General features: G+C 43.3%; 4 protein-coding genes across 4 annotated transcripts; all 4 read left to right on the forward strand.

The window, feature by feature from the left end:
* Window positions 1–421: 421 nt before the first annotated feature.
* LOC129323412 (disintegrin and metalloproteinase domain-containing protein 20-like) lies at window positions 422–2,584 on the forward strand. The gene has a single exon (XM_054969945.1). The coding sequence runs from the start codon at window positions 422–424 to the stop codon at window positions 2,582–2,584; it is 2,163 nt and encodes a 720-aa protein (XP_054825920.1).
* Window positions 2,585–11,301: 8,717 nt separating this feature from the next.
* On the forward strand, window positions 11,302–13,479 carry LOC129323413 (disintegrin and metalloproteinase domain-containing protein 20-like). Its single transcript, XM_054969946.1, has one exon. It carries the CDS (start codon window positions 11,302–11,304, stop codon window positions 13,477–13,479), a length of 2,178 nt encoding a protein of 725 aa, XP_054825921.1.
* Window positions 13,480–16,180: 2,701 nt separating this feature from the next.
* SYNJ2BP (synaptojanin 2 binding protein) lies at window positions 16,181–32,616 on the forward strand. The gene is made up of 4 exons (XM_054970531.1): window positions 16,181–16,339; window positions 28,316–28,452; window positions 29,174–29,269; window positions 29,943–32,616. The coding sequence occupies exons 1-4, from the start codon at window positions 16,276–16,278 to the stop codon at window positions 30,081–30,083; spliced, it is 438 nt and encodes a 145-aa protein (XP_054826506.1). The 5' UTR covers window positions 16,181–16,275; the 3' UTR covers window positions 30,084–32,616.
* On the forward strand, window positions 29,240–110,147 carry LOC129323805 (deubiquitinase DESI2-like). Its single transcript, XM_054970530.1, has 6 exons — window positions 29,240–29,269; window positions 29,943–29,994; window positions 89,252–89,324; window positions 92,470–92,563; window positions 95,209–95,350; window positions 108,271–110,147. Exons 2-6 carry the CDS (start codon window positions 29,980–29,982, stop codon window positions 108,505–108,507), a joined length of 561 nt encoding a protein of 186 aa, XP_054826505.1. The 5' UTR covers window positions 29,240–29,269; window positions 29,943–29,979; the 3' UTR covers window positions 108,508–110,147.
* Window positions 110,148–126,095: the final 15,948 nt, after the last annotated feature.

Genomic DNA, 126,095 nt, shown 5'->3' on the forward strand with positions numbered 1-126,095 from the left:
TCCAAGCCTCCTGCTGTTGGTACAATCAAAGTTCTGAAGGTCCTAGAACGTTGGAAAGAATGTTTTGATGTGGCAAACACCTAATATTTGCACATTGCAACTGGACATTATTTGGCTGAATATCCATCAGTAAACTTCTGATTGTGCACACTTATTAGGCAATGTTCTCTCAACCACTATTTTCTTCCCAAGTTAGTTCTGCTGTTCCTCTTCCAGTCTGGTGATCTTTAACAAACCAAGCTCCGCCCACATTCCAAGGGTAGCCTCATCAACTGTTGCTATGGACAGAATCTTCATCTTTTGTATCAAATGGAGACTTCCTCCAATCTTGTTTCTCTCCTGCTAGTGGCCAAGAGGACTTTCTTTTCCTGGGTCACAAGAGGTTGGGTAGCCCATAAAATATTTACAACCTGGCTTGAAAATGACTATCTATCTTGCCTGGTGGTTGTTAGTGCTGATCTTGAGGAATGTCTTGAAAGACACTGTTGGCCAAACACCCCCTCCAGGGTTTAGATATGCTTCTTATGAGGTGATCATCCCAAAGAGACAGACCCCCAGGTATGGGCACAAAGAAGCTCAGGATGTGAACTACCTGCTGAAGATTGAAGGGAAGAGCCACCTAGTGCATCTCAGGCAGAAGAGAGCTTTTGTTCTCAAACACTTCCCTGTTTTCACTTACAGCAAGGAGGGGAATCTCCAGGTGGACTATCCTTTTATCAGGGATGACTGTTTCTACCGTGGTTTTGTACAGGGCAGGCCTCACTCTTTGGCAGCAATAAGCACTTGCTCAGGAGGTCTCAGAGGTATTTTGCGGGTAGAAAATAAGACCTATGAAATTGAACCTGTCGAGGCATCTACTACCTTTCAACATGTGGTATATCAATGGGAGGAAGAGGAAGGGGCCATTCGCATGAGATGTGGGCTGACACAAGAAGAGCAAAGTCGACAAATGGCCATGATCCAAAACACAGGGAATGTAGCATCTGAAAGAGCACAAGACAGACCCTGGTGGACACACACAATGTACGCAAATCTTGTCATAGTGGTGGAACATGAGCGCTATGTTCAGTTCAGCAGAAATGAAACTGTTGTTGCTTTGAATATGCTGGATGTCATCCATCTTACAAATACACTGTATGTTCCACTTGGTATTCAGGTAATCCTTGTTGGATTGGAAATATGGTCTGAAAGGAATCTCATAGATATTTCTAATACCATGGGTGCTCTCCTTGACCATTTTAATAATTGGAGAAAAAATACACTTAATACGCGTCTACCACATGATGCAGGCCATCTTCTTGTATATAAACATTTTGGAAGAACACTCGGATTAGCATTTACTGGAACAATGTGTTGGAAAGACTGGGCAAGTGCTGTTGATTCATATACTAGTTCCAGTTTGTTCTTCTTTACTAACACATTTGCCCATGAACAAGGGCATATTTTAGGCATGAACCATGATGGAGTGTTCTGTAAATGTGAACAAAGAGACTGCATTATGGCTGCCCATCACACAAACAGTGATCAGTTCAGCAACTGCAGTTATAATGAATATTATACGCTAATGAAATCTGGCGAAGCACAGTGCTTGTGGACTGCTGGAGATCCTGATAAACACTATAACCTTGCATACTGTGGGAACAGAGTAGTGGAGAGTGGAGAGCAATGTGACTGCGGTTCAAAATTAAGTTGTGAATCAGATCCCTGTTGCCAGTCTGATTGCAGGTTGCGTTCCGGTGTCACTTGTGCTTTTGGAGAGTGCTGCTCCAAATGCCAGTATCTTCCAGCTGGAACTATTTGCAGGGGAAGTAATAGCGTTTGCGACCTTCCAGAGTACTGCAATGGGACTTCAGAGTGGTGTCCTGAAGATGTTTACGTGCAAGATGGTGCTCCATGTCAGGGTGGTGCATACTGTTTTCATGGGAACTGCTCAACTCACAATAAACAATGCAAAATGATCTTTGGTTCAAAGGCAACAGTTGCTTCAGAGGGCTGCTTCAGAGAATTAAATGCTCAAGGTGACCGCTTTGGAAACTGTGGCATTAATGGTGATACTTATATCAAATGTAATGCTAAGAATATCCTGTGTGGCCGACTCCAGTGTGAAAACATTGCTCAGTTACCTGCTTTGGAAGAACATAGCACCATCATTCAAACACGCATTAATAACCATCTGTGCTGGGGTACAGACTACCATCATGGAACAGGAATACCTGATATTGGTGCCGTGAGCGGTGGCACTCCTTGCGACAAAGATATGATGTGTATTAATAGGGAATGCACCAATGTGTCCCTCTTGAAATATGATTGTAATGTGACGAAGTGCCTAAATAGAGGAATATGTAACAGCCGCAATAATTGTCACTGTAGTTATGGCTGGGCCCCTCCATATTGTCTCACTGAAGGCTATGGTGGCAGCATTGACAGTGGACCCCCTCCACCACACCAAGTCAGTGCAATATTTATTATAGGACTCCTGATATCCCTTGCTGTTTTTGTTATTGCTGGCCTTGGTATATATTACAGCACCAACCTGATGCAGTGGTGTAGAACATTTTTGACACAATCCCATCAACAAAATTAACCCAATTTTTAACAATAATACTTATGTGTATAATATATAATGTGCCACAAAATGAAATTAAAGGTAGTAGCTACTTGTGTAGTATATTTATTCAGTATAAATTCCAGTACCCTATGGTATTATTATGCATAAAGATGTTTGAATGTGAAAGCTTTTGATGTATTATAACTGGTGTCTTATGGAATTTTTCTCATAGGCACATAATAGAACGTAAGTTTTGACATTATATAATTAACTGACCATGTTCTCTGGATGCAGCCTCTGTCTTCTGAGTCACAGAACCTCCACCTTCTTGACCACAGGAGGAAAAAAGAAAAGAAAACTACACTCCTGAGCAACAATTCTGTTCCACAACAGTCATCACCACAGAAAAATATATAACTTCTAGTACTAATTGAGTTAGTGATCTGTCACACTTTACACTGGGTGAGCACAGATCGAAACCAAACCCAAGAAACCAATGGAACAAACTATGGAAACATTTCACTCCACAAAATCATACTGAAATGCCAGGGAATTTCTCCTGAAGAGCCAAAGGGCAGGGGAAGCCCTTCCCTCTTAAGGATCTTGTTGTGTAAAAGAATTCTCAAGGCAAAGGTAATTGGCAAAGTAGAACAGAGTTTCATCATCGTGTCTTCTGTGCAGTCCCACGTGGGAACTGCTCATGTGCAGGTCAACTGTGGATGTTCTAAAGCTCTTAAAGACACAAGATGCTCACCTAGTCTTTTCACATGCTTTCCCCCCAGGCGTGGCTATAAAAGGCGGGGCAAGTGGCTCTCTCCCTCAGTTCTTTGTTAGCTGCTGCTGAAGAAGGACATGTCTTTGCTTTGCTCCTCGGTTCCTACCTTTCAATGAGAGTTTGAGCCTTTCAAAGGCTCTCTTCAAGAAGTGTACATGTTGTGGTACCAAGATGGCCCAATTGGATGGGCACAACAAATGCCTATTATGTTGCAGTGTGTGGTCTGTAAACAGTTTACATTGAAGGCATGCAGTGAAAGGATGTTGCAATTGAAAGTGGCTTTTGGGGTGTCATCCCTGAAGGGTGCTACCAACTCAGAGAATAATGCTGCAAATAAAGGGCTATAGCACCCAGAACAGGCCTCCTGGGCTCCTCCAGCATGTTTGGCACTTATTACCTCTGAGAACAGAATCAGTCACTCAATTGGTCTGAGCCAGTCAGAGCTACCTTTGAAAAAGGCTAAGCTCATAGCAAAGCATGCTGATAAACTGTCAACTTCAAAGTCGCAAAAGAGGGAAAAAAGTCCATTTCGGCTCCATCCATGTTGGTTGCAACAAGTCTGTCCTGGGTTCTAAGAACTCCGTCTCCAACCCCTAGACAGCATTCCACTTCAGTTCCATTCCTTTCAGAGGGTGTGATTCCAGAAATCATAGAATTGTCAACAGCAATTTCTCCATTGCTGCAATCACTAATGTGGCCAGGGAAAGGCAGAGGACTTCTTTGGATCTGTCTGAGAATGACAATTGTTTGAAACTGGCTCCCCACCATAGACACTACCAGTTCCATTATTCCCCATACAGTTCCCTGTAACATTACTATGCTTACAGGTTTGAAAGATCACTAGGCATGAACCTGCCTCCTCATTACGTCTTCCATGACAAGGACTGGTATGTGTCCATTTGCTCAGAACCAAGAAGTGCTAAAGCCAAACCTACATCGATTCCAGCCACGGTTCCAGAAGACAGTAGTGTCCCGGAACCAGCCTTGAATCCCACTACTCAGTCGGACAACTACTCCAATATTGGATTAGATCTTGCATCAGAACCTTCTTCCATGGAGTTTCTGACAGAGGATTCTGTTGTATCCCCAAGTCAGGATCTCCGCTAGTATACTGAGCAGTTAGTCCAGATGGTGGGATCCCTAGATGTTGAGGTGACCTGCTATGCTCCAACCGCTTTGGATCTAGTCTTGAAGGTCCTTCACTCAGAAACGGCCAGACCAGTGACTTTTCCAGTCATGTAAGGCATGCTAGATGTGACAAAAGATGTGTGGTCCAGGCTGGCCTCGACTCTGGCAACATCTAAGAAGCTGGAAAACTTGTAAAGGATGAAACAGGAAGGATCAGGCATCCTGTTTACTCACCCTTCCACCAATTATATTGTCACTGAGACCCTCCAAGGCAAGGGCCTTCACAAAAGTGTGGGCCATTCAACTCCTATCGATAAGGAGAAGAGGAAACTAGACATACTGGGCAGAACAGTTAATGCTGTCGCAGCCTTAATCTTTAAATTTTGTAATGATGAGACTATTATCATCATATGGGAAAAGATGGGTCCATACTGAAGCCTAATCCCAGATGATAAACAAAGGATTGCAAAAATTCTGCAAGGAGAAGCTTTAAGGCTCTCCAAACAACAAATTAATATGGCCAGACATATTGGGGACTGCTCTCACAGAGCGATGACCTCTGCAACTGTACTGCATAGACACGCGTGGCTCAGAACCATGGCACTCACCCGTCAGCATAGAATGAATGTAGAAGATCTTCCCTTTGAAGGGATGACCTATTCTTGTCCACCACGGAAAGGGAAATAAAAAAGATCAAAGATGATAAGGTGACAGCTAGGTCTTTGGGTATTATATCTCTCTACCCGAATCCTTTTAGACAAAAAATCCCCCCAAGGCTATATACACCTTATAGCAACAAATACAGTTGGTTCTAAACACAACTGATGCATACATTCCCCAGATGCTTTCAACAGCCTTCTTCCTCAGACTCTGTTAAACTTTAGAGATATTTCTGAGCTAAGTCAAAAGATAGTTCCTGATCACTAAGGGATCGGTCTGGGTCTAATAAATAGGGCATTTGATGCCAATAACAACAACATTTTATTTATATACTGCCCTTCAGGACAATTTAATGTCCACTCCGAGAGGTTTAAAAAGTGTGTTATTATTATCCTCATGACTATCACCCTGTGAGGTGAATGGGGCTGAGAGAGCTCTGAAAGAGCTGTGACTGACAAGCTGCCTTCGAGCGGAGGAGTCAGGAATCAAACCCAGTTCTCCAGATTAGAGTCCTGTGCTCTTAACCACTACACCAAACCATCTGCTACCATGTCTGTCAACCACTTATTTCTTCTACAGGCCTGGGAGTCGATCACCCAGGAGGCTTGGGTGTTGTCCATTACTGAACAAGGCTATTGCCTGGAATTCAAGGCAACTCTGTCCAATATCTCCCCTGTTCTCCGCCTCCTCCTGCCTTACTTTTAGAGGAAGTACAGTCGTTGCAGAAATAGGCCATAGAACCAGTTCCATCCAGTTGTACCAATGGGATATTTTCCTGCTTTTTTATTGTGGACAAAAAGTCAGGGGGCTTAGAGCTTCATTCCCCAAATGAGTTTATAGTTTACAGAAGTTTTTGAATGTTGTTAAGTGATGTTTTGTCCCTATTACAAAGTCAAGTTTGGTTCATTACTGTTGATTTAAAAGATGTTCCACTATATGTTCCAATAAATGTTCAGTATAGAAAGTTCCTTTACTTTCCTTGAAAGTAAAAATATCAATACAAGATTCTTCCTTTCAATATCTCCTCTGCCCCTTGTATCTTTACAAAAGTCATAGCAGTAGTGGTGAGCCCACCACAAAGAAAAAGAATGTACCATTCTCTAGGGATTGCTTACAACATAATAAACAAAAGACACACAACTTATATTTATATTTTAGTTTTGTTTAGATTGTTTTTATGTAACTATTTGATGGCTTGCTGTTACCTGCCTTGAGCCTTTTGGGAATTGGCAGGATACAAATGCTTTAAACTAAATTTTATTTTTGGGAGTAAATAGAGATTTTACTAACCATCTTGCCTCTCTTTCTCATCCATGCAGTAGGAGCTAGCTGCTCCACCCTTTCTGTTGGGCAATTATGGCTGGCAGGGAAATGGGCTGCATCACAAATGTATTGGGAGTACCCCCCAGCCTCCCTCCCATGAGAGGGAAAGCTGTTGTATGAGGCTGTGGAGGCAAATGGAGCCGGTGCAAGGTATAAGGCTATATTTAACTAGCAGGGAAGAGGGGCTGATGAAGACTTTTTCTAGCCAGCTCTATGCTCTAAGGAGCAGGCAGTGAGGGAAGGAGGAAGAGAAAGGTGCTGTACATTCCGCCCCCCCTTCCAGAATTAGGGACAAGGATGGCAAGCAGGAGGAGGAGGGGCGGGGTGCAGTGAACCCTCTCCCCTCCTTTCATGGGCTCCAGGGCACTGGAAGCAAGCAAGATGACAGCTGAAGGAGGTGAGGGTAGAGGTCCTGGTTTGAGGCAGCCTGCCCTGCAACATGATTGACTGATTATTTATTTAAAACAGTTTTATGATACTTTCCCACCCAGTTCAAGAGCCCCGTGGTGCAGAGTGGTAAGCTGCAGTACTGCAGCCCAAGCTCTGCTTATGACCTGAGTTTGATCCTGGTGGAAGCCAGGTTCAGGTAGCCGGCTCAAGGTTGATTCAGCCTTCTATCCTTCCAAGGTCGGAAAAATGACTACCCAGTTTCCTGGGGGTAAAGTGTAGATGACTGGGGAAGGCAATGGCAAACCACCCCGTAAAAAAGTTTGCCAAGAAAAGGTCATGATGCGATGTCCCCCCATAGGTCAGTAATGACTTGGTGCTTGCACAGGGGATTACCTTTACCTTTTACCTCCTCCCAACTCAGAGTCCCCAAGGCACTGAACATTAAAACATTTCAAACATTGAAAACCATTTTATATACACACATAATTAAATAAAACATAAACACAAATATGGAGGAGGGCTAATCAGAGTTAGTGAGGGAATGCCAAACAAAGCAAAAAAGTCTTCATCTCTTGGCAGAATCTCTCTAGGGGGGAAGTTCCATCGTTTTGGCACCATGACCAAGAACACCCTTTATTGTGTTGCTATCCTCAGATAGCAGATGGACTCAAGGGAAGGCCTCTGAAGATGTCTAGAGTGGCCCAGAAGGTTCATAATGAGAGTAGACATGCTGACCCCAAGTTGAATAGGACTTTAAAGGCCAATACTATATTATACTGTGTTACTTTCAATAGGGCCTGGGAGCCAATGTAGGTGGAACAAAACTGGAGTGGCATGGGCCAAGTGACCCACTCCAATTAATGTTCTGGCCTCAGCATTCTATAAAGGTTGCTTCCAAATAGTTTTAAAGGACAGCTCCGTGTACAGCACATTGCAGCAATCTAATCTAGATGTTGCTAGGGTATGTACCACAGCGACCAGGGCCGTTTCCACACAGTTTACCTTATTCTGCAAAATAGCGAAATCTCTCACGAAATCTCACAAGAAGATGCTGTTATTGCGTCTTCTCACGAGATTTCGCTATTTTGCAGAATAAGGTAAGCCGTGTGGAAACGGCCCAGATCTTTCCTGCTCATGAATGTTTGCAGCTGACTCAGCAGCTGAAGCTGGTAAAAGGTGCCCCTGGCCACCACTGCTACTTGTTTATCCAGGTCCAGCAGCACCTCCATGCTATGAACCTGCTCCTTTAGGGGGAAAACAACCCCATACAGAAGAGGAGACCCCCTAGTTCATGTTCCAAACCTTCTCTCTACCAGGAGCTTCTCTGTTTTGTTGAGGTTAAGTTTATTAGTCCTAATCAATTCCAAAACTGCCTGCAGGCACCTATTCACGGTTTCCACAGCCTCCCTGGGATCTGCTGAAAGCATGAGATAGAGCTCAGTATCATCTTCATATTGGTGGCAACTGCCTGAATATCCAGATGATATATCTCCAGCATGCTTGCTGGGGCCACCATGCCATACTGGTCATGTTGCCTAATCTTCTACACATTGTTACAGGCTTGGATTCAAATCACCATGAATAACTGTCCTACAGGTTTGGCCTACAATGGCATGCATGGAGGAAAATAGAGACTATGACCAAAGGAATAGTATTGCCTGTTGATGAATATCCATATCTCCTCAGTGGGTCTTAATTGGTAGGAAATGTCTCTACAAAGCACCCACCAAGATTTGGAAGAGATGACACTCTCCTTCCTATCTGAAGACAGGTATGCCAAACAACCCCAAAGTCCCACCTATCCTTCAGGATTGAATCAATCCTGGGAATTTAAGGTTTATGCAAATTCCAGTTATTGCCAGCCAATCAGAGCCCCTAGAACTCCACTGGTTGGGAGGGGTGACCCACCCTCGGCTTCAGAAGGGAGACTAGATACTTTTCCCCCTTCAGATGGGGCTTTTGGTGACTGTGGATAACAGTGTCAGCTTATTTAGGCTTTTTATTTTGGCTTTTCATTAGGATTTGGAGTCAGATTAAGGAAGGAAACATGTTTTTAGTGAATAAACAAGTACCCTGTGAAGGGCCCATCAGTTCTAGCTTTTGTAGATCAAGATGGTTACCTGTGCTAGTCTGTCTGTAGCAGTGGAGAAGAGCAAGGGTCCAATAGCACCTATAATGCTAACAAAATTTGTGGCAGGGTATGAGCTTTTGCGAGTCAGCTCACTTCAGATAGCTTTTTGTAGTCAGGTTCAGGTTCTATGACCAGGATCTCTGCAAGTTAAAAAAGTGGCCTGGAACCTGAGTGTAAGACTTTGGTTAAAAGGTTACATAGGACTTTAAATGCTGAGAAACCCTATCTGGAGAAAAAGGAATTCATTTTCCATTCAGGGCTTGAGGTTGGTAAAGTAAAGCTCAGTTAAACGTGTTAACTCACAGTGGGGAAAATGTATAACCCCTGAAAAGTGCAGCTGAGAGCCAATCGTACATGCCAAAGTGATTATTCCACACTAAACCTATAGTGGCTTACACCTTATTTTCTGCAAATAAATGTTTGTTGTTCAGCTCCTTCTGCATCATTGTCAAGTCAAAACAGTTGTGTGAAAGAAGTTATATTTACCTCACTATTAAGTACTATGTTATTCACAAATGATAGGTTCACAAATGAGAACTCATTAGGGAATTCAAAGCTTACACACAACCAACCAGACAGATAAAGCTTGTGTTTCACCTTTTACTGATTGTGGGAGGCTGAGGGGGTTTAAATAACTAAAAGGAGAAGATAGAGTGTGGGATCTGGACAACCATAAGTCAGGAGGGTAGTTTACCTCAGAGGTCTCCCTTCTCTCCCTCCTCTCTTCTCCCTACCCCCATCTCAGCCTCCTTGTTGCCACCATAGAGGGTAGATGTGTGTCTGTGTGAAAAGAAAAGACAGTTTTAGATCAGCACAGAGAGAGGCATATAGACTCTGATGTGAGATAGCTCAAACACCTTGGAGGGAAGGGCCTTTCTCTGTCTCACTGTGGGGATAACATGCGGTGGTAATGGACATGCTGTCTGTAAGAGAGCTGCATTGCCTGCTCTTGTGCTCTTCTGGTGTATTTGTAAAAAAGGAAAATGTTACAAAAGTGCCCTAAGTCTCCAGCACACTTTATTCCAAAGAAACCAACTCTGGTAATCACTACCACTGAAACTTTTCACCATTCAAAAATAGTGAGGTGTGCATAATAGTGTTTAAGTATAGTGCAAAATTCAAAAGGTAGACTGCCTTGAAGAGGTCATGTCAACATTATACCCATATCACCTATTTCTTATTGCAGCTTTGCTTCCAGATGACTCAACGGTCATCTCAATGTTGCCTACTCTGACGTTGTTAAAGTGTCCAATTTCCTAGTAGCATCCTGTATCCTTGTTCAAGTGATCCCATTCCAGACCATTACACAAGTTAATTCCCCACCATGCAGACATCAATACAGATCTCTTCTGTACAAGGAAGCATGAGGGGTTCTTCCAGGCAGTTTGAGTATCCCGGGTGGACAAGAATACCGAATGAATTCAATGATGGTTGTTGGGGGTTTTCCGGGCTGTATTGCCGTGGTCTTGGCATTGTAGTTCCTGACGTTTCGCCAGCAGCTGTGGCTGGCATCTTCAGAGGTGTAGCACCAAAAGACAGAGATCTCTCAGTCTCTCTCAGACACTGAGAGATCTCTGTCTTTTGGTGCTACACCTCTGAAGATGCCAGCCACAGCTGCTGGCGAAACGTCAGGAACTACAATGCCAAGACCACGGCAATACAGCCCGGAAAACCCCCAACAACCATCGTTCTCCGGCCGTGAAAGCCTTCGACAATACATCGAATTCAATGATGTTATCTTGAAATTCTGGTTGTTCAGAAGCATTGATTGTGGCCTTCTATGCATTGCAAATGTGAGGATGTCATCAGCAAAACTCCACTATAGGAATTCTTCCTCCCAATCATTTAAAAAGAACCCCAATATAGAGGGATATCAGTAAAGTATACTGAACCTGATTCGCTCACTCCTACTGTTGTCCAAGCCTCAATTGTGTCCAAAATAAATGGTACAATCAGAGTTCTGAAGGCTCTAGAACGTTGGAAATAATGTGTTTTAATGTGGCAAACACCTAATATTTACAACTGTGCACTATTTGGCTGAATATTCATCAGTAAATTTCTGATTGTGCATACTTATTAGCCAATGTTCTCTCAACCACTATTTTCTTTCCAAATTAGTTCTGCCATTCCTCTTCCAGTCTGGTGATCTTTAACACACCAAGCTCCACCCTCATTCCAATGGTAGCCACATCAACCGTTGCTATGGACAGAATCTTCATCTTTTGTATCAAGTGGAGATTTCCTCCAATTTTGCTTCTTTCCTGCTAGTGACCAAGAGGACTTTCTTTTCCTGCATCACAAGGAGAGGTTGGGTAGCCCATAAAATATTTACAACCTGGCTTGAAAATGACTAACAATCTTGCCTGGTGGTTGTTAGTGCTGATCTTGAGGAATGTCTTGAAAGACACTGTTGGCCAAACACCCCCTCCAGGGTTTAGATATGCTTCTTATGAGGTGATCATCCCAAAGAGACAGACCCCCAGGTATGGGCACAAAGAAGCTCAGGATGTGAACTACCTGCTGAAGATTGAAGGGAAGAGCCACCTAGTGCATCTCAGGCAGAAGAGAGCTTTTGTCCCCAAACACTTCCCTGTTTTCACTTACAGCAAGGAGGGGGATCTCCAGGTGGACTATCCTTTTATCAGGGATGACTGTTTCTACCGTGGTTTTGTACAGGGCAGGCCTCACTCTTTGGCAGCGATAAGCACTTGCTCAGGAGGTCTCAGAGGTATTTTGGTGGTAGAAAATAAGACTTACGAAATTGAACCTGTCGAGGCATCTACTACCTTTCAACATGTGGTGTATCAATGGGAGGAAGAGGAAGCTGTGGGATGGTGTGGGCTGACAGCAGAAGAACAACATCGACAAGCAGCTATAATCCAAAACTCAGAAAATTTAGCAGCTGAAAGGGATCCAGAAATACATTGGGGGACTCAGAGAATGTATGCAAAGCTTGCATTTGTGGTGGAATATGAGCGATATATTCAGTTTGGCAGAAATGAAACTGTTGCTGCTTTGCAAGTGCTAGATATCATCCATTGTATAGACTCACTATTTGTTCCACTTCATATTCATGTGGCCTTGGTAGGATTGGAAATATGGTCTGAAAGGAATTTCATTAATATTTCTGACAGTCTAGAGTCTGTACTTGCCAGTTTCAATAACTGGAGAAAAAACACCTTTGTTAAACGTTTAGAACATGATGCAGGTCACTTACTTGTTCATAAGAATTTTGGACATATGGTTGGATTTGCATATATAGGAGCAATGTGTAATCCCCTTTGGGCGAGTGGTGTTGAATCATATACTAGTCCCAGTTTATTCTTTATTTCTAGCATAGTTGCCCACGAACAGGGGCATATTCTTGGTATGAAGCATGATGATGAGTTCTGTGTTTGTGAAAAGAAAACCTGTATCATGTCTGCCTCTCATACAGACAGTGATCAGTTCAGCAATTGTAGTTATACACAATATTTCACCCTAGTGAAATCTCATGGGGCAAAATGCTTGTTAATTGCCTCAGTCTCCAAAAAACACTATAACCTTGCATACTGTGGGAACAGAGTAGTGGAGAGTGGAGAGCAATGTGACTGCGGTTCAAAACTAAGTTGTGAATCAGATCCCTGTTGCCAGTCTGATTGCAGGTTGCGTTCCGGTGTCACTTGTGCTTTTGGAGAGTGCTGCTCCAAATGCCAGTATCTTCCAGCTGGAACTATTTGCCGGACAAGTAATAGCGTTTGCGACCTTCCAGAGTACTGCAATGGGACTTCAGAGTGGTGTCCTGAAGATGTTTACGTGCAAGATGGTGCTCCATGTCAAGGTGGTGCATACTGTTTTCATGGGAACTGCTCAACTCACAATAAACAGTGCAAAATGATCTTTGGTTCAAAGGCAACAGTTGCTTCAGAGGGCTGCTTCAGAGAATTGAATGCTCGAGGTGACCGCTTTGGAAACTGTGGCATTAATGGTGATACTTATATCAAATGTAATGCTAAGAATATCCTGTGTGGCCGACTCCAGTGTCAAAACATTGATCTGTTACCTGTTTTGGAAGAACAGAGCACCATAATCCAAACACATGTTAACAACAGTCTATGCTGGGGCACAGATTATCATTATGGAATAAAGATCACCAGTACTGGAGCTGTGAGAGATGGCACTCCTTGCAACAAAGATATGATGTGTATTAACAGGGAATGCACCAATGTGTCCCTCTTGAAATATGATTGTAATGTGACGAAGTGCCATAATAGGGGGATATGTAACAACCACAAAAATTGTCACTGTGGTTATGGCTGGGACCCTCCATACTGTCTCACTAAAGGCTATGGTGGCAGCATTGACAGTGGGCCCCCTCCTCCACACAAAGTCTGGGCAATATATATTATAGGGCCTCTAATCGTCCTTGGTGCTGCTGTCATTGCTGCTGTCCTGGCTCTGTACCATGGTGCGAGACTTTTTCAGTGGTCTAGAGCATTGATTGCAGGATTCCTTTCAACAAAGAGATACAATGTCCGCAACTGAACACCAAAGCCATGAATGAGTAAAGTGTAAAAAAAATTCAGTGTTAGGAAATAGGTTCTTGTGTAGTGTGCTATTAAATATAAATTTTTGTGGTATATGGTGGTATTCTGAAAAATGCATTTTAGTGTACAACCTTTAGATTAATTTGAGCTGCTTTTTGATTAAATTTATCTAATTGGCATACTGGGTTCTTCAGTGTGAGAGAAAACTTTTATTTTATCTCGTTGTAGCTGTCCTCAACCTTGCAGAAACTCCTTTCATACTATAGCAGGGAAAACCCTACCTCCTGAGCAAAATATTCCTAGCAAAATTCAAGATAAACTGAGGTAATGAATTAGTCCGAGATTTTTGAGAGAGTGCTTTCTGCCATAGGTTCCTCCTTGGTTAATGAAATTTGTAGAATATTATTTGTTGGTGGTTCATATTTCTGAGGAGGACTTCTTGTGGTCTTGTAGGCTACAGAGCCAGTGCCTATTGGGATTTGTGGGGTGCTGGAGCTTACTGTTTTTAAGAGGGCCTGGAAAACTTTCTGATTATTTCAATCTTGTTTTTTAGATATGCTTTGTTGGCTGATTATGGTTTGATTTATGTAAGTTTATGCCCTACTTAAACAGTAAATTGTATTATTGACTTTGCTTTTGTTATGTTTTATTATTTTATTATGCTTTGTTTATTGTTTTATTATGTTTCGTTTTATTATGCTTAGGAAGTGTATTGCTGAGGAGTCAAATCTCATAAATAGATGAATAGTACCTGAGTGTAGGACTATCAGGTCCAGGTTGGGAAATTCCTGGATATTTGCGCGGGGGGGGGGGGGAGGAGCCTGGTGAGGACAGGGTTTGGGGAAGGGAGGGTCCAAAGCAGGGTATAATGCCATAGTGATCACCCTCTGAAGCAGCCATTTTCTCCAGGGGAACTAATCTCTGTGGCCTGGAGATCAGTTGTAATTCCGGGAGATCTCCAGCCACCACCTGGAGGCTGGCAACCCTACCTGAGTAGGTGAGAAAACCCTGATCCTGAATTATTCTTATATGAATACAGTCAAAGCTGCTGATAAAATCTAAGTTGACTATTTCACATGAGAATTTTCCTTTGAAGAGCAGTTCCTTTTCCAGAGGAATGGTGACTTAATGTCTGTATCCTCCTCAGAGAATGAAATATTCTCCTATTGATTTCTGAATGATGCCATTTTTTAATGATAGAATTGGGTCCATTTTAAAGCTGCGAGCTCTGGGTTGGGAAATTCCTGGAGAATTAAGGGGTGCAGACTGGAGAAAGCAGGTTCTGGTAAGGAGCTGGAGCTCAGCAGGATAATATAATGCCATAAAGTCCCCAAAGCAGCCATTTTCTCTAGGGGAACTAATCTCTGTTGTCTGGAGATGAGTTATAATTCTGGGAGATCTTCAGATCTCACCTGGTGATTGCCAATCCTAGTCCATTTAATTTTTGCATAGAGACTGATCTGTTTGACCTACATAGAGTGTCACTGTAATGTAGTGCTTAGTGGTCATCTACAACTGGAAATACTCAGGTTCAAACCTGCACTTAGCAGGAACCTTTCCCTCTGAACCTGGGATGGAGAGGTGGAAGAACAGCATGTCTGCTCACATGGTTGTTCCAATACTTTCGACCTGGGCCCCTCTGTTCTTTCACATTTCACATTCTTCTGGTAATTGCTATATTTGTATCTCTTGAGCTCTTTTCTTCCAAACTGTTCAGTCCCACTTACTGCTACCTGTAGTTTGTTGTCTCGATTGTTCTGTTTCAGTTCTCAGGCCCTCAGTTACTTCACGGCTCTTACCATTACTCTCCTTGCCCAGTTTTTCTAGATAATCTGCAATACCACATTTGAAACCATTCCCTATTTTAACAGAAGCCTTTCCCTACCCATGGTTCCTTCTGCAGAGCAGAATAGGAGGGAGGGACAATTTTAACCTGCTTTAATCTTTTGGGTTTTATAGTCCCAATTTTATATATGTACTTTTAGCTCTGTTTTGTGAGGTTTTTTATTATGCTTGTTTTAATTGTTAGCTGCCTTGGTGGCCCTGATTGGGCAGAAAGGTGGGATATACATGATGTAAATAAACAAAATAAAGGCCACCAAGGCTTGCTGGATAACCTTGCATCAGTCACTGTTTCTCAGACTAAACTACCTCACAGGGTTGTTGTGAGGATAAAATAGAGAAGTAAAGGAACACTTTGAAGGGTGTTTCCAAATGTTTGGAATTTTGTTAGGGTTGCCAGCACTGAATTGGGGAACTCCTGGAGATTTGGGGGTGGAGACTGGCAACAGCAGAATTTGGGAAGGGGAGAGAGCTTAACAGGGATGAGATGCCATAGGAACTACTTTTTGAAGCTGGCATTTTCTCCAGGGGAGCTGATCCATGTAGTCTGGAGATCCATTGTAATTCCAGGAGATCTCCAGGCCGCATCTGGAGGTTTGCAACTGTAACTGTAAAAGCATCCTCTCTTTTTGAAAATCTGAAAATCATCCCCGAAATACAATTTCAAACATGAAATCTAATCACAATCTGAGCGAGCGAGAGACTTCCTAGCCCCGCCCTTTCGGTGAAGAAGCTAACCATCTTCCAGGAAAGGAGCTAAGATGAAGCAAGAAGTCCAGCAGTCGAGCGTGACTCATGAGAAGAACTACAAATCCCAGAACCCTTAGAGGCTCTTCCTGTTGTGAGGCTGATGAAACTGAAAGTGTTGCGGCAGCGGCTGCTGCTATAGTTCACCTTCAAACGTGCAGGGCGGGGGGCAGGTGGGAGGCAGAGCCCTGCAAGAGAGCAAAGCATGAATGGAGGGGTGGAGGATCTCCTCACTGAGGAAGTAATCAATCTCACCAGAGGACCTTCAGGTACTGGGGTGCGGGGCAGCGGCCTGGGCGAGGGTCTGCAGCTTTAGCCCCTGGTCTCTGCAGCTGCGCCCGCCACCGTCTTCCTTCAGCCCCGACCATCCGCTCATTCCTTGGGCAGGGAAGCGCCAGGCCGAGGCCTGCATAATGGCGCGCCTTGCTCTGGATTGCAGCGCCGTTTCTAAAGCCTTTCCGTGCGTGGGAGAAGAAAGCCGCCGTTGTAGTATATTAATAATAGACCCGTGGGAAGCGTTCCCCGGTCGGTGCAGCTCGAAGAGCGGGGGGAGGCGCGAGAGAGGGTAGCCCGCGTTGCGCTCCGGCTCGCGTGGCGTGCCTTTTAAGTCATTAAGTGCAGCGGGGTGCCTTTTAACGCCGTTGAGTCGTTAAATATATCTCTGCACTTAAAAGAACGTTTGTGACCTCCCCTCTCCGGGAAGAATGATATTTTTCGAGAAGAGGGGGTTTAATTGAGGATAATTGTGCCTGAATGTTGAGTGGCATTGGAACTTTCTGTACGCTCCCCAGGGGCTGTTTTGCAGAAAGTTGGAAAGCTATTCTGTGAAAGAACTCAGTGCTTTAACGTGAGCGGTTCAAGGAATGTGCACGTTTGAGAACTGGTGTAAATGTGAATGTGCCTTCTGATGGCATAGGGTACCCATTTTCTCACGATGCCTTCCCTGCATATGATAATTGTAGTTCACGGTGGAGCTGCTGTTCAGAGCCACCAGACAGTGTTGGACTTGGGCCAGGGAAACTTGAATACAAATCCTTGTTTTAAAGTAGGTTTAAAGGTTTTTATAAGGCCTGCTTGAAATAGATGTGTTTTGGACACAAGGGTAACATTTTGAGGAAGACACCTATACTCTTTGTGAGATGCCAACAGCATAACAATGATGTTGATGATGATAACTGTGTGTATATACCACTCTTCTAGACAGATTAGTGCCTCATCCAGAGCGGTGAATAAATTAGTGTTGTTATTATCCCCATAATACAGCTGGAGAGCTGGGGCTGAGAGGAGTGGCTTACTCAAGGCCACCTACTGAAGTCATGGCAGTAGCGGGATTCGAACCATATGTAGTCCACTGCAGTATTCCCAAGTGACACCAACATTGCTGAATGGTAGAGAAGATGGGACTCGATCTTGGTTACTGTCTGCAGTGCATGGACCTGATCTGTGTAGGGAGGGGCTGTGGCTAAGGGGTAGGGCACCTGCTTTGCCTGCAGAAAGCCCCAGGTTCAATTCAGGTCTTCTATTTAGTTTAGTGACACAAATGTCATTTGAACCCCTCAAAACCATAGAGTGTAGGCCATCATTTGATGCTTCAGATCACAGTAATTGCTTTAGAGCAGTGTCTTTGCTGATTTTATATTGTGAAGTTGTGATGATTTTCTTTTAATATTGCTTGATGGAAGCAATATTAGTGGTAGAAGACAGGCATGCTCGTAAGTGAGTGACAGAAAGACCGACAGACCATGCTCCTTCGTAAAGAATATGTTACTTTCAAATCCTGGTTAAGAGGGAAAACCTAGTTATCACTGGTACAGATGTGAACCTGACCCATGGTAATGGTTGATGAAGAAAAGCAGGCAACCCATGAGACTGCTGCCGATCTCTTACTTGCGCTGCTTATGTTATGTGTGCCAGCTTGACAACAGCACCAGGCCCTAAATGCATGAGATGGAATCTGAGGAAATGTGCGTTTCTAGTCCTACTAATGCAAAACCCTGCTCAAGAGCCAACATGATGTAGTGATCAGAATGTCAGACTAGGCCCTAAGAGATCCAGGCTCGTATCCCCACTGTACTATGGCAGTTTGCTGGGTAACCCTGGGCCAGTCACACTCTCAGCTTCCCAGGGTTATTGTGAGACTAAAGTGGAGGGGATGTAAGTCACTTTGGGTTCCCATTGGGAAGAAAAATAGAGTATGAATGAAGTCAATAAATAAATGTGTTGTTATTGGTCCCATTCTCACCTGTGTAGTAGGTATTTTAGACTGTCACAAGCTCCAATTAAGTAGAAATGAGCCTGAGCTGGTTGTCTCGTGCTCATGCCCCTCCCTCTCTCCTGCACAGCATGATTAAGAATTCTTGGTTGAAACCAAACTCTGTTTCTCTGTGATGTTTGAATACAGGCACCTAGCTGAATTGGAGTTTGTCTTCACTCCCCGCAAGCTGGGGTTCTGTACGTGGACTGAACTGTGGTTTAGAATCCTGGTTTAAGGAGGCTTGAGTGTGACGACAAGTTGGCTTAAGTGGGGCTGCCCATGATGCCTGAGAGCAGGTTGAATCCCAAAGAGAACGCAGAGACAACTGAAAGTGTAGCCCTCATGATTTGCAGGGAACAAAGCGCAGGCAAACTGAAGTGATGTGAATGATAAAATGTGTGATATGGTTTGCTGTTTTGAAGAACTGCTGATACCTTGCACTTTCGTGACCTCTTCATCAGATCTGATGCATAAAATAAAGGATTGCTAGAACTCAAGAAAATACTGGAGGATCTGTGCTGTAGTCTGTTGAAACCCCTGGCAGTTGTCAAGCCAGCCTTCATCACCATTCTCTTTGATCCTGTTCTGGATGTGGTACTCTGCTTGGGTACTTGTTCCCTGCTGCGTACACTCTCACACATGCCTTTGTGAAAGAACAAGTGTTCATATGTAATGTCTTTTTTTTAAAAAAAGTGACCATTTAACTTGGTTACTTAGCTCTTAGTCCAGGGAAGGTTCTGTTGTAGAAGTTTCTAGTACAGCAAAATGGGCAAACTAATAAGAAAAAATACTTTAGCGTTGTTCTTTTTGATGCATTTTTCTGCGGGTAACTTGATAGTGTTCTGCTAGGGGTGCCTCGGCAGCCAATCCATGTGAGAAGCAGCCAGTGCTTCATGGTGTGAAGCTTTCTCTGTTTTTGTAAATTCCTTCCTTATAATTTATCTTTTTTTTCTTTCACAATATCTAAAAACCTTCTTCCACATTTGATGCTATGGGCAGGAGCCGGTTTCCACAGAATTAATGGAAGTGATTTTTACCACCATAGCCCCCTGAGCCCCCCAACGCCAGAGTTGAAGGTTAGGGGACTCTCCAAAATATGCCATGCAACACAAGAGGCTAAAACAAGAATGGGGAGGCTAAAATTGCCACCGCCCCTCTCTTTTGTGCACATGGAGCATTAATGGAGCAAAGCATTGTGCAAGAGGATCTTGAGTATGTGGAAGCCACTTAAGGGAAGTCCCTCTTCTTGCTGCAGCCCAATGTGCTGCATGACATACTATTCAACAGCAGGGAGGAAGGGGACTGCAGAGGGAGGGTTGTTCAAATTGCCCTTCCCCAAGCTCAAAGTGTCTGTGGAAGCTTGAGATCCAACACTGTATATCTCCCATCGTTATATTTTGTTATTTTTAGTAAGGCTAAAAAATCACCCTCTTCCAACAGGTATTACTTTTGAAGACAATGTAGTTAGTTTAAAACAGCATGGGCAATCAAACAGCATGGTATTTATCCATATATGTGAAAATAGTAATTTCTATTAATTTTCATTAAGAGTAAGAGAAGAGCCTGCCCTTTATTTCATACTTTCAGGGCATTTTATTCCCTAGCTGGTTGTAATGAGTGGTTTTTTATAATCAACTGGGTTTTTTTTCTTTTTTGCTTTCTTAAAGCCACCAGCCACTCAGACACACGTGCATTAGCCAATGACTTTTGCTTTAAATATTATTTTTTAAAAATAAATGTCAGTTCCATAAGGCCATGAAACTATGTTTGAAACTAGTCCAGTGAAAGACATGTCCACAAGCCGTATTTTACTCTGTTTGCATTCATGCCCTTTCATAATGGCTTCCTTATTATGTTTTCCTCTTGCTACCCCTCCTCTTAAATATCCTGATTCAGAGTGTATGTGTATAAATAATAATATACAAATTGCACTAATCCTGAGCCAATTCACTTACTGGTGCAGTACATAATATATAATCAGTATAAGTTTCTTTGTTCTAGAATCTAGACTTTGGTGGATGCTGAGTGCAAATAACTGTGGGACATCATGTGGGTTAGCAGATGTGAACATATTGCAATTAAGTGATGCAAATTCTGTATAAATTCCACATAATCTTCTGTACATCAGTTCTCTATCCATAAAGTTCTATGCCTTTGTAAATGTATTGCTGTGTTTCATTTTAAGAGATTTGAAGAGTAAGGCATTTCTCGCTACGTTTGAGATTATACAATAACTGAGAATGTAGCACTTCAGCTTCATGTAAAGGCATATATGCTTGGCATCTCTCTGATGTGAAAATTATTCTTTTATTTTGAAAATGTGTTTTATATACTCACTAAGAGGTTTGTCCAAAGTGGCTTAGAGCAATTAGCATTAGGTACTATGAAAATCACAAAGTAGCAAACAGTCTAAAAACAGCAGTAACTTTTAACATGAAGAGCAGCACATCAGAGATAAAGCCAAAGGTGGATTAAAACCATCATTAAAATGTCTGGCAATTTCTTAAAAAAAAGTTTTGGATTGTTGCCCCAAATGTTTGGTGCCAGTTAGCAGAACGTCATTCCACAGCTGAAACACCACTACTAAAAATGCCTAATCTTTTTTAAAAATAATTTTCTTTATTTAAACTGTAAAAGCTATGGACAATAAACATACAAGATAAAAAAAACACATTATAAAAGAAGAAAAGACACTAACAATACATAAACAAGTAAAGGAAGACCCCCCCCCCCCAATAACTAAACTACAAATTGAGTTCCGATTTTCTCCGGTGGTCCTATGAGTGGGGCAGTCCTTACTCTTGGGATATAGCTCCTCCTCTCTGAAGGCAGGGTCAGTCAGCTGATTTTGATCCCAAAAGGGAGGGGCTTGTCCCTGGAATCGCCAGGCTTTCTGGCCCTGCCTTCCGAGCAGGACATCTTCAGCAACACACTGTAGAGTGCAGCGATCTCGATGAAAAAGAAACTGCCAGACACAAGCAGTGCAGAGCTCACACAGGAAGAGAAAGGCCCTTCCACCCTACCCCACCCCTGTATCGCTTTGGAGCGACTGCAAGCATTAGAGCCAACGGCCCTAGGTCCTCTTAGGTTCCATGGCTACAACTGCAAAGGCGAGCGAAGAGCTGATGGTCCCTAGATTCTCCTAGGTTCCAAGGCTGCAACCTCAAACTCCACGGAGGTTCCCCACCTTCAGGCTGGGAGGAATCCCCCCTCAGACGACCAGAGGGTGCGGTGTTTGAGTCTGCGGTAGCCTGTTATGGAGACTGATATTTCCAGGAACTCCCTCAGGCTTGGTAGGAGCAGCCTCCAGCAGCAGCAGAGGAACTGTTCCAATTTTGGCAGCCCCGACTGAACCACGGTAAGACTGATCTAGCAGGGAATGGGGGCCATGAAAGGAAGTGGGGAGGAGAAAAGAGTAGCAGAAGCCTCCGAGCCAGCTTGCCCCAAATAAAGGGGAGCCTTTTATTTCTCCCTCTTTCAGCTGGGTTTTTCTGAGGTGTGCCTTTCACGTTCATTTTCTCCCTTTGACGGAAAAAATTCTGTTGGTGGGAATGTCAGTAATGGCATGCCTCAGCCATTTCTGAGGCCCCAGAGAGCCCAAATCTGGCCTAGATGTGCCAAACTCCCAGGCCTCAGCTCCCTTCTGGGCCTCTCAACAGGCCAGTGAAAGAGAAGGGCCAAGGGCCTGGAACCGTCAGGCAAGGACACCTGAAAAAAAATCTGTGGGCAATATTGCCAGGAAAGGCAGGCCTAGCCACTTCCCAGCCCACAGAGAGTGCAAGCCTGTGACCTAGACTTGCCAAACTCCCAGGCTTTGGCCTGCTCCTGGGCCTCTTAACAGAAGTGAGCTGCTGTAACATTGTAGTTAAGCATGAGCTCAGTAGCTGGCCTTGGGTAAACCTCCCTTCTCAGCCTCAGCTACCCACTAGTATTGAGGGAGGATAATGATAATTCCGATCTTATTACAGCTCTGATTGGTACTGATCTGCCCAGAAGTGCAGTACATAAGCACAGTTGTTGTTATTATTTAACAAATCTACTGGCATGGCTCAAGACAGAAATAAGGAACCCTAAGACGTCCTGAAGGAATACAAACAAGTAGCCTAGCGCCTGGACCCTTAGATGGGCAAGAGGGTCAACCTGGGGGGGGTCCAACTCCAAGATAGGAAAAGGGGTGGGATCCTCCCCCACCTCCCAGCTTAAAGAGCCAAGTGCCATTGAGAACACAGCCCTCTGTTAAGCCTCCAACTGGAGAACTCGAGCTACCGGGTTCTTCCTCAGCCAAGACAAAAAAGGGGAACTGTTAAAAGAAGGGAATTTTCCCTAGTACACATAGTCACCCCGAGGCAAACAAGATATTTCCCTAGGAGCTGTAGTCTAGATTGCTCCCTAAGGTATTGAGGACCCAGAGTTCCCAGAAGGGTCGGAGAGGATCCTCCCCAAAATTGGGAGCAACTCTACCAGGGATTTCCCTTTCCAGTAGCCTTTTATACTTGAAGAAGGCTAAGAGGGAAGCTCCAGCAAGACCCCTTTGTACCTATGTCCTCATGTCCTCTAAAAGAGTTAGCCTTTAAGACCATCTTTCTGATGGGAATCACATCAGCTAGATAAGTGTCAGAACTGTAGGCACTAGCAGTAGATAGGGAGCTCTGCTCTTTCCTTCAAGATGACAGTAGGAATAGTACTACCCTCCTTCTATCCTAATCCAAAGCACGGGAAGGAAAGGGAATCTCACTACTTTGATATACGTAGAACCATGAGCTTCTACTTGAGCAGGAGTCGGACTAAAACAGTTTTCAAAAGTCTGAGACACTAGTTGTATTTTTCTTCTTTTTCAGGGGGTCCTCCTTGGGACAGAGAGTGCCCTTTCCCATGTTAAGTAGGTAGAACAGAGGGTACATAATTCTGGCATATCAAGCCAGAGGTTTGGAGATGCCTCAAGGTGAAATAGTGCACTCACTAAGGAGGGCAGCGACATTGGCAACCTATAAAATTCTTTAGTCATTAAAGACAATCAATAAGACGGCAACATGGATATCAGTACAATCACTCATTAGGCACTACAGAATAGATAAGTTGGCTACTACGGAGACAGCTTTTGACAGGAGGGTACTACAGCACACCCTCTAGACCTGGAAGCTGGACGACCCACCTTGGGGCACACTGCTTTTTTATGTCCCAAGAGTAAGGACTGCCCTACTCCTAGGACCACCAGAGAATGGAAGATTTGTTTTCACTTACCATGAAGCTTCCTTTCTCGGTGGTCCAGGAGTGGGGCAGTCCTACCCACCCGAGTTTCTTGGGGGTGGCTTCTAGGATTGGATGGAGAGTTAAGATAGTGGTCTTCCTCCCACAGGTGTCAGGGGAGGGACCTACTATTTAAAAACAAAAAAAGTTGAGGGAAGTGGTTTTCTCTCATGGTATCGTAATGGGGAGTCAGGGCTTGGGAACAGACTGGCAATGAACAAGCCCCTCCCCTCTGGGATCAAAATCAGCTGACTGACCCTGCCTTTGGAGAGGAGGAGCTATATCCAAAGAGTAAGGACTGCCCCACTCTTGGACCACCGAAAAAGGAAGCTTCACGGTAAGTGAAAACAAATCTTCCATTCTCCGCAACAAATATACATCATTTTCAAAGTCTCACTTATTCTAAGTAAAACATAAGAGCCCTCTTTTTTCTATTGTTCATCATTCTTAATCCATAAATCCAGATGTCATCAAGTCCTTATCTATTTCATGTAAAAAGTCTATAAATGATTTCATTCAGTCAAAAATGTATCTCTCTTTTCTCTAATCAGTGAAGTAAGTTTTGCCATTGACGCAAACTCCAATACTTTTATCTACCATTCCTCCATCGTAGGCAATGTTGAAGTTTTCCACTTTTGTACATAGAATACTCTTACTGCTGTGATCAAATCTTTCCAACTGGCTGTCCATCATTCCCAACAAAAAAGTCTCTGGTTTCAACTGGATTTTAATCTTCAAAATCTTCTGAATCGATGGTTGTATCAACAACCAGAAACTCTGCTTTCTCACATGTCTGCCACATATGATAAAATGCCCCTTCTTGTTTAGCACATTTCCAGCGCACATTTGAGGCATCCTTATACATTCTAGCCAATTTTTCCAGAGACATATACCAACGATACATCATCTTACAGAAATTTTCCTTGATACTAGAGCTTACTGTAAATTTCAACACCCTTGTCCAGATATTTTCCCATTGCTCCATTAATGTATCATGTCCACAGTTGTTTGCCCATTTAATCATACATTCTTTTACTTGTGCTTCTTCTGTCTCAAACCTCAACAAAAGTTTATACATTTTAGAAATAACATGTTCATTTGTACAGAGGGCAATTTCAAATTCAGTTTTAGATTGCTCAAAGTCATAATGCCTCGTGTCTAATTTAAATCTCTCTGAGATTTGTATATAGGGAAACCATTGGCAAACATGCCCTTCTGCTGCTAGATCCTCTCTTGATTTAATTTTAACTTGACGTTGAGAAAATTCCAACAAGTCATGATAAGTTAACCATGTAGTTGGGCTCACCATTTCCCTTCTAAAACGAGCTTCTTGTGATGATAACCAGAGAGGTATTTTTGAACAAAACCTAAGTTTGTATTTATTCCATACTCTCAAAATGGCACACCTTGCATAATGATTATTAAACTCTGCATTAGCTTTAACTTCGTAATACTATAGATACCTAGGCCACCCAAATTTTAAATCATGCCCTTCAAGGTCTAATAGTCTTCTGTTTTTTAACAATATCCATTCCTTCATCCAAATCAGACAGTTAGCTGCAAAATATAATCTCAAATCAGGTAAACCCAAACCTCTTTCCTTTGCATCCTGTAGAACCTTGAATTTAACCCTTGGTTTTTTGCCTTGCCATATAAATCTCGATATATCCTTCTGCCGTTGCTTAAATGGTGCCTCAGTTGTCAATACTAGAATTGTCTGAAATAGAAATAACATTCTAGGTAAAACATTCATTTTTATTGTAACTGTTCTTCCCAGTTACGATAATTGAATGTTATCCCATCTTAACATATCCCTTTTAATTTCATTCCGAGTCTTAATATAATTATTTTGGAATAATATACAGTTCATATTTGACAAAATAATACACAAAGGCCTCATCTTTTGTGGCCAGCTACCTTGTCCCCAAAATAGGGCAGTAAAACCATGAAGATTTAAAGCTTGTCATAAAGATTTAAAGCTTGATCAGGTTTTTATGGGAGCAAGCAGTTGTAGACTATTTAGGTTGAAAGAAACTTAAAACAAGTAGTTTGAATTTAGCTCAAAAATGAGTCAATGAAATAATTTGAGAAACAGCAAAGACTTATTGCCTCTAGTTTGTTCTTGCCAGCAACCTTGCTAATATGAGATCATGCCACGTAGAGAGTTTAAAACTATGCCAGCATATTAAAAGTTTGACAATGTCAGTTGTAGATTTTCCAGGCTGTATGGCTGTGACTGGCATCTTCAGAGGTGTAGCACCGAAAGATCTCTCAATGTGTAGAGATGTTAGCAGGTAATTTATTATCTACTCAGGAAGGTGGGTTTAGGCTGAGTCATCCTGTAAAAGTTTCCCAGGGTGTGGAATGCTAAATGGGGGGAAGCTTCACTGTATCCTGAGGAGGTTCTTTTGCATATGGATTAGTGGTTGATATGCTAATCTTATCTGCAGGGCTATTGTAAGATGTAGAGTATTTTGATAGTCTGGTGGTTTTCAGGACTGGAAACCATGCCCTATTCATTCTTAAACTCTCTTCTTTCCTGTTGAAATTGTACCTGTGCTTATGAATTTCAGTGGCTTCCCTGTGCAATCTGACAAAGTAGTTGGATGTGTTGTCCAGTATTTTAGTGTCCTGGAATAAGATACTGTGTCCTCTTTGAGTTAGGCTATGTTCGGCCACTGCTGATTTTTCAGGTTGGCTAAGTCTGCAGTGTCTTTCATGTTCTTTTATTCTTGTCTGAATGCTACTCTGTGTGGTCCCAATGTAAACTTGTCCACAGCTGCAGAGTATGCAGTATACTCCTGCAGAGGTGAGGGGGTCTCTACTGTCCTTTGCTGATCGTAGCATCTGTTGTATTTTTCTGGTGGTTCTGAATACTGTTTGTACGTTGTGCTTTTTCGTAAGTTTTCCCATCTGATCAGTGATTCCTTTGATATATGGCAAAAACACTTTTCCTGTGGGGGACTGTTTTTCCTTAGTTGTTTGATTTAACCTTGGTTTAATCGCTCTTCTGATTTCATTTCTGGAGTAGCCATTTGCTTGAAGTGCATGGTTTAGATGATTAATTTCCTCGTTGAGAAAGTGCAGTTCACATATCTGTCTTGCACGCTCTACTAATGTTTTTATTATGCCTCTTTTCTGTCACTGGTGGTGATTGGAGTTTTTGTGTACCAATCCATGTCCCCATGTCCTGTAGACCTTGTGACCTAATTGGAAGTTTGCTTTGCAGATGACCAAGGTATCTAGAAATGGGAGTTTACCCTCGATTTCTTTTTCCATGGTGAATTGTATGTTTGAGTGGATATTGTTGAGGTGGTTTAAAAACTCCCATCAATTCTTCCTCACCATGGCTCCAAATTATAAAGATATCATCCACGAACCGGAACCAGACTGTAGGTTTGTGGGGTGCTGATTCTAGAGCTGTTTTTTCAAAATGTTCCATGTAGAAGTTTGCTATAACTGGGCTGAGAGGGCTTCCCATGGCCACCCCATCCATCTGGACATAGAATTTGTTATCCCATTGGAAGTAACTGGTTGTCAGACAATGGTGGAATAAGGCTGTTACATCCTATGGAAAAATCTGATTAATAAGTGTGATTGTGTCTTTTACCGGAACCTTAGTAAAAAAGGATACAGTCCTGAAAACCAACAGACTAACAAAATACTCTACATCTTACAATAGCCCTGCAGATAAGATTAGCATATCAACCACTAATCCATATGCAAAAGAACCTCCTCAGGATACAGTGAAGCTTCCCCCCATTTAGCATTCCACACCCTGGGAAACTCTTACAGGATGACTCAGCCTAAACCCACCTTCCTAAGTAGATATAAATTACCTGCTAACATCTTCTCCACACATTAACACTGAGGTGAGTTTTGAGGTGCTCTGGAGCTCAGGAACGTTCCTGCGCTCCGCAGTGCCTCAAAACGGGCCGGATCTGCGAAAGAACAGGCTCGTTTTGGGCGCTGCGGAGCACAGGAGCGTTCCTGCGCTCTGCAGCACCTCAAAAATGGGCCCGATCTGTGGCAGAATGGGCCCATTTTGGGTGCTGCGGAGCGCAGGGGCGTTCCTGTGCTCTGCAGCGCCTCAAAAAAGGGCCCGATGCATGCAGAAATGGGCCCGTTTTGGGGTGCTGTAGAGCGCAGGAGCGCTCCTGTGATCCACAGCTGCTGAAAATGGGCCCAGTTTGCCATGGATCGGGCCCATTTTGAGCACTGCGGAGTGCAGGAGTGCTCCTGCGCTCCGCAGCAGCCCCAATCCGGGCCAAATCAGGCCTGATCCTGGCGGCTGTGGTGCACGAGAGCACTCCGTGGGGGAGCGCGCAAGGAAGGTGCACCCCCCCACTCCTCAGGTAAGTGGGGGAGGGGTGTGAGAAGTGGGGGAGGGAGATCCCCTGCCCCCACTGGGGGTCTGGGATCCCTACGTGAAAGCCTTCAACAATATATTTGACAATGTCCTTGATTATAGCCTTGTCACTAGGTTTAATTTTGGGCTTTGACCTGAGCCAGAGAGGAATGGCCTCTGTCTGTCTGTCTGCCTGTCTGTCTATGTAGTACTCCTCATACAGTTATCACCTTAAGCAGAAATTAAAATGGGGAAGACCTTTATTAATGTTATTTCTCTGCTGTTTAATTATTGCCCCTATATGTTTTGCCACAGAAAGAGTTCGGTGTTTGGAGTTCCTGGCTTGCATATTGTCCTGCAGGCTTTCATTACTCTCTACTTTGTTTTCATTCCTAGGCTTGGGTTTTAACATAGTTGGAGGGACAGACCAACAATACTTCTCCAATGACAGCAGCATCTATGTCAGTCGCATTAAAGAAAATGGAGCCGCTGCCCTTGATGGACGCCTACAAGAGGGAGACAAAATTTTAGCAGTAAGTGCTTTCGGTTTCTCCATAGAAATTATTACAAGGTTGAAGAATAATTTTTAAAACTTATGGTCAGTAAAACCATGAGTATCGTATGCTGAAAACCAGGCTTTACTCAGTGGGGCATCCAAATTTGCAGTGAAGAGTGAGGAAATTTTGCAGCATTCCTAACTGAAGTCCACCTCAGTCACTTAAGGATTGCTGTATTCTACAGTGGTCAAGTGTAACCCAAGTGGCATGGAATACTTCCTCCTGCTGCTTCTCAGAAGCAAGTGGGACCAATTCCGTGCAGTTTCAACATTAAATGAAAAGGGCATATCTAAGCTAACAGTTCTATCATACTACTTTATTGCTTGTTTTACTTTCTGTTTCTTAATAATTTGGTAAAGTGTTTAAACCTGATAACACTCATCCTGTTCTGTGCATCAGGAACTTACTGGGACTCTCTCTATAGTATTGGTTAAAAATGAACTGGATCCAGAATACACTGGAAATCTTGTTAATTAGCAAATAAGAATTTATTTCTGTGCCTGTTGCTGAAATTGCATGAATCGCTTTGAAAAATTAAAATGCATTATATAATGCAAAGTACTTTGTTTAGATTTATGAAAACAACCAACATTATTTGTACTATCTACACGGCTTTTACTTTTGTGAAGATCCTCTGTTCAGCCTAGTTAGTCCCCTTATGTCTAAAGTGTTCCTTTTACAAAATTGCTTTCCCCAGGTTAATGGCAAGGACCTGAAGAACATGCTGCACCAGCATGCTGTGGATCTCTTCCGAACTGCGGGCGATGAAGTGTCATTAAAGGTCCAACACAGGGTGTGTATTCTTTGTTCCTCCAGATTGTGCTTTAGGACTGTTGGATCCTTCTAACGGGGTTTATTTTACCTCTTGTTTGCTGTGCCAGGAGGTGGCTGCTGCATTTTATTATTATACTTGCTACAATGCTATTTATGTGTACAGTGCTCTTCAGTTTAGGGGGAAGGATAGACAGATCCCTGCCTCAGGTAGCTCTCTGAAGAGAATCAAGGGATGGAATGCAAGAAGTGAGGATAGAATGAAAATCAATGTGAGTAAATTATATTTAAACTCTGATTGAGTTAGGAATGATGGTAAGATTTCAGTGAGAAAAGTGGACACTGAGGAACCTACCTGTGAGCAAGGACAAAGGGATCATTTAGTGAAGAGACAGATGATTCACTGTAGGAAAACTGAAATCTGCCACTTCTCTCAAACATAATATAGGGGTGATGGTGGTAACTGGAGCATAACAAGTAAAGAAAATAACAACCACAACAATAGTAATAAACTCGGTTCACTTTGTGGGATTTACTCTGTGTGCATTTCTTCTGGAGTTAATACTGTACTGTGGTTAATTTCTATCATGTTTTAGAGCAGAATCCTCCAGTTTTTCAAAGATAGAAAGAAGTGTGTGGTCCCGTTTGCTTTAAGAAGCATGCATGTCTTACCAACTGTCTTCTTCCCATTGCAGCTGCTGCCTCAGAACGGTCCTTCAAGCCACCGAGGAGATGGAGAGCCTGGAGGTATTCCTTTGGCTGTGATTTTGGTGCCTGGGCTGGCCATTGCAGTAGCTGCAGTGTGGGCCTTCCTGAGATACCGACAGAGGGTGTGACAGATGCCTTCACCTTTAGAGAGACATAGAAAAACCTACAGATCTATGGAGTAATTTAAAGAGAGCCAATCAACGCTTTTATTTTTGGACTGATGTTGGGTGGTGGGGAGAACGTCTTTGCCTGCTGTAAAGTTGCTGCTGCTGTTTGTACTGTCATGAATTTCATGTATTTGGAGATGCAGGAAGGAAGTACGATAGTTTATGAACAGGGATGCCCCAGTTCACTGATCTTGCATTCGACTGTTCAGTTCCTTTCCCCTCTTTCCTGTGCTCCATGCATGTTCACATACTTGGTGTTTTAGAACAGGGACTGTGCTACAAGGATGTCTCTTGTTCTCTTTGTGGCCTGACAAGCTGCTTCTGAATCTTGGAAGAACTTCTGAAGCAATTGGCAGTGCAGCATAAAAAGCTGGGCAAGGGGGTGAGTGGTGGGGTGGGTGAAACTCCCTGTAGCATTCAGAGAAGTGCTTTTGCCTGCCCAAGGAGGCTTCTTTAAATCACAGGCCTAGCATCTAGTGGGAAGTGAGGAAAGGTTATGGGCCTTTTCATGAATTAAACCTGATTTGAAAATATGGCCTTTCAGGTTCTCAACCCCTGGATACTCCCATCGGTAATGATAAGTGAAATAGCGATGGGGGATGCCTGAGTCTTTTCTTTCAGTGACATTTTAATGATGATATGCCTTAGAGGAACACATTAGGCTTAATCTTGTAATTCTCTAGACTATGTCCCGCTAAAATAAGCAACAAATGTGGAGGTATTGGGGGGTGTAGCTTGGCAAAGTCAGTGAGAGCAACCAGCTGGTTGAGGACTGGCACTATTAATTCATACTCTTATTTGGAGGTAAGTGGCATTGAAATCAGTAGTGTTGGCCTCCAAGTAAATATGTAAAGGATTGGGGTACAAGAAAGGTTCCTCGGAGATACAATAGTAAGATTTTAAACAAGTGCTTCTCAGTATTCTGATGCCAATGGATTTAGCAATTTTCATAATGTTTCTAAACAAACTGAACTGAAGAAGGGTATGGAACACAATGGCCAAATAACTCATTGGACTACTAGGTGTGCAACTTTAACGGAAAGCTATAATGGGATAAAATGTTGTTTTTCCCCATTTAGTCTCTGCTGCAGGTGATTTGCTATCATCAGCTAGCTATCATCCCAGTACAGATTTGCTGTCATCAGATCCTCTAGGAAACAGCTGTTGCTAATACAGTCTATTCATGTCTACGACTTCCATGTTGAAGAGCTGAATGATGTGATTGCTTTCAGATGCTTCTATGACTGTAATATACTTTAGAGGATGGTAACAAGCTTTAATTCTAGGAAACAATCTTCCCTGTCACTACACTCATTGTGCATCTGCACTAGAAGTGCCTGTGCTGCTCTTTTGATGGTTTAGGGGCAGACTAGAAATGTGGGGAAAATTTAGCTACAGGTAGCTATAGATTTCTGGTAGGGCAGAATATACTGGTCATGCGGTTGGGTCTTGCGGTACAGTTAGTCAGGGGCATCAGTGTGAGCTGAAGATCAGTGACTGCAGAGGGTTGGGTCTAAGTCTACTCTACTGTACGGGATGTGCTTCCGTTTCAGTTCAGGCATGCCCTTTACTGTCTTCTGGGAGCAGGAAAATATTCTGTACCACACCAATTTTGTCCGAAAGCAGTTGATCTGGGTTGGGAACCCAAGTTATCTTCCATCAGCTGGATTGGATCCAGACTAAATTTTCCATCAGTAGAATGCAACTTTCTTGCCTCTCCTCTCCTACTGCAGTCTACTGACTTCTATGAAATGCTGCTTCTGAGGGAGAAGGGGTGCTGAGGTACGACATAAGGGATGTCTGCAGTAGGAATAGGGAATAGGTGGAAATTGCCTATGTAGTCAGCCCAGTGATTTCCTCCTCCTTGTATCACAACTCATAATATTCCTGAGGGTCCTCTGACCTCAAAAAGCAGCATTTCAGATAAGAAATGGAAAAGCAGGAAATACCTCTTCTGTGAGTGGAGCTCTATTCAAGGCTCTTTGGATCCCTCTCAGCATGCTAACAGAGGTTTGTCTCTCTCAGATCCTAAACGCCTTAACCTAATTAATAATAAGCCCAGTGGAACTCAGTTGGGGTTACTTCCAAGTAAACATGTTTAAGATTTATCAAGCAGGCTTTTATTTAAACCACAAGCACACAGTATCTTGTCTAAGTGATGGATGTCCTGTCTTCGTGCTATATATTTCTTGACTGGAGAACCTGCATTGTAGCCTATAGAGATGTAGTGCACAGTCTTTCAGCTGTGCTGGCCAGTGAAAATCGGTTAAGATGAGGTGGAAATGGAACTTGAAGGCAGAGCTGCAGCAATTTCACTTTCAAGATGGCGACCCTCCCATTCTGCTCACGTTGCTCAGTGACCTGAAATCACTGAGGTCATATCAGTTTCGCTTTTTCTCAGAGCAAGTATGTTTTGTATTTTACAAAAAATGTGTGTGATCTGTATGATGCCAAAAAAAAAATACATATGCAATATACATTCTGAGTCTTTAAATTGTAGTCTTGCATCTCTTCACTTTCCTAATTTCTTTTCAGGATTTAAAAAAAGCAACATTTTCATGACTGGAAGCTTGCATGCTACAATTCATCCCATCCCATTTAAAATCAGCTTGTTTTGCCATCAACACAAGCAAGTAAAACCTTTTCCACATCCCAGACATTGGGGTGACAACGGACAGGCTTAGACCCCACCTACTCCATTCTCCTATGTGAACAGCCCCCATTCATTCATGGAACCTCGTTTCAGTAATGGGTGCAATATAGCTCTGCACTGAGATCTTTGTTTCTCAATAGTGAGCAAATCAGTTTCAGGTGGTTAGCTGTGTTGGTCGGAAGTAGAACAGCAAGATTTGAGTCCAGTAACAACTTGTAAGACAACAAAATTTTACAGAGCATAAGATTTCAAGACTCGAATCTCCCTTCATCAGGAATAGAAATCCCTGAGCCTTTATATCTCAGCCAGAAGGTTGGCGGAGTGCTGCAAGAAAGTGCATCAGGATATAAAGGTACAAAGTACAATGCAGCTTGATTAGGCATGTTGCAAACGAAGGCATCAGGATGCAAAGGTATAATGCACAACACAGCTTGATTACAGCAGAAATTAGCATCTGTAGTGAGATAAGCATCATATGACTATTTGGCCCAGGGGTTCTATTCTGAATTCGTGAATGTGCTCAAGTTCAGCAGTCAGTGAGCAAATCTGGCAGCAATTATAAACACTGTATTAAAAAAAACTGCTACTGTTGAGTGTTACGGCCAAAAAGACAAATAAGTGGGAACTAGATCAAATCAATCCTGAACTCTCCCTAGAAGCTAAAATAACAAAACAGACTATCATACTTTGGTCACACGAGAAGACAAGATTCTCTGCTAGGAAAAGTGGAAGGCAGTAGCAAAAGAGGAACACCTAATATGAGATGGCTTGACTCAGTAAAAAAGCCATGTTCTCCAGTTTGCAAGATCTGAGCAAGTCTGTTTATGATAAGACATTTTGGAGGTCTCTCATTCATAGAATTGTCATAGGTCGGACGTGACTTGATGGCACATAACACACACACTATTGGGTATTAGTATATTTTAGTGTAATATTGTTTCATGTACAGTCTTATAGGAAGTGCAATTTTTGCCTTGTGTTCTTTGATTACCTGATCTGACCAGTAGAATCATCTGCACAAATGCAAAAGTCTCTGCATGGCAAGAAAATGAAACTTTACTGCCACAGCTACTGTGCAGCCTTACAGCTTTGTTCTAGTTGGAGAGACCATATTTGACTAATTTCCTTGTTTTTCTTGATCCATTCCTTGGGAGGGGGTGGGGTTGCCTTTACAATGTTTTAATGTGTTTCAGTAGATCCCGTTTAAGTCAATTGGCATTCACACTGATGTTTGCCACACCAATGAACTAATCTTATGATGGGTTTACCAGAATCGCTACCATAGATTTTGGTAAACTTGCCTGGTGAACTCATTTGTGGCAAAGATTGTTGTATCTCTAGTTTCTTTTCCTTTCTGAAAGTCTTTGACAGCAAAAGTGAGCACATAACCACTGAATCCATATATCCCGGAACAATTTAAAATTGAGGAATTGTGTAAATAACTCTTGGACTAAATTGGGAATATTTTACCCGGGCACAACCTGAGACTTGTGTAAAGTGTCAGTCCTTCATTCCAAATTGGCCAATTGCAAATTCTCTCTGCAAGTCTCCCATTTAGCAAGCCATACAAAGGCCTCCCCTTTTCTGGAAAGCGGAAGGAATGCTACAATCAAGCGGAAAAAAAACATTATTGTCTCCCCCTCACTCCAGAACAGTTGCCAGTCTTCAGAGCATCTCTTGGTTTCATCCCTGCTGCCCTTTGTTATTAGAAATCCAGAGCTTAATTGTTCAGGAAACTGATGAAAGCGCTTAGTCACTCTTAATGGATATTTAAGCAGCACTATCCCTGTCTGAATGAGTCTAGTGGTTGAGTTGGCTAAGAAATAGTTTCAATATAGTTAGAAGCTTAACAGAAGAAAAGAATAAGCCATTAAAGAAGGAATGCATGTGAAAAATACATTTAGTTTTTTACCTGTACTTAAAATGGTCTTTGCTTATACCAAACTCCCCGTCATTGTTTATACCAAACATCCCCATCATCTTTTTGCTTTCCAACTGACGATGACAATATCATTACCTAATAAAGAAACAGAACTCGGCTACTGCACTGAGATTTTTCAGGAAAAAAAATTTGCAGGAAAATTTGGTTGGCACATAGGACTGTTGACACACAGGGCTGTTATCTGCTGATTGGCCAGTTCTAACACCCCACCACACCCCAGTAAATAGCAGGTATACAAAATAGGTAATGTGGTATGTTTGCCTTTATTTTTCTTAGTGCACTAATTTGTATGTTTGTGCACCTGTAGACCCGTTGAACGGAGTGAAGGCATCTGCAGCTTGTAAGCCCCGAAGTCTAGAAAAAGTCTGAATTGGTAGAAGCGTGTAGAGACAAGCAGGGAGGCCAATGGGGATGCAGCTGGAACACTTAAGTGAGATCAGTATGATGATTATATGTGTACATCATCATTCATGAACCTAGACTCCTTTGAACAAAAAAGTACCATGGCTGTTGCCTTGTCACCACAAACAAGTCTCTGAATAGCTTTGTGAAGCTGGTTATAGTCTCTGGTTCTAGCAACATTAGCCATGAAAGATAAGATCAAATAGAAAAACCACAGATTAATGATTATTCTGTTGTACTGAGAGCATCTTTGTTTTGAAAGGGTATGAAGCTACAGTTGTCTTGTATCATTAATCTGAAGGAGGTTGTGTGCTTCCACTTTAAAGGAGCTTGGCAGAAGAATCTGAAACACAGATTTTATTCAAATGAAGGTGCCATTATCAACAACTTGGTTATTGCTTCTATGTGTACAGATTTAAATGACTGCGTGGGTGCGTCTGGTGGCACGTACAAAGAGTTATAGCGCCTAATGCCCATTTCTTTTCTATTTTTTTTAAAAAAATCACTTGCTAAATGTATCTCTGCTCACAAGCAGTGATAGAAAAATACAGGAAAACACATGCAGGGAGAGAATAGAAAATTATTCACATGCATCATGCATGTATAATTTGTATTGACGCAAAGCAAGGTTAAATTTTTACATTTTATTCTGACATCACTGCTGGAGAGTTTAAGAAAAAACTAAGGCACAGGAGGCATATTCCCCAATCCAGAAACAAATGAAGAACACAGGTGGTTGTTGCTAGGTAACTGCCAAGGGCTGGGATTAGTCACTATCACCTCTCTGCCCAGCAAGCCAAGTCTTCAGTCAATTTCACAGCTCATCTCTCTCTGCAGGCTCCTAAAAGAATGATGGGCAGCATAATTGTCTAAGGGCTTAGACTACAAGGTTAAATTGAAACATTTGTTAATATGGCTTCTTTCCCCTGAAAGCCAGGTCATTAGTCAATTTCAGACAGCTCTTCTGGCTCCCTGCAAAACCTGAGCTATAGGACGAAGCCAAACTCTCTTCTTCCAAGTGATTGCCAAATACACTGAGCTACAGGTAGCACTGACAGCAGGACCAAAATAAGGGACCTTATGTATGCTTGCACAGATTATTCATTCTTCAAGTGCTTAGGGTTGCCCAGCTGGATATTTACTAATGAGGAGCATATCCAAATCATGCTGCATTAGGAAATAACAGAAAGGAGTAGGCAAAAGCCTTCTGAGATGGTGACTGTTTTTGTGCCTACTTGATGAAGTTTGATTTTTTGGCAGGAGTTGGTGACAGCAGCATGAGATATTGACTCAGCATAGAAGCAGACTGGCCATTTAGCTTACGGAGAAATGTCCTGGTGGGCCACTGCCCTAGAGGACTGCTGGTGGTCAGGAACAAGCAAAGCCAAATCCCTGCAACTCTGACAGTAGCCCAGGGTCCACTTTCCTCAGCTGTTTCATTGGCAGTGGTAATTGGTGCCAGCTGTCTCAACTATTTCCACCCACATTGCTGCCAGTTTCCAGGAGGAAGCAGTAGGTGAGCTTGTTGCGCATTGTTGACCCCACTGAATTGAGCATCCCCTGTAGTGTTGGCCTATATTACTACAGCAGCCACTTGGCTTGCTCCAGGGCCATTTTCACGTTCCAGGCCGCTCCTGGATCAGCATCAGCAAACGTGTGTAAGACTGTGACATCAACTGACTGGAAGAGATCTCACTAGTGAGGCTCAGTATCTCGTGCTGTGCACGTGGTAGGCTAGGCAAGAAAACACTTTGATTGTATCTACTGGCAGACAGGCATAGCAAACCAGATGGAGGAAGGAGACAGAGGTGAACAGGCTCTGGGTTGGTAGACAGCATCAGCCAATATGCACACCCCATAGGGGAGAGAGGGGTTCTTGGTTTGTACAGACTGGCAGGCATTGCTTCAGAGACAGGGAGGGATAGTGGCAGCTAGCCAGGCCATGTGACCATTTTCAAGAGGTGCCAGAATTCCGTTCCACTGCGTTCCAGCTGAAAAAAAGCCCTGGGTCCTCTTCCCCATATGCTCCATTTTTATGAAAAAATGGGCTGCACTCTCCCTTCCACCTGCCCCTCAATGATCCTTGTAAAGATGATGATGATAACAACAACAACAACAACATTCAATTTATATACTGACCTTCAGGACAACACCCCTTCAGAGTGGTTTACAAAGTATCTTATTATTATCCTCACAGCAATCACCCTGTGAGGTGGCTGGGGCTGAGAGAGCTCTGGAAGTGCTGTGACTAGCCCAAGGTCACCCAGCTGGCTTCACCTGGAGGAGTGGGGAATCAAACCCGATTCTCCAGATTAGAGTCCTGGTGCTCTTAACCACTACACCAAACTGGCTCTGCTCACATGCCACCTCATCCCGCCTGTTCCTGCCCACTCCACAAATGGTAAATGGGATTGCCTAGAATGCGGATGCCCCCTTTCTTCTGCTGAAATGTGGACAGAAGGATCCCTTGAGTGAGGGGTACAACCCCTGAGGATTTCTTCCCAGTGGGGGAGAAAGTTACACCTGGGAATGCGTTTCTCACTGAAAGCAATAGAAAAAAACTGGTGGACTAATGCAACCAGCTTTATTTTCAGTATTAAATAATGCAACCACAGTTTTTAAAACAACATACAAACCTGCTTCAAATCTGACCCCTCCCTCATATCCCTGGTACAACTCGCTATCAGTGGAAACTTACTCTGGGCTCAGCACTGCCCAAGATGAATGTACTGGCCTCCCCTATCAATGACCACATGAGGTCTAGGATGCCCTTCGGTAGCTATAGATGGAAGCGACACTATTGCTAGAATGGAGAGCTGCTTCTCAAGTTACACTTTCAGAGCTGGTCAACAAGAAGGATACTGCCTTGGCTGTCTTCCAGACAGACTCATTCAACTCAGTAGTCTCTGGATGTGTGTCACCAATGTATGGATCTGGTGGGAAACCATTGTATCTCTTATTCGTTCAAATGATACATTTGCATATAATTCCATGTATAGGAGTGACTCCCAGGAAGTTGTCCCAATATTGTTCAATATGAAAAAAACATCCTGACACTTTTGCTAGCTTCTCTTATCTTTCTGGAAGGGACACTAAGAACACTTTTTTGGTCTGGAATGTGAGAGCTGAGAACACAATGTGTCCAATTGGCACCCTTAAGAATCTTAGCTGAAGGGGAGTTTTCAGCTTTTGTTGAATTGGATATTTATTCTGTTTATTGAATGAAAGCTGGCAAATTTCTTATGTTTAAGCTTCTTGTGAAAATTAAGCCCCTTCAAGGTGGAAGGTAAATCTCAGACAACGTGCTAGAGCAAGGTACAAGCACTGGCTTGCTGGGATCAAGAGCCAAACAATAGTTTTCTATAGTATGTGAAACGCATATGTTCCTTGTTCCATCTGGGATCCATTCCTCGTTCCTCAATAGTCTGTCTTGAAAGAGCTAAAGCAATAACTCTGTATCCCCTGCGCCTGTTGAGGTTCATAGTGTTAGGTTTAGGATTTGTTGAAGAATTGCAAGGTAGTCCTAAGTGGAGTTACTCCCTTCTCTCCATTGAAGTCGCTGGTCTTAGAAGGATGTAACTCTGTTTAGGACTGCACTGCAACTCATGTTTCATTTCCAGATAATGCTCATCTTGTGTACTATTTCAAACCTCAGTAAGGGCTTCTTGTGGATTATATTTGTTATTATTTAGGCTGTTGTTTTACCATGTCTTCCAGGCCACAACTGCATTTGTCCTAAGGCCATCTTTGTTGTGTGATCATAAGTCTCCAGAAGGTTTTCCAGTTGCCCGAGAAATTGGAGGGTCAGAGGAGTTCCAATTCCCTCCCTCTGTTTTTTCATAGGTGGGATTTTTCTTTGTCTTTTTATACCACCATCCAAGATATGAAATATGTATCTGAATCTGGTTGGAACATGTTCCTTGTAGCAAAACAAAATCCTTACTTGCTGAATTCTTTAAACCAGGGGTCCCCAACCTTGTGGGTGCCTTTGGAAGTCTGTGGTGGGCAGAAACACAAAATGACCAGCACGGAAGATGGAGCCAACCACAAAATGACCACCATAGGAAGCGAGCCAACCACAAAATGTCAGGAAGTGCACAACCTAATAGTAATTCTTCAGCGTTTCAGGCAGAAGCTCTGTTTAACAGAATGCCTTTTAAAATGAACCTACTCTTTTAAAATATTCTCTTGCATATACACAGCTTATCCTCAATCACTCAGTGAAGATACTTGTGCTGTGATGGCAGCTGCTCCCAAAGCAGCATTTTAAAAAATCTGCTCAGCCAATCAGATCTCCAGTGACTTATCAGAAGCCCTCATAGGCCAAAGCCCCATTTGACCTCACCCACTTTCTCAAAACACTTGGTAAGCACCAGGAAAGGTGTTGGTGAGCTTGGTGCCCACAGGTACCATGTTGGGGACCCCTGCTTTAAACCATCTTAAGCAAGAGGAGCCCTTTTAACTTTAATGGAAGCTCTCCAAAATAAATAATTTGAATACTAGTAGATCCAATGATATTGGATGCTTTTTAAAAAAATGCAGATTGAGGATGCTGTGACATATTTAAATGTTGGGACTCCGTTCTACTTTCCATATGACTTTCTTTATTTAGCATATGTTTATGCTGCCTCTCCAGAGCTGCTTGAGACTTGACTTCTAACACCATTTCACCCCTTCATCCCATACTTTAAACCTTCATTGATAAAGTCACAGGGTTTTTTCCGCCCTTGATGATGGCAAAACATCCACAATAGGTACAGCTTAGCTGATCTAGTGTAAAGTCTGCCTTATCACTGAGCTCCAAATATTTTCCTCCCAGTGTATACACAGCCGCATTAATTGCATACTTTATTGTTGTTCACTTAAAGGGGTGTGTCACAACAACTACTAATGGTATGTCATCAGTAGCTGTAGACCAAGAATTCTTGACAATACTAAGGCAACCTTTATTTACTTGCCTTTGGTTTGAATGCACCAGCTGTCTTAGATTATAGTGAAGTCTCTGAATATTTATTTTATTTACCTAAGAGATTATATCTCCAGCTCTGTGTTACAATCAGTTTGCCAGTAAAGCTCTGTCTCCCAAGACCTTCTGTCTGTGCCACAGACTGCAGAGGTGAGGCAGCCGATGACTTGAGACAGGGTTATTTCAGTGGTGGCAGCTCACCTGTGGAATGCCCTGAGGCTTAGCTGGCATCTACTTTACTATGTTTTGGGTGCTAAGCCCAAACATTTTTTGCTTCCCTGCTTATAACTAAGTGGTTTTATTTTATTTTTAGCTATTTTATGGTCCACTTCTAGCCTGAAGACTGTTCTATGGCAATGGTTTTAGACTGTTATGCTGATATTATACCCCTGCTGTTTTTATAATTTTATGGTACTGTTACTTGTAAGCCACCTCAAACAGGTTACTGGAGAGGTGATATAAATTCTTTAAATAAATAAATATCATTAGTTTTTAAAGTAATCTGTGAGCCAGATCAGGGCATATGCTCGAATTCTTTTTCCCTGAAAACCTCCACAAAAGCCGAGATATTTTTATTTAGATTGACTTTTGGCAATCAGGGATAAGTAATGGCAAACAGAATAAATAACAACAACATTCGATTTATATACCGCCCTTCAGGACGACTTAACACCCACTCAGAGCGGTTTACAAAGTATGTCATTATTATCCCCACAACAAAACACCCTGTGAGGTGGGTGGGGCTGAGAGAGCTCCAGAGAGCCGTGACTAATCCAAGGTCACCCAGCTGGCTTCAAGTTGGAGGAGTGGGGAATCAAACCCAGTTCTCCAGATTAGAGTCCCGTACTCTTAACCACTACACCACATATTATCTGCCCTGAGTCCATGAGATGGGTGGATGTAAATCCAATTTAAAGAAACAAATTTTATTTAGATTTTTAATTCACCTCATTTTTGAACTGTCAGTTAAATGTGTTCATACCAGTGATGTTCACTGGAGGTTAGTTCTGTGCCAGAACAACCGCTATTTTTTGCTATTTAAGTAGCCAAATTTGGTGGTATTTTCCACATTCTCCTCAAAAGCGTCTCCTCAGACTGGCAGCAGCTCTCCAGGGTCTCAGGTTGAGGTCTTTCACATCACCTCCCACCTGATCTTTTTAACTGGAGAGTGGAGATGCTTGGGATTCGACTTGGGAGCTTTGGCATGCAAAACAGACACTAATATTGCTCCCAGATTTTCCTCCTTGAATCTACAGAGTACAAAGAGCTGGTAATGTTCACTGAAAAGAATTAGCAACCTTTCAGCTAATTGGGTAGATGGTGACTCAGTCTTAGAGCATCTGCTTTGCTTGCAGAAGGTCCTAGGTTCAGTCCCCGGCATCGCCAGCTAAAAGGATCAAGTTGTAGGTGATGTAAATGATCTCTGCCTGAGAACCTAGAGACCCTCTGCCACTCAGAGTCATCAATACTGATCTAGATTTAAGAGCCGGAAGTAAATGAGGAAAAAAGCTCTGGAAGGGCTATTACAGCATGAAGATGGACCAAGATGGGTAGCCATGTTAGTCTGTCTATAGCCATGGAAAAGAGCAAGAGTCTAGTAGCACCTATAAGACTAACAAAATTAGTGGTAGAGTATGAGCTTGTGAGTCACAGCTCACTGTGAGCTATAGCTCACGAAAGTTCATACCCTACCACTAATTTTGTTAGTCTTATAGGTGCTACTGGACTCTTGCTCTTTTCCATAGCATGAAGACGGGTGGATGAAGGATAACAATCATATCGGGAGATACCTGTGGTTGCTGTGGTCAATTTCCTGTTGTCCTGAAAGCACTGAGACTTCCAGATTAACACTGAGCATGAACGTGGTCTGAACATCTACCATATGACAAATTCTCCAATTCATGTTCTGCTCAGGTTTTCACAAATATAGTTGCATTTGGCACTGCATATGGTAAGGTTTACTTCCTATAAACAGGTTGTGCCTTTTAAATAAGTAGAGTGTTATTCTAATATGAGCAGTAAGGCATGCAAACATTGTAGCCACATTCTTTGCTCCCCAGAGACTATTTCTCTGAGGTATAAAAATATTTGCATTCTGTAAGGAATGTTACAGTTCTTGGTATTTAGAAACATGTGATAATGTGAAACTTTTGTTTGGTATAAAACAATATTTGTATCCTTAAAATGCAAGGTGTTTTTCTTTCTATTCTCTTTCGCATCATTCTGTTGCTTGGTGAATTTAATGAAGGGCCAGGGGATTTGAGGCTGATCTTTCACTCTTTATGAACGACTTCTCATGCCATCTGGATCTGTTCTGCAAGTTCATATTTTCCTGTAGTAATAAACTTTCCATTGAAAAAAACAACGTTGTGGTTTTGTAACTTGTCTGAAAGTGCTGTCCCTGATTAAGCCTGTAGAGAGAGATCCTTTTTTGCAAAAGTAAGGAACTGCTGTTTTTGCAAATATTTTTAAATATGTAGGCAGATAGATAGGGACATGGAGATGTGAGTTGTTTATTGTTGTTATTGTTATTTTTACTGAATAATGCATGCTTTAAAATTAAGGCCTCCACTAACCATCTCCCACTGGAACTGCAAAGGCCAATCAATGACATAGGTTTACCAGCAGGTGGGGATGGAGAGCAGGTCTACAGCACTTCGGCCTGGCCGTCAAGGTCTAAAAGGGAATGGCGCCATATTTAGGGCAGAAAAGATGCTATTGAGTATGTGATTCTTTATATAAGGGTCATTAATTTTATATGATTTGACTGGAGGGGGGGGTCTCTTCATGACCAAGGGTAAAAATAAAATCTAGCAATGAAATATAATGCATGTAATGCCAAAAACAATTTTTGTTTTTCAGTGCATGTCACTTTGAAAGGTGACACAAGCATTCTGCAAAACAAACAAGAAAACAATATGACATACCCAGATGTTAGGTTTAATCAACAGAGAAGCAAAGAGAATCCCTTAGGAAAAGACGTTTCTGTCCTGTCCTGTCCTGGTGACATCTCCTTACTCAATGTAAGGCTTATGCACCTTCTGTTGCCACCACTGTTCTTCTGTCCCCTGCAGAAAATCTGAACTGTTAAATATCCTGCATGTAAGGACAGTAAATAAAGGATACTGGCTTCATTTATACCCCACCTTTCTCTTGAAGGAGGAGCCAACATATATTGAAGCAGTGTATCTCATCCACTGAATTAGAGCCTTGGTGAATTAGAACTGTGAGTGCTGACGGATGAAATTATATTTTGTGAGAAAAATGCTTTTATTCCATGCATTTTATAGGGAAGCATAAAGTGCTTCCCTAGCAGCTCCAAGATAACAACAGTCATAAATACTATTCTATCAGAGTGATATATATGAAATTGTCTTAGAAGGCAGTGGCCGGATGTTCTTTCCAGGTCATGTAGTTTAATTTGTTATCTGAGTGTGATTCAGTACTTAAATCAATTTTAATTCTCCATATTTACTTCCATAAAGCTAAAGGACAAAAAAAATTGAGCAAAACTGGAGGTTCAGACATTTTTGTCCCTAAAAGTAAAAAGGGATATTGGAATACTCATCTTGACAATGCTTCCAGTCATAATTTTAAGACAGGTAAACCTGTAAAATTAAAAGTGATGACATTGTTTGAGGGGTTTCAATGAGAGAGAGAGAGAGAGAGAGAGAGAGAGAGAGAGAGGATTTAGAGCATGAGAAATTGGACAAAGGGTATCTCACTCCATTTTGTAGAATAAGATGGTTGTGAAGATGGGGGAAGAAATACTTTTGCCACGATTACTTTCAAGGTTGGGTGGAATAATAATTTAAGCCCATTCCAATCTGGTTTCTACCCTGAATTTAGAACAAAAACTGATATGGCCACCTTGGTGATTATACTACTCTGGGAACTATATAGGAGAAGTATATCACTGATAGTTCTCTCCATCTTCAAGCAGTGTTCATTAACCATAAGATCTATCTGAATCACTTTGGCAGATTGACTTTGGGTTTCACCATTTTGCCTAAGTGCTAACTTTACTTTCACTTGGTAATTATGCCAAGCTCTGCTCATGACCTGAGTTTGATCCTGGTGTAAGCCGGGTTCAAGTAACCGGCTCAAAGTTGACTCAGCCTTCCATCCTTCTGAGAGGCTTTGGCTCAGTAATAGAGCATTTCCTTGGCATGCAGAAGGTTCTAGTTTCAATCCCCAGCATGTTACAAAGATCAGATGTTAGGTGATATGAACTACTTTAGACCCTAGAGAGTTGCTGCCAGTCTAAGTAGATAATACTGATCTTGGTGGATTAATGTTCTGATTCAGCATAAGGCAACTTCATATGCATGTATGTGATTATAGACTGATTTTAAATATGCAGCCATATTGCTGCTAGAAACAGGCTAATGAAAGGACATTATGCCTATTTTTTATCTTCTTCTGGTTGCCAGTTAGTATTGGGGCTCAAATCAAAGTGCTGGTTGCTCAGCATAAAATTTAGTCTCAGTTTCAGTATGTGTGTTCTAATAGTCAGACAAAACAAAGTTAATAAAGACCAGTTAAGAGAGTTTTAATACTAGCAATTATCAAAGAACTATAGCTTTGAACTCTAAAGACAATAAAGTCAAGTTGCCAAGAGAAAGTGTCAGCATAAACTTTAATCTCCGTTCTCAGATACACTATACTTTCCTGAGACTGAATAATTTGGGCAAAACAGTTTCAATACAGAAGGGAAACTAGGGGCTCCAAAATATTCACCCTTAAAAAGCTTTTGTGTTCCCATGTGTCCATATTTGATGCCCCAGACAGCAACAGTTTGGGTGCCATTTTTGAAAACATTGTTCTTCTTCCCATTGACTAAGTTACTTCAGCCAATTGGGGATCTAAATGATGTTGTGCTTAGCCAATCAGATTTGGTAGTGCCATTAAGGGCAAATGCTTTCTCAAATGACATTCAAATTTCCTTGACCATAAGAAACAGCGGAGAGATACCAATATAGCACTTATTAATATAGTGGCATTAAAATTTGCAACACCTATAGTGTTATTAATTTAAATATTTATATCTTGCCCTTTTAATTAATTTGTTTTGCTCTCAGAACAACACTGATGCAGGCAGGATACAATTTTCCCCACTTTTTTGGGTGGAGAACAGTCTGGGAGATCTTTATTTAGGACTACTAAATGAATTAATGGCAGTGATGGGGCTTGAAGACAAGCTTTTTATTCTGATTTTAAGGTATATCTCAAGGTAGCTGATTTAAACCATTTTCTCAGTGGCCTGCTACCAGTTTCCATCTATGCTGGAGCACAGGAATTTGCTCTGGTGGCTGGAACAAATGCTGGGCCCTCTGTTCAGCCTTTTCATATGACCTTGTCAGATGAAGATCTGTTTTGAGTGGAATCCCAATGTACAGAGGTGGTGCCAGCACCTACAGTTCCCACAAATTGCACCTGGTGTTAGTTGTTGCAACCTGCATTGTCCCTAAAGAGAAGCAATGAAAGTGTCTATGTGTACTGAGTGGACTGCAGTGGATCAGCTGAGCCCTTCCTCTGCAACCTCAAGGGGACAGGATGGCTGGCTGCAGAAGCCACATTCCCCAAATCTGCCAGGAATCTTCCAGTTCTGGGTTGCATCAAGTTTCTGTTCTGTCACTCTAAAGATGATATTTAACCAAACAGCCTTTGCCGCAGTAGTGAAAAGAGATAGAAGTAAGAACCAAATGTTATCCAAGTGCAGATTATTCAGTCCAGTAGGAAATAATGGGACGTTGCTATCAATCAAAATGTTAGCAACTTGGGAGCTATTCCACCATCACTGCAATTTGTAGGGGGTTTGTCATGGAATTTAGCAGGCAATAGATTGCACTAACTTTAATGAGTTACCCAACAGATGGAATGCATGCTGCACATACAAACACACCAGCACACATACCTCTACTGTCTTTCTTGATACATGCCCTGACTTACATTTAAACTCCTATCAATCCCATATTCTAAACTGAAAATACCTCCTTTCTCTCTTTAAAAGTATTGGTGTATAAAATCATCCATGTCACTAAATTCTGTATAAATAAACATTTGGTCCCTGGAAGAAATGGTCCTCTGTTGCACCAGCTCTTCACAGAAAGGTACACACAGTTTTTTACTTCTCCAGATCAATAGGCATGCTGGATTCTGTCGTTTTGCAAATGGGAGGAAGCAAAGATTTCTGTTGAATGGTCTGCATACAGCTGGGGAAAGCATTCAGCTGTTGCCTGCGAGAGAGACCGGGGAATGCTGGGCTATGCTGATGTAACAGGCTCTCCGCAATTTTCATTCAGATGTGGTTGGCTGCAAGCTGGCAGAGAGCCTCAGCTACGCCTCCAACTCCGATGAGGTAATCCCAGCTCCCTTTTTTGGCTACTCCGGCGGGATCTGCGCTTTTCCAGCTTTAAGGTCAGCTTTCTCCCCCCCCCCCCTCCCTGAAATTCACTGGACACAGAAAGACCCCCTCTTTCCCCTCCCTAGACTGCTATCTCCTGAATGCCTATCTCACTATGTTTTTGGGGGACGGGGAGGGAGGAGCAAGCACAGGAAGAAATATACTGCAATGGATTTCACAATTTACTCTGGCCTCCAGGTCCAACCTGAACGGGATTTGCGAGTCTCCGGCAAGAATGTGCAGCGCTGCCAAACCCCACAATCCTAACTAACAGCGGGACAGGAGAAAGTCCAGAACACCTCCCCTTCCAAGAAGTAACAACTGCTGTCCTCATTTGCTCGTTCCTGGTTTTTTAAACGTCTCTCTTCGGAGATGTATCATCTCAGGAAAAGATGGAATGGAGCTCTTCAGCTCTTTGCAGCCAGAAGGGGATGCTTCTGTTGGGACGAACTCGCAAAAAAATAAGGGGCTTTGCTCTCCCGTACAAAGAGCTTTGTACTTTGCACTCAGAATTTTCCGGGTCGCTGCTGTTCCCTGTTCAGCAGCACGCTATTTCCCCTACGGGTACCTACCGAGAGTGTAGTTCAGCAGGATGAACGCCCGAGTGGCTTCAGCACTTGGGACAGCTCCCCTCCTTCCACCGCACAGCACCACATCTTGAGCTAAATGGCTTGGTGCTTTTTCCATTTCTCTTAAGATAGCTCACTCCTCTACCAGGTACTTTAACCCGGAGACTGATTATTACCCCAACATTTCCTTCCTATTTCCAACGATCCTAAAGGGTAGGCTTATTTCCTACAGAACTTTAAGAGGAAAACTTCAGAACCCTGATAGTTCCATCTAACAGCAAGGTTTTGGGAACAACAAAACAATGGAGCCAAAGAAGTGTTAGAAAGCCCTGGCTTTTCTTCTTAGCTGAGTTTAGTGTTTCTATGTACAATAGGAGTACTTGTCTTGTGTACAGTGTGTATCGGGGATCTATTTCTGCTGTAGCCTAGAGATGTGCTGATTTCCACTTTCAGCTGGCTTTTTAGAGCTTCTCACCTCCATCCCCAATGTGTATTTTGAAGCTCAGTTTAAATATTTATAATTTGGCTGAAAGTCTACTCTGGATCTCACCTACCTCCTGCTAATTAATCCTCTCCCTTCTATGTTTCCCCCAGTTTGGGGAGATTTAGAACAAGGGTTGATCTCTAAGCAAAGGACTTTGGCTTTTGTGTTGGTTGGGCTTTGCAGTTAGGACACAGGACGGGGACTGGCTTGAACATGTTATATGAACACTGCCACATCAGTGAGCTGCACTATTGGAAAGGCTGACTATTTATTGTGAGGTGGAAAGAAAACCATCTTCCCAAGAAACTTTGGCACCAAAGAGAGGGGGAAGCCCTTCCCAGACATCCCCGTAGCATTTGACTCTCCTTAGGTTATTGTAGCACAAGAAATTTCTTTTCCTGTGTGGCTGAAAGAAAGAAAACAAGCCTGAGCATTGCCACATCTGGCAGGGATTTAAGGGCTTAATTCCAGCCTTCGCTGCAATCCACCATGGCAAATGAACCGGTGATTCTGAATGTTTATGACATGGTGAGTAAGAAACAATCTGATGCCTCTGTTCAGGGTGGGAGGTGAGGGAGAAGATTCTCGTATGTGATTGGACAAGCAATTTTGTTGTGATAAGCTGAACTGCACACACAGCACTGGTCAGGCTGAATTTCCACAGCTGTTTGTGACAGAGATGCTGCCAACACTAGCTCTTTTTTGCAACCTATCAGAGCAGGCAAAAGGTAAACAGAGCAGGCTTTTCAGGAGATTACTCTGAAATGTTTTTTTCTTGTATTGACAAAATCTTAACAAGGCATGTGAGGAGACAGTGAGAAATGTGATAGCTTGGCTTATTCTTAGAGCTGGATGCCCTTGACTTTCAAGGCAATGAAATGAGCTAGACTAGGAAGGAATTGAGGGAGGGGGGGGTTGATAATGGGAGCACCTGTAAGCACCCTACTCAGAAGTAAGTATAATTTTATTAAATGGAGCTTAATCCCTTGAAAGTATTCTTCAGATTGTGACCAATGTGTTCTAATATACCCTGCGGAGCCTTATGCAGCCCATTTAAAGTCTACCAAAGTTAAATGGGACTTATTCCCAAGTAAGAGTGCGTAGGACTGCAGCCATATTTACAGTTCAGGTGTATGGGTGGTTTGCAGGGGGGAGAGAAAAGGTTAAATAGTAGATGAATACATTTTAAGGTGAATATTATCACTAGAGGAACTGGCAGTCCCTCTACTACTGTGTCATAAGAGGTGAGGCCCTTTTTTCAACCAGTGATGCTTGTGGGCAACACTCCTCTAATATTTACATGATCATGGAAATTATAAGAATTGGCTTAAGAAGAAAAGTATAATCAGGGCCTGATTGTCTGACAAAATACTATGTCTTTTATAACCCAAGAAGCTGAGCTCTGAACTTTTGAGTAATTTTACTGTCAAATTAGATCCAGCGGACAGCTTTTTCATAAATTCCGCCATTTCTACCTCTGAAAAATATGTGTTAGTGCAAATACTAAAATTCAATAAGAAAAGACATCAGTTTGTGGAGCCTTTGTACATCTAAAGAGTTGTGGTGGAAGGTTTTATGAGGAATGTCAACGAGAGTAATGATAAGCTCATTAAATAATTGCTTCCTGTTTGAATAAAATGAAACTATTCTCTATCAGTTGGGGCTGCCTCAAGCAAAGAAGTCACAAAGTCCAAACAAGGGGAAGGAGAGAGTCCTGAATTGCAAAGAAATATTCTAAACTCACAGACTCCCAGTAAAAAGAGGATCTGGCAGCTAGACTAGGCAATTTAGCTCTCTCTAGGTAAGCTTAATTAATAATAGGGGATTCAGAAGCAGGTGGCCTTAACTGTGAAAATGTCCCTTCTCTCTAATTTTTCTTCAGGGAAAGATATCAAAGACATTTTCTTAATCATAAAGTGTAGTTTGACTGTACTGAAGCACCTCCTGACTCCAGGTTGCTTCCAAAAGGGTAATACATTTTCTCCTTTTTCATTTGTCAGGTCTAAGCTTGGATAATTTATAAAAACACACTTCAGAACTGTACGGCGTCTAGTACCTCTGTTGATTTAAACATGTCCAGAAAGCAAGCTGTAAGACTTTGTTTATTGCTTATCTTTCAAACATGGACTTTAGCTGTTCAGCATGGGTAAAGTTTTCAATGGGCAGAGGTGTTTTGTTTTTTAACATGGGGGGGATTTTAAATTACTGAAACCTTCAATGTCCACTTAAATGTGGAAGACTTAAAGGTTGTAAACTTGCTGCAGATATTGGAACATGTTTTGAAAAAGCATGTTTTTGTAGATATGTAAACCTGAGGAAAAAATCAATTTTAGAAGCACACTTTGGGCTTTCTAACAGACTATGCATTGTGCTGACTTCAGTTCTATTCCCTTTACAGCCCTCATAGTTTTAAATGTTCCCTTCTCAAACATTCACTTGCATATGTCTATGTTCAACCGGTGCTAAACTACAGCTTCTAAGTGTGGTTTATTTTTAAGAATACAGAAGAATTAACCATTCAAGCAAATCAATCCCTCCCACTACCAATTTTTTTAAAAAAAAGACTACAGAAGCATTTTCCTCATTGGAATTTCATTTATGGTTATTATGGTGTATTTTAAAAAGTATATGCAACAGATATGCTTCTTTTTCTCAAGTTAAATTTTAACATCCAAAGCAGGCCTCTGATCCTGGCTTGTTGTGAATCCTGCTTCCCCTTACTGAGATCTTCCCAACTCTGAATTTAGTCTTGTAGAAAAGTTAGTTGCTATAGAACAGTGCTTTTCAGTTATTAATTTCAGCACTAGCTTTTTTTTTTCATTTTTGAAATCTATTTGTTCCCTCAAAAAAAAAAGTTAGATTGGCAGCACTAGATGCTGAAGCCTGATTATTTTTTCCCTCCAGACTATTGCAGATGAAGCAGCAGGCTAAACTCCCCCATAATCCACATGTCTTGAAATTGAACTGAAAGGATTTCTTCTGAAGATGAGAGTAATACATTTGCAGTGACCTGTTTGGCTCTTGACTTTTCATCTATAAAATTGCCAGCAGAGTGCACACAGGAGAATTTTCTGGAGATCCTGTCCACGGGGAATTGAACTGAGCCATGTTACATCCAGACTCATCTGTTTTGGTATATACGCCTTGTAGTGACCCTACTGCTTGTCTTTTTCTCTCCTAGGCCACTCACTTTAGCTGTAGAGCTCACACTACTCCATCCTTCCTTTTCCCACTAAGGTAGTTACAATTGTGTAGTGGATTAAATTACCAAGCATTTTTAAGAATTTAAAAATAAGACTTTCCTGGAGAGGGTCTGCTAAAAGAATCCTGCCTCTAAATCCAATGTCTTAGTATGGTTTGTCAGGTGTGTTAAGGAAAACATAGGAGCTGCATTCTGATTTACCTAGTTCAGAAAAAAGTGACCGGGGGTGGGTAGGCGGAGAGTCTTTCAAGTCCTTTTATTAGGACTGACCAATGTACAAGTGGTTGAGGTCTCTAGAACGATTTATTGTTAAAAACAAAAGGGTGGGGGAGAAAAGAAGCTTCAGAGCCTGATCTGGCTGTCCTTCTCCCCTTTTCTTTTCAGAAAACCAAAAGAGCAACCTGATACCAGCTCTATCCCACACCACCTTACTCATTCAGATCTGCCTGGCATTCTACACAGGATGCAGAGAAGAGACCTCAGTCAAGATCTGAAACATCCCCCCTCCCTTTTTTGAACATCCAGCCTAATTAAGAGTTTCAGAAAACATACAAACTTGCATTGATGTGTTATTTTAGTTGTCCCTAACAAAGGGCTTACATGGCTTTGATTTTGGTTGAACCAGTGTGGCTTCCTGCACCCAGGAGAAAAACAATTTGCTTTAGTAAGGATATAGACTAGATCCAGTTAACAACTCTGGTCACTTATACATGGGTTGTTGGTCCCAGTCTGGATGCAATTAGGAAGTACATTTTCCCTCTACTTCCCCATAGCGTTGTGTTGTTTCTCAGGGCTTCCCCATCTTTCCCTAGATCTTTCCTAAATCCACTTTGCACCAATGTGTTAAAAAAGATTGCAGCAAAGCTGGGGTGGCACCCAATTAGATGGGAAAGTTCGAATCTTCTCAGCTCCAAGTACATCGGCATGGAATCTGCTCCAGGATTCTCACAGGTCCCTGTTTGTATTGTTATAATGATATAGTGTTAGAAAAATCTGAATTTCCAGCTTTCATTAAAAAAAACAGAAAGTCCCCTTAGATCTCTACAATGAAGGGGGCTGTACAGTTATTGAAAAGAAAGAAAGAAATCTGGGGATTCAGAGGACCAGATGACATTGTGATAACATTATAGTACTATGATGATATGTCAATTGCCAGTTTAAAAAAATTCAGGAGCACCCCACTGGCACTGGGGGCATGGCTGCCATGGGAGACTGGGGCAGGGAAAATGCAGGGTAACCAAAAACCCTGTGGCTGCTATGCTGTGTCAGCAGCCTCAGCAGCAATGGGGAAACCATACAAGCCTGTCACAGTGTGAAAAACACTCTTCTGTGGTCCATTATATCTTTTGAAATGATTTCTCTTTGATACGTCTTTGCCAAATATTAATGGTTCCTCCTACGTAGAATAGTCTTTGCTCTGCCCGGATCAATGGCCCATCTAATTCTGAATGCTTCCTATGATGTATGAAGAACCTGAGTTTCTTCTGCCAACCATAAATTATAAACATAAATTATATCCAGCCAAAGCCAAGCACTTTGAACTTCCACTGACTTCAATGTGAAAATTAAACATTAATTTAAAATCTTTTCCACTGGAAACAATGAACTTTAGAAATATTTTAACTTTGGTTGAAATATGCCATGTGAGTTCACTGTTTTCATAGGGTACAAAGCAACTCTCAATTAGCAGACTTTAAAAGCAGTTTGGTTAACACTCCTTTACAAATCACTTTAAAGAGCAAGCCTGAAATTTAAGTGCACTTACTGTGCAGTAAAACTGATGAATCATAAACACCTCTTTACAGAAGGTCTATTGATTTAAATAAGAATGAGTGGAACTACTGATTTTGATTAAACCTAGATCAAACGAGTTATAGGGGTGTTCATTTATTTTTAAATTTAGTTTGAAAATGTGTATATTTCATGATTTGCAATATAACACCTGAGGCTACTCACAATATCAGTTCTAAAATAATGAACCAGTGAAGAATAATAATATAACAACAACAACATTCTACTTATATCCCATGCTTCAGGACAACTTAATGCCCACTCAAAGTGATTTACAAAGTATATCATTATTATCTCCACAACAATAATCACCTTGTGAGGTGGGTGGGGCTGAGAGAGCTCCTAGAAACTGTGACTAACCCAATATTCATTAATTGTACAAACTGTACTAAGAAACAGCAACAAAGAAGCAGCAATAAAAGAGACCATAATTACTAAAACACATATAAGAGTAATCAACATAAAAAATAAAACAAAAACCCAGTTATTACAGTTATTATAACAAAAATGAATAGGGCCATCAATGATATTAGTTAATACTAGTTATGAAGCATTATGATTTTCCTAGGATGATTCAGAATCATATAATTCAAACTGAGTTTTGAGTGACTCAGACGAAAGGAAACTGAAACTAACAAGGAGCCTTTCCAATCAGCAAAGTGAAACAGAGTTTGCAACAAAAGATCTTTTCCCCCTGATAGGTCTCTCTTTCCATAGTGTCACCACCAATCATCACTAACCTGGGGAAAGCTTTCTTGATTCTATAAGCAGCAGCTCTCCTCAAATACTCTACCCAGAGTTCTCATCAAAGAGTGTATTTATAGGTTCAATTGTTTTGCAAATTGAATAGCTGTAAATGGATGGCCTTGTATATAAGACTGTGTGATTGATTTATTAATTTTGTGAGCATATGAGAGAATGTTGCTATTTAGCCAGTGTGAGGTATCCCCCAAATTCCTTTCCCTTTAGTGTAAATTGTAGTATAAGTTTGTATGTTAATCTGTATTCTACCCATAAGTGTGCTAGTGCTTCTTTGTGTGTTACTGTGATTATTTGCAGAGCATCAAAATACTTGTGCCTTACTCACTCATTGTCAGTTTCTCTCTCTCTTTGACTTTCAGTGCAGTCTTATGCAAACTTTCTCCAGTCTAACTCCCCTGAAATCAATGGGTTAACTCTGCATGGAATTCTGTTGTTACAGCACTTTCTTAAGTGATTTCCATCAAATGCTATTACCCCAGGGTTTGTTTGTTTTTCATCAGCAATTCACATACTGCTTGAACAATGAACAAGAGTCAAGGAGTTTTGCATGCCTAAGATCAAGGCTGAGATGCTGGCTGTCCCAGTCCAGGAAAGGCAGAGAGGGTGCGTGTCACAAGGACGCAGTGTTGCTGGGCTCTAAGACTCAGCCAAACTACAAGTGACGTCTTACACAGGTTGGACACTTGTCAGCTTCCCTCAAGTTTTGATGGGAAATGTAGGCATCCTGGTCTTGCAGCTGTAATGGAGAGCCAAGCTGTAAAACCAGGTCGCCTACATTTCCCATCAAAACTTGAGGGAAGCTGACAAGTGTCCAACCTGTGTAAGGCGTCACTTGTAGTTTGGCTCTCAATGTGCAGCTTGGGGGGGTGGGGGTGCCAAATGCCTCCCTTTGCCCCCTCTGTAACTCTACCATTTCTCTGGAGTACAAAATGTAAGGTCTGTGCCTGCTGCTTAACTTTATATGCCTTTGGGCAATTCTAAATCACTCTCTATGCCCGCTATGTAATGCTACTTGCCTTCTGAGAATGCCTCTACCTGGTTTGCAAGTGAAAATTGTAGTTGTCTATACAACAAGTAACCTTTCCCCTATTTGCATGAAATATGGAAGGAAGCATATCTTGGGAGATGAATATTATCCCTGAGAAATTCATTTCCAACAGGATGGAAACCAGTGATATTACAGTTGGGAATGTGTTTGAATTTAATTATCTTTAGCTTTGGAATACTTTCTTCTATCTGCCTGAAATTGGCAAGCATGAGAAGTGCAATATCCAAACTGAATGGAAATTAAAGACATTACTAGAAATATGTTCCCCACTAAGAAGATAAAATGTATGACATTTTGAAAACAAAAATGAAATGAAAACAAAAAAACCCGACCACATTTATACAACCCCAATGAGTTCCAGTCTGCCCCCAAACTCTAGAGTAGACTGTGAAATCCACAATCTGTTTCAAACTCGAATGAGCTCCATTGTCTCTTCAACTTGTTGTAGGCCTCAGAGGATGCATACTGGGCTTTGCATTATCCAGGAGTATCTCAAGGCCTTGCAAGATCCTATTGTGTTTCATCTTACATGTAATTTTGGATCAGGCCCAGGACCTACCAGAAATCAGCAAATACCAGGTCTAGACATTGGTCTGCCCCAACTAGAATTTGGGAGTCAAGCCTGCTCTGTAGAGAATGTGGAGGCACTTCTAGACTTTGCATGACCAACTTTCTCTGAATTGTACAATTGTTCAATTAATAGGGCTCACATCCATGTAATACATTTAGGATTGGGTTTTTAGAGTACAAGACATTTCAGTGTAAAAAAAAAGTTCTCAGATTGTTAGAGAGTGTTCATTCCATACTGTGTTTGTAAATTTCCCAGAGGCAGATAGTTGGTGGCTTCTAAAGGAAACAGAATCTGCTCTTTGGTTTGATCCAACAGTGTAGTCCATATATACTTAGTAGGACAAGTTCCAATGGTTAATCCTCCAGCTAGGGGAACAAATTCATACCATGAGTTGGCCTGTGGATAGCAAGGGATGATCGAGTGGAAAAGATGCAAAATGAAAATGGGCTTTATTATTTTCCAGGTAGTTGCAGAACCATTGGGTCTCCCTGTTATGTCAAATAATAGTCTGCTCTTCACAAACTAGAGGGCTAGTACTATGAAGAAAAAGAAAACAAAGATTCTTTGGATGTTAACAAATGTTCATGGGCCACAAGTAGCATCTCTCAAGATACATCTAGAGATGCAACAGAGCTTTGAAGATAGCTGCCTCGTATTGGCAATTCATCACAGGATAGTGGCATATCATAGTAGGAAAGAGGACTGAGTCAAGAAATAATTGATTCAAAAGTGTTTTTTAGTAGAATGGTGACAGTTGGGAAGGGTTGACATCTGGGAATCGCAATTAACATGAATTTAAAGTTCTGTCATGTCTGACAAGGAACATGACCCTTGTGTGGCACTTGGGAGCACTTTATCCCCAGGAAATCTGAGCCCGAGGACAAAACTTCAATTAAGGATTCTGTGCAGATCTGAAATAACCACTTCATGAAGCCTTGATGCCTTGTGTATTCGGTGATTGCAGCCATTTATCTTCACTCTGTTGGACATGTACTAGAAAAAAATGCCTTACATTTAATGAAATGTTAATAGCTAGAGTGGAGAACTACATGTACAAGATTTATTTTCTGCAGCATAAAATAAGGGCTCCCAACTTCCAAAGGCTTAATTTACACAAAAACAAAAGAAACCCCATCACCCTGAATGTAGATGGAGATTTTAAACTACTTTTTTCTCCCTCAGTTAAATAAGCACATTACAGGAAAGCAGTTTTTGATTCAGATGAGAAACCTGTGAAACAAGGGTCCGTTGAACACCTAATTGAAAAGGTACTGACACAATTGATGTCTTGTGTCTCCTTCCAATCAACCCAAATCTAAAATTCCTGAGGGTTTTTTTTAAAAAAAAGTTAACATATGGCTGTTGGGTCAAAAGGAAAATCAAAAGAAATTCCAGACAGTGCTCTCTATAAAGTCTCTGCACTGTAGTTGCTCCCAGCAAACTCAGAACATAATTTGTCTCCCAGTGAGAATAATTTCTGGTTTAAACAACAGCAAAAAGGACTTAAAAGTAATAGACAGTAAAGTCCAAACATCAGTGCCTAGAACAGCCTTTAGTGCGTACTTCTTTTTATTTTAAAATTTTATATGCTGCCTCACCAGAAAACCTAATCAGATTAATATTCCTGGGCTGAATCCACACGTCTCAAGTTTTCCGCTTTTTTCCCGCCCATTATTAGCTTCTCAGAGGGCTGTTCACATACTCTTACTTCAATCCCACCATTCTCTTGCATCTTTCGCGTTGCGCCTCAGACGAATTAGTCATGCGTTCAAATGCTTCTCTTGCGCGGTTCTCACCATGGATGTGGACAAATAGAAGCGTTTCACAAGGAGACCGCCCCCTTCAAACCACCCCACTTCTGTTTTCAGCCTTTCTGGAACACCATCCCTCTTTGCCATACAATTATCAAGATTTCCACTCTCTCCGCAGCATGCCTGCCTGTCCGCCCTTTCCATTTTTTTTTAAAGGGGACTTTCCCAGCATTGTTGCACAATCCCGGCCATAAATCTTAATCGGGGAGCTCCAAAATCGCCACGGAGACATCAAGGGGTGGCGTCATTTCCATTTCCATGTCATTTTTAGGATGCTGGACAGTCGGAAATATCAGTGGCTGTTAAAATTATTTTTTTAACTGTTAAAATTACCGTTATAGTGGAAATCCATCATTCTAACATTACATTCAAGCATCAAATAATTAGTCTGCCCGTTTGGAGAGTTTGGATCACCCCCACCTTAAATATCAGTTCAAGTTAGCCCACCAAAATAATAGTCCAATGGATTTCAAAGAAGAAGGCATAGAATAACATTAACCGATCACAGGCATCGTAGGGGTGTGGCCTTGCCATAGCAATTTAGCAAAAAAACGCTATAGCGGAAATCTGATGAAAATTTTTTTAAAAAATGAACGTGATGTCATCATTGGCGACGTCAGATCTAAACCTGCCCCATATTGCGCGATTCTACCAGGGATGTGGACGAAGTATAGTGCAAGGCAGCAGCAGTAAGAGAAGGGATGTGAACACAGACTGGGACATTGTGGGTTAGAATCCAGAGTGATTAATGCACATGAAAAGCGGAAGGTAAAGAAGTGTGGATTCGGCCCTGGAAGCTCTTCCTTGCCTGACTCCAGCACTGTGCCTCGTGCTTAGATCAGCCATGCCACCAGCCTCCTGTTGCCTCTGGTGGTCACAGCCCATGACCCCCAGCTGCCGCAGCCCACCATGGTGAAGTGATACAGCCACAGCTGCCAGAGGTTGTGGGACTCTGGAGGCTGGCAGTGTGGCTGGCCGAAGCTGGAGGCACAGTGCTGGGGCTGGGAGATGAAGGGCCATCTAGGGAAGGACACTGCCCCCTTTTACTTGAGCCTTGGTAAGAGGCAGGCAGGCAGCACAACCAGCCAAAGCTGGAGGTGCAGAACTGAAGCTCGGTGCCAAAAGCCATCTGGGGAGGGCCACTGCAGCCTGGCAACAAGGCAGAGCTACACTGAGGCAGCATGGAAAAGTGCTTTATGGGGGGCAGGGAGGGGCTAGGGCAGCCTCCCAGTGGGGGAGCTGAGAGAGAGATGGCAGATGTGTAGAGGGGAGCTTAAGCAAGGTTTTCTGGGGTGGACTTTCTGTGGGCAACTGTTAAGGTCTGTTTCAGGGTTGTTCTCAATCCACATAGTCATTAGGGTAAGCAGATGATTTGGGCGATAATATTGGATTACTCCCACCACTCTGTTGGCTACCAGGGCCCCCTTTTCCACCACTGACTAGTGGGTCTTTGAGGGCAATTATTACCACTGGGTGAAAAGTACAAGGTGTTACCCCCTTGCCAAATTTGTGAAAGCATTTTCCTCAACTCCGTGTTGGAGGCATCAGCACAAATGGTTGGTTGAAGTCTGGGTTTCACAAGACTTGCATCTGAACTGAGGGTACTTTCAAGAACCAAAATCCTTTGCTCACACATGGGTCCAACAGAACAAATTACACACCATCTTCATTAAGCAGTTGGCAAAGGGACTGGCATGCACTGTAAACTGTAGGATGAAACTGTAATACCCCACCAAGCCAAAGATGTACCTAGATGAGAAGGTCAGCTGTGGGCACCGGGTATGCATCAAACTGTCAAGCTTATTCACTTACCAGTAATTAACAGAGTCAGACCCTTACTGACCTATTGGACTAGGAGATGAGCACTAAGGGGTGTGGCAGATGTTTTGGGAAGGCTAGATGACACCGATTTGCAGAGCTGCTTTAGCATAGTAGTGAAGTGGCTGGGCTGCAAATCAGCACTCTGGTGGTTCAAATCCCACTACTGCCTTGAGCTCAGCAGGTGGCCTTGGGTAAGCTGCTCCTCTCAGCCCCAGCTCCCCAGCTGTGTTTTAGGGATAATAGTAATGCTGACTTTGTCCACAGTTCTGTCTAAAAGAGTGGTATATAAATGTAGTTATTATTATCTCTATGACCTCATGGTAAGCCACTTCTTCCCACCATTTCTGTGGTGCAGGATGCCATGTAGACCATGCCACTTGTGCTGGCTCAGAATTACATGTTGTGCCACCTTGGTGTGTCTGAGGCACTCTGAAAAGATCCCCAGTGCTGTGTCTACCCCCCATTGGATCTGGGCCTTCTGGCTTGCCCTCACTAGATCATCCCATTGCAGGGGCTCAGATTTTGAGGTGCCCTTCTGTCTGTCATGTAGGGATCCTTGGTCCAAGTCCCTGCCCCTCTGCCCAGCTGTACTACTATTTAAAGATTATTGTTTGCTTGGCAATCTGATCTGAATGCTGGGCAATCCATTTATCTGGTGTGAGGTAGGTGATATCTTTTCTTCATGTCTCTCTATGGTACAACATCTGATCCCCACTGGGCCAGCAGTTGTTTATAGTAAGTATGTTCCATACTAATATATACTGCAGGTATAATATAGCACCTGTGTGTAACATGTTAGCTTGGCCTCCTTTGGAAAGATTTAGGATGTTTGCATTCTTGCTTGGTTCCTCATCATTTTAAAAAACCTGACCAGTCCTTTACAGTAGTGCAAAATATGAGCACAATGAGTTGGTATCATATTTGCATTTGGTCTTAATACATACACAAGTAGCAACACACAAGAAAATTAGATCCCCATTATCGCAATACAGAAACCTTTGAATGGCATGGTCTTCCTCCTCAGCAGAAGCATGGCTTTCATTTTGGCAGTGTTAGCCATACACCAGTGTAATCCCACTAATTTCCCTGAAGTTACTCTGGTTTTACATGTGGCCAGATAATCAAGCCCTCACCTAGGCTGTTGCCTGAGAGTATGCATGATAGTTTGGAAGAACTTTAGTTGAGCACCTGATTAGATCACTCTTGACCATGAGAATGCCCTGTCTGGAGAAGTCACAGCATCTCGTTTCAGTGGTCTTCTTGACTGGTGTACTCATCGTTCATAACAGTCACTTGTTAAGGGCATGTATTAGTCAAGGCAGCTGCCAGGTTTCCCATAGGTTGTTTCTTGGGGATCGAGATGAAGCTACTACCATTGCAAAAGCCAGAGTGCACCCTCCGTCCCTTTAAGCTGAACAAGGGTAATGCTAACTAACTGCAAACATCTGGGAAGCCTTAGTTATTTGGATGTTGTTGACAAAACAGTCCTTGGTATTTTTTCATGAAAAACTGACAAATAAATACAGAAAGATGCGAAATTCTCAGTGAAGATGATACTGGAGTGAGTGGTGGGTGGGAAGACAATTTGTATGCAAAGAGACATATAAATTCAAGGATCCTCCCCGAGATTCATGAGCTGGGTGGCATAGGTTGCTGTGCAATACTGTTCAGTGGTTCCTGTCACATTGATGGCAAGATCATGCTTAGCAACATTGCCTGGCAACCAATCACCAGTGTCTTACGTGGTAGAAATATCCCGGCTGCTTAAAAGAATTAGATACTACAGGTGTTGGTTCAGTGTCCTTTTTTGAGTCTATGGCCCCTGGGCCAGCTGTCAGAGACTATATGAACATGAATAACTTATGCAGACCAATTTATATGTAAGAACTTAAAGGATCATTCATCAGGGGTGTGTGCACAGCTCCCTGACACTTTGCCCTCTTCTAAGCAATGGAGCATGTTTGCATATGTGCTGCCACCAGCACTAAATAAATTTAGATGTACCATCAATATAAATAAGTTTAAACTGATGGATAAATGCACATCTTAAGCCATTTTTGTATTGGTGGTCATCTCATGCTAGTGCAGTGTCTCTTCAGATAGGCAGGAATTCACAAATAGGGGTGTGCATAACGGAAAAACGAGCCAGAAATACACACAGAACTTGCTGGTTCGGCTAGTTAAAGCAGCTTCCGGAAACCTGAACCAAATCTGGGAAATGAAGCTGTAACTCCCCCTCCCATGCTGAAAAATTTGTGCCATGGCTGTGCAGGCAGGCCAGGCAGTGGGCTGGGCCATTCGGCAGCATCAAGTTTTCCTTAATGGTAAGTCTGTCTGTGCTCCAATTGGCTCCAAAGGGGAGAAACTGAGCCCTTAGCATTCTCTCCATTGACAGGAAGGGGATGTGCATGGTATACAAGTGCATTTTTTCCAGTGCTTCTTAGGCAATGGCATTGCCATCAAAAGTTTGCTTTATATCAGGGAGGGGAAGAGCAGATGGCATGGTGCAATCGTGCCAGCGTCATTCTTACCATCTCCAGTTTTTCCATCCCTTTCTGCACACTTTTATGCAAAAAAAGACTGGCCTGGCAACATCCATGCAGGCAAACCACATGTGGGTTTGAGGAGGGAGGGGTCTCCTGCAGCCTCTGAGCTCCTGAGGGCCTGGCTACCACAAAGGCTCATGTTATGCAAATTAGCCTGAAAATTGGCAAGGAAAAGCAATTATTAAAGGAGAGCCAGGAGGTGCCAGGCTTTTGGAGCTGGTTCATGTCCACCCAGTGGCCTTCTGTTGCTGCCGTCCTTCACTTAGGTGCCATGGTGCCAGGTCACTCTCTGTGACTTAAGTAGTCCTCCAAAGATAGTGGGGTTGAGGAGCACCAGGAGGAATTTCATCTTGCCCACACAGCCTTTCAGCTTTTGGGGCTTTTCTGATTAAAATTGGTAACCCAGTTTTAAATGATGGGGAGGTTTCAGCATGTGTATTGCACATGTACACAAGCATGCACACATACATACCCAAGCCTTTCCAGATCAGTATTCCACGTGGAAGGACCAATCTGGTCAGACTTTTTATTTTCTGGCACAGTAATGAGAATCTTGATGCTTATTCTGTGATATCTCTCCACCTTCCTCTTCATTCAATTCTGGGTAATTAGTTTTAGTTGCAAAGGGAGACTGGCAGACAGTAACCTGTCTAGTCTCCCACTTTTACTAGTAAAAAATTGCAGGGGGGGGGGGGGAAGAGGCCATTTTCCCTCTGCTCCTCTCTTCCCATGAAAACCAGCAGCTAGCCCTCCCTTTCTCTGCACTTTTACACACAGTGCAAGAACAGGCCAGTGGCTGCAAGTCCTGGCCTGGGCTTCTGCTGCAGCTTAGGGAGGAGGATTCTCCCCAAAGGCCCCTCACAGAGGAAACAAATCTAGGAAGCACAGGGAAATAATTTATTGGCTTTGCCACTAAAGCAGGAATGTTTTTTTTAAAGTTTTGCTGTGCTGTGCCAGACCAGTTGGCAAAGGAGCTCTCTCCTGCTTGTGCACTGTGCAGGCGTAGCACAGCTTGTTTCCTGCCATGGTGTGCGCCTGGCCACTGCCCACACTGGGGTCCATTAGGTTTCATGTGCTTGAAGAGAAACTCATTGGATCGAAGGGTTTGGGGGCTATGTGAAAAGAACAGCGTGTGCATGTGTGCACAGCTACCCAGCACTTGCCTCCACATGGCCTCCCTAAGCATTCCTCATAGTCCATAAACACACAACCCTGTTTTTGCAGGCTCTCAAACTCAGTGGTCCGATGGTTTCGAGGGAGGACTGTATTTTCTGTGCAATTTTGGTGCATTCGAAAACATCTATGCCTTTTTTTCTCCATAGCCTTTCCCGTTCTGTCATCTGCCCTTTCCACCTGTTGTGATGGACTCCTGAAGCCCTGTTCATTACAGCAGGCCAGGGAGGAGATCACCAGCTGCATTTAACTTGCTTTGACAAAGTTGCCCTCTAAGGTGGAGGGAAAGTAGTAGTCACTGGCTGGCTTCTGGAGGAATCCATTAGTCGCTGATAGTCTTGCAAAGAATGCTGGACCTTGGCCTGATCAAGCTGGGCACTCAAGGCAACTCAGCATGGATTGGTTATGTCTTAACTAAGAGATGCTGAGTGTTATAAGTTTAACACACACTGGCAGAGCTGTAAAGTCAGGTTGGTCAGGTAGACCATATGAAGTGGCTGGACTAGATGGAGGAAATCAGATCTACAGGGGATAAGAAAGACTGTAAAACAATGCAGCTTAAGAACCTGTGTTGTATAGTGGTTAGAGGGTCAGACTACAGTCTAGGAGATCTGGATTTAATGAAGCTAACTGAGGCAGCTTTCCCATGGGAGAGGCAAAAGTCTGGAAGCAGGACCAAGCAAGATGGGGGCATGCAGGGATAGTCTCTGCGCATGCTGTCCCTGAGATGCTCCCTGTTGTTGCTGATCTGCCCCCTTCATTGCATTGGCACTTCTGCATCAACCAAAGGAGAATCTTGGTGCTCCCCTGTCTCAAAATTCAATCCCCTTCCCCTTCAACAGCTCAGCAGTTAATTTTTTTAAAGCCCTTAAAGGGCCACAGAGAGGGGGAGAAGAGTGAAGCTTAGCCCCTTCCTCTCCCTGAATTGCCTGCCAACTGAGCACTCCCATGAAGAGTCACCTGCAGTCATCCAGCCATTTCTCCTTTGAGTTGGAGCAAACAGTGTTGGGTTGGGTTTCTTTGGAGGAGTGGGGTGGGGGGCAGCTTGGGATCAAAGTGGAAAACCCAGGATCGGAATGAGCAGCATCACATCATGTGGAAGCAACCCCCCAAAAGTTTCTGTGGTGGAGGAGGGAAAGTGGACCAAAAGCTCCATATGGAAGCACCTGAGAGAACTTGGGCAGGGCACACTGTATCAGCCTCACTCCTCACAGACTTGTGAGGGTAAAATGAAGAATAGCAAGCTATGTCCCCCACCTTGAATTCCTGGAGGATAGGTTGGATAAAAATCCATGAAATAGGTTGCTTTGGAATAAAATGCTAAATGTACTACTTCAGTATGTTCCCTGTGCATTTTATTAGTTTATTAATTCTAAGATTTTTATCCTGCCAGTCAACTGAAGGCTTCACAATGGGGCTATTGTTGAAATGCACAGGAAGTTAAATAAAACAAACAAAACATTACAATAGCAGATGCCAGTAAAAAAACAGCTATAGCAGCAATATTAGTCAGTCATCCAAATGCTGTCATGAACAGGAACATTCTATTCAGCTTCCTCAAGTGAGTGAACGGAACACACACACTTTCGGCTTCCACAGTGAGGCCGCCACCCACAGAAAAGGCCCTTCTTACCACCATAAGCCTTAACTCCACAGCTGGTGGTACCTCAGTCAGAGCGGTACCCACAGATCTCAGAACCCCAAGTAATTTTACATCTATATATGTTTCTGTTCCAGATATGGAAGGGAATGTGCAGGCTAACTAAACATCTTACCTTGCAGCTTGAGAGGAAAAAAGAAACCCCCATTTAAATATTTAAGTGTTAAGAATGTGCTCGAATGTGGTAGTGAATGGACACCATCTAATTCTTTCGCTAGTTAGATACACAGGACTGATAACTTTTTCCCCCATTATATTATTTGCTACTACTTGAATAAAATAAAGATTGAGCCAGTATGGCATACCGTTGCTGGACTATGCCTAGAGACCCAGGTTCAAATCCTCCCTTTGTCAGAACTGTGGCTAGATAATGTCTTTACTCCAGACTACCCTCTGCAATTAGACAACAGTCCATTGTTTCCAAAAGGCTTTTAATGGATAAAAAGTTCATTATAGTCCACTAGCCTGAATGCAATATTCAGGATGGTACATATGCATTGTTACCAATGACTAGCAAAGCATGAGGTACAAAGTAACAGATCACAGTAGGCCCAACCTCCCCCCGTAGTTCTCAAAACAATCCCTTTGAAGTCAGGAAAGCGAAAGTTCCCAAGGCCGGTTCTTGGTGGAACGTCGGTAGCCAAAACAATCCTCTTCTGTGAGATAGCTGCCTGGGAACCTTAGCACCTGTGGAGACAGAGCACTAAAACACTGAAAGGATTAAAAATGGAGTCGGTTAAGCGAAGCAGTTCAAAACAGTATTCAGAACCTGACATTCTGCCCCCTCTAAGATGCTCCCCCCCCCAGGTTTATGTGGGTAGCGAGAGTGAAATGCTTTAACTAATCTAGGAGCATGTACATGCACAGAGTTCACCCACTCATCGAACCCAGAGTCAAAGTCTTTCCATCTGATGAGATAAAACAACTGATTCCGTTTTATTTTAGAGTCCAGTATTTGTTGAACTTCATAGTGGGTTTGATCATCAATTAACGTAGGGATGGGAGGAGCACGGGTGTGCCATTGGTCTGCAGAAGGGGCTTTTTTCAATAAACTGACATGGAAGGTATCATGTACGTGGCGCAAATTCTTTGGCAAATCTAAGGCAACAGTCACTTTGTTGATTACCTTGCGAACAGGAAAAGGTCCCAGGTACTTTAACGCTAGCTTGTGGCTGGTCTGGGTTACTTTTAGATTCTTGGTAGAAAGGTAAACGAGATCACCAGGTTGCAATTCCCATTCCGCCGCACGGTGGCGGTCGGTGTACTTTTTGTAGTCCTGTTTGGCTTTGATGAGGTGTTTTCTAATTTCAGTCCATTGTTGGGCTGCCTCCCCCCACCATTCGGAGACGTCTTTGGAAAATGCAATAGGAGGGGGGAGCGCTTCGAACGGGAACGGCTTGAAGTGGAAGCCATAGACGACTTTGAAGGGAGTTTCCCCCATGGAAGCGTGCACGTTGTTATTATATGAAAACTCGGCCAAGGGAAGCAAGTCACACCAATTATCTTGTTGGAAATTAATGTAACAGCGTAGAAATTGTTCTAATATCTGATTGGTTTTTTCCGATTGTCCGTCTGTTTCTGGGTGATGGCTTGAACTCAAACCTTGTTCAATGCCCAGCAGTTGCAAAAGCTCCCGCCAGAAGTTGGCAACGAATTGTCCGCCGCGATCCGAGATCACCTTGGATGGAAAAGAATGTATTTTTACAATGTTTTTCAAGAAGATGTCGGCTAATTTTCTAGCTGAGGGAATGGTGGTGCAAGGTATGAAATGAGCTTGCTTGGAGAACAAATCAACCACGACCAATATACAGTTGTGCCCCTTTGAGGGGGGCAAGTCAGTGATAAAGTCCATAGAGATTATTTCCCAGGGTCTATTTGGCATTTCTAATGGTTGTAAAAGTCCCGGAGGTTTGCCTTTACGGGACTTGGCGCTGAGACAAATGGGGCAAGACGCTACATATTGAGAGATGTCTTTGCGCATGCCCGGCCACCAAAACTGGCGTTGGACTAGGTGAAGCGTCTTTAAGTACCCATAGTGCCCCGCAGTGGGAGCATCATGACAGCGTTGCAAAACTTCTTTTCTTAAACTTTTGGTTACATAGAAGCGATCTCCCCAAAGCCATTCCCCTTGGTCGGAACATTGCAGTTTATCTTTGGGCACATTTCCCCCCTCCTTCTCCACTTCAGCTTTCAATTTTTGTCTCCACCCTTGATCGGGTTGAGGGGGTAGAGTTGTGCGGCTGCGTGTGGTCACCACGCCCCCTAATTGCATAGGCGAAAACACTGTGTCAATTGTCTCCTCCCTTTTGCTTTTGTGTTGGGGCATGCGTGATAGAGCGTCGGCCAAGAAGTTGGTTTTGCCTGGGAGAAAATTCAAAGTGAAATCGAATTTGGAGAAGTATTCTGCCCACCGCAGTTGTTTGGCGTTTAGCCTGCGAGGGCTGCGGAGAACCTCTAAATTTTTATGGTCCGTCCATACTTCGAACGGATGTCGAGCGCCTTCTAACCAATGTCTCCAGTTAGTGAGGGCCGCTTTTACAGCAAAAGCCTCCTTTTCCCAAACATTCCAATTCCTTTCCGCCTCTGAAAATTTCCTGGAGAGGAAAGCGCAGGGCCTGAGTTTATCATCTGCCCCCCGCTGTAGCAACACCCCCCCAATTGCAGCATCGCTGGCATCGACCTGCACTATGAAGGGGCGATTTTCATCAGGATGCTGCAGGACGGGCTCTGATACAAACTGCGTTTTGAGTTGATGGAACGCCGTTTGGCATTCAGGCGTCCAAGACAATTTTGCACTTGGTTTTTTGGCTTGGTCCCCCTTGTCTTTGGTTTTTAACAGTTCGGTTAGGGGGAGTGTGATTTGAGCAAAGTTCGCTATGAATTCTCTATAGAAGTTGGCAAAGCCCAAGAAGGATTGCAATTCTTTGCGGGTCGTGGGGGTTTGCCAATTTAAGACTGCTTGTACTTTGCCGGGATCCATTTTCAAGCCCTCCTGGGAAATTCAGTATCCTAAATAAGTGAGTTCAGTTTTGTGGAACTCACACTTCGAGAGCTTTATGGGCAGTTTGTTATTCATAAGAGTGGTTAAGACCCTTTTTACAAGGTCCACGTGTTCCTCTTCAGTTTCCGAAAAGATTAACACATCATCAAGGTACACAACAACACCTTTGTATAAAAATTCATGCAGCACTTCATTGATCATGGACATGAAAACCGAGGGTGCCCCGGCCAGACCGAATGGCATGACCAAGTATTCAAATTGTCCGAGGGGCGTGTTAAAAGCGGTTTTCCATTCGTCCCCCTCTCGGATACGGACATGGAAGTAAGCGTCTTTTAAATCTAATTTCGTAAAGACCTTACCTTGTGCCACGACGTTGAGTAGATCCCTGATGAGGGGGATGGGGTAGGCATTGCTGGAGGAGACTGCGTTGAGTCCTCGAAAGTCCGTACACAGTTTTAAGCCCCCATCCTTCTTTTTGACGAAAAGCACTGGCGCTGCGTGAGGGCTATTAGCCGGGCGAATGAATCCTCTTTGAAGATTCTGGTCTATAAACTTGCGGAGCTCCTCTCTTTCATTAGGGCTCATGGGATATAGACGGCCTTTGGGCAATGAGGCGCCCGGTAAAATCTCCACAGCACAGTCCGTCCTCCTGTGAGGAGGTAAGGTATTAGCTTCTTCTTCTGTGAAGGCTTGGGTGTACGCTCTGTATTGTTTAGGTATCTGGTTAATTTCTTCCTGGGTGAGGAGAGCAGGCTCAGTTATTGTAGGGTTATTACCCCAATTTTGATTCCAACGATGGTCTTTGCATGATTCGTGGGAGAAGGTGATGCTTCCCTCTGCCCAATTGATATATGGGTTATGATCGCATAACCACCGGCTTCCTAGGATCAAAGGGTACTTCGCTGTGGCACTAATGACGAATGACCTTACTTCCCAATGTTGTCCCATGCCTGTTATGATCGGAGTGGTTTCGGTAGTGACTGGATTCATATTAGTGCCATCCATTTGCTCGAAAATTACCGGTATTTCTAAATCTTTTACAGGGAGTACTAGTCCATTTACTAGCGCTGGTGCGATAATGTCTCTGGAGCAGCCCGAATCAATTAGGGCTTGTATGCGAATGTGCATTTTCTTGTCAGGATTCACCAACGTTACCGGTATGAAGAGTATGGACCCACGGGGTCGGTTCGACACCGGAACCGGCGGGGGTTTGATCTGCCGTTTGGGTCCTTTTACGACAGATCCATTTCGTTTCCCGAGGTAGGGCTATCTGGATTCTCTCCCCCCGTTAGGGCTGTTGGATCATGTTCCATAATTTCTTCCAATTCTAGTCCTCTTTCGGGGAGGTTCCTCCTTGATGCTCCCCTACCTCTTGGAGCAGTTCTTGGAGCTGGAGTGGGGCGCGATGGCGCCGGATAGGTTGCGGGGGCTGGATGTCTTAGTTGGAGCAGAGGTCTTTGCACAGGCCGATAAGGGCATTGCGCCGCAAAATGACCACTTTGGCCACATTGCAAACATAGTCCTTGTTGCCATCTAGCATCTCTTGCTCCACGAGTGGCATATCCAGCCCCCCGGGTCCCCCTGAGAGGGGCGGAGGAGCGTCTTTGGCCCGGAGGTTGTTGGTATTGTTCCACCAGGCGAACTTCTAGCAAATGATTCTCAACTTTGCAGGTCAATTGTATCCACCCTAACAGCGTAGGAGGGTTATCCTGCATGAGAGCTCGGTCCAACAATTTAGCATTTAAACCTTGTTTGTACAAAATAATCTTAGTGGACTCTTCGCACCTTGGGCATTTGGCAGCGAGTTGTCAGAATTTAGTGGCATAGTCTCTAGCCGACATGCTGCCTTGCCTAATAGCCTGTAATTCCGTTCGGGCCCTAGTTTCTTCTAGGGGGTCTTCATATTGGGCTCGGATCGCATCCACTAACCCTTGGAGCGTATCTAACTCAGGGGCCCCCACGTTATAAAGTCCCACATACCAGTCGGCAGCTTTACCTTGGAGACGTGGTCCCAGATGCTCTATTTGACTGGTCTCACTCCCGAAGAGATGTCCCCATCGATTGAAAAACTGTACTACTTGTACCAGGAAAAATCCCAATTTGGAAGGGTCTCCATCAAACGTAGCGTCCAGTTTGACCCATCCCATGGGAAGATCTTGTCTAGGGGCTGGCGCTGGCATTGGGTAGGCATCCAGCGGAGCGAGTTGTAAGGGAGGCTGTCGCGGCGTTGGCGGTAGCTGTGGCGGAGGATGCTGAGGGTAGGGTTGAGGTTGGTGCGGCCAAGGCGCTCCCGGGATCGGCTGGGGAATCCCCGGCGCCCTCGGAGTCAGCTGGGGAATCCCCGGCGCCCCCGGAATCGGCTGGGGGATAGGCTGGGGTCCTCTTGGTGCCGGATGCACTGGTGCTGGCCGAGAAGGTGTCGGACGCCCTCTCGGTAGGCCCCCAGGCACAGGTTGATGGGGAGTAGGAGCTGGCCGCAACGGCGGCGGGTGAGGAGAGATGGGTTAGAGAGGAACCGTTTCCTCCCGCGGCCCCGGTGTCGGAAGAGGCCTGTCCGCTCCTGGGATGACCGGGGGTGTGGTTCCTCCCGGAAGGTTTGGGGGCTGGCTCGCTTGAGTTGTGGGTGGTGGGACTATCGGGGAAGTTGGCTCTAGCGGTTGTCGCGGATGTCCCCCTCCTCCTCCAGTCCCACTACCAGCTGGAGTTATAGGGCGATCGGGACGAGGGTCTTCCGGACACGGTTCTCCAGCTCCCCCGTCGGCTCCGACGTCTCCTGGTATGATCGGTTGATCAGGACAGGGTTCGTCTGGACAAGGATCTTCTGGGCAGGGCCTTTCCCTGGTGACAGAGTCCTCGTCTCCCGTCTCTGGTGGTTGTTGCGGCCACAATTGATTTTGCAAGTTAGCCAAACTCTGGCTGATGTCAGGTAGACCAGCTGGCGGAACACGGCCTCTATCCCCCGCCACTAGCACTGATAGCAGGTGGACGGCATTGGCCAAACTTTCTTCCATATTTAGGAGTCTGTTCTCCAACAGCTGTACTCTATCTGTAGTTTCCTCCTCCCGTAGTTCAGTGGATCCCACTTCTCCCATCGTCTGTGAGGTCGGTATAGTTTCGGGCAGCGGTCCCGCGGTTAGCGTCTGCTGCCACGGTAAGGGTGTTTCTATCCCTTGTTCCTCTTGAGATCTCGCGGCTAAAACTCCTTTTGTCAGGCCAGTGATCGCTGATATTCCTGAATCAATGGCAATCGTCCGGCTCTGGAGCTGCACCCATTGGTGCTCACTTACATCTGACTGCCCCGACCACGGGGTGACTTCCGCATAATCCCAACTCAGGGCGCCACGGCGGGACGTCTCCCATTCCGTTTGTTCGGTCGTCCTGTTCCAGAACTGCCACGGTCGGCCAGCGGTTTGTTAGGGTATGGATTCCAAACTGCACCGACTATCCAGCTGTAGCTGCGTAAACATCGCGCTAGCTCTCCGGTATCTCGTTTCCCTTGGCCTTGCACCCCACTGCGTCGGGGTGGGCAAGTTGAAGAGTGGTGCGGCTGTGGCTCTAGGCCGAGTATCAGCGTTACTGGGAGCGAGGGTATAAATCGTTGTAACCGAGGAGCCGTCTCCTTGCGGTACCGGTTCTTGGGCTTCCAAACCTTGAGAGCCGGGAGAGGCATACGGGTCAAACAAAGGATCCCTGTCTGGGACAGCTTTGGAGTCCATTTGATCCGGCTTAGGCATTGGAAAGGTTGATTGGTAACAAAATGTCAGAACTGTGGCTAGATAATGTCTTTACTCCAGACTACCCTTTGCAATTAGACAACAGTCCATTGTTTCCAAAAGGCTTTTACTGGATAAAAAGTTCATTATAGTCCACTAGCCTGAATGCAATATTCAGGATGGTACATATGCATTGTTACCAATGACTAGCAAAGCATGAGGTACAAAGTAACAGATCACAGTAGGCCCAACCTCCCCCCGTAGTTCTCAAAACAATCCCTTTGAAGTCAGGAAAGCGAAAGTTCCCAAGGCCGGTTCTTGGTGGAACGTCAGTAGCCAAAACAATCCTCTTCTGTGAGATAGCTGCCTGGGAACCTTAGCACCTGTGGAGACAGAGCACTAAAACACTGAAAGGATTAAAAATGGAGTCGGTTAAGCGAAGCAGTTCAAAACAGTATTCAGAACCTGACACCCTTGAGGTGAAACTCACTGCATGACCTTGCACCAGTCATTTTCTCTGGGCCTATCCTACCTCTAGTGCAATTCCCTGGCATGTTTCTAAACCTTCATTTAGTTCCCATTCCAAGGAATTTTTTTTCATGCAATGAATGACAAATATCAGCTGCATCAACAGAGAGAACAATCTACAATCCTCTAATAAATGTTCAATATAACCCTTACATCTGAGATGTTTGTAATTGTCTATTGGCAGTAAGGTAATGTGTAAATGGAATATATTTTAATGTTATTGTTAATCATAAAGCATCTACAATTAGATAGTTTGCTGCTAGAAAATATGAACAGCCCTGTCTGATGGCCTAAGGAAGGATCTCCTAGCTTGGTGTTCATAGGCGCCATGGCACCTCCCCCCTCCACACGCACCTTTCCTGGTGCCCACCAAATGGTTTTAGAATGTGGGTGGGGGCAGGTGGGCCTTTTGCCCAGCTGGCCTTCTGATTAGCTGAGCAAATTTTTAAAGGTTGCTTCGACAACACAACACTGTGTGACTGAAGGTGCATGTAAGAAAATATTTTTAAACAATGTGGTTATTTTAAAAGGCATTCTGTTAAACAGGGCTTTTGCCTGAAATCTTGAAGAGTTACTATTAGAATGACCTCACTCCTTGACATTTTGTGATTGGCTCCACCTCTTGTGGCAGCCATTTTGTGGTTGTTTTTGCCTCCTGTGGTAGGCACTTTGTGGTTGCACCCACCACCTTGCATCAGAATTCTAATTGTGCCTGCAGGCTCAAAAAGGTTGGGGACCTCTGGTTTATGGTCTAAAGGAAATGTGGGGAAGAGAAGTTAGTGAAAAAATGGACATCTCACAAGGGCTACAAACCTGCATATATTTAGGCTGCTTGCAGCGTAATCCTATGTAGAGTCTGTATAGGATTGCATTGTCCAGTCCTATTGATTAAGCAATGTGGCTTAAGCAACTCGCCTGTGGTGCTGCAGCCTACAGTATCATTGCATAATCTTGTTTCTAATTTACAGGCAAGTAATTAGATACTGTAGCACTTTGCTAGTGGTATACAGATACAGGACTGATATGGCCCCAGAGCTCCCTGCGTTTTGAGTCCTTTTGTGTCTCTGGAAAAAAATGGAAGATTTTAGTCTGAGGAAGATGAAGGGACATTGGTATTTGTTTCAAGCTTCTCAGTAAAAACACAAATTCTGGTGCTCTAAGGGTAGAAACGGAGGAAATCAGGTCTCCTCACACTCACTGCCTTTCTACTTTAGAAACGACTGGTTTCTAAATGATCCAGATGATCCATTAATGCAGCATGAATTTGCTGTAGCCACGCCAAGCTGTCCGCACCATTTGTCCAGCCCAACCAGTATGGCTGGTCTTATGTTTCTCTTGCAATGTAATTCAAGACTTGGTTTTCACCAATTAAATTATAATTGACCCATTAGTTACTGCATGCAAAAAAGTGCTTGCTTGCATTTGTCTCTGTCCAGTGGAAAGAAATTCAAATTGTGCTTCAAGCTATGAATTTGTTTTACCAGTTCATTAGGATTAAATCCTGCCCCCCCCCCTTGCAGCCACACAGACAAACACACAGGCATCAAGGCCCAGTCTTTTCTTCTACCTTATTGCCACATGCCAGGTTATAAAGATCTCAGGTGTTTTGCAGTAGCACAAGGGATACGCAGCTGACCTTCCAATTGATGGTTCTATTTCTTTTGTTCCTTTCCTCCAGCTTTCTTTCTTAAGCAGTGCGATATGCCAATCTTTTCCCAGAAGAGAAAAGAAGGGTTCATGGCAGGGCTTTTTTTCTGGCAGGGCTTTTTTTCTGGGAAAAGAGGTGGTGGAACTCAGTGGGTTGCCCTCGGAGAAAATGGTCACATGGCTGGTGGCCCTGCCCCCTGATCTCCAGACAGAGGGGAGTTTAGATTGCCCTCCATGCCACGTGGTGTGGAGGGCAATCTAAACTCTCCTCTGTCTAGAGATCAGGGGGTGGGGCCACCAGCCATGTGACCATTTTCAAGAGGTTCCGGAACTCCGTTCCACTGTGTTCCAGCTGAAAAAAAGCCCTGGTTCATGGTATTTGTGTACATGGAACTGTGGGCAATGATGTTTACACTGTGTAAAATACTTTGTACTGGTGGAATAGGAAAGGCCCATGTTTTAAATTAATAATAAAATGATACTCTTTTCTTTCATCAGCAACATGTTCTTGAAATGACAGCCTCTTCATTAGTTCTTCATTACCTCCAGAGAAGGGTGTGCAGACTTGATTCTGTACAACAAAAGCTGTATTATTAAAAGTCTTAATTATTTCTTTACATAGCATATATAAAGACCTTCCAAACACTCCAAGTACATTAACTCAGTAATCCTGACATCAGCCCTTTTAAGAGAGGAATCAGGAGCAATCCGAATCCAAGCAGTTTGAGACTAGCACAGTCTAAACAAAGCAAGCAAGCCTGCTTAATCCACTGGGGAGCCAAACCAGAGTCAGCAGTTATAGAAGCCAGGGGGATTTTTTACAGTACAGCCCTGGCCAGCTGCTGCGGTGGTGTTGTAGTGCCCCAGACTCTACTTGTTTGCATTTCTGGAGGGTGCAAGGAGTGAGGTGACTTAGCTCTGCTGCCATAGTCCCCAGGATGAGATCCTGTGCATTATCTAAATCTGTAACTAGATAAAAATGGGTAAAAGCCACTAGCTAAGATGGCACCCCTTGCCACAGGGAGGCATTGAGATGGTAAGAGAGACAATCCTTGGTGAGATTTGGGGGAGTGGAATGTTCAGGCTAATATTTTCCTTTACCCTCCATTGTCTGTAATCTAGATTTCCCTCTCCCCTCTAAAGTCTTTACACCTTTTGTTTTGGGAATTTTTCTGCAGCAACCTCTTTATGACTTATCAAGAAAGGAATCCCTCCAGCCCTGCTACTCGTACAATTTGGCAAACCAGCCCCTAATACCTTGCTGTTAATGCAAGTTTTGGCCCATAAAATCTGCTCCTGGGGAAATGAGAAGCTACCATAAACCTCTGCAGCCCCCGAGGTTGAGGCAAGAGGACAATTTAAGAGGCATCTCTGGCCACCTCCTTGCAGTTTTGCTTCAGTGAAGCCCTACAGAGCACAGGCTTCATGTTTCCTCTTAGCGTTGGTACTTCGCCTTAATTCCCCCTGGATAAGGCTCCCTTGACAGAGGTTCCGTTCTATTCATATGAAAGCGGCAGTTCTAGGAACTAGCCCACGCACCTGTTCCTGGCCTTTGTTTCTGTCAGCCATCACCACATATGGCATAGAAAGTACTTAGCCACAACTTTTTTTCTTTTCATTAGCAGAGAGATTCCCCGGGGTAGAACTGCTGGCTTTGTGACAAGTGCAATGTGATTGCAGGGAAAGTGGTTTCCTGCCCCTCCCAACTTCACTTCATGCAAATGTAGCTTTCTAAATAGGCTTTTGACTTGCTTCCTATTCCTCACTTCAAGCAAGCCTGACTACTTATGAAAACTGAAGAGGAAAGCATAATCTTGGCATGCAGGATGCAAATGTGTAAACAGGCATTTGGAGTTGCACAAAGCTTTCCAGTGAGGGCATCTCAGTGTCATTTATTGTCTGTCTGGCACTTTTTTATCCTGCTTTCTCCATGGAATTCATGAAAGCATTCATGGTTTCACCCTCCTCCATTTTACTATTGTATCACCTCTGAAAGGCAGATTAGGCGGTGGGGGGAGAGAAAGTGACTGGCTTTATGAGCTTCAGGGGTCAGTGGGGGTTTGAACCTGTATCTCCTACATCCTAGTCTGACACTCTAGCCACCAGACTATGCTGGTGTTCTAGGGCTGCTCTTCTTATTTGAACTATTTGTGCTACAAAGGTTTGCAGTCTTTGTCTATGTATGTTTCGTTACCTGTTGTCCTAAGAGTCCAGTCCTACGGAAGTTTACCTGGAGGCAAATCCAATGAGTTCAGTAGGACTTAATCCCAAGTACATGTGCATTGAGTTGAAATCTGAGACAAGCAACATCATGTATTCAACACTGAATCCTCTTTATTTGTAAAAACAAGCCAGAAATATATCATATAAATTAAAATTTCAGAAACCCAGTAAGTGGACCAAGTGGCCTCATTTACTTTGTTCCACCCATCTTGAACCCCAGCAGCAAGCAGAAGCATTTATTGCCACAACCATGCCTGGCCAGGCCCCTCCTGGCACTGTGGATCTGAAACAAGGCCACAGAAATCCATCCATCCATGTACAGGGAGTGCACAGATCTTTTTTTCAAGCTCTCCTCTGCCATATGGTCTTGGACATGGTCTTGGGACTTGAAGTTCTTCCAGAGTTATAACTCATCTCCAAATGATAGAATAGTTCCCTTGGAGGAAATGGCACCTTCAGAGAGTAGGCTGTATGATATACAGTCAAGCTTAGGAGAAACAGCAGTCATAGAGTGATACTTCATCCCCACTGAACTCCCTCCTCTAGAGTCTGCCTTCCCCAGGACCCGCCCCCCCCCTCAAATCTCCAGGAATTGCCAAAGAAAGAATTGGCAACCCTAACAGGATAAGGAAACTAGGTCATGGAGTAGTATGATCAGCCCCGCGCTGGCAACCCTCATGGAAATGGGGTAGTGGTGGAGACCTGGCAAAAGTGTATCCTGCAAAGTTGCAACATAATTTCTGGCTATGAACCTGTAAGTGATTCACTGTGTCACACAACTGCCTAGAGTTTCCACAAAACTCTATGGTTTTCCCCCTAGAGACTGGGGAAATTCCTAGAACATTTCACAATGTGGTGATGACACTTCCGGTTACTCATCTAAAAGGAATGTTGTGGTATTGCATGACACCATTTTGGTTCCCCATTCCCTCACAGCACCCTATCAAGAGACAGACTGCGACAGATCCCCAGGGCAGGAGGATGCCTACCATAGTAGGTAACCTGGCTACCCTACAGGGGAGACCAAATGGGAAATGGAGACCTAATCCAAAAATGTAACACTATATGCAAGGAGCCTGACTCTATTTCTATATTTGTTATAATAAAATGTCAAGCAAACAATCAGTGATTATTTTGGGAGCATTTTAGGAAGAAAAGAAAAGTCAGTCTGCTGGGACTGCTCTCCAAGTGCTCAGAAAGAGGCCTCATTTGGAAAAATCAGTAGGAGAATGAGTGCCACTCTAGTATTGCTTCTGAACCAGTTTCTCCCTTTAGAGAACAATGAGGAAGCTTGGTATTGCAGGGTTGCTGTTCAGTTACTGTGAACTGGACCATACAGATGGTGAGAACTACAACCGGTGACAAAATAATATTAATGTTCCTTAGTGAGCACTAACTGTTGAGAGATGGTCCCCTGGTAGCTCTAATCCACCCCAGCTGAGTGCTTGAAGATAAGAAAAGCAGATTTCTGAGCACGGAGCAAAGGACAGGCGGCAATTGCTATGTTGGCATTGGAGTGCAGGATCTCTCTTATTGTGGATTGGAGGTAGGATAGTGGACCTCTTACCCTACTCATACATTTGTAAATAAATGTTACAAAACTCGATTGGCCTCTCTTCCAAGAAGAACCAACCCATATAGCCCTGCCCCTGGATCTTTTTACCTCTTGGAAAAGTAGTGATTACATACAACTCTATTGGGGGGAAATTAAACATAGAGCACTTGCAGTACAATCCTGTGCATGTTTACTCTAATGTAAGTCCTATTTTATTCAATGGGGCTTACTCCCAGGTGTGTCCTCTTAGGATTGCAGCCTCCTTGACAGTGGCAGATGACAAAGATCCTTGCTACTTAATAAAGGTCTGGGCCATCCCTTTGTACCCCTGAAGTTTTTTCTAGAGTGGACTTCAGTTCTTCATCACACATTATTAATAACATTATTTTAACCCCTGATGCCTCTTGGAAGAGAATCAGAGCTCTGTTTACCATATTAGGCTCTATTGTCAAGGGCGTGCTTGGCAAAGGACAAGAAAGGAATGTGTGCTAGGATTTTCACATGTGAAATTTCTTGTCCCAGTCTCTTATATTGTAAATGTGACAAAGAGCCAAACTAGATGAAAAGAATTACACGAGGTTGTGTGAGTGTCTAGAATCATGTCTGTTCCTATCTGCCCGTGTATATTTTACCCCTGGTGAACACGTGTCCTGTAGCCCTAGCCCGTGCATGTGTCACCTAATTGGTGTAGTCTTGGTTGTGAGTGTCCATCAGCGAGTCACCATTGCAGAGTGTTGATTTTGAGCGGCTTCCGCTTCCCTCTCCCCTCTTTTTGCCCTTAGACCTGGCTTACATTCAAATTGTTTTGCTTTCAATCTGGCAAGTTTTAAATTCTCTTGTTTTCTAGTTGACGCCGCTGCCTCCCTACTCCTTCTTCCTGCACCCTCCTTCCCTCTTAACTTCCTCCTCCTCCTCTTCATGCAGCATCTTCATTCGGGATAAAGAGGAGGTGGGAAGGAAGATCGTGGCAACACAATTAAGCATCTGAGCAAAACTTCAGAAATATGCCTGACACATGAACCTGAAAAGTACAGGGGGGGGGGGGTACTCATTCTCCTGTTGGGCTTGGCAATGCAGAGCAAATTGGGTAAAATTTTGGCCATTGTTTCCAACGGGAAATGCAATTTGGGGCTTTCCAGGGGTCTGGGGGGACATTTTAGGACTGAATTTTACCAAATCTGCTGGAAACCTACTTCTAGCTGTTCTCTAAAAACTCCTCAGGTTTCATGAAGGTGCCTCCAGCCACCTTCAATCTCCATTATTTCCTGTGGGGAAAACTAGGGGAGCTATCTAGGGGGATAGGGGTGGCATTTTGCAAGCAAAGTCCAACAAATTTGTAGGGGAGCTAGTCAAATCTGTCCCCTCAAGACTTCTCAAGTTTCAGGGAGATTCAACCCCAGGAAAGGCATGATCCATGGGTTTCCCCAGTTCCTGTCAGTGTTTCTTCACAATAGGGAAAAATGGGGTGGCTGAAGGTGCCTCCTTTGTGGGGGGCTCTAAAATAATCTTCCCAAGGTCCAAAATCCATCATATTTGCAGGGGAGGTAGTCATATCTGTCCCTTAAAGACCCCCCAAGTTTCAGGGACCTTGGACCTTGGGTGGCCATTATATGGCCCCCACAGAAGATGCCCTCAGCCACCCCATTTTTTCTATCGTGGACAGAAAATGACAGCAACTGGGAAAACCCTTAGTCTTTTGGTGCTACACCTCTGAAGATGCCAGCCACAGCTGCTGGCGAAATGTCAGGAACTACAATGCCAAGACCATGGCAATACAGCCCGGAAAACCCACAACAACCATCATTCTCCGGCCGTGAAAGCCTTCGACAATACACTTTAGATCATGCCTTTCTTGGGGTCCAGACTCCCTGAAACTTGGGTGTGGGGGGGTCTTTAGAGGACATTTAGAAGTAGGTCCTCTGAAAATGTTGTAATTTGCAAAATGCCACCCTCTGGATAGCCCCCATAGTTTTCCCCATAGGTAATAATGGAGATTGGATATGGTTGGGAACAAACAGGCAGGAAACAATTGCTTCTGGCAGACAGCAAGAAATGCTGCTGTGGCTCATGAAGTGGGGATCTCCCACCTCCCTTTGCATAGATGCCCCCTCTTCCTGGTGGGGCAAGATGCAAGATCCCAGCAAAGGCGTGGAACCCCCGTTTTTAGCCCCCCGCCTGGTAACCTGGCAGGTTTTCCCCCCTGATACATCCAATTGAGTAAACAAGTCTCCCTCTCAGAAAAGCTACAGAGGAAGGTTTGAGCATGAGTGAAGAAGAGCTACATCATGGGATACCATCTCTTGTCTGGGAGGAATGGGGAAGAAACACATGGCAGTCCGAGCACAGGATCAAGTGCAGATCGAGTGCAGTGTGGCTGCGGTGTGCAAGTGAACAGGAAAGCAACGGGTGTGTGTTCATGTGTCATACACAAGTAATTTGTCTCATGTAGTTTGGTTCAAAGAGAAGGCTCAATTTATTGTACTGTAGACTATCTGCATACATTTCAAGGTGGTGTAATACTATCTATTAAAAGAAGACAGTCTGATTACTATGCATCCCAAGTGTTCATACTTTCCCAGCACAAGTTTAATCTTGAAATGGTGAGAGGCTAATAGCTCCCCCCCCACCAAACAGCTTCTCAATGGCCCTAGTGGAAATGGAGGATGATCTCTGATTATGATGACATTTGACTGGAGGAGGAATGGGGGAGAGAGCTCAGTGTTAACTCTGCTAGTGCCTGTTACTGAATCACCTCCATGGTCACAAAAGCAGTTATTATCTATCACAGCTTCCTATGAATAAGATTATGGTAGATTCTAGCAGCAAGATTAGGCACCTAAAGAGTTCATTGGGTTTTCTCTGTATAGCCAAATTAATTTTAGTGGCACACATGCTTTGCAACGTGATCCACAATCTGAAATCTGGACACAGAACAGGAGTGAGAGCTTTATTTGCCTTCTGTCGGCAAATCCTCTCTTTCCTGAGGAACACTTCATAACAACACAGGTGACTGTCAGTTACGTTAGCTGGTAGTGACCTGGTGAGTGGATGGAGATGGGTGAAATGTTAAGAATGAGAGAACCAGAGGTGTACTCTTATGCTGGCTTTTAAGTTTTGTATCACCCAACAGGGGTCACAATCCTGTTTTCAAACGTACGCTTTACATATTTTGGCTATCATATTTCAGGAATCAGCCTACAAAATACAACTACAAAAGACATACACATAATTCATCATTTCAATGCATCTTTTAATTCAGCAGTATTTTTTATCTGTCTTGATCATGCACAATTTTAATAAATAAAATCATCTTAATCATCTTGTTTCATCATCATCCAATCATATAACCTAATAAGGGTACATTTTAGAACAGTGGCTGTATTTTTGGAAATGACTGTATAGTAATTCTATCAATAAAAAAAGATCACAGAGCTCTTGGGCACTTTAAACACTAAGCAATTGTGATATAAACATTTTGTATACTAACATTTATCAGCTGATGCATAAATTGTTGTCTATTGTTTCCAGGGCCTATCATGTATCTAATGAAGCATTTTTTAAAGTGTTTGATTTATTAGAAGGCATGCAATCAATCTCAACTTTTTAAATTTTCCATATGCATTTTTTCAAAGCAGTAGTGACTTTGAAGACCATGGAACGGTATATTTAAACTGTAAGTGTAGAAGAATATGCTACAAAGTAATTGTATGTCACAGAGGGAGGCCTTGGAGAGGCTTATTTATACACTGTACAAGTATTGACCTGTGGATTTTTTTTTGCGGTTTATGTATTTTGCTCCTACCTCCATTCCTTCTTACCTCCCACTACAGAAGAAAAGGACAAAGAAATTTATTTTTTCCTCCTTTTACCTTTCCTCTTTCTTCATCAGCAACCCACTCTCCTTTCCTGATCCACTTAATGACATTCATGTATGGTCTTCCATGCACATATGACTTGTTGGACCAGGAATTTAGGAGAGGGACATAAATCAGTTGTGCATCCACTTCCATGTGCAGATGCTGTTTGTCACATTACATTTTTCAATGAAATGCACAATTTGCATTTAAATCTGTATGTGCATCTAAGTCTAAATTCCTTTGGAATTAAGCAACACACTGCACATAACATTTACACATTTGAATGCATCTGCTATAGGATGTCTGAAGAAGGAAGCTCTGACTCTTGAAAGCTTATACTCTGAAAATCTTGTTGGTCTCTAAGGTGCCACTGGACTCAAATGCTGCTGTTCTGCTATAGGATTAACATTTTTATCATGCACCCCTCACAGTTTAATACCTGTGAGGGGCATTCCTATACAATAAGTAGTGTGGAGGAGCTGCAGCATAGTTTCCTCCCACGCCACAGCTGCTTTGTGGCTGCAGGAAAAGCAAGGACCGGTGTAGGAACTCGAACCCAACTTGTAGACAAATGCAGGGCTCATTTTGAGGGGGAATGCACAGGAACGCAGTTCCAGTAGTTTCCGAAAGAGGTCACAAGTCAGGTGGCCCCACCCACCTGACTCTCGGCAATTTTGGGCCCGTTTCTGCCTAGATCGGCCTCTGACGGGTGGTGGATCACTCTCCTGCTCAGCAGCGGCCCAATCCTGACCATTTTGGGCCCCTTTGGGGCCATTTTCAGCCTCTTTTTGCCATTTTGGGCCCAATTTTGGCCCTGAATGGCCAGGATTGGGTCCAAAACAGCCAGTATAGGTGATGTCAGGGGGTGTGGCATATGCAAATCAGTCATGCTAATGACACATTTCTGGTGGTGTCAAGGGGCGTGTCATATGCTAATGAGTTATGCTAATGAGTTCCTCCAGCTTTTTCTGCGAAATGACCCCTGGACAAATGTATCATGTGCTTTGGCCTTAAGATACAAATGTCGTAAAATAAAATTCAGTGCCACAAAACTGTGCGGAAAACATGTTTGGCAAATGAACGTAATTGTGTTAATTAGCCAATTGAGAGCTGATCTGCCTTACCCTTTCCACTCTTTTGACCTCACAATAACCCTCTGATCCTGACATTGAGGTAATGTGATTGGCCCCAAATCATCCACTGAACTTCATAGCAGAGTGGGGATTGGAACCCCAGTTCCCGCCAGTCCTCTAAACACTTTGCAATGCTAGCTGTTTATTTTATTCTTTTGTTTACAAGTTTTTGTCTAGACTCATGATTTCATATTGCTTACTCAACTCACCTCTTCAGGGCACCTGACTGACTGTGAACCAGTTCCATTGAGAAGTATCATGCTTGAGTGACATCAAAAGTTGATATAGAAACTCTGTCTGTTGCATCAGATCTTTGGTGATGCGTTCACACATGCAGTCTATCACATGATGTTGCAGACACCAAGTAATGAAAATGTATGTATGAACCAAACCTTAGAATCCATGATAAGATGAACTGAATCTGGATTTTCAGGATTTGTATTTCTGTATTTTTAAAAGAAAATTCTACCAGCCACATAGAGGAGGCAGACTGTTCTCACTATTGCATTGTGACTGCAGAGAAGATGGTCAGAGTGCAACAGTATTTCACAGTAGCTGGAGTCATCACATCTGCGCTTGGGGGGAGCTGGTGAAGAGCAACTGGGTTTCAAACTGAACCACAGTCTACAGCTCAGAAACTGGCATAGCTCCTTGACATGGAATGGTCAGAAAACAGTTTTTTAAAATAAAGATACTAGCTCGATACCCGTGCTTTGCTACAGTATTTAACTACTTTAAATCCAGTTATAATACTTATGGGTATGTAACATTTTTTGGTTTGCGTGTGTGGTTTTTTTTTTGAGTTGGCAACCCTAGTGAACTTTTAGGGCAAGACTGGGAGGTGAATTTTACTTCAGGACACATTCAATGACTCCCAATAGCAACTGGATACTGTTTAGAATGTGGGGGTGAGGACCAATCAGGCTGCAAATGCAAATGACCGCTGTGTTCCAACTGTCTGGGGGGGGGGGATGAGGTGTGGAATGTTGTGAGGCCTAGTCAGCTCACATATACAAATGACCTTGAAAGGCTGGCCCAATCAGGGAAGAGTGGCTGAGCTGGCAGTGGGCAGGGGCACAAGCAGGCAGCAGCCTGCCAGCCACACAGGGAAGCTACATCCTTTTGGGAAAACACATTTGACTCCTTTTTACCCCCTGAGGAGGAAAATGTCTTAAAATGTCTTCTTAGAGGATGTTTACATCATAAAAGAATGTTGTCCCCAAATTTCATGTTTCTGGGTCCAGGGGTTTGGGCTGGGCATTGGTGAGTCAGTCAGGACACTTGTCTTTATATATATAGATTAGAACCCCAACAGGTTAAGGTTGATTTTGTGAAGATTTGTCTTGAGCTTGCTTTTCCCCAAGCAATCTACCTTTATCTATAATAATCCTGCCTCATGCCTGGAAGCCCAGGATAAACTATAATATTGCGTTTGTGGTTTTTCTCCCTCTTTTGTTTGCTTCTTAAGAGACCAAGGTTGGGATAACAGTTTTCTTTTAAAGCTGGTTAGAAACATCCATTGCTTTTATAACATGTAGTTCCTCTTTCCTTCTTCGTAATCTCGTTTTTCACATCAGGATCGATACAGCCCAAGAAGTTAATGCAAAGGCTGTCCCACTTTCCCCGTCCCTCACTTCTGTGTCCCGTGCTGGCTCATAGAATCAATATAGCAATGGCTCAAATAATGATTTAGGCTGCCTTCAAAGAATGAATGGATTTCCCCATGCTTTGCATAATTTATACATCTTTGTGGCTACTTACGCAGCTTGGGATGTAGCTACGTGTAAACACCTCTGCTCATAAACCCAAGTCTGGGTCAAAAGCTCTTTCCTTCACTTCTCTGGTCAAATGCCGAACTTTGCTCCAGGAAATGAACGTGCATTCTACACCAGTAGTAGATCAATGAGTAAAATTGTTATTCAACTGTACCATTTCAGAAGAATGAATGCTTCCCCAGATTTTTTTTTAAAAAACTCAATATCGATAGGAAACTGTGTCCAGGTGAAAGGATAGTATATAGTCTTACAACATCTTTTGTTTTGTACTTTTATGCAAACATATGACCCTTTCAGGCCTGCAGTCTGAAGCAGTTCTTGCCTAGCAATGGTTGTTTCTGAGGTTGCCCGGTTACTTACTGGGTCAGTCGTGCTCACCAGCAACATCATTATGTTGCTAACAATGTGCCGACATCACTCCCTGTCTGCCCAGAGTGACTCAGCAATTTTCAGGGGATGGTCTGGTATCTGGGGAAATTCTATGGTTTAACTATAGAGGTTTGCTCAAATACCAAAGGATATTTGGCTTACTGCAGGGATATGCTGACGTCACTTCTGGGCACACAGGGAGTTATGTCAGTATATTGAGATACTGCTGATGTCCTCCCCGCATTTTCCACTATTTTTCCTGTTGGCCAGCTGAGCGGTGGTGGGAAGTGCCAGCTGGCGGTCGAAACTTGGTTGTATTCCATAATATTTGTTTATTTTATTTATTTAATTTATACCCCTGCCTTTCTCTTCAACGGGGACCCAAAGTGGGTACATCATTCTCCTCTCTTCCATTTTCTTTTCACAGCGCAACTCCTGCGAGGTAGCTTAGGCTGAGAGAGTATGACTGGCCCAAAGTCACCCAATGAGCTTCCAGGCAGAGAGTAGGCTAATTGTGTAGACCTGCATGTGGTTCCCTTTTGCTTGCAGGCCAGAGATAGGGAACTCAGATTCCTGCTCTTAGGTTCACACAGTTGAAGTGGGTGCGTTCAAAACTACATGCAGAGATGGAAGCAACTGGTTTCAGGACAAAACTCATACCATCTACCGTTCTAGCGAAAAAACAAAACTAACCAGCAGAAACTTCAGCCCATGAGATTAAACCAACATGTACAAATCTCAGAAAAACAGACAGACTGTTCCATCGTAATCTATACAATAAATAAACTGTTCCATTGTAATCTATACAATAAATAAATCTATACAATAAATAAAGAATATTTCTACAGCCTGTTTCTATGGCCATATGAGATTTAAATGACAAAGGGTGTCTCAAGTCACATCTCCTTCCACACTTTTAAGGAGCAAACTGCATGCTAACATGTAACAACCCCCCTAATGGCTGCTGAAAATGAAAAGCAGTCTTTAATTAATTGTATATTTATACAACCTTTCCTCATGAGTCAAGGTAGTTTCAAGTCAAGATTAAAAGTATCACAATTTAAAACCAACAAAATAAATCTCCAATGACCCCTCCTCATTTAGGGTCTACAGTTTCAAGTGGAGAAGGAAGGAATTGTTCTTGCAACGGTTTTCCACCAAAAAAATTGCTTCTTCTTAGCTTCTTTTCCTCTTTGTGAGTGATCCTTTTCTCCCACTGCTTCTCCACTCAGATGTGTGGACTCTTAGAATTGCTTTTCATTTATGCACAGTTGGGGAAATAGTGCCTCTCTCCCATGGAGTAGATAGGTGCATGTGCTCCCAAAGAAGACACAGCTTGTACATTTCTCTATGGACAGGAGAAATCCCCCTATTGTACAAGAGCCTCCAAAGTGTTGCATACTCGTACCGTGAATGTGGCTTTAATTACAAGCACAGGGAGTACATCCAGAAGCAATGTGACGATTCACAGGATGATTCATTTAGTTCAATAATGCTGCTTTGGAAGGCAAACTGTGTGGCAGCTGCCAGTAACACTCGAGTTAGCCTTGGCTCTAAGCCTGTTCAAGTGGAATGCAAATGGCAATATGAAGCATTTTGAACAAAATAATAGCAATCATCTTGAATCTTGAGCCTTGTATATGACAACAGCCCCTTGGACCAGAAAATTCCTGGAGGTAATTGGAATCCAAAACAAAATCAGTTGCATACTTCATGCTCTTATTTCATTGGTAGGTAAAATTAAAGCCTGGACTACAACATCCCCAGAACATTTTACTGAGTTCCAGTTCCACAGATGATCCAAAACTTTCAATATGGAAAATCTGTGATTTTAAAAGGCTTTTAAAGGTCTGGTGGAATTGCTTCTACATGCTCAGGCTTGCACCTTTTCATACTGTCTGAAAGAGGTAAACTGGGTACTCAAACAACAGTTATTCTCAGGGTGTGAGGATCCTCCCTCACTGGCACCCTCTCCTGATGGCCTGCCATCCTACCAGCTCTCCAGGCAGGTGTCCTCCGGCCTCAGATGGGCAGGGAAGGGGGTTGCACCACCTTGTTCCTTCTCCTGCCCTGGGAGTAGCAGCACGCTCCAGCTGTCTCTCCCTGCAAAATCCTCCTCAGCCTTCACAGGAACCTGAATTTAAAGGCCTCCCCTGGCCCCACCTCCCTGGCTCTGGCCCCAATTGTCACCCCATCTCCCTGACTGGCCCTGCTCCCAGCCTATCTGATAGGAGAGCTGGGTAGACTCTTGCAGTCTCCTGGCCCCACCCGCTCCATCCCCACCTGGAGTGTGGCATTTGGTCTGCCCTCTGCCTGGGTCGCTCCTTCTGCTTCTGAACCCTCCCCAGTGGCTCCCTTGGCATCTTGGGGCCTGCGCCTGCCTGACTTGTGCTGATGGCAACCTCCTGTGAGCCTGGATGAAGTGGAGCCATCTGGGCAACTGCAGGAGACAAGTGAGTCTGCTGAGTGGCTGCAGGCTATTCCCCAGAGATGTGCCTGGGCGTCGGCTGCAACTGGCCTAAGGGTGGGAGAGGCCTGGAGGCCTGTAGGGGCTCCTGCAACTGAGGTACCACCACAGGCTGCACTGCAGGGCCTGAAGAGGGTGTCTGCTGCTGCAGAGCTGGTGGTGGAGGTGGACAAAAGGCCGGCGTCGCCGGACACAGGGACAAACTGGATTGGCCATTTATTTTACTGGGAGAGATCCTGGTGAGCTGTTGCCCTAAGCTGTTGCTCTAAGCCATGGGAATGGTAAGGGGAAATACAGGTGCCACTGGTTTAGGGGGGAAAGCCAGGAGCTACTGTGCCTATACTCCTTATTGCCCAGGCTAGGGAAGAGGAGCAAGGGCACAGCAGCACTCAGCTTCACCTTATGACATATTCTCTTCAACAGCATCACCAGATCCAGGCCAATGAGGAGTATGGGCACAATAGTGCTCAGCTTTGCCCTATGCCAGCAGCACCCATATCCCCCCTTGCCATGCCCCAGCATTTGCATGACTTTCCTAGCTTCTGTACAGGCCAGTGGCTGCAATTTATCAAAAGAACTGAGTCACCATTCCACTTGAAAAACTGAGCAGAATAACCAAGGCTCTCAACACTGGCTGTGTGCAGACCATCATAACCTGTTATAATAATACAGTAAGCTTGTTCACAGGATCCCTCTGCATCCCCTTACAAGTTCTTTTACTTCCATTAAGACACCGGGGCAGAATGATCCCGAGTTCTGTCCACAAAAGAAAGAAATCATATGGTGGCTTAGGAATAAATATCTGGGGAATAACAATTCTTTGCTGCAGTGTATGTTAGAGAGATGGGGAGTTGAAAACAGGGCCCTCATACCCAATTGTAAAGAATAACATTTGGAGGGTAATAATGGTTCCAAGGGGGTGAATATCTTTAAATGTACAAAAAAGAACATGCATAAGGGCCCCCTCTTTGCTCCCCATTGGTGGTGTGTGGACTGCCCTGAAAATATTGTCTGCCAATGGAAGCTTGAGGGAATTAGGTAGCAGTAATTCTTCAGGACTAGCACTTGCCCACCCCCTCCCCAGTGTTACTTCTGTTACCTCAGAAAAACTTTCTTTTAATATTTCGTATGAATGCGAGAGAGAGAGAGAGAGAGAGAGAGAGAGAGACCGACCAATCATGTACCTCATCTGCTTTTGTCCTGCTTAGATTTGCTTTCTGATAAAGAGGCCTATGCAAAGTGGAAAGCCTGCCCTAATAAAGGTCCCATTGGGAATCTGAGATTAATGCCATTGTGAAAGAGGTGACAGATGGGATCAGGAACCTCAGAGGCTCCAATCATATGCCAGCCTTTTCTCTAAAATGTGAGCATTTATTTTCCAGCCAGAGACCCAAGGAGCATTAAGGGGCTTTCTGGCCAGAGAGCAGATTTGTGAAGCCAGGGGAAATGGCTGGTAAGGGTTTAGAATTAGGGGCTATTTGGGTTGAACCTGCATAATTTTCTCATCGCCTTTGGGATTCTTGTATTGAATAATAAGGCAACTCTGCTGTTTTACATGGAACTGTAGTGTTCATTCAAAATGCATCTCCAGATACTGAGAGAGCTAATAGGGCTGGCAGAATCATCAATAATGCAAGTAAAAAGGCAAGGGAAGTGGATTAAGAATATCCACTAGGAATACCTACTGGTGGTACTACTACATATCAGGACCACCCAGAGACCAGGTGGGGGTACAATCCAGATGGTGAAAGTTCCTATTGGAGACAATGAAGCAGAGGGGAGTGGGAGAAGGCAATTCAGAAGTTTAACAGAAAGAAACGAAATTTATGCACCGCTGAGCCATTCATTATGGTCAGGGATGTATGAATTCCTTTATCATCACCAAACAAATACAGGAATTGGCAGTGAAAGTGGAATTCAGTATCCTGAGAATCTTTTTAAAAATTAAGTGTTTAGGCTGCATACAAGTGTTTGGACAATGCCTGATGATATACCACAACACAGAGAAGGGACTGATGAGGATTCCCAGGGATCCAGGGATGGGTGGGGGAATCTGTGATTTACATGGCATCTTGCCATTCCATATGAACAACAAAAGTGCATACAATTGCTTACTAGCATACGCAACACTGAATCCATCCTTTCGTAATGCAGAATTTTGATTTTTAGTGTTCCACATACACAGCCCTGGATTACTGGTAGAGACAATGATGTAAACCCCCTTGGGTCATCCTTGGGGAGAAAGGTGGGGTATAAATGAAGTAAATAAAATAGATAAATAAAGTAATTATTGAATTATTTGTACATTGCCCAAGGATGGAGAGACAATGAGGTATTACAGCCAGTTTGTATGTAACTGAGGTAAAGGCCACAGTCAATAGTTCTCTGGAGAGGCAGAACACACATTGTTTAAGTAAGAGCAGCTCTCCAGTGAAACAGGTCTGGCTTAGGAATTGGGGGTAGGGCACAGACTAGCCCTGGCCTGTCTGTGCAAAGTGTGCCCATGCCACCTCTCCTTCCTTTGGCCAGAGGTGGAATTGTAGTCATTTAGGCAGCCAGCTGGACCATTTCCTGGCATCTCTCATATCACCAGTTTAAGACCTGTTGCTAGCTTGCAGCCTGACCCCAGTGTGACAGATTTATTTGGGACAAAGCCACCAGGCAGGAGACCACTTTTGCTCTGACTTGGTTCACAACTTCTTGTGGTCCTGATTTAGCCACTGGACAGAATCAAGTGTGCTCCAAAGAACATGTCCAGGCATTCAAATGCCATAGGGTGATTAGAAGCATTTGAATAGCTTCTTTAAAAACTAAGGTATGGTTGTTGGCTGCTGTAGAGGCATTTTAGTCTTGTTTAGGCTTGCGCAATTTTATCCTGATATTTTATAGGTTATATGTTGGAAACTTGCTTTAATGCTCTTGCAACCCATCCACAGCCAGGATAAGGTGAGGTATAATATCTACATAAAGTCATGAATGAATACTTTATAATCCAACAATGCGGACCTGTTCCATTAATGTTTTCAAATCTGTTCCCTTTCCCTCTTTCTCTAGTACTGGATAAATGAATACACCTCCACATTGGGTATAGGAGTCTTCCATTCTGGCATTGAAATTTATGGCAGAGGTATGGCACTTTCTGTTAGTTATGTGTGAAAATGATGGGATCTTCAATGGGTTCTTCTAACGGGTGGGGGAGTAGTTACTATTTGTACAGGGCAGTAGTTGGTTCTTAAGAAGAGCAAGATCTTCGGACTCACTGTTGTTTATATGAATCTATTCTTCCTCGCAGGTTGCAATTACATACCCCCCCCCCCTACACACATTCAACAAATGAAAATAAGTACACATATATGCCATATTGCACTATTCTCACACCAGTGGAACCTCCCCCTCCCTTATGTATTAATAAAGACTCTTCTATGCCTTCTGAATGTTATCTTCATTTACTGTGCAGTAGCCTGGCCTGTTCTGGGCTTCTGAAGCAACTGTGTCCCTAAAATAATCTTTGCACTTTCCCATCTTAACATCTCACAGGGGATCTGGTCGCACTTCATGTAAAAGAATAGTAATACACTAGATATCTTGATAGGTGGCCTTACTAGGGAGATCAGGGTCGGGGGGGGGAGTGCTTCAGCTTTTTGCTGCACTTAGAAAATAAAAAATAATTAACTTCGCTATAGGACATGGGGCTGTGGAATGGTGTGTTAGAGCCTGATTTCATCAGATCTTGGAAGTGAAGTACGCTTAGTACTTGGATGGAGGACCACCAAGGATGATGACAGAGGAAGGCAATGACAAACCTCCTCTGCTTCTTACTTGCCTTGAAAACCCCTCGCTGGGCTCATCGTAAGTCAGTTGTGAAATAGGAACAGTGATTGACCAGGGACACTCCAGAGCCCCTCCTCACAGAGCTCTATTATTAATGCAAAGAATGCCTGATGGTATTGAGTATCAACACAGAAAGAAAACATTCTGGGACCTATGTGGGGCCAGCAAACAGAGCTTCTAGAGAGCAGCGCCAAAACTGGGTCAAGGGGCATAGCTGTGGAACGGTGCCCAGTAGTTTTGATCAGGTTCAAGCCCAGCACAAAAGCTGTCTACTTACGTAAGGTGTAAAAATCAATAGTGAGGTGACTTTTCTGTCAACTAGATAAAGAGCATATCATCTGGCAAGCCCATTTTCTGATTCATTGGATTACTAACATATTGCATATGAAGTGCTTCTTAGGCAGTGATATAAACACTACTACTACTACTACTACTACTACTACTACTACTACTACTACTACTACTACAACTCATTACATGAAGATAGTGAGGCAAATATAGCATTGCTGTTTCACATAGCATTTAAGCTTCAAGCTCCATGCTGAGTATATAAAGGTCAGAAGGGATTTGAAGTGTCTTGCCTCTAGCAATAATAATGCATGATAGACTACAAACCATTGCAGCATTGATGAATGACATAGCAAAGATGGCTTTAGCGGATACTAACTGCCTGTATTCAGTGTGAAAGAGCTGGCCAGAAAAGGGCCAATGATAAACATTCAGACTCATCATTCAGCTGCACTTCACTGTTATGAATGCAGCAAACATTCCAAACCCTTACTCCAGTTGGTTGTGTAGAGCAGTGTGTGTGTGTGGGGGGGTCATGCGGCTATCCTCCCTGACCTCTCTTTTCCCGTTCTCTGTGGTCAGTTCCTTCCTTCCTTTCTTCCTTCTTTCCTTCCTTCCTTCCTTCCTGGTCATAGCTAGATGGATGATGATGTCCTCATGTCCCAAGTCAGATTTATTGTCAAAGAAAACATTTTCCCACATGAAACTGATTGGACAGAAGAAGAATTTTATTCTGGGCTTGGGACAAAACTTCTGCAGGAGTTTCTCAAATAACTGAATTAAATATGCACTAGGCAGATCCTTGGGGATGCTGAGAAATGCTAATGAAATCCAGTTTTTAAACGGTTTCAATTGAGGCCTTTGGTTTTCAGTTGGTGGGTCACATATCAGAGGGGGAGTTGTACTAGTGATGCCCAGAGCCATTAAAATTCATATGAGAGAAAAAAGAAAGTGAGGGAATGAGAGACTGGAAGATGGGAGAGGAGAGAGAGAGAGAGAGAGATGCAAATAGAAGAGGAATAGATGGGGGAGGAAGAGGTACTTCGGCGGTAACAAAAGGTAGGTTTCATGTTGCAGGATGAAGTTCAAGAGGGATTTGAAAGACCACCATGTTTTTGAAAGAGATTGGTCTCTGCTGTCTCTTGAATGGGCAGAGCTGGACAGCAGCTATTTGTAGTTCATGACAGAGAGACAGTCTATAAAAAGTAGCAGCTCACACACTAAGGGGTTTGCATGCTTAAATGCCCTTCCATAGCAACAGTAACAATGGAAAGTAGTCTCATGGAAAGTAGAAAATGTGGAAAATAGTAGATTAGTCCCTGATATCTTGTTTTCAATGTGCAGGGAGATATTTTTTAATGTGGAGGGATAATTTAATTATGCAGTCCCCCAATACATGATCTGTTGTTTTGCAGACCAAGTAGCAACCTGTCCAGGAATCATTTTATCCCATGGCCAGTTTTTTTGCATGGAGTATTTGAGCTAGTCTAGCAAAGAGACAAAGGCCAGCTCCAGCTGACATCTGGAGTATAAGCACTGCAGTTAAAAAGGGAGCATTGATAGGAATATAATTATCCTTTTTACCCATGGCTTTTCTGGGATGTGTTTGGCCATTTTCAGAGGATAGGCTACAGGAGTAGCTAGTAATTCTTCTCGGGTTGACTATTCTTTGCAAAGGATGGCATATTGAGTGTTCAAATTATAGGCCTTCTAGTCTCTTTAAAGTCAAACGTGACCTCAACTTCAAATAACCTTATAAAATACAAATGAAATGCAAACCACAGATTTTATGCATCTTGGATCTGGCTTACTAAATGCTCTGCTGAAGAAACTAAGGGGACTCTAACCAAGCACCTCTGCTTTTGTGCTGTGCGCTCTCGTTGATGTTAAGCATTCACTGCCTTGCTGGTTGTCAAAGGCACACTGGACCAATCCAGGACTGACTGGAAATGGCAGAGATGACATTTTGGGAAGAACTTTGGTTGTGAGGCTGTCTCTGGCCTAATAAGGCCAGAGCTGATGGCCAGAAAAAATCAAATCTGGCAAGGTGACTGGCTTTGATGCTAACAACCAACCATGTAGGCAGCTGTTGTGGCCTTTTCCCAGGGCCTGACTTTGTGTTGTTTCTTACCATCTGTTTCTTTCCTTGGCAGAATTTGCCTATGGAGGGCATCCCTACCCTTTCAGTGGAATTTTTGAGATCACACCAGGCAGTGCTGTAGAACTTGGCGAGACCTTTAAGTTCAAGTAAGGGCCTTTCTTTCTTCTCCCCTTATTCATCATTATTTTGTAGGCATTCTGCAGCCCTGGTATGCTCAACAAGACAGTCTATCATCTTCTGTGTCCTTTCTGCCTTCCCAAATATGTTCCTGTGACTTTCTGGCTCTGTCTGTGAAGTATCTGATAGTGCAAACTTATGCCTGTGAGGTAATGGCTGAGAGGGGAGGCCTTGTGTTTAGATTAAGTTTGCCAGCCTCGGCCTGGCAACCAGTGGGAGATTGGGGAGGTGGGAACATGGGGGGAAGTGGCAATGTCATCGATGGTGTTACATCCCTTCTGGGAAAAAGCAATAAGTGATGTTATGCCTCTCTAGGAATCACCATAAACACTGTAGTTTTAGCATAGAGTTTCTGGTGATTCCTAGAGAAGAATGACATCACTTCTGGGTTTTTCCCAAAGTGACATCACACTGTCACCCAACTGCCATTTTTTAAAGCTTAATTTTCTCCTGCTGACTGCAGCAGTGACAGTGGAAACATGAGCTGGAGGTAGGGGATACCCTGCCCCTGGAAGGGGTTTGGCAACCCTAGTTCGGATGTTGCGTTGGAAACAATCCTGTTGTCCATTTCCTGTTTTTAAAAGCATGATTTTAAACAAGAACTTGTTTTATACTATTGTGGGTAGAGAGTTGGACTTGAAGCAGGGACGGTGCCATGGGCTCTGCCCTCAGAGCAGGTTGTTACACAGGTCCTGCAACCCCTCCACACAGGTCCTGCAACCCAGGAATAAACTTGGGGCGGGGATGGTGGTGGTCAGAAATGGCTTCTGGGTGGAGGGGAAAGCCAAGAAGATTAGTTGAAAGTGCAGACAAATCATAGTATCTAATCTAATAACTGAATTATTGCCTCTGAGCATATGCTGATTCTCTTTCTCCCCCACTGAGTAGCCACCCACGACCCCTTTCAAGGCAAAGCTATTTGTGGTGACACATCATGCCATGTGCATGGGAAAGGTTTCTCCTGGTCACTGAAAACCTCTTTTTTAAAATGATCGTGTGGAGAAAATCATATATCCTATTAATCAAGTTTTCTTCTGTAGTCAGATCCCACAGGAAGCACTTTAATTGGCCTCTATGTGGCGGCCAGTTTGTGCACAGCTAGATCAGGGCTCCCTAGTGTGGCACGCATCAGCCCCATGGCATCTCCCAGTCCTTCCTCTGGTGTCCACCAAGCTGTCCAGAAAGTGGCCTGGGCCTCTAAAAGGCAGGGCTTTGTTGGTGATGGCCCTCATTCAAATGAAAGGGTTTTCCATGGACGAATAGCTCCAGCAGTTGGTGAAGGGTGAGGAGGAATGGTAAGCACCCAGGCTTATGGATCCATTCCCCCTTCAGACTTTCCTTCTTTTTCTTCCCTCTTCTCTTTCTCCCTTTCCCCCCTGACTTTCCTTGGTTTCTTTTATTCCCTTTTGGGGATGCTTTTGCAAAGTGAGGGAGGGGGTAATATTATTATTAACAACAACAACAACATTCAATTTATATACTGCCCTTCAGGACAACTTGATACCACACTCGGAGCGGTTTACAAAGTGTATTATTATTATCTTCATGACAATCACCCTGTGAGGTGGGTGGGGCTAAGAGAGCTCCGAGAAGCTGTGACTGATCCAAGACTTCAAGTGGAAGAGTGGGGAATCAAACCTCGTTCTCCAGATTAGAGTCCTGCTACTCCTAACCACATTACCAAACTGACTCTGCCTCCTGAGGCAGCCATTTGGGGTGTGGTTCCACTTCCTGTGACATCTATTTCAGGTCACCATCCCCTCTGGTCAAAATTCCAAAGGTGCTCTCAGGCTCAAAAAGGTTAGGGACCCCTGAGCAAGATGTATCATCCTTCCTTATTGGATTCAGATGGGGCTGCCATGATGGCCTTTGAAGATTGGCTTATGGCTTTTGAATGGATATAAGAAAAAAATTGGGAGGAATGGGAGAGTTCAGCTTACTGTCCGGCACATCTTACATAAATGGTCTCGTCAGAATTGGCTGCATCAAGCCTGCTTGTTCAGCAATTAGCACCTTAAAGTCTAATAGATTTGTTTTGCCATGAGCTTCATAAGTGAGCAACTGTCATTAAGCTGCCCTAGGAAATTTTGCTTATAATAGTCTAATCTTGTCAGTCACAGCAGAGTGGCCAAGAATTGGGATGGGTAATGACTTGTGTGTAAGTTACAGAGGTGCTACTTCTAGGTCTGGTCAGTCAGTGTGAGAGGAAGCTTGTATTGTTTCTGCCTGCGCTCAAGCTTGTTTTCATCTTACATTTTTACAGTTTTGTTGATCATCATGATCTGTCTATGCTACAAATGTATATCATTTTTACACCACTTTACCATAGTTTCCTCAAACAATCCTGAGAATTGTAGTTTGACAAGACTGTAAGAGATTCCTATCACACACCATATAATTCCCAGAATTCCTTGGAAAACATGGAATTATTATTAAACCAGATTAGACCTCTTGCATGTATATGCTCTGGTTTTCTACTATCACTATCTCCAGTCAAATCAGTCTGCCAAATGAAGAATACACCTTTCTCCTTAGAATGGGTTCTGCCAGCCTCTTCCATGGTATTTTACTGCATATGACTATTGAGTTCTTTTTTTCTTTCTTTTTTAACCAGAGAATCCATTGCCTTGGGTACCACAGACTTCACAGAAGAGGATGTGGATAAAATTATGGAGGAGCTGGGCAAGGAATACAAGGGCAATGCCTACCACCTCATGCACAAGAACTGCAATCATTTCTCAGCTGCCTTGGCCGAGGTTGGCTTTCTCCATGTGTAATGCTTTGGGATCTTCACAAGGGCTAGGAAACCATGTGGGCTGGCACACATCCAGCCATGATCCAATCTGTCATCAGAGCATCATGAATGAGCTGCAGTTTGTGGAGTCGGGTGTAGGGAAGATTCCAGCCCCCAGCACAGAGAACTGCTGAAGTGGGAGGAGAAAGCAGCTTCCTTCTCTGCCATCATCAGGAGGAGGCAGTGGCAGATTTGCTGTGTCCATGGTTGCAGCATTCTGCAGCTGTGCCATCTATTGAGTGGTTAGTAGAACCCAGTACCATCAACAGTGTCTTCAGGCGGCAAGGTTCACTACCCACTCAATAGCTGCATAGCGCTGTAGCTGGGACCCAACAGCTCTGCCATCCACTTCTGATGTCTCTTGGCAAGAGCACCCCTTTCCCTCCCTTTTAAACTCAGTGGTGCAGGTTGGGATCTTCCTTGCATCCTACTCCAGAAGCTGCCACTCTCATTCATAATAGCTTGACAAATGCCTTCTTTTATGAATACAGTATTGAGCTGGTAGCCTATAATGGTGACTGTTTTCTGTGAAGGTCTCCCATCATATTTCTCTGTGGAATAATGAGGACAGATCTGAAAGGATCCTGCTGGACACAAAGATACCATTTATGGAGATGGCATGGCAATGCACTGAGAGACAGTGTTCTTCAATGTTTGGTGCTCAGCATTTGGAGAACCTGCACTCTCCACTGAGAGCCAGTTTGGTGTAGTGGTTAAGAGCACAGGACTCTAATCTGGAGAGCCGGGTTTGATTCCCCACTCCTCCACGAAGCCAGCTGGGTGACCTTGGGCAAGTCACAGTTCTCTGGAGCTCTCTCAGCCCCACCCACCTCACAGGGTGTTTTGTTGTGGGGATAATAATGGCATACTTTGTAAACCGCTCTGAGTGGGCATTAAGTTGTCCTGAAGGGCGGTATATAAATTGAATGTTATTATTATTATTATAGAACATAGAAATATAAGGCTGGAAGGTACTTCAAAGGACATCTAGTCCTACCCCACCTCTGCAACTGAATAGTGATGAACCTTAGTCAAGTTATTTCTGTCACGGGCTGGGCCAGCACAAGCAGGGTAGTTCAAGTCCAAACTTTAAGGCCAAAGTCAAAGGGGAGTTCCAAGGGCAAAAGCCAAGTCAAGCCGGTGGTCAGAGCACGAGATAAAGCCAGGAGTGAGTCCAGAGTCCAAGAGCAAGGTCAGGCACAGTCCAAGGTCAGTCACCGATAGTGTCAGGTCCAAAAGCAGGCACGGGCACGGTTCACAGAACACAGAGTGGTTGCAGACAGTAAACACATTGCTTCCACGCCCAGCAGTTCCTCCAGACTGGCTCTTATAGCCAGGCGTGGTTTTCAGCCAGCTGCTGGGGCTCTATCCTGCCACTACTCATCGTCACTCTCCAGCAGCTGGCGTTGGCTCAAGAGGCGAGCACTGCGCCGTCTCTCCTGCAGTTCCAGTCTCTGGTGCTGCCTGCGGCGTTCCTTGGGCGTGGGTGAACCTGGGGGGGGTGGAGGCTCTTGGCTGCGCTGCACCTGTAGAAGTCCCTGGCTGAGCTTCCTCTGTAGTATTGGAGCTAGAAGGTGCTGGTGCCTCAGCTGCTGGCTGCAAGCTCTGATCAGCCAGCAGCTGTTGCTCCTGATTGCTGGCTTCTGCTGAATCAGGGCTAGGGCTGGCTACACAGGGCTCCTCTTCTCCTGAGGAGTCCTGGCTGGCTACACGAGGCTCCTCTCCTCCAGAGGAGACCTCACTCTCAGACTGGGCCATGACAATTTCACTGCTCTGTGCAGCTGCTTCTGTTCCTACTTACTGTCTGTTTCACCTGTTTATGTTGCAAGTTCTTACGTGGCATGAACCTGTCTTCAACTGCAAATAGACAAATAATAGACAAAGTCTATCCATCAAAATAATAAAGTCTATTGCTCAAAACTTTGGATGAGCAAATATAAAATCCCATCTGGCTGCCATCTATGAATAAGCTGCCATAGGATAGATTTCTGCCATAGCTTTGGTGAGTAGGCCAGAGCTTGTGTGTGTTGTGCATGTACTTCCATAGGCTTAAGTCAGTTCAGGTTTGGTATTTGCCAAGCCCTTAACCCTGCTCACATGTTACAGTGAGTGCACTTACAGCTTGCATGTACATGAATACACCTGTTTCTAAGGATGGATTTACTTTATAATTAAAGTAGAACCAATACATGAATAGATGTGGGGTTAAATCCCACATTCAGTTGTACATGCACTGAAGTTAACATGAGAATTACTCAGCACATGTACAAAGACAAATCAAGTGTTCACAGTACATGTACTGTACATGCATTTGCTGTAACTTGTGAACAGAGATTTCCAACTCCTATTGAGTGTCTGTTTAGAATCCAAGATGAATTTGACACAGAACCATTCATACACAGCCTGGAACTGTCAGACAGCTGCGCAAGGAAAGCTTTCCTCACAAATGGCTCTGTGAGTCACACCCCTGTCGCTGTCATGCAAATGCTGAACTATTGAGACTTATGTCCTTTGGTCTAGGAACAAACACCATCTGCACAAGACTTTTGACCATAAGGCAGCATACGTTCAGTTAATGTAGACAGATCTTTCCCCCCTGTTCTTTTCACAACCATACAATTTAACTACCCTGATTCCCTTTATTGCTACTCCTAGCTGGCCTCTTTTATGATGTATCCTCAAATGAAGCCTCTATAATTGCAAAATCAATTAGGAGTAGAGATGGGCATGAATCGAATTACGACTCCAAAAAACGCACAAACCAGGCCAGTTAGTGGTTCGCGAACCAGTGGTTCATGGAACGGCAGGAAGACCGTTTTTGGCCTCTTCCACCACTGCGTGGGCCCGCAGGGTGGCGGAGGAGGCTGAAAACGGCCCTCCCACCCCTCAAATGGCTGCCGTGGTTCATGCCAGTTCGTGGTTCCTGGTTTGTGAAAACCCACGAACCACGAACCTCATGGTTCGATTTTTTTGTGGTTCGTGCCCATCTTTAATTAGGAGTCACAAACCTACTTTTTTTGAAAGGCATATTTATGGAATTACAGAGCAAGCCTTTTCTGATATAAAGCTGGTCTGTTCCTGTTTTACAAAAAAGAAAAAAGAATTTGTCCCTTTGCTATCTGCTGGAATATGTAGAGGCCATCTAAGCAAAGTGTCATAGAAAAGGTCATACACTGCTATCTTCTGGAGGAGTTAGCCGTGTTAGTCTGTAGTAGCAAAATCGAAAAGAGTCCAGTAGCACCTTTAAGACTAACCAACTTTACTGTAGCAGAAGCTTTCGAGAATCACAGTTCTCTTCGTCAGATGCGTGGAGGGTAAGAAGAAACTGGTCAGATATATAGGTGGAGAGGGGAGGGGGGAGTAGATGCATTCAGTAGCTTCTGAGAATGGGATCAGTTGGCTTCTGATAATGAAATCAGTTACTTCTGATAATGAGATAACCATTCATAGTCTCTATTCAATCCAAGCCTGACTTAATCAAATTTACATATGAATTCCAATTCAGCAGCTTCCCCTTGGAGTCTGTTTTTGAAAGGTTTCTATTGAACTACAGTGACCTTTAAGTCCTTGATGGAATGTCCTGATGACTGAAGTGTTCTCCCACTCGTTTCTGGATGTTGCCATTTTTAATGTCAGATTTGTGTCCATTTATTCTTTTGCGCAGAGGTTGGCTGGTTTGTCCAATGTACAGAGCAGATGGACACTTGGCAATGGAGAAGATGCTTTGGAAGCTTTGTTATATTCATAGCTGCTGTGTGAAGTGTATTTTAATAGGTCAGCCTGCTCAGGTAAAAGTGATGTGCCTCCTGTGAAGTCTTTGAGAGTCAAGTTGAGCTGTGTAGGTGGGAGATGTGTTGTTTTCTTAAAGGGCTCTGTAGGATGCTGAGACAGAAACGTAAACATCTCAAGGCATTTTCTAAATTGTCACATCTTCTCTCTCCTCTCTTTCTCTCTCAAACAAGAACCCAGTACATGCATTTTATTACACTTTAGTACAGAATTGAAGCACAATTATTATTTTGAATGTTCCTTACTCCTACATGTGTCTTTTTGGGATCTGATTGATAAAGCCACTTGCAAATGTATCAGCTTCGTGACAAGATCCTCTTCACTGCCTAAGGCAGTGGCACAATAATAGAGATGCTAATATTTTGCCTGGAATAATTCATCCAAAATAATTATCATTCCCTGCTACTAGTCTAATATAGTGCAGACTAGAATAATTGCTAAACATGGAAGGATTATGTGTGGGAATGAAAGTCTGTGCAACTCTGGAAATCTGTCGGTACTTTGCTCCTCAATATCCTTGACACTCTTCCCAATTTTGATCTGGAACAATGTTTCTGAAAAAATTAAAGTTTCTGATTTTTTGTAAATCATCTTGAATGCAAAAGGCATGGAAAATATTTTATGACACTATATATACCTGGATCTTGAGAAAATGCTTCCCATTTCCATGCCTGTAGGGTCATTTCATACCAAATCAACTAATGGAAGTAGCATAACAGTAATAGAATTTGTTAATGTTTTGTAAAGTTCTTATACATGTTGAAATGTATCTGCAATTTTTAAAAAAAATTCTATCAGTAGGAGTAGGATTATACCACTTTAAAAAATTGTTCAAGGCCACCTTTCCAGTGAAACATGTAAACATTCTTGTTGCCACAGAATGATAATAGAATGTTGATTATGTTACACTCCTTTCTAGACTTTAGAACAAAGTCACCTGGATCCTACTGGTGGCTCAATCTTTAGTATAACATTACTCACATTTTTCACATAATGCATTTGTTTATAGATGAGTATCCTGATGAATGTCAGATGTGCAGAAAGCAAAGATTATGTCTCAGATAACAATTGTGTGGACATAGCCACAGGATTTACCCTTCTAATGATCATTTTAAGAATGTACTAGAACTTTGTAGGGAGTTCAGAAATCTTGAGTACTTGAAGCTTGATTACATCATCAAGGAACAATGCAGACATAATCTACACAAGAAAGCCGGGATGCTGTAGAAATCATGGTACCACCAGACAGGACATGACGGAAGAGAGATGGGGAATCTGAGGGCAACTGAGTAGTAATGGAGTTGGAAGGGAATAGTGGTGCAGCCCTTTTGGAGATGTTGAAGTCAATCAACAGACGACCATCAAAATGGACATTACTGTATTAGATTAATTTTTGAGGAAGCAATTTTATGTTTGTTTACTTTGCTACATAGCACTTGTCTGCTAGTTATTTGGATGGAAGGAATTTCCACTTCCTATAGATTTAACTCCCATTTCTCAACTCTGCTAGCAAGTGTGATGATTCAGTGCCATAAACAGTTCCTCGTGAAACAGGGGGCCAGACCCTTTCTTGTTTCTTCAGCCTCTCTTTCAAAAGGTGCCAAAGGAGCCTGCACTTTTTTTGTCTAGTCAACACATTTCATTGCCCAGTTATTCTTACAGTGATAAAGTTTCTCCTGACAGCTATTGCTAAAATCACATTTTTCCTATTATTAGTCAGAAAGCTTTAGAGTTTTATCTTGTGCCGTTGCTTTATCGCCTCCCCACTAGGGTGGCTATACATAGTAACATGAAATTGCTTAATGTACCCAGGAGACTTTAATTTTTTGAACTGCAGCCCCTGCATTGCATGAAAGCTATTCCCATGGAGACTGCCTAAGGCGTAGGGTTGCCAACAACAGCTTGGAAAATAAATAGAGATTTGGGGGCTGTGCTTGAGGAAGACGGAATTGCTGTGAAGAGGGATCTCAACGGGGCTGTGATGCCATAGACTCCACCCTCCAAAACTGCCATTTCCCCCCAGATAATTTTATTTTTACTTTTTATTTTTAAGGATTTTTTGTTTTTATAACAGCAGTGATTATAACATTACAAATACAACATTTCAACATGAATAACAAATTATCAACTATATACAAAAGCAGAGGTACATATTATTATTGTGATTAACAGCTCATAACAACATCTTTATTGAAGACTGGAAGCAGACAGACTGAAACCAAGCTCAACGGGAGCCAATTTATACTTAAGAAAACCACACCCATTTTTAGCAACAACCAATACAAAGCAAGTAGTTAGAATCCTTCATTTGCATGAACTATATACAAAGTAACTATTTACAGCACAGCGATTGGATTATAAGGCAACAGTTATGATTGGCTGTTACCAGTGCAAAAACATCCAATAGCCATGTAGGCCTCAGGAACCTTCATTCAGACTCAAGCTCCAGAAATACATAACACCCCTCCCCTCTAAGTTCAGGACACCCCATTGCAAATGAAGTCTCCGAGGTATGACGGGGGATGGCGAGTCCTCTGAGACCTACGCAACCCCTCTGTAATGGACAGTCCACTGACTGGTGGCCCAGCATTGGCAACGGGCTCTGCCCCACTAGGAGAAAAGGAGGAGTCTCTCGAACTTGCTGGAGTTTCTGGACAGCTTGGTTCCACTGTAATATCTCCACTCTCCTCAGCTGCCGCCACTGAATCAGCCCTTGCATCAGCGGTGCAGGGTGAATAGTCTCTGTCCAGGCCCTGCACCCGCTTTGGCCAACACTGCCGTAGCTGGTCAATGTGTTTCTGGAGTGTTCTGTTGGTGGCATCAGCCACCTCGTAGGAGACTGGCCAAGTCACCCTGAGCACTGATGCCGGAACCCAGATCGGCCCTTCCCCATAGTTCTTGGTGTAAACTAAGTCACCCTGCTGGAACTGCCTGGATGGCCCTGAAACCTCCGGCTCCTGCCAGGCGTCCAGAGCTAAGTCTGGGTGGAGCTGATTGAGCAGTGTGGTAAGTTGTTGCCCCATCATGAGTTCCGCTGGGCTCCATCCCATAGTGGAGTGCAGGGTGATGTGCTGCCACAATAAGAAATCGGCCAATTGTTGGCTCAAATCCCATTGGCCTAATATGCGGAGGGAGTCTTTGGTGGACCTCACCATTCTTTCTGCCTGTCCATTAGTTGATGGGTGGAAAGGCGTGGATGTGATGTGTCGGATGGCATTGTTCTCAAGGAACCTCTGGAATTCCTGGGGGATGAACTGTGTGCCATTGTCTGAGACAATGGCGTTTGGCAGTCCGTGGGTCACAAACAGGTGCCTTAAAGAGTGGATGACTACTGCAGATATCATGGTCGACAAAGGAATCACTTCCAGCCACTTTGAATGAGGAATACATGCCCTTGAAAAGGCCCAGCAAAGTCAAAGTGGAGCCACAACCACGGTGTGCGTGTTGTCTCACATGGGTGCATTTATAGTCCATGCAGATGCATGTTGTCCCATTGGCCTTGATGGGAATGACGATGGGAGTCTCTCAACGGGCATGTAACACAGGCTCAAGAACCCCTTGTGTGATCAGCTACTCCAGCACCTTGATGATGCGTGGCTTGAGAGCAAAGGGAACACATTGAGCTTTCAAGTGGATCGGCAGCACTGTAGGGTTCAGGTCGAAGGAGACTGGTGGCCCTGTGTACCATCCCAATGAGCCGTTGAACAAGGATGAAAAGTCAGCACAGACAGCCTCGATGTCCGATTGATTGATTTGTTGGATGCCGGTGACATGGATTCCCATTGCCTCAAACCAACCAAGTTCCAGAAAACTTGAGTGGTGCCCCTCAATGACGACTAGGTGGAGGGAGCCATGAAAGTCCTTGAAACTGACCTTGAACTTGCTGACACTTGCCACTGGGATCCAATGACCCTGGAAGTCAGTCAAGTGTTTGTCGCCTGGCTGGAGGTGTTGGTCTACTTCCCTGGGACACACTCAGTGGAAGGTGTCCATCAAGGTGATTAAGAGCACTGACCCAGTGTTGACCTCCATCTTACATGGTGTTCCTTCAATGTGCACCGTTACCCTGAACTTTTTTCTGGTGAGCATTCAAGTGTTCAGGACTGTGGTACAGCTGGAACACTTAGTTATGGACTGGCATTCTTCAGGCTAGAGAGAATCCTTCTGTTCCAGCCGCCATCAGCATGGAGTCTGTGGCGGGGAGCCTCTGCTCCTGGTTGCCTTGCACACACATGCAATGTGCCCCCTGCAAGCCCAGCATTTGACGTCGCAGAATCTGAAGGATTTTTGGTCGTGGCTTCCTCCACAGCTGATGCAGGGCAACCCATTAGTGGTTTGCTGTTTGGAACGCTTGGGCTGCACCACTTGAGTCCTGTGGACTTTGTCATTATTCCCCGAGTCGCTCTCAGTGCTCTTGTGATGGACCTGTTCCACCCTCTTTGGTAGAGTTGGACTCCGTGATTGGCACACCTCTCTGGTTGACTGGTCAGCTGCTTCCGCTGTGAGGGCCTCCTCAAAGACCTCCTTGAATATGAGCTTCTTCTTGGAGAACAGGCGACATTGCAGCTTCTTGTCCCGCAGACCACATACCAGTCGATCTCGGAGCGTGATCTCTAGGTCAGTGAAATTGCAGTGTTGTGCTGCTTGCTGGAGAGCTATAACGAAAACAGTCACCGACTCGCTCTGGGCTTGGTCCCGCTTGTAGAAGGCGTGCCAGCTGGCAATCTCCAACAGCTGTGGCAAGAAGTGGCCTTGGAGCTGGTCTTTGATGATGTTGAATGCTGTTGGTTGGAGCTGTGCCAGCACCACAAGTGCCTGGGCTATGTTGAAAGTGGACCACCCACAGATGCTGAAAAAGGTCGCTCTCTGAAGGTCTGCATCAGTGACCTTGTTCGCCTCAAGGTAGAACTCAAACCTCATGATGTATGACTCCCAGCCTTTGGTGGTTGAGTCAAAAGTCTCAAAGGGGCCCTTGGCAGCCATGGCTCACTGTTGGTGAGTTGCAACAGAGCAGCTGTGTATCAGCTCTAGGCCAGCCAAGGTGACAGTTCCTCAGCAACTGGTGTGATTCAGCTCTAGATGTCGTGGGGCTGCCTACCCGCCTTCAATCCCAGCCTAGTCGCCAGTATTAGTATTGTGATTAACGGCTCATAACAACAACTTTATTGAAGACTGGAAGCAGGCAGACGGAAACCAGACTCAACAGGAGCCAATTTATACTTAAGAAAACCTTATCCTTTTTTAGTGACAACCAATACAAAGCAAGTAGTTAGAATCCTTCGTTTGCATGAACTATATACAAAGTAACAATTTACAGCACAGCTATTGGATTATAAGGCAACAGTTATGATTGGCTGTTACCTGTGCAAAAACACCCAATAGCCATGTAGGCCTCAGGAGCCTTCGTTCATACTCAAGCTCCAACAATACACAACTCATATGGTAAATGCATTAAGGAGATGACCACTGACAGGCCAAAGTTATTTGATGGTTATTCTCTATATTGATAGAGGTTTTCAAATACTAAAAGGATCAGTTGGATATGGTTTTCAGGGTTTAATGCCGTAGCTGGTCATATAGTCCCAGACAGGTAGCCAGTTCTCCAAAAAAATTGGATTGGAAATTTTCCAAGTCTGCTTGTTTGAGTTGATAGGTGATCTTCTCCATGAAGAAATGGTCCCAGATTTTCTTGTGCCATAGTGCGATTGATGGAGGTTTGGGGTTCTTCCAGGAAGTGGCTATAGTAGCCTTAGCCACTGTTAGCAAAGAAGCTATTAGGTCCCTTGGTCCTCCTGGTAAGTCATGTTCCAACCAGAGATTGAGCAAAATTAGCTCAGGTTTTAAATGAACATCATAGCCTGTAATTTGCTTAATACATGTTAGTACAAATAACCAAAAGTTTTTTATAAACTTGCAAGTCCACCAGCAGTGAGAAAAGGAACCGATGTCCCCACATAGTTTCTAGCACTTAGAGGAAGTAGATTTGTTAATGTGATGGATTTGGGGGTGGGGTGGGGGTAAGATATCTCCTTGTCAATATTTTGCCTCCCAGATAACTGATCTCTATTGCCTGGAGATCAGTTGTAATTCTTGGAAAGCTCCAGTCCCTACCTGGAGGTTGGTAACCCTCCTAAAGCACTATGGGCCTTTCTCTTCGGCACAAGTCCTGTGTAACTTTAATACAGTATGAGTGGAAACTGGCTAGTTTAGGGCTTCCAAACTGTGACCCACAGGCCACCACTGGCCTGTGGACCCTTTTCATCTTCTCAAGAGCTGCTAATTGCCCAAGTCAGTGCATTGCTTCTATGTGTCCATTGTGTCCGGAAGTAAACTAGGGCATGCCTAATGTGACATGTAGACAATGCTATAAATACCCAAGCCATCTATCTATAAAAGTCAGACTACCCTGTTTATAGGTCCTAAAACAACTGGGGCATGCTCGACACAGAATGGGGCAGATCCAACCCTGGCCCTAGCCCAACCTACCAAATAGTTATCTTGCAACCCTTGGAGCAAAATGTTTGCATGCCCCTGGGACAGGAGGCTGTAATTTTGAGAAAATTATCAGTATAGCAGATTATCTCACAAGAATCCAGGATGCAGAAATGCAGAATTATTTGGAATTCTAGCAAGGATGTTTACTGAATTAACCCCCAAATTTTCAGTACCTTCCAGCCTACACTTGGAAGATTAATAGACACAATCAATATTTTAATGCTTTTTCTGATGGTAATTCCATAGTTTAAATTCTAAACACAGCTACCAGTTCATCTCTCAACAGGAATTAGCAATCATAATTACAAACCTCCTCTAGCAGTTTGATGATTCAACACCATAAACACTTCTTTGGTTCCAGACTGAAGGATGACTGACCTAGTTTTTGAAGGGTAAATTTACACTCCGGGAAAGTGCAGATGCATGTTTGCAGCAGACACACTTTACCTTAAAGATGCATCTCTTTAAACATGTAATGCAACAGGGACTCAACTGGGGTATCCTGGCCTTTACAAACATGCATTCATGCACTACACTGGACTGTTTTTGCTACTGTGGATTTCTGGGTTGTATAGCTCTGAGATACACCATTCCTGGGAGAAAGTTTCCTAAAATTTAAATACTATTTAATTGGTGTTTTAGATGCTATAGATCAGAGTTTTATTGCATTTTTATTGAATTTTATTGTATTCTTTAATGTTTTAACCCGCCCTGAGCCTGCTAGTGGGGAGGATGGGCTAAATAGTGAATAAAATAAATAAATAAAATAGGAAGGCACTTGGAACCCAACAAGGTATTCAGCCAACCATGAAGATTTTCCCATGGGTATAAAAGCTCAATTATTCATGCAGACTTCAAGCTCAATCAAATCAGAATCTCCTCTTGAAGCCTGCTTTCCCCAACTGAGCTGAAGTTAATCTGCAGAAATCTCCAGAAACTGAACTTGTCCAGTTTTATTATAAAACTTTTCATTTCTCTTGTCTCTGGGATATTTACCTATTTTAAGACAGGCTATCACGGAAAGAGAACCAACTAGTCCCAAGCTCAGTTTAAAGTGCGCTTTTCTAAAGTTAGCTCATTTGGCATTAATACAGACCAGTCCCTATTTGAATTTTAATCTATTCTGAAATCCAGGTTTCATCATACCCTATGACTGCCAAATTCCAGGTAGGGCTAGAGTAGTCCCAGACTTACAACTGCTCCCAAGACTACAACAATCAGTTCCCCTTGAGAAAAGGGCAACTTCAGAGGGCATACTCAATGCTATGGCATAGATTCTAGGTGAAATCCTTCTCCAAATTTCCCCCCTCCACAAGAAGCACCCCTAAATCTCCAGGAATTTCCCAAGCTGGAGTTGGCAAACCTATCATATGCCCTTTAATGCAAGGGTTCAGGAGCCTCAGGGAACTACAATTCCCATGTATCCTTGTGCTAGAGATGCTGGTGAGGATGCTTGCAAGAAGCTTCTTGTGACACAAGATTCACATAAAATATAGCTTCCTAGAGCTTTAAAATCTTCTGTAATGAATCAGAAGCCCTGGTAAACTAAATTTCCCAGAGGTCATGGCACTGACAATGATGAAGGCCACAATAGCAGCCCTTCTCATTGCTGCCACCACTAACAGGTATGTCTCAGAAAGAAAAGGAAGGCTTCGGCAATAGGAAGTCTTGTAATGGTGTCAAGATCATTTCAAGTCAGTCACAGACTTTGGGGAGGGTTGTGCTCAGTTTGTAATTAGTGTGGAAGTTTCAAAGCGGGGAGGTTATACTTTGAACTTTGCAATTCTGAGCTTTGATGGAACAGTTAGAACTTTCCATGGGTATGGATCCAGTTTGGGGGGCTAATGGAGGGAGGCTTCACTGTATCCTGAGGAGGTTCTTTTGCATATGGACTGGTGCTTGATATGCTAATCTTCTCTGCAGGGCTATTGTAGAATGTAGAGTATTTTGTTAGCCTGGTGTTTGTTAGAGTATTTTGTTAGCCAGGCTAACAAAATACTCTACATCCTACAATAGCCCTGCAGAGAAGATTAGCATATCAAGTACCAGTCCATATGCAAAAGAACCTCCTCAGGATACAGTGAAGCATTAACATTCCATTAGCATTCCACACCCTGGGAAACTCTTACAGGATGACTCAGCCCAAACCCACTTTCCTGAGTAGATATAAATTACCCACCAACATCTTCTCCACACTGTGACACTGAGAGATCTCTGTCTTTTGGTGCTACACCTCTGAAGATGCCAGTCATAGCTGCTGGCGAAACGTCAGGAACTACAATGCCAAGACCACAGCTATACAGCCTGGAAAATCCACAACAACCATCGTTCTCCGGCCGTGAAAGCCTTCAACAATATAACAAATACATTTTATTTCCCAGATATGTTAAACAAAGAAACCTATTTGAGATTGCATGCTTCCAAAAAAGTCAACCTAGTTTTAAATTGTGTTTTATGCTCTTGATATCTTTGTGCTTCATTGTCAACACTTTGTATCCCTCCCAATCATAACAAAAGGAGATATGAAAAGGTTTTGGTGGATGAATAACCCTCTTCAAACATCACTCCATAACCATGCTTTTTTCCCCAATTCTACAGATTCTGTGTGGGAAGGAAATCCCACGGTGGGTGAACCGCCTGGCCTACTTCAGCTCCTGTATTCCCTTCCTCCAAAGCTGCCTCCCCAAAGAATGGCTGACTCCAGCAGCACTGCAGAGTCACATCAGCCTCGGCCTCCACAAGGAAGAGCAGGGAGAGACAACTGATGAGGAATCTCCGTCCACTTCTGCAGCTGCATCGGGCCCTTCACGAACCTGCAGACATACAAGGGTCTGAATGGTGTCCATTTAATGTGCTCTCCTCAGCTACCCGCCCCTTTCATTTCCTTATCTTTCTCCCAAGAACACTGGGAATATTGTTTCAAGGAGGAGATGAAATCCTTGTCTCTTTTTCCAAGTACTGCTATTATTCAGCAAAGTGACTTATCACTCTAGAATTATTTTTAAGAGTGTAGGGTTTCAAAATTCTAGAAATAGTAAGTATTTCTTGATCCACAGAAAACTGCTGAAATCTCTGGGATGTGACAATGTGGACCTGGAGGGAAGCCATATTGAGATGTTCCTCAAATGGAATCCTTTTAACTCTCCACCTCCTCCCCCTACCCCAAAAGCCTTCTCTCCAGTCTCTCCAAGATGGCATCTAACCTGTGGTGCACCCCCACCAAGTACCAAAATAATGAACTAGAATCATAACTTCATTTTCTCACCATGAAGACCAGCAGCAGATTCTGTTAATCTTTTTCTCTTCGTCTCTTAAGTTTTGTTATCAGTAGTTTCTAAGTCATATGAAAGATAAATGAAAGGTGCTGCTATTCTACCACCACAATTTTTTTTGGTGAATTAAAATCCTGTGTACCTTCATGTATAATCACAAAAATTATCTAGAAACGAATGTACAATACTGACCTTTATTTGTTCAGGGAGTGCTATGGACAGTTAAAGTCGCTAACCATCCTGGGCAGAGGTTCCTGTGCCTCTAATGTCTACATGACATAGAAAAATGAAAAAGGTGCAGTGGCTTTTGCCATCACTAGAGCTCCTCCATGGGAAAAGGTGAACCTGCTGAATTTCTCCATGTCATGTAAAAGACACCACAGAGGCCTCAATCTAGAGTGGAATTGGTAAGCCTAGCTGGGGCTGGCATTAGCCTGATGCAGTGGGGCCTTTCTTGGTGCTGCAACTGGAAATCTTTATTTTGGAAACAGTTATAGAACATGAGTGTGCTCACGAGCTATTGGAGAATATTTAAAGCAGAGAGGATAATCTGTTTTCAGCTGAACCTGCTGAATTTCTCCATGTCATGTAAAAGACATGACAATTCTAGATGAACCACCATGGACATTTCTGTATTCAACCTGATCAGTGCTGTGACTAGCAGTTTTTGTGCCCTGTGCCAACTTTAAGAACTGCCTGGCTGGAGCAGATAAAACCAATTTTCTGGTAATAGAAGCCATCCAGGTATCATGGGGTGGTCACAAGGAGGCTGTGATGGTGACAGCCAGCTCAGCTTGCCCCCAGCATCTGGTACTCAGGTGTATCCTGTCTCTGAACATGCAGAATCCATTTACCTATTATAACTAAGAACTGTTGATCCACCTATCCTCCATGAATCTGTCTAATCCTTTAAAAAAAACATCTAAACTAATGGCAATCACCATATTTTGTAGCAATGAATTCTGTAATTTTATATAGTGCAAATGAAGCACTTCCTTAAGTTTGTCCTCCACCTGTATCAAATCGGTTTAATTGAGTAACCATTAAGTTTTATGTGTAAAAGGTATACGTTTCTCTATCTTATCTCACTAGCTTTATAAATCTCAGATTGCCCCAGCCTTAGTAATTTTTCTTCTGAAGTAGAAACTACTAACGTTTTAAGGAAAGCCTTAAATGCACTCAACTCTGTAACATTTTAAGTGGACATGTATGTACCTTCTCCAGCTCTGGAATAGATAGCTAGATGGGGCAACAAGAAATTTAAGCAGCACTTAAAATGGAATTGCACCAACAATTTTTGAGATGTTATGATGCTTGCAATTTGCAGTCCCTTTCTCAATAATTTTTGTTGCCTTAGCATGCTAAGCGGATGTTTTCAGTGAACTTTGCTCTAAGGCCCCATGGTTGCTTTCAATCCTAAAGGACCATTTTCTAGGTTTTAGTAGCAGGGAATGTCATTTGTTGCTGCAGTCTGGACAACATCTCATGCTTCCCAATCCTACTTAGGCCACTGAACCTTCTATTTGCAATCATAAAGGCTAAGGCATGGAATCCTGGGATTTCAACATGATCCCATGGGTTGGGGAGTGGTAGAGCAAATACCTTGCACATGGAAGGTTCCATTCCTGGCATCTGCAGTTAAAAAGTTCTCCAGGAGCAGGGCTAGGAAGAGTCGTTGCCAAAGTAGACCCCACTGGGCTATCAAGATCAATATAAAACACATACTCTGTGTCTCTGTGAATCTTCAAAGTTCTAGAGAGAAGCATTTAACAGCTTTTGGATGGACAAATAGTAAAGAGATGCAGCTTTTCTCAGTTTGGAGATGCAGTAGTCGGAGTTTATATGTAATTAACTAATTTGGCATATTTTAGAGCTGATCCAGAAAGTCCAAATGCTCATCCAATAAAAGACCGATTTCCATGTTCAGCTTTAGTACTGTGAGTAATCCCTCTTGACAACAAAGCAACTCTTCTTAGTAGCTACCTAGCAAATATCTTTAGACTTATTAGCAATATATTTCTATCCACTATTGTACCTTCCTTTTATACCCTTGAGTTATTCTGTGGCTCCAGATTCCGTACCTCATCCTCCTGACCATAATCTCAGCATCTCTGCATTTTCCTGTGAATGGGACTGTGGCCACTGCTGTCTAGTCTAGTTACACATGAAGAAATAGTTTTGTTCTAAGCTTTAAAAGCCTGGGACAAAAAAAAAATCAGAATGAGAAGACTGGCCTTAGTGAATGCCTCCTGGTTGATTTTCTGCTAAAGATGCCCTTTTCCATAGCGTAGGACCTCTTCAGACAAACCATGCTTATCTTCGTCAGTATTAAAATAGTGATGTTCTGCATTCAGGACCAGAGGAGACTATATCCCAGTCTTTAACTAAGAGGAACTTACAGCTTCTTCACATCAGCTCCAGAGTGGATGCTGACAGGTGGGTGTATTGTAGCCAGTGCAAGCCTGTGCAGATGCACATGCGTGCACACACAGAAAGACAAAGGGACAGGACCTTTTCAGAATCCAGCCCACCTGGGTCCCAAAGCAGATTAAACACTGCGTGTTTGTGGTTCTGAATCCCCAAAGCTTACCATTTCCAATAGAAAGGTGTTAACCTATCAAAGAGATGGAGATATTATCTCAGAGCAGCCCATCTGGAATTGCAGGTCGGTTTCCCAACCCGGATGTAGACTGAAAAATTTCACCTGATTCCTTAATCACCCTATCTGCCAAATGTTGTTCCCCGCCCCCCGCCAGATCTTGCTCTGCCTCATTTCATGACACCCTCCCCTCAAGATATCTGATATGGAAAAGTGTGGCCACAGTCATTTGAGCCAGCTTTCCACGTGGCACCAAACACATTTAAGATGAGGCAGGAGACCTCAGCTTGTTATCCTGTCAGAGTGGGGATGTTATCAGACTGGATCCTTTATAGCTGAAGGCAAAAACAATGTGTAGGCAAGAATGGTTCTTCAAACAAGCAGGGAGTAATCCCTTACTCCCTGAACAGTTGGGAGCTAAGTGCAAGCAAGCTTCCTTGGCTGGCGTGGCTAACCCTGCCCCCACTTCCCTCATTTAGTCCAAAGCAGGAGATGGTAATAGGCTGAGTTCTTGTCAGATACCCTTCCTGTTACCAGCCCAATACTGGCTGCACTCTGGGGACTGGGTGGGCTACCATTTTCTACAGATCAGGATGGCTCAGAGCAGTATGCAGCTCATTCTTGGAAAGAGAATCCATTCACCACAAAGATTTCTAGTTCTTCAGTAATCTGGTGAAACTATTTCTCATATCTGACACAGGGACTACTATTAAGTGGTACATCATTTGAAGCTCTGTAATTCTCTATTTGCTTGGACTATCCTGGGCAACTTGCTCCACACCTCCTGTTATTCTGTTTATCCTCAACCATGTGGCTCCAAACAGGCCCCAGAACTGTCTCTCCTTATCCAGTTTCATTGAGCAATATTTAATAGAAAAAACATTACTTTGACAGTGCTGGAGCTACTCTTCAGGGGGAAAAGGTGTGCTGGCTGGGTTGCCCTTTTTTCTGCCCTGAAGGATAACCAGCTTCTTCAGAGATTCCTAGATCTTTCTGCTAAAAAATAGCCTTGCAACATACATTACATGGCGTTAGGGGACTGGGACTGAATAAAAGTCCTTAAAGAACAGCCGCTGAGGAGATCCTGGATTTGAGATGTAGCAGTAAATAATTTCTGATCTAATGACAGCTGTCCATCATGTGAGCTTCTGCTTTGCATCTGATCTCAGAAAAAAAATCCATTTCAGATTGGAAGAGTTAGGCCGTTTCCGCACATGTTCAATAACGCATGTTCAATGCACTTTAGCAATCCTTTGGAAGTGGATTTTTTGTTTCACACAACCCAGTGAAAACCCAGTTCCAAATGATCGCTAAAGAGCATTGAAAGTGCATTATCCAATGTATGTGGAAGCAGCCTTATACAGAAACTCATTAGAAAAAAACAGTGGGCTGGATCCTGATAAGGAAAGGGGGGGGGTTGGTATTTTCCTCAGTTCTTGTCTCCCACAGCAAACCTCTGACTCCCTTTTCATACTGTTCCTGAGAGCCTCTTGTCCCCTAAGGAGCAGCATTTGAAGAAGCATTTTAAGCTTTAACAGAAGGGGGGAGGGGGAGACATCATCCCTCACTGATAGAAATCCTTCCATCAGCAGAAATTTTTGATGGGATCCAAGCTTACAGCTGCATATATAAATGTAACTGGAACTGATACCCCGTTCTTGTCCTGATAGAAGCTGTTCTTTCTTCTTTTCACATCCAAGCTCCATCTCAGGTTGATTTGATTTGTATCATTCAAATTTGAGTTTAGGATTCAGTTTTACAGGCAGCAGAATGGGAAGATGCTTCCTCACAGCAACAATGTGTTGTGGACTTACTGTGGTTGTGAATGCAGAGGCATTCACAGTAGTAATGGATTATCCACATGGGGATTCCACCATTTCCCACCATGCCCACCATTTCCCCCCCTTTCACAGCCAAAGGGCTTTATGAAAATCAGTGGCAGATATATAACAACAATATTGTGATGCTATAGTAATATACCTTCTTCCAATTTTTTTTAATAAGACAGCTAAAAGTCCACTGGTGGAGATAGAGGGAGATGGCATGTGGTAATAGGGAGGGGAAATAGCACCAGATGAGGGTGGAGAAGGTTCAGAAACCTGCACCTTACTGTCCACAATGTGGGCCAACCTACTTTGGCTTTGTTTGTTTGTTTTTCTGGTGAAAAGCAGGCTTAGGACACTTCAAGGCAAACCTGGGGACACCAGGAGGATCAGATGATCAATGGGGGAATGCCGGAGAAAACAGAAAAGTCTTCACTTGCTTGGTGGAAGATAATGATAGAAGGTGACAGTTGAATGTCCCTGCGGATGGAATTCCAGAAATTTGGTGCTGTTGGAAAAGGTCCTCCTGAGGTGCTGGAGAGCCACTACTAATCAAAGTAGGCTATACTGAGCTAGATGAATCCGTTATATAAGACAGCTTCATGTATTTGAGTTAAAGCTTATTTTTATTTGAAAAGTTGCAGAACATGATGGAAGGAGAGTGACTGGAGGGTAATGTGCAGATGATTCAAAAGACACCAGTTTGAGAGCCAGGGTGTGTTGTGCAAATCCTTTGTGTGGAAGCAGCCAGTCTTTAACTGCAGAAAAGAAACAAGGTCCCAGGAATGAAAATCAAGTCACTTAAAAGCCCCAGTACTAGGTATAGAACCAAAACAAGATACATTTTTTTCTAATCAGTAATCTTCATATTTACAATCAAAATGAAATACAACAAATGTGACAACATGAAATGCAGTCAATATTTCCAACTATCAATATCACAAGCGGTCTATTAATTTTTGAAAGAAAAAGTGAATCCTCCAGTGAAAGAATGGAAAGCACTTTTGTAACAGCTTTCCTGGCTTCTGCTCCTTTGGATGCATGCGCTATTTTATATTTTCCAGTTTGAAAAGAACCAGAGCTCTGTGAGAGAAATCATGCTTTAGCATGCCTAAGGTTTCAGGTTCAACCTCTGACTTCTCTAGTTAAATAATTCCAGGTGCCACAGCTGGGAAAGAATAAGTAGCATTTATAAGATTGGACCAAAGACCTTTCATAAAAGCCATAATTTAATATACATATTTGAGGTTGTCAAGGTTTGTACACTCATTGATCATTAAGGTCATGTTTCATATGTGGAAAAAAGAACCTTTGTTGTTCACACACTGCTACAAAGACATATAAAGCTAACTTATAATTCGCTTCCTTTTGGCTAGTAAAAATTCAATTTTTTTGTATTGATTTGAGCATAAAACAATGCTGGCAAGAAATTGTTCCAGGAATCTGCAAGCTTTCTCTTGATAAATGCAACAACACAAACACATAGTAGTACAAATCCTAGTGCAGCGCAAAGGTGGAATAAATGGAAAATTATTGGACGGAAGTCTCCAGCCCAGTTCAAATTTCAGCTCTGTCATGAACCCACTAAGTAGCTTCAGTAAACCATATTTCTCTAATCCAGCCATCCCTCTGCAATTTGGGGATAATCATACTGGCCTATGTTTCAGGGTTGTTACAAAGATGGTTGATTATGTAAATGAAGCAGAGCTAGGAAAGATCCCTGAGATATTGGGTATCAGCTGCTGCTGCTGATTGATTGATTGGATTTCTAGCCTGCCCTCCCCGCAAGCAGGCTCAGGGCAGGTTACAATCATAGATAAATTACAACAAATAAAACCAGTAAAATACAACTCAGTACCAACATGGATTTCAACATTCCAGGTAGTGCACCCTTCCCTCTTACCCTGCCCACCATACACAAGGGAAGAAAAGGGTGGAGGTGTGGGTTGGTGAACCTCTAACTCCTCAAGCATGGGGAGACAGATGGACCATATGCTCCCCCCACTGGCAGGAGATTGGCGGGGAGGCTAATTAGATGGATCCAGTGCTGGCCTCAACCATATGCCTGGCAGAACATCTCTGTCTTACAGGCCTGCCGAAAGGATACAAGATCTTGGCAGGCCCGAGTGTCTTCTGACAGAGAGTTCCACCAGGTTGGGGCCAGGACAGAAAATGCCCTGGCCCTGGTCGAGGCCAGCCGAGCCTCTCTGGGGCCAGGGACCACCAGTAGGCGTTTACTTGCAGATCTAAGAACTCTCCGAGGTACATATGCGGAAAGGCGGTCCCTCAGGTATGCTGGTCCCAGTCCGTTTAGGGCTTTATAGGTCAGAACCAGAAGCTTGAACCTGCTCAGAATAGTTAGCATAGATCAGATGCATTGACTATCTTACAGTCCAGTACTATTAATGTTTACTCAGAAGTAAATCCTGTTGAATGTTGCAGTCTCAGTTGGACAGGCAGCTCCTGATGGACTCCCAGTCTCTTTTTTCAACATCTGGCCACACTTTTCACCACATCCTGCTTCCAAAGCATCTGAGATTGTCTGAGCCTTTCTGTTGTGGCCAGATATGGCCTCCCAACTACTGCATGTACAAGACCCCAGTATAAGGCCCACAAGATCTGTGTTTTGGATTTTATTGGATGAGGTGATATAAAGTAGTTGGTTAATACATACAACTTATCCAAATTAAACCTTTCTAAATATATAACCCTACCCCCTCCCCTCCCTCTTTTCTCTATTGACTTCCAACAACACTCGAACCCCCCATTTATTCATAGAGATTATTATTTCACTATAATACAATTATATTATGTTACCCATGGTAGAGATCTTATATATATTCCCTTCGTTAAAATCTTACTTAATAAAATTTAAAATCCCTCCAAAGACCACAATTGTCCTTTAACATCACATAAGATCTGTGTTTTGGGAAGGGAAGCAACTGGACATGCAGCCATTGCCTTTTGTTCCTGGTTGACGTTATTTATGAAATGTTGAAATCCTGATATATCACTGAGGTAGGGTATCATACTGACTCTTCCCCTCTCTTTGTGAACATACCATTCAAAGGATCTGTTTATTACTTGTTCTCTGGCTATCCTCCTGCAATTATCAGCAGTTTAGAAATGAATATTGTCCAGCAATGCTCTTGGACAGACTGCTTTGCATCCTTTCCTGTCCCTGCCCATGTTCCTTCTTTCTTCCTCTTACACAGAGCAGCAGCAATCCACAGGGGAACTGTAATGCTTACAGGGTGTGTGGAGGGTGAGATGTCAGCTGCAAAAGTTCATTTTAGAGGGAAAGCAGCAGTGTGGAAGTGCCCCTTCACTAGAGACAGACTTCATTATCATTTGGCTGAACATTACATCTGCAAAAACAGTGTTGTACATGGACATCTCAAGTAATTTGATTTCCATTTGTTGAATGAAATATCTAAGTATCCCAGCTACGGAGTCAGTCATCAAAAGCCACTGAAGAAACTTCTAGCCCTCTAAGGAAACCTTTTTAGCTATTAGCTGAACAAAAGCCTAGAGATGCTTATCTCTTCTACTGGCATGGCACAATAGCCTTCTCATCAGAACTATGTGTGTTTGTGCACTTCTTTAGCTCAGCAACACTCTCCATCACAATTTTCATTCTGCCCCTTTGTGTCCTGCAATGCAATTTATTCTCTGGCTCTGCTATTGTGTTCTATATTTCAAATCATTTCAGTGACCCATTTGACTCAGATCAGTTAGTGGGATGGTTTGATGGCTTCGGATTCTGAACCAAAGTGGCTTTTCATTTTTTAACTGCTGCTTTATTCAGAAAAAATGAAGCAATGCACCTATTTTTGTGCATTCAACCTCACTTCACAAGCTCCTAAAAAGCAAGCAATACTTCAGAATGTCCTAACCCAATGTGTGTTCTGGTAGTAAGCCTCCCATGTATATAGAACCATACCATTAGTTCAGAGATGGTTTTTTGAAAATAAGAGTAGAAGCAATTTGAGAAGCAGCTATCAAGACTTTCAAGGTTAGGTAAAAGAGAAGAAGTTGGTGCTGAGCAGAAGTGTTTACAGTTATAATGAAGATTAATCATCTGGCCCAAATCTGACTTAACTCCTTTCATCTTGCATTTCTGTATGTCATTATGACCTCTGACTTCACATGCAGACCTGGGCAAGTGGCTCCCAATTCCCATACTGAAGCTGTTCCTGGTGCTGCTCTGTCAATATTCCCCCCACCCCGCCATAAAGCTATGCAGCACAAGGCGCTTGTGTGCTGCTGTGGACAGGGCAGGCCCCATGTGGTTGACTTTGGTTGAAGCACTGGCCATCTTATGTTGATGAATTACAGCAAGGAGTTGGAAGGATAGAGTGAATGCCTTTTTGAAATATTTGGAAGAACTCTGTTCATGGGAAGCTACACTGGGATGCATTTGGCCATGCTTTAATTCAGCCCTCATTATATATTTCACAGACTTCCTCCCACAAGCCTATTGTTGGTAGAGAGTAGCTGCAGAAAGATCAATCACATCAGCACATTGTAGGGCAGTGTTGCTTCAAGCTCTGCCATCTCCAGATTTCTAAAGCTATAGATCATAATGCATTTGCAACTCCAAAAATCATTGTCAGGCTAGTTCAGACCAGTCCTGATTCCAAGCTGCACTATAATATATCCCTTTGATTGACAAGCTTCACATTGGTGCCTGTGAGATGCACACTGACAACTTATCACAATGATCCAGAAGTCAGCTGAACAAGATAGAAGAGAAATTTTAAAAATGACAATGTCCCATGCATCTGCCTTCCGGAAGACAACTGGACAACTGTACTTTTGGCTCCGGCAACTCTCCTTACAAAGAACTCATTACTTTAATCCAGCACACATTTTCTGTTGTACATTGGAATGAGTCACTCAAGCCATTGTCATTTCTAGACATCTGGCTGATTTAGATGTTACTTCCTGAAGTAAACTGAAAGAAAACATCCCTCTTTCCCCCTTATGATTGTCAAAAGGGAACATCTAACCAGATAACTTTCACAACAATGAGCAACGTGGCTGAATGTGTGATGGAAACCCCACATTTATCCAGGTACTAGCCTCCAGTTTTATTTGTAAAGTGAATGAATATTGGCTTTTTCTTATAAACAGGTATACATAAACAGGGCTACTGTTGTTCTTCAGATGATAAAAAACTAAAAATGAAGTCTGAGCACATGAAGCTTCCTTATACTGAGCCAAACCATTGGTCCATCAAGGACAGTATTGTCTGCTGAAGTAAAGATCTTACACATCACCAACTGATCCTTTTGAACGGGGATGCCAGAGATTGTACCTGAGTGAGACAAGTAGATGCTTGACTACTGAGCCATGCCCCTTCCAACAAACATCTGTGCTGTTTATGTTTTTCCTTTGGCTTGGAAAGAATGATTCTGAGACTTTGATTTAGCCTAGTAAAATACAGTAGCAAATCGGGCTCCCTTCAGGCAGAGAAAGGAGCCACATTTCTCAGCACCAGCCATTTCAACTGGCATGCAGCATAAATATTTGGATTGGCTAGGCCAGGTATAACTCCCAGTAATGTCACCTTCTGTTTCTTCTTGGTGCAATTCTGTATTTCCTGTTCTCTGTACTTCTGGCTCCGGTAACTAGTCTACAGTTTCAATCTTAGCAAGCGATGGGCTGTACTCTTGTTAGAAACCTTGTCCCAGGTCAGAACTGGGTACAGCTACTCATGGCACTGGCTTGGCTGTGACAATCTGAATGCTTTTCACACACATAAGTGCTGATAACGCTTGACTGTCTGGCTCACTTTACTATTCAAAAGAATCCCAGAAGATGATGAGCTGGAAGTTTGTCTGACATAGAGCCACCCTAAGCAACACAATGGACTTAGAATGGTGTAACTCTTTTTAAGACATCACAGTCTTATAAAACTGTTACCTTGCAAAACAAAGAAACAAAACCCAGCACCTATACTTGTTTCAGCATCTCACCATTACCCTTGCCTTAATTTTTGTGACACTAAAAAATTTTGTGATACACTCCCCAGCCTTTTACAAACTGTAATGGAGTCTGACCTTTCTTTTCATGCTGCTCAGGAAAATCAAATGTGGACTTGACCAACATTTGTCTAGCATTTTCTTTAAGTGTGACAGAGAATGCACCACTGTTATCTAGTGTTTTGCAATCCCTTTTGTCATCTGGTAGTGATGCTGGAAGATCTTCAGTTGGCACTTTCCTGTGTCTCTCATACAAGGATGCAATTGTTGTTTTAAAGTGTTCACATTTAGAATTTATCCTTTTCTTGTCACCATTGGCTCACAGTTAACAACTTGACCATCCAGAGGTACTTTATTATTGAGTTTTAATTGTTGTTGTGCAGGTACTCTGGTACTAAGAATGAGAGGGAAATTGCTTTGAGGTGAGATGATTTATGGTGAGATGTTGCACCACACTCTTTTACTGTTAGTCTTGCTGTCTTCTGTCTTAATTTTGGCCAATAGAAAGTATGAGCCCACTTGCTATAAATGCTGCACACCCCCAGGTGGATGTGCATGTGCCACCTTTAGCAAGTCTATCTTACTTTTCTTCTGCATGACTGTTTCTGTGGTTTAAATATATATATAGTTTCCTTCTCTTAAGCAACTCTGTATGATATGCCTAGTTTGTCTACAGAACTCACTGGTTGTTCAAGTAGCTTGTGAGGAAGAATTTGACTTAGCTGCGTCTCTTAAGGATTCTAATATATCATCTTGTTTGTTTCCTGATATAAACTCAGCGGATCCTTGTTTTTCCTTTTGAATCACACTGTTCTCCTTCAGACAATCTTGTTGTTTGACTCCCACCTCAGAGGTTCCTTTATTTTGTGAGATTTTCTACATGCCATGGCCCACCCCTTTTCCTTGCAGAGTTGCACCTTGCTGCATTTTTTATTTGTAGGTACCTGTTCATGTCTGCCTTTTCCACATACTTGGCCAAGTCATTATCCAGGAACATGGGAACAGGGATCTCATCCAGCATAGCTACTTCCCAAAGTCCTTGCCAGTTTTTGTATTATAAAATCACGTTGGCAACAGGCACTCGGAAAGCAGGACCTCCCAGCTTTTTAATTATCATGGTGTCCAGAGGCACTGAGCCCACTCTCCCCAGACTTACCTGGGGTGCTGTGGAGGCCCACAGCACCAGCAGAAGAGCAGAGCAGTGAGTGGAACCAGGAGCTGGATGGTCCTGCCACTGGGGCTGCTGTGCTGCCAGAGAGGCCAGCAGAGATATCCAGTAAGTGGGATGTGGCCAGCAAGCAGAGCCAAGAGCTGGGCAGACCCACCAATGGAACCACTGTGCCACCAGAAGAGCAGGCAAAACTGCCTTGCAGGCAGGACTCCAGTAGCCAGGAGCCATGCGGTGTGGAGCCACCCTCATTGGCAACAGCTGCCCTGGGTGGTTCTGACCTGCACCTCAGCCTGCGGAGCCCTCCCAGATGGGCCACTGCTGCTGAAGTATCCATGGGAGGGGATGCCCATATGGCGGCTGCGCCGGCACAGCATCTGACAAGGCCTAGCTATCCCCACCCTGCAGATCAGCTGGGATGGGGTGGAGGAGGAGCTGGAGAGGGAGAGCAGGTCACCAGGGAGCTCCTGGAGCCTGCGGCCCTTTAAGTGGGGCAGGAGGCCACAGGTTGGAGCCTGAGGGAGGGGCAGGAAGCCTTCTGTGGCAGCCCCTATAAAGGTGGGTCCAGTGGGCAGGCTGGGGAGGAGACCATTCATGTGGCTGGAGAGCGAGAGAAAGAGGCAATGGTGTGTGTGTGTGGGGGCAGGTATGCTGTAAACCCAGCTTCTCCCCCAATTCTGAGACCTGCCCAGCCATCTGCCTGATCCAGCAGCCTATCTGGACAAGCCTCACCTAGGCTCTGACACCCCCACACTGGATCCTGACAAATAGGTGGACACCTGTAAGAGGACTGCGGCCCACCCACCACCTCACATGCCTGCGCTAGCCAGCTGGACTGCCCAGTCCCTCCACCTTGCACCGGCCACTACCAGTTCCCACTGGTGCTATCAGAAGAAACCCCACCAGCAACCCCCACCTCCATCAATCCCAGAGAGCATAGACCTGTCCCAGTTTGGCCAATGGCTCATGGAGAAGCAAGAAAAACTACTGAGGAATGTGGTCCCTAAGCAGCATGAGACCTAGACATCCCTGTTGTGGGACCTCTGCTGGGCTTGGGAAGCCTCATGCCCCGCTGCATGCCCCGAGGGCCGGGCCCTCGAACATGGTCCCCAATCTGCTGCCATTTATGCTCTCACACCTGGTACCCAACGAGGATGTGGAGGCCTTCCTCAAGATCTTTGAGTGGACGTCTGAGATGACCCAGTGGCCCAAGGCCCAATGGCCCTATGTTCTAGGCCCTTACCTGATGGGTGTGGCACAGACCGCTTTATGGGTCCTGCCCAAGGACTAAGCAGCCAACTATGATATCCTCAAGGTGATCATACTGGACAAATATGAAATATCTGACAAGACTTTCTGCCAGTGCTTCTGCTTGTGAGCCTGGCAGAAAGGAGACCAGTCATTGCGACTGAACTGAAGGAGCTGGCTACCCACTGGCTCTGCTCCAAGATGCAGGGGGAAATAGCCATCGTAGAGAAAGTGGTGGCTGAGCAGATGCTGCAGATTGTTCCCTGAAGTCCACACGTGAACCCTGTGGAACAAGCCTGTGACCATTCAAGACCTAGTGACCCACCTGGAGAATTTTGTAGGTGCCGAGACTCCAGCACTCCTGATGGCCCAGCCCATGACTTGCCTGGGGCAGGGAACCGGCTGAGAGCAGCAAGCCGGGGACTGCCCCTGGGATTGGGTGGAGGAGAAGCTGTGGACAGAATTAATGGCTGGAAGGTGAACTTGGGCTTTCTAGATAAAAGAGAGATCAAAGAGATTGCCTACTTACTCTCTTTTACTGCAGCTCCCCTGCTGGTTTTATTACAGAGATGGAGGTCTCTGTAGTGGTTAAGAGCATGGGACTCTAATCCGGAGAACCGGGTTTGATTCCTCACTCCTTCACTTGAAGCCAGCTGGGTGATCTTGGGTCAGTCACAGCGTCTAGGAGCTGTCTCAGCCCCATCTACCTCACAGGGTGATTGTTGTGAGGATAATAATAACAATTTGTAAACTACTCTGAGTGGGTGTTAAGTTGCCCTGAAGGGTGGTATATAAATCAAATGTTGTTGTTGTTGTTATTAATGACCCAGGGCAGAACAGCTGAGAGACCAGGATAACAGCTTGCTGTTAGCTGTAATGGAGTCCTGAGGAAAGTTATGTCTGGCCAATCTCCACTTCTTAATCTTCAAAGGAACTAATTACCAGCATTGACAAAGAGAGCTGTTCTTCTGTGACAGAAACTGCTTTCCTGATGGCGAGATAAGCTCTTTTCGGGAGATTATAAAAATCAGCAGAATGTTAAGGAATTAAAGACTTGTGATCTTGCTGCAAAAAGCTTAATAAGGATCAATGCAAAAAAGATTTAAAACGGAAATAGGAGACAATAAAATCTTTGGTTTTTTTCCTCTTTAATTTTAACTGAAGTGTTTTTGGAAATACTGGCTACCTGAACTAATTGCAATGGAATTACGTGGACCAACCTTGGTATTTGACTTAAGACCATTTCTAATTGGCAGTCTTTTATAAGTGAATGACTTAAAAAGTCAGGCATTCTTGTTATGATGATCAGAGACTTTGGAATGTAAACAAGCCTGTCCCAGAGAGAGAGCGTGCACTGATGTGATGAAAAATTTGGAAGGTAAATAGAAGACATCTGAATTGCATTTTTGTTATTAACTTTAACTGGCAGAGAGAATCCTGCTGTTGGTTTTCAACTGTGAAATTCTATGAATTAAGCATTTAAAGAGTGGTGTTGTGTTGTTATGATGATTAGAGAGAACACTTAAACTGTGCTCTTCCTATTTAGTTTGCTGGGCAGAGAAAGCTCATAATGTCTACCAGGAAGTGAACAGGGTCAGAAAAGACTGTTACACTTGAGTTTATTCAAAACTTATTTGAACAAATGAATAATAAGTTAGAAGCCTTTGGAAACAGAATGTATGAGAGATTCTCAACAATGGATGACAGGTTTGGGAAAATGAAGGATGAAATTGCACAGAAAAAATGGATATACTTTAAAAAGTATAACTGCTGAAGTAAAACAGATGACTGACAAAGTGGAAACTTTAGAAAGTAGGACAGAGGTGATAAAGTGTTAGAAAGACAACAAGACAATTTGGCATTGCTGGAGTTGAGAGAGAAAGAATTCTGTTTAATATTCAGAAGCATACCTGAAATGTCTGGGGAAAATGTTAGAGAAAAGATCATTGAAACCTTAGCAGACCTTGTTGCTGGAAGAGGAAGATATGGAAGTGGACATTGATAAAGCCTACAGGATGAATTCAAGATTTGCTACTATAAGAAAGGTTCCAAGGGATACTTTAGTTCATTTTATAAGAAAGAAAGAAAGAGACCAAGTTTTGCAACAGCACTTTAAAACAAGACAGAATGGATAACATGAATATAATTGTCATGAAAGAAATCCCTATAAGAATTCTATGCAAGAGAAAAGATTATTTCTTTTTAACTGAAAAACAGAAAAAGATCCCATTTAGATGGGACACACTCAAAGGTGTAATTTTTAATTTTAAACAACAGAGATTCAGATTGAATTCCATCCTAAAATCAAGATAATTTCTGGAAAGATTTAAAAGTGATATTTTGATTACACAAGGATATAGTTGTACACACTTATTAGAAAGGTTTAAAGTTGATAAAAGCCTGTATGGATTTGATCAAACTACAACGGTATTTGAAACAGGATTATGTATGAATGATGAACATATTCCTAAACTGTATAGACTTTTGTTGAAACTGGAGACAGAGGAAGAACAGATGAAAGAATTTATGATTAAATGGGGAAAAAACTTTGGATATGATATACAAATTTAACAATGGGAAAATATATGGTTGAAGGGTCTTAAATTTACATTAAGTTCTTGTGTGAAAAAGTTTTTATAAAATAATGTATCGGTAGTATATTCTACCAGATAAATTAAGTAAAATGCATTAAAATGTTTCAAATAGATGCTGGAAATGTGAACAACGTGAGGGGACAATTTATCACCTATGGTGGATGTGTAACAAAGCCAAACATTTTTGGATACAAATACATTCATTTATTCAGAAGATGTTAAAGATTAATATAGAAATGAAACTGGAAGCTTTTTGCTGGGACTAATGAACAAACAGAAACCACTCATGGAACTTTGCTTTTGTATATGACAACAGCAGCAAGACAGTTATATGCTCAAAAATGGAAAATTTTGACATTACTTACAATAGAGGAAAGGTTGGTAAAGATGACGGAGCTTGCAGAAATGGCCAAACTTACTTCTTTGATTAGGGAAAAGACATCATCTAAATTCATTGCTATTTGGAAACCCCTTATAGACTTTTTGAACAAAATGGAAAAGAATGAACTGATGATTTGTGTTTTTGAAGATTTAAGAAGCAAAAAAAGAAAATTATAGGGAAAGGAGATGTATTTTGCTTATGGTGATCTTAGAGTGAGTATGCAGCATGTAATGTATATGTATCTTTCATAGTATATCATAGAAAATCAGAGGTTATTCCTTTTATTTATAATTTTTCTTTTTCTTTTTTCTTATTTTTCTTTTCTTGTTCAGTCTTTTTAAAATTCTGTTTAAAAATTCTTAATAAAATTCATGGGAAAAAAACCACACTGGCCCAGTACACAGATGTTTTATGTATACTGGGCAGTTGGCAGTGAGCTCTCTGAACTCCTGCATACGACAAGGCAACTTCATTGAAACAGCAGTAGGGCACGTTCCAGAGCACCTGACCTACCAGAGATCAATACGAGTCTAGGGACCAGTTGACACATTATGGAGAATGCAGGACAGGGTTCCGTTGGGGTTCTTGTTCCGTTGTAATATTCAAGCACGAGCTGTGTGTTCTTAATTCCCATGTGACTTGAAGAAAGGACAACACACAGACATACACACCCACACATACCTTTTGTGGGATAAAAGGTAGAGGCATGGAAAGAAGAGCTGTTTGAGAAAAATAAAGTCTTTATCTATAACAATAAACTAGGTACTTCAATAAACAAGTTAAATCATACATATGAGTAGCTAGCTAGTAGGTAACAAAGCTATATAGCAGCTGTGCGTCTGCATCTGCATCAGCGTCTCATGCCTGCTTGCTGGTAATTAACCCTTTTATGGTTTCTAAACAGGATTGACTCCAAGCCAAGGTTATACTTCCAGGTTAGGTCTCACAACATCAAAACAAATGTTAACCCTATAATGACTGGAATTTAGGTCTTGCCAACTCCCAACACCCATGACTATATATGTCAGTTTCCCCAATGTGCCAAATAGTTCCCTCCCCATATTGTTTAAGTTTGGAGAAATTGTGTGGGGTGGAGGTCTGCAGGATCGAACAGAGCCTGCAACTCGTATCTGAGTGCTACAGGGTAGGCAATCTGGAACCAACTTGTGCATTCTGTAATAAGTCATATGCACATTTATCAAGGAGTCAGTCATATTTAACCTCCCAGGAAATATGCCAGCATCCAGGATGATAGACATCCCCAGCTTTTTTTAGATTTTGGCCATCTCAGCACTGTGTTGTCATTGGAGAAACTTAACCTCCCACTCGAGTTTTCCTCCTTTCTTTGGA

Source organism: Eublepharis macularius, chromosome 2 (assembly GCF_028583425.1).
Source record: "Eublepharis macularius isolate TG4126 chromosome 2, MPM_Emac_v1.0, whole genome shotgun sequence".
Lineage (NCBI taxonomy): Eukaryota > Metazoa > Chordata > Lepidosauria > Squamata > Eublepharidae > Eublepharis > Eublepharis macularius.

Excerpts from the sequence above, each read along its gene's own strand:
- LOC129323412 (XM_054969945.1), top strand. The coding sequence starts at position 422 with ATGACTATCTATCTTGCCTGGTGGTTGTTAGTGCTGATCTTGAGGAAT.
- LOC129323413 (XM_054969946.1), top strand. The coding sequence starts at position 11,302 with ATGACTAACAATCTTGCCTGGTGGTTGTTAGTGCTGATCTTGAGGAAT.
- SYNJ2BP (XM_054970531.1), top strand. The coding sequence starts at position 16,276 with ATGAATGGAGGGGTGGAGGATCTCCTCACTGAGGAAGTAATCAATCTC. Across the intron at positions 16,340-28,315 it reads TCTCACCAGAGGACCTTCAG|GCTTGGGTTTTAACATAGTT; the intron begins GTACTGGGGTGC and ends TTTCATTCCTAG. Across the intron at positions 28,453-29,173 it reads AGGGAGACAAAATTTTAGCA|GTTAATGGCAAGGACCTGAA; the intron begins GTAAGTGCTTTC and ends TGCTTTCCCCAG.
- LOC129323805 (XM_054970530.1), top strand. Across the intron at positions 89,325-92,469 it reads CATTGAAATTTATGGCAGAG|AATTTGCCTATGGAGGGCAT; the intron begins GTATGGCACTTT and ends TTTCCTTGGCAG. Across the intron at positions 95,351-108,270 it reads TCTCAGCTGCCTTGGCCGAG|ATTCTGTGTGGGAAGGAAAT; the intron begins GTTGGCTTTCTC and ends CCAATTCTACAG.